Source organism: Chenopodium album, chromosome 6 (genome assembly GCF_948465745.1).
Source record: "Chenopodium album chromosome 6, dcCheAlbu1.1, whole genome shotgun sequence".
Taxonomy (NCBI): domain Eukaryota; kingdom Viridiplantae; phylum Streptophyta; class Magnoliopsida; order Caryophyllales; family Amaranthaceae; genus Chenopodium; species Chenopodium album.
Window position 1 is genome coordinate 67,209,125 of NC_137839.1, and position 144,179 is coordinate 67,353,303.

General features: G+C 36.1%; 6 protein-coding genes and 1 long non-coding RNA gene across 10 annotated transcripts in view; 2 read left to right on the forward strand and 5 right to left on the reverse strand.

Annotated features, from left to right (window-relative positions):
* Window positions 1-25,090: 25,090 nt before the first annotated feature.
* On the reverse strand, window positions 25,091-29,659 carry LOC145635046 (protein FAR-RED IMPAIRED RESPONSE 1-like). 3 transcript variants are annotated; one of them, XM_081686340.1, is made up of 4 exons: window positions 29,533-29,659; window positions 27,392-28,733; window positions 25,549-26,895; window positions 25,091-25,453 (listed from the first exon to the last, which is right to left on the reverse strand). In XM_081686340.1, exons 2-3 carry the CDS (start codon window positions 28,666-28,668, stop codon window positions 26,346-26,348), a joined length of 1,827 nt encoding a protein of 608 aa, XP_081542466.1. In that variant the 5' UTR covers window positions 28,669-28,733; window positions 29,533-29,659; the 3' UTR covers window positions 25,091-25,453; window positions 25,549-26,345. The 3 variants fall into 3 exon arrangements, with proteins under 3 accessions (XP_081542466.1, XP_081542469.1, XP_081542468.1); XM_081686343.1 differs by having other exon boundaries at window positions 25,549-25,611; window positions 25,692-26,895; window positions 27,392-29,648; XM_081686342.1 differs by having other exon boundaries at window positions 25,091-25,450; window positions 27,392-29,648.
* A 634-nt stretch (window positions 29,660-30,293) lies between these two features.
* Window positions 30,294-35,251, forward strand: LOC145635047 (seipin-2-like). Its single transcript, XM_081686344.1, has 2 exons — window positions 30,294-31,595; window positions 34,598-35,251. The coding sequence occupies exons 1-2, from the start codon at window positions 30,471-30,473 to the stop codon at window positions 35,078-35,080; spliced, it is 1,608 nt and encodes a 535-aa protein (XP_081542470.1). The 5' UTR covers window positions 30,294-30,470; the 3' UTR covers window positions 35,081-35,251.
* Window positions 35,252-38,377: 3,126 nt separating this feature from the next.
* LOC145635048 (protein PEROXIN-4-like) lies at window positions 38,378-42,974 on the reverse strand. The gene is made up of 6 exons (XM_081686345.1): window positions 42,839-42,974; window positions 42,119-42,193; window positions 39,536-39,655; window positions 39,339-39,467; window positions 38,952-39,081; window positions 38,378-38,630 (listed from the first exon to the last, which is right to left on the reverse strand). The coding sequence occupies exons 2-6, from the start codon at window positions 42,122-42,124 to the stop codon at window positions 38,542-38,544; spliced, it is 474 nt and encodes a 157-aa protein (XP_081542471.1). The 5' UTR covers window positions 42,125-42,193; window positions 42,839-42,974; the 3' UTR covers window positions 38,378-38,541.
* Window positions 42,975-50,017: 7,043 nt separating this feature from the next.
* On the reverse strand, window positions 50,018-52,968 carry LOC145635049 (uncharacterized). The gene is made up of 5 exons (XR_014113760.1): window positions 52,869-52,968; window positions 52,272-52,364; window positions 51,761-51,838; window positions 51,203-51,306; window positions 50,018-50,497 (listed from the first exon to the last, which is right to left on the reverse strand). It is a non-coding gene; the product is annotated as an uncharacterized LOC145635049 (long non-coding RNA).
* Window positions 52,969-59,217: 6,249 nt separating this feature from the next.
* On the reverse strand, window positions 59,218-64,403 carry LOC145635050 (uncharacterized). 2 transcript variants are annotated; one of them, XM_081686346.1, is made up of 11 exons: window positions 64,106-64,403; window positions 63,794-64,030; window positions 63,386-63,684; window positions 62,889-63,296; window positions 60,753-61,022; window positions 60,351-60,676; window positions 60,052-60,243; window positions 59,844-59,960; window positions 59,663-59,744; window positions 59,472-59,573; window positions 59,218-59,387 (listed from the first exon to the last, which is right to left on the reverse strand). In XM_081686346.1, the coding sequence occupies exons 3-6, from the start codon at window positions 63,434-63,436 to the stop codon at window positions 60,641-60,643; spliced, it is 765 nt and encodes a 254-aa protein (XP_081542472.1). In that variant the 5' UTR covers window positions 63,437-63,684; window positions 63,794-64,030; window positions 64,106-64,403; the 3' UTR covers window positions 59,218-59,387; window positions 59,472-59,573; window positions 59,663-59,744; window positions 59,844-59,960; window positions 60,052-60,243; window positions 60,351-60,640. The 2 variants fall into 2 exon arrangements, with proteins under 2 accessions (XP_081542472.1, XP_081542473.1); XM_081686347.1 differs by lacking the exon at window positions 59,844-59,960.
* A 2,568-nt stretch (window positions 64,404-66,971) lies between these two features.
* On the reverse strand, window positions 66,972-68,021 carry LOC145637090 (uncharacterized). Its single transcript, XM_081688600.1, has 2 exons — window positions 67,359-68,021; window positions 66,972-67,313 (listed from the first exon to the last, which is right to left on the reverse strand). Exons 1-2 carry the CDS (start codon window positions 68,019-68,021, stop codon window positions 66,972-66,974), a joined length of 1,005 nt encoding a protein of 334 aa, XP_081544726.1.
* Window positions 68,022-140,779: 72,758 nt separating this feature from the next.
* LOC145635051 (aquaporin NIP1-1-like) overlaps window positions 140,780-144,179 on the forward strand; it is a 5,956-nt gene continuing 2,556 nt past the window's right edge. Inside the window, exons 1-2 of the mRNA XM_081686348.1 lie at window positions 140,780-141,099; window positions 141,713-141,937. Coding sequence (XP_081542474.1) covers window positions 140,974-141,099; window positions 141,713-141,937 — 351 coding nt within the window. The 5' untranslated portion in view covers window positions 140,780-140,973. The remainder of the gene's footprint in view (window positions 141,100-141,712; window positions 141,938-144,179) is intronic.

Genomic DNA, 144,179 nt, shown 5'->3' on the forward strand with positions numbered 1-144,179 from the left:
ATTTTTTTAAAATTTTGTCAAAACTTATCATAAATCGTCTGTGTAAATGAAATTCGTCTAACACCAATATTATTAAAATATTCAAAAATTTACACTTTTGGCGCCTACTAGACAAGGGTAATGGTGGGAAAATATTAATTTTGGCGCCTATAAATATGTAATACAAATTTAGTAGATGAATGTACACTCTCAAACAGATTTGAACCACCCCCTCCAAAAAAACAAAATAAATAAAGATTTTAAGAAAAACAACATTACATTTCTGAATTAAGAAAATTTAAATTACAACCTTACAAAAAAACCAAGAAAATGTCAAACCCTAACAAGCCTCCCCGTTATCCCTTCAACAATGCCGACGAGAAAGCCAAGAGAATTGTTAAGAAGTACCAGAAAGCGAGGTCCTTGCTCATTAGTATTATATTGAAGAATGCTGATGCCGCAATTACCTTTCCAGATCACAGTAACGAAGTCCTCTGCATGAAGCCATCTGTTGGGGTGTTTGGTGAGAGCTCAGGCAAAGGTCGTGTTGAACATGTAGGTGAGAGCTCGGGAAAGGGAGTTGTTGAAAATGAGCGTGTACCCGACGTCAAGATTGAGCTGGAACCATTTTGTGCACTAACTAACAACTTTGCGAAGCCGAAGGACGACGTTCCCTTTGTGATGCCTACTGTAGGGCCATTTGTGGCGCCTTCTCTTGCTACAAAGAGTGGAAAGTGGCCTACTGAGGAAGTGCCTACGGTTGATCTAAGGGGTATCCCTGTAGCGGAAGACCTGATGAGTGTCCCGGTTGACATCGACCTAGATGTTGCAGATCCTCCCGTTACAGATGAGGGGCACACCAACTTCTCTGTTGTTGTTAGGAGCCTCCGTCCCGGAGATGTTGGTGTGATGTATAATATCCACAGCAACGAGACATTTGAAAACGTCTATCTTGACTATGATTACAAGGTTAATGTTTCACCTTCAGAGATTAGGTTGGTGAAATGGAAGGATGACGGTTCTGTCCTTCGGTACAACAAGCCCGAAGATGTTGACTTGAAAACGGGTGATGTTATTTATGTTATCGGCAAGGTATAGTCTTATTGTTTTGGTTTTTTATTTTAGTTTTGGTAAAAATATATGGTTATTTGGTAATTATGTTGTATGTTATAATTACATAGTCGGTTTATTGCAATCTGTTTAATTTAATCTAATGTGAATCAAATAATTGTGCAGCCCCATGTGCTAAACCTTGATACGAGAATCAAGGTGTTCTACATTACTGAAGTTGCAAGGGACCCAATAAAGGTCAAGGTGTCGGGCAAGAGTGACACGCTTTTGGTTAGTTTGTTTCAAAAATGGGCCGAGGCAGCCAATGTGGATCCAAGTAAGGTGATGTTCGTCCATGAAAGGAAGACTCTAGCAACTATTGCTACTATTGCCAGTGCAAAGATAGAGAATGGAGATGAGATCGTGGCAATGCTCATAAATGACTAATAATTTCATGACTTATTGATATGTCCATTTTATATAGTGTTTTATCCCCATCCCTTGGTCGTTATTAGTAGTGTTTTTGGCTCTTTCGAGCCACTTTTATTACTAATTTGTGTGTTCTAGTGTTTTCGTAGTTTTAGTTGTATTTTACAGGAAATTGCACTCTTGGAGCATTTTCCCGGGCTTTATGAATCGACTACGGAAGCTAGAAGGACACGACCACTCTTGAATCCCAGGATCGGTGAGAGCCGGTGATTAAGGGCTTGGTATGTGATACCGGGGCTATTGGATCAATTAATCAAGACCCGATGAGGAAATCCAGATTGGGCCGAAGAATCGAGCCCAATCGAAATCCAAGCCTCAGAGAAGAAGCCGGGCCCGATCGGGCAAGCATACGCCCGATCGGGCGAGTGCACGCAAAAGCAAGCCTCAGGAAGAAGCGCGCCCGATCAGGTGAGCGTAGGCTCGATCGGGCGCGGCATACCAAGCAAGGGCAGAGTGAAAAGGCGGGCCCGATCGGGCGGCCCTTCGCCCGATCGGGCGCGTGTTTTCTTAGTAGCTGATTAGTTTAGTTTTAATTCTTGTTTTAGGAAAGGTTTAAATACGATTATGTACGGAATTATTAGTTTACTTTCTTTCTTAGACTTTCTCTCTCTACTTAATATTTTCTCTCTCTTAAATTCCTCTAAACTTTTGTTCTTAATACTTCCTTTAATTCCAGATTTATTCTTGGTACAATTTCTTCCCTTTTAATTTCAGCTATTTTAATTGCCTTCTTGATTATGCTTTTAATTATTTACTTGATTGACTTAGTTATGATGATTAGTGAGTAGTTCCATTCTAGGGTTTATGGGGATCCATAATTAATATGAAGGGATAGTTTGTTATTATTGATTATTGATATTGCATGATAATTTCCTATTGAATTGTTTTAATTCTTTGCAATTAGATTATGAATCGAGCAGATGTAATTTGATTGTGAATGTTTAGCAATATTGAATTGATGAATCGAGCAGATGTTAATTTAATGTTAAAGGCTATTTTTAATAGGAACTTAGGTCTAGTAAATTGCGAGAGCCTGTTAGATCTATGTTGATTAATAAATTGCGAGAGCCTGTTAATCATGTTATCTGTGCATTGTTAATTATTAATTACTTCGTTCTATCCCGGAATATTAATTATTGGTGAACCAGTGACCCTAGGCTTCCTTATTATTGTTTCTTTTCTCCCTAAACTTATTCTTCGTAGTATAGAATTCATACCTAAAATTATTGGTTACTTAGTGTAGGGAATAATTTCAAGCCTTTAAAATCCCACTAGCTTGAACCCCACTGTGATCATAAACTAAAGTACGGTGGCGTCCAAAAGGGAAGAAGATAGAGCAAAAGAGTCGCCAACAAGTTTTTTAAGGAACTTGTAAACCGTTCACGAGGTGAAGGTTACACCGCTTAACGATCCAAGAGATCTCCAACTCCATAAGGTCATGAACCAAATAAGGGTTCGGGGATGATGGTACAAATCCAACCTAAAAGAGATTGAACCTGCCCTAATAATAGGCCTCTACTTTATTCTGCTCGTATTCATGTGCGCTTTCTGACTAACATACAATCAATAGGATTAACCCTAAACCTGTTTAATCTATGTTGGTTGAATATTAATGCACAAATAAACTATTATTGGCGATCACTTGAAATTATAATCAAAGTTAACCCTAACCCTCGTACCTCTTTCTAATTACAAAATACACGCGTTAGTAACTTCAAGGAAAATAATAATCAAAGCAATTAAATTAAATAATTAAAAGAGAGATTTGGGACCAACCCTCAGAAATTAAAACCTTTCAAGTTTAGGGCGAAGGCAACTTTGAATATGGCTAGGTGTTTCTAGATCTTGTGAATGCGGAATTTTATATGAAAAAGCAAGAAAGAATTGAAAAGAATGCTAAAAGAAAGAATGTTTTTAATTAAGAATTGATGAAAGAAAACTTGTGAATAAAGAGAGTTGATGAATGAAAGATGTAGATGATGAAGATATTTGGTGTATGAAAACGGAGTTTTAATACGATATTTATAGAGAAAATCAGCCAAAAAAGATAATTTAACAAAACAGAGTCTGAAGATCGCAAAACAGCATTGGCGCCAACCCTGGCTAACTGGCGCCAAGCGCCAATGGCTAGCATCTGGCGCCAAGCCTGGTTCCAGGCGCCAAGGCCTGGAGTTGGACGCCAAACTGGATTTCAACGCGTTTTCGAAAATCTGATAAATTTACCGTACTGGAAGATAAAATAATATAATTCCTTCGAAAATGCTATTTGATCTTGATTAAAACTCTGAAAAGAGTCCTAATTGAATTAGGAATGAAAAGACCTTCTAGAATGTTCTAGAAGACTAAAACCATTCCTAATTACATTAGGAATGATAAATCATATTAGGCCCTCCCCTAGATCATTGGGCCGTACATAAAGCTCAAACCAGACCCAGTTTAGTAAATTGGCCATAACTTCCTCAATATTCATCGGAATTGGGCTTATAATATATCGTTGGAAAGGTCTTTGCAAGCCCCATCCAACTACACCACTATTGGACCCATATCATAGACCAACCAAACTGGATTAGCTGTTTTCTTAAAATAAAGTTTTCAAAAACAAGGAGAAGAGAAAAGAAATAAAACTTTCCGCAACACTAGACCTTTCCACACTTTCGTTTCATTCGATTATGATTCGACGTGAAAGACACTCATCACCGGGTTTGGTTTTGGGGAGACACAAATGGGTGTCTACAGAAGCCCCCACTTTGACTGAGTTTGGAGAAACGCAAGTTTCGAAAACGAAAGTCAAAGTATCGATAGGGACGGAGAATGATTCAGAACGTTCTGCGATCCTAAATCAATCTTGTAACGCCGATACCTGCAAAACCAACATTAGTTAAACCGATAAAAGAGTCAAGAAACGCGTATCTTGCACCGTCGAGCACACGTCTCCGAAAGTAACCGATTTGTTTTGATGACCTCCCGCAAGCTAGAGAATGCCATCCCGCTTAAAAACCGCTACGCCCGTAACTGCTTCCAAATTAGAAGATTGCTTCGCCTGAAACTATCCTCCTCCGCAATGATAATATTCCACATCCTAGGGAATACTATCGAAGATTGCTTCTCTTGAAACAATCCTCATCCGCATTGGTAACATTCCACGTCCAAGGGAATACTATCGAAGATTGCTTCTCTTGAAACAATCCTCAGTTGTTTGTGACAACTCTCCACAATCTAGGGAACGCTGCCTTGCTGTTTCGATGTTCACTCGTCTCTGAACGAAGATTTTCTTTTTGATATGTTCACGCGTCTCTGAACGAAGAGCTTGATAATAGGATGCCCACGCGTCTCTGAGCAAAGAGTTTGATTGATATGCCCACGCGTCTCTGAACAAAAGAGCTTTGATAATAGGATGCCCACGCGTCTCTGAGCAAAAGAGCTTGAAAATAGGAGATCTTTGATGATATGTCCACGCGTCTCTGGAGCAAAGAGCTTTTGATGGAAATGTTCACGCGTCTCTGAACAGTAGAGCTTGATTGATATGCCCACGCGTCTCTGGAGCAAAAGAGCTTGAAAAAGATTGTCCACGCGTCTCTGAACAAAAGAGCTTTGATGGAAATGTTCACGCGTCTCTGAACAATAGAGCTTCGGTGCTTGGATGTTTGTTGCGATAATGTTCTGAAGAAAAATTTCCGAAGACCAACGTTTGTCGATTTCTAAAGCTCGCCTGAACTTTGCTTTCCCTAAAACCAGTATGTCGGTGTCTCCGTGATTAGGCGCTTTAAGCTAAGTGAGACGATCTTTCATCAGGTCGATCACTTATTGTGATTGTAATCAAACTGACTACTTAATCATGTCAAATTGCTTATAGGGGCTAACTGGCGTACCAAGGAACCCGAAATTGCTGTATGAAGTCGAAATCACCTTTCTGAGAGGCTTCGAGCTCTGTCGTTGCTGAAATATTTCTGGCGCCAGGCGCTGGAGTAGGGTCTTCCCTGTTTTGCTGCACCTGTATTTATTTTTGACTATAGAACTTTGCCAATCTCTTTAGCCATCTTAGGGTTGACCTAAGGTTTAATGTTGCTTGACTCAATAACTTGACACGACTCAAGGTATAAACTTGACTCGATATGTTTGACTTACTCGAGGTTGACTCGACTCAAAGAGTTTGACACATGTGTTAGACTCAAATCAAAGTGATATGACATGACATGACTCAATGTGTACATGAATCGTGTGTGCATTGTAATGTGATCGTGCGACTCGAAAAAATGCAAAAAAGCAAAAATTTTCCGTCAATTTTGTGGAGGGTACCGACTTTCTCCCGAAAAGGAAAGACGCGAAAAATAAAATCAAAAGTTTGAAGATGCATTTTGAATGAGCTTAGTCAAATGTCATTTGATACTATCTCTCAAGGTGCAAGGATTAATCCATCCTAGGCTATCTCAATGGTTGACTCCATGATGAAAGTATTTGGGTAACTTAGGCACGGAGGCTAAGCACTTCATACTTCGTGATGCAATGACCATTATGATTGATGAGTGAATTTTGATATGACAAGGCATGCTTCAGCATTAATATTTCATGACAAAGGGTTCCTAAGGGAAGTATATTTGGTCATGTATGCGTGATGTGTGTGATAGTGACACTAAATTTAGGCCGCAAGAGCTAAGTGTGTGAAAAGATATTATTTATTAAAAGAGTCAAATGGTGGTGACTCTTAAGCTAGATAAGCTAATGATGTAGGGATCAAGCCCCCAAGTCTAGCTCTAAATGAAAAGGGATGAGCATTGGAGATTCCTTGATATGATCATGGTGTAAGTGTGTGAATGTAAATATGAATGCATGTTTATTACGGCCGCACCTCGATGTGAGGTTGCCTACGTATCCGTTAGGAATCAGGCCGAACGTAGCTCTAGCCAAACCTCGCACAAGTGTGTATACCTCAAAAAGGTCTTTTTAAGGGTTGTAACGTGGTTAGGCTAAAGGCTGAAGAAGAAGGGGATAAAGGCTCAAGACCCTAGATAAGCCCCCAAGGTGTGCAACCTCGCTTTTAAATCTTTATATTTTTATGCTTGAGCTTCTACTCTTTTTTTAGCTCTTTTTGCTTTAGCATTTATTTTATTTTTATAAGTGTGGGCAATCTCGATCATGCGGTCTATCACTCACTTGGCATTCATGTTTCTCAGGCACGGTACCGAGCACTCGATAAGAGACGCAATCTGAGACGTGCTCATATCAAAGATATTTTCATATCAAAGACATTGGAACACTTCCCTTTTGTACATTTTTATTTATTATTTTTTTTTTTGCTATTGCTTTCTTTTGAATTTGCTCAAGCTTTGTTCTTTGAAAATTGCATAAGTTGCACGCCATCCCATCCCAAGGTTAGGTAGATGTAGGTTGAAAAAAGAAAGGTCTATCGTTAGACGGGGCTCAGAGTGGTTTATGAAGAAAGGATTGTATAATTGAAGGGCGAAAGGAGATATGATGTGGCTACAAGGGGTGCCTCAAATCATTAGTATACCTTGTGCTTAATTTGACATGGTTTTTTTTTTTTTTTTTTGCAATGCAATGTGATGATCATGTGCAAGGAAATAGATGCTCATTTTATTAAAAAGGGAAAAAGGAAAATTCTACAAAATTAATCTAAAAGAAAATAAAAGGTGCCTATGCTAGACTTATTGGGGAAAGGAAAAAATGAAAAAGAAATAGAAAAAGAGGTCATGAAATCTTGTCGTTGAAGCTCGCCTCTTGTCTTGTGTTGTTTCCTTTATCATCACTCGTTCTTCTTGTTAACTGGAGGTATGGGAAGCTTGTTATTATCAATCAAATGTTGGATAGCCTCCTTTAGCTTCCAACAGCTCTCAGTAGTATGACCCCTACCTTGATGGTACTTGCAGTGTTCGTCTGGATTCCAACTAGGCAATATTTTCTTAAGTGGGGAATCTTTAATAGGTCCTATGGGAGTAATGATTCCCTTGGCATGGAGTCGATTGAAAGCATCATCGTAGCTAGTTCCAATAGGGGTAAATTCTCTTTTCGGTTGCTTTCGATTACCCATGGCTAGGATCTCACTAAGGTTGAAAGTACCAACACTATTACTAGAGTAGGTGTTTTCGGAAGAAGAAGGATAGTCGTTCTTCTTCCCTTTACAGCCACTGTTACCATTGTTACTAATCTTGGCCTTCTTGTCGCGCGGAGGAACATGAAGGAGATTTGAATCAATGAAGTCTTGAACACGATCCTTGAGGGCGAGACACTTTTCAGTAGTGTGACCGCGACCTTTATGGTATCGACAATAGGAATTTGGAAACCAATTAGGAGAACGTTTTTCAGATGGAGGGTCTTGACTGGGACCAATGGAGTGAATGAGACCTTGATCATGAAGACAGTCAAAAGCTTCATTGTAAGTCATTCCTATTGGTGTGTATTCTACAATGGTCCGTTTTTCCTGTGGCTTAGGAGCATTGAGTTCTTCATTAAACTCTTGGCGAGAATTTTGTTCGATGGCCATCACCCGATTTGCTAATCCTTCTACTACATTCAAGACCATGGCAATGACATCTTGCAGTTTTCGAATTTCCTCTTTTAGACTTGACGAGTCTTCCTTGGTATTATCTAAGAAAAGACTTTCATCCTCCTCAATTATGGCCACTTCATCGAGAGAGGTCATATAAGCTGTCTCGATCATAGGCTCTCCTACAGGTGTGATAAGAAGTGATGGATCAAAGGATGCTTGGTCATCTTCGATGGCTAGAATCTCGGAAGTTTCATTGTCATCGATCAGATCTTGAATAACTTCTTTGAGTTTCCAACACTCTTCAGTGTCGTGACCCTTTCCTTGATGATATTTCTAGTGCTTATTAGGGTCCCACTTAGGTGCCCTAGCTTCTGGAACCGGATCTTTGATGGGCCCTATGGGCATGACTAGTCCTTTGTGATGTAGCTTCTCGAAAGCCGTTTCATAACTTATACCAAGTGGAGTGAACACCCTTTTTGATCTTTGGATTCGTGGTTTAGAGGTGTTTGTAGCATGTACTTCATTAATGGGAGAGGAAGAAGAAGGATGGTCGTTCTTCTTTCCTCTCGCACTATTATCTTTCAGAAGGTCATCTTCAATGTCAATGCCTATATTATAGACAGCTTTGAAAGTATTCAAGTTGTGTTGGTACTTTAAGTGCTTTGAATACTTCCCTTGGAGATTCTTGATAAACATCCACACAGATTCTTTTTCGGTAGAAGCCTTGACCATATTAGCAGAAGTTTCCCTCCATTTATTGAAGAAAGAAGTGAACCCTTCGTTTTCCTTTTTTTTAACATCTCAAGTTGTCTGTGGTCTATCTCGTCTTGGATTTTGCACTTATATCTATCTATGAAAGCGTTTGTTATCGACTCCCAGGTAGAGGTTTTCTCCTTGTCAAGGGAGAAGAACCATTGTTGGCAAACGGCTTCAAGAGATAGTGGGAACAGAGAGGGGAAAACCTTCTTATCGATACCCTTAATGCTCATTATAGTTTCAAAAGCTCTTAGATGGAAGTAAGGGTTATCTGTTGCCTTGAATTTAGGGATGTCAGTGGCGTTGAACTTATGCGGAAGAAGTTCTTTGTCCAGCGAGACCCCTTGTGAACTCATGCCCTGAAATTTATAGTCACTAGATAGCTTGCTTAGACTCTCTTGCATGAAGTTCATCTGTTGTTGCTTCACGGGATCATCGACCTTAAGTGTGAGGAGCTTCAGTGTTTCAGTCATGGTAACCAATTGGTTCCTAAGCTCATTGACTTCTTCTTGAGTTGCCATTATCTTCTTAGCCTTCCTCTTTTGACGAATCGGTTTATCAAAAAGCTAGACCTGAATAAAGAGGTTGTCCTTGATTAATCGCCCTTCTCTCCTCGACCAAGTATTGGAAAAGGAAATTGGGGATATTTATTGTTAATTATTTGACTCAAACTTTATTCAACATGCAATGGATGGAGGAAGTGAAGAAAGATGGAAGAATGTGAAGAAGAATGATGGAGGGATATGAAGAATTAGGAATAGAATGTACCCCCCAACTCAAATGACGGAAAAGACCGACTCATGCCTGAACCTAAGACATGGTCATGGTGATGTGTACTCAAAGTGTGTGCTAAGACTAGTGAGTGTAGGTGACATGTTGAGACTCGTGTCATGACCATGTGGCTAGACTATGTGACCAAGACTCGATTAATGACTCGACAAGGTGTTATTGACAGCAAAAATTAACCGAATTAATTAGAAAACTGGTTAATTAGACCCTAGGTGATGACTCGACAAATAATCCGAACTGTCGGCCAAGCGACAGGACTGGCGTCACACTATGGTGGTTGGCGCCAGACGATTTAGTTAATGTCTGAAGCTACACACTGTAATGTGGCGCTACAGCTCAGACTTTGGCGCCAATATTGGAGCTTCGGTCCGGGACTGTTTTCGGTATTATTAGTCAACTGGGGTATGCCTAAAGTCGTACTAGGTCAATTCCGATTAAAAAAAAGAAAAAACTTTGTTGACTCAAATTAATTAATTAATTAATTAATTAGGCAAAGTTCTTTAAGTCATTAATTTTAATCTCAACACAAATCAACAAACGGTTAAGAGAAACATAGAATATATATGCACAACAAATAATGCACAATTAGTCAAGTAGGCACAATATGATGCAATGAGTTCGCAACCTAACCATGGCTCTAGTTCTCTAAAGTTCGGGATATGGTTTAGTCAATAGGGTCCATGGTTAATTGTCCGGATGCACCGCGTAGAAGCCTAACCGTGAAGGGTTAACGCGTGTGGATGGGACACCGCGAGTTTTTAGGAAAAAAAACTCACTTCCATGGTTTGGTGAATTCAACATCTCAGATGTACCCTTTGTTGCCAGGAGCGTTCAATCGGGTAGATAGAGCATGAATTCCCAGAGGGTTATGTCCATATGTAGAACACATATGGGTTTCAGAATAGTGAGAAAAAATTCAATCAGGAAGTAGGATCGAGCAAACAATACGAAAAACCGGTCGAAATTAGAACGCATATTTCTGGCTCGGTATTGGGGGAAATTGGCGCCAGCAAACAGAGACTGGCGCCAACTTTTAACTGTAGCGCCTGGCGCCAATACTGGCGTCTGGCGCTACGGCTAAAAGTTTGGCGCCAAGCTCTGGCCTCTGACGCTACTTCCCACATGCCTCAGCAGCTTTATGTGCTCAATAAAATCTTCTAGTTTCGCGCGGTGTTATTTCAGTCCTAGTTGTGAAAGACAATTCTCAAATTTCCTACGTGTAAAATCCTATTTTTTTGACTCATTACGGATGGTCTTTCCAATGAGAACCTTTTTATGTATATGACAATAATGTTAATCAAAATTACGCACATGAAATACTTAGAACTTTTCGAGTCTCATCCACTCATTCTAAATCATTGCCGAAACAAATTCAGGAATTAAAATAGAAATCCTCCCCAGTGGAGTCGCCAAAAACTGTAGGGAATAATTTCAAGCCTTTAAAATCCCACTAGCTTGAACCCCACTGTGATCATACACTAAAGTACGGTGGCGTCCAAAAGGGAAGAAGATAGAGCAAAAGAGTCGCCAACAAGTTTTTTAAGGAACTTGTAAACCGTTCACGAGGTGAAGGTTACACCCCTTAACGATCCAAGAGATCGCCAACTCCATAAGGTCATGAACCAAATAAGGGTTCGGGGATGATGGTACAAATCCAACCTAAAAGAGATTAAACCTGCCCTAATAATAGGCCTCTACTTTATTCTGCTCGTATTCATGTGCGCTTTCTGACTAACATACAAACAATAGGATTAACCCTAAACCTGTTTAATCTATGTTGGTTGAATATTAATGCACAAATAAACTATTATTGGCGATCACTTGAAATTATAATCAAAGTTAACCCTAACAAGATTATTAAATATCTTATTAAGCGTGGTTGCAAGTACCAATTCCCTTTAAACATGCAATAAAAGGTGATCAAGCAATAACAAATAAAATAATGTATCAAGCAACATAATAAATAATAATCATGAATTATAATCATAATCATGTTAAAGCATAATAAACATAGCAAGATCCTAGGCATGATACTAACAAGATTAATAACAAACCCTAGCATGTCACTAAGCAATAAAAATCAAATCTTTAACCCTAACATGATGCTAACATGAATAAATATTAGGAAGAGAATAAAAGGCATCATAGCAATCATATTTAATATTAAAAATACCCTAGACATGATACTAGGAACATCATAATAACAATGTAAACATGATTTCTACATCATAAATCAATAAAATCAATTGAAGTACTTACTTGGATGCCTCGTACCTCTTTCTAATTACAAAATACACGCGTTAGTAACTTCAAGGAAAATAATAATCAAAGCAATTAAATTAAATAATTGAAAGAGAGATTTGGGACCAAACCCTCAGAAATTAAAACCTTTCACGTTTAGGGAGAAGGCAACTTCGAATATGGCTAGGTGTTTCTAGATCTTGTGAATGCGGAATTTTATATGAAAAAGCAAGAAAGAATTGAAAAGAATGCTAAAAGAAAGAATGTTTTTAATTAAGAATTGATGAAAGAAAACTTGTGAATGAAGAGAGTTGATGAATGAAAGATGTAGATGATGAAGATAGTTGGTGTATGAAAACGGAGTTTTAATACGATATTTATAGAGAAAATCAGCCAAAAAAGATAATTTAACAAAACAGAGTCTGAAGATCGCAAAACAGCATTGGCGCCAACCCTGGCTAACTGGCGCCAGGCGCCAATGGCTAGCGTCTGGCGCCAAGGCTTGGAGTTGGACGCCAAACTGGATTTCAACGCGTTTTCGAAAATCTGATAAATTTACCGTACTGGAAGATAAAATAATATAATTCCTTCGAAAATGCTATTTGATCTTGATTAAAACTCTGAAAAGAGTCCTAATTGAATTAGGAATGAAAAGACCTTCTAGAATGTTCTAGAAGACTAAAACCATTCCTAATTACATTAGGAATGATAAATCATATTAGGCCCTCCCCTAGATCATTGGGTCGTACATAAAGCTCAAACCAGACCCAGTTTAGTAAATTGGCCATAACTTCCTCAATATTCATCGGAATTGGGCTTATAATATATCGTTGGAAAGGTCTTTGCAAGCCCCATCCAACTACACCACTATTGGACCCATATCATGGACCAACCAAACTGGATTAGCTGTTTTCTTAAAATAAAGTTTTCAAAAACAAGGAGAAGAGAAAAGAAATAAAACTTTCCGCAACACTAGACCTTTCCACACTTTCGTTTCATTCGATTATGATTCGACGTGAAAGGCACTCATCACCGGGTTTGGTTTTGGGGAGACACAAATGGGTGTCTACACTTAGATAATTTAGATTATAATAATTAATTAGAATTAAAAAGACATGTTTCCCTGTGGAGTTTGACCCTACTTCCCTATCTACTTTAGTTAGAGATTTAGGTAATTACTTTTGATTAGGGGATACGACTTTACCCTGTCAAAATTTGGCGCCGTTGCCGGGGAAACGGTTTTATTTTTGTTTTCTGATTATATTTTTGTAGTCTAGATTATCCCCCTTTTTGCCTCAGAGAACATTAGTTCTTTGAGGCAATTCTCATATTTGTCTTTAGTTCTTTTTTATGCCCAGGTGTTCCAGATCAGGTTACATCCCTTTTGATCCTGAGATCGAGCGTTCTTTTCATAGGCAAAGGAGACTCTATAGACAAATTCTGGCGGGTTCTGAGGAGGACAACGATCGAAGAGATCCTCCCCCTGATTCTAGTGACACAGATATTCCTTCAGATTCAGAATCAGAGATGACGGCCCAGAAGAAACTCAGTGACTATTCGCAACCGAAGCTCACAGATTTCCCGCACCTTACTCCCACTCCGGCTCTAGATGGAGTTTAATTTGAGATCAAGCCTCAATTTATCACTATGATAGAGAGGAAGCAGTTCAGCGGAGCTAAGGGTGAAGATCCCAATCTTCACATCGCAGATTTTTGCCAATATTGTAACACCATTAGACAAGCCGGGGTCACGCAAGACCAAATCAGGGAGATTCTTTTTCCCTTTTCATTATGTGGCAAAGCAAAATTATGGTTTAATGGTTTGAATAGAACTGCACTTGGTATTACTGACTGGGAAACTCTTGCTTTGAATTTTTATAATAAATATTATCCTGCAGAGAGAACAGCGGTGCTAAGGAGTGCTATTCAGAACTTCGCTCAAGAGGCCGACGAAACATTATATGAGGCTTGGGAGAGGTTCAAGGATCTACAGAGAGAGTGCCCCCACCACAATCTAGCACAATGGCAATTGATCCAAGCATTTTATAATGGACTTGGAAATTCTTCTAGATCAGTACTAGATTCGGCAGCTACTGGGAGGTTTATAAATTTAAATGTGGATGATGCAGGACAGGTTATCGAAGACATGGCAATACACAATTCCCAATATGGGAATCCGAGAGGGTTTGCAAATAGAGGAAAACATAGTGTCGATTCCGTACCCTTTTTGCAAGCTCAATTAACATCTATTTGTCAAAAATTAGATAATCTTACTGCTGCTCCTAACTCTGTAGCTAATGTTTCTGCTGTTGCTAACCATGAAGCTTTTTGTGAAAATTGTGGAATTGTAGGTCATTGGGATCAAGATTGTAGGAGCTCTATGGAACAAGTTAATGCCTTTCAAACCTATAGGCAAAATAACCCCTATTCCAATTCCTACAATGCCGGTTATAAAAATCATCCTTATCTTTCATACCGGAGCACCAATGTACAAAATCCTCCACCTCCACAACAACCACAATAGCAAACACCACCACAGCAAAAATATTATCATCCTAATTCTGGCTAGAAAAGCCAAGCATCACCCTCATCATCTTCCGACCCTGCCATGACAGAAATTAGAGCAATGCTTGCCAACATGCAAAAGCATATGGAGAGTAGGGATGCACAAATTGATTCTATCCTAGCCCATAATAAAATCATGGACAATCAAATTGCACAACTTTCATCTACCCTACAATCCCGTCAGCAGGGAGCTCTACCATCACAACCTATCCATCCTACAGATCATGCTAATGCAATCACTCTAAGGACTGGTTCACATTATGATGGACCTCCTATGCCAAAGGAAGATAGACCAGTTCCTGATCTAGATTCCTCTATACCAAACGGTAATCCTACTAGCCCTGCAGGGCTACAAATAGATACTAACCCTACTAATGTTTCTGTGCAAGGTAAATTGCAGGATAAGGGAGGAGATGTGCAGAGCCCAGTTATCAATCTTCCATTCCCTAATAGACAACTGAAGAGTAAGCTTGATAAACAATTCGGTAAGTTTTTAGAGGTTGTGAAAAACCTGCAGGTAACAGTTCCTTTCACTGATTTAATCACTCAAGTACCTGCTTATGCTAAATTTATGAAAGACATTCTGACTAGGAAAAGGGCCTTTAATGAAGTAGAAATTGTAGCTTTCACAGAGGAGTGTAGCGCTTATTTGCAAAATAAATCCCCTCCTAAATTAAAGGATCCCGATAGTTTTTCTATCCCTTGTCACATTGGAAATGTTTTTATTGATAAAGCTTTGTGTGATTTGGGCGCTAGTGTCAGTGTCATGCCATCATCTATCTGCGCTAAATTAAATATGGGAGAATTAAAAATTACTAATATAACTTTGCAAATGGCAGATCGTTCGGTAAAATACCCCTTAGGTATTTTAGAGGACGTACCTGTCAGAGTTGGTAAATTTTTCATTCCTGTTGATTTTATTGTTTTAGATATGGCAGAGGACACACAAATACCCATTATATTAGGTAGGCCTTTCCTCCACACTGCAGGAGCGATTATTGATGTAAAAAATGGTAAACTAACCCTTTCTGTAGGTGACGATAATGTTACCTTCAATTTAGGGAAGGTTTTGAAAGGGCCTATGTTAGAGGAAAATTGTTGCTACATTGATACAATTGATATAATGGACGATATTTGTGATGATAGCTTGCCACAGGTTCTTGCGAAGGATCCCTTAGAGGAAGTTCTCTGCGGGAATTTATCTAGCGACAATGCAAGCGTTTGGGGTAATGAGGCATAGGATATTGAAAAGGCTCTTTCCTTAAAAGAGTTAAGCCCCAAGGAGACAATGAAGGTAGTAAATTTAGTTCAGGAATCAAAACCTGCAGAGGTCAAGAAACCTGAGCTAAAACCTCTCCCTTCTCATTTAAAATATGTTTTTCTCGATGAACATGAACTACACCCCGTGATCATCAGTACTGCACTCACTGACCTACAATCTTCCCAACTTCTAGGGGTTCTCAGAACCCATAAGAAGGCTATAGGGTACAGTATTGATGATCTCAAGGGTATTAGCCCTGATTTTTGTATGCACAGGATTCATCTAGAGGAAAATTACAAGCCCTGCATTCAACCCCAACGAAGATTAAATCCCAACATGCAGGAAGTAGTCAAGAAGGAGGTGATGAAATTACTTGATGCAGGTATTATCTATCCTATTTCTGATTCCAAGTGGGTAAGTCCTGTGCAGGTAGTGCCGAAGAAGGGTGGGATGACGGTGATAACAAATGAAAAAAATGAATTAATTCCCACTAGAACTGTAACAGGGTGGCGTATGTGCATAGACTATCGTAGACTAAATATCGCCACTAAAACGGATCACTTCCCTCTTCCCTTTATAGATCAAATGCTTGAGAGGTTAGCCAATCACAAATTCTTTTGCTATTTGGACGGATATTCGGGATTTTTCCAAATTCCGATCCACCCTGAAGATCAGGAAAAGACTACCTTTACATGCCCTTATGGCACTTTTGCATATCGTAGAATGCCCTTTGGTTTATGTAATGCACCCGCTACCTTTCAACGTTGCATGATGAGTATTTTTTCTGATTTCATAGAGTCTATTATGGAGGTCTTTATGGATGATTTTAGCGTATATGGTTCTTCATTTGATTCATGTTTAACTAATCTCGCTAAAATTTTGAAAAGATGTGAAGAGTGCAACTTAGTCCTTAATTGGGAAAAATGTCACTTTATGGTGACAGAGGGAGTAGTCCTTGGCCATATTGTATCTGATAAGGGCATACAAGTAGACAAGGCTAAAATATCAGTGATTGAGCAATTACCTCCCCCAGTCAATGTTAAGGGAGTTAGAAGCTTCTTGGGTCATGCGGGGTTTTATCACCGCTTTATCAAAGATTTTTCTAAAATTGCTAAACCACTGACACAACTTTTGCTCAAGGATGCCCCATTTATTTTTACTGACGAGTGTCTTGAGGCTTTTAACAGGATTAAGCAGGCTTTGATATCGGCACCCATCATATGTGCTCCCGATTGGAACCTTCCTTTCAAGATCATGTGTGATGCAAGTGACTTTGCACTAGGAGCCGTGCTCGGACAGAGGAAGGACAAGGTTTTGCATGCTATTTATTATGCTAGCAAAACCTTAGATGAAGCCCAAGTCAACTATGCCACCACGGAAAAGGAGTTTCTTGTTGTTATTTATGCTTTAGAAAAATTTAGATCATATCTAGTTGGTTCTAAAGTTATTGTTTTTACTGATCATGCAGCACTAAAATATTTGATAGCCAAGGCGGAATCAAAGCCAAGGCTACTCCGGTGGGTTCTCTTGCTCCAAGATTTCAACATAGAAATAAAAGATAAAAAGGGAGCAGAGAACGTAGTGGCAGACCACTTGTCACGTATCAGGTATGATGAGGGTAAGGACTCTCTTCCTATAGATGATTCGTTCCCTGATGACAACCTGTATGCAGTTGTAGAGAATCACCCTTGGTATGCTGATTTTGCTAATTATTTAGTGGGTGGTACTCTACCTCCTGACTTTTCCTACCAACAGAAAAAGAAATTCCTTTCTGATGTTAAACATTATTTTTGGGATGATCCTTTTTTGTCTCGTGAGTGTGCATATGGATTATTTCGCAGGTGTGTTCCCGAATGGGAGGTTCACGGCGTCCTTACCAGTTGTCATACTTCACCCTATGGTGGACATCATGGCCCCACTAAAACGGTGGCTAAGATTAATGAGTCAGGCTTCTTTTGGCCTACTATGTTTAAAGATGCTAACACTTTTGTGCAGGCTTGTGACTCTTGCCAGAGGACTGGCAACATTTCGCGGAGGCATGAGATGCCCCAAACTGGGATTCTTGAAGTTGAAATATTTGATGTTTGGGGTATCGATTATATGGGGCCGTTCCCATCTTCCAATGGGAATTGTTACATACTTGTAGCCATAGATTATGTGTCCAAGTGGGTAGAAGCCATAGATTCACCAACAAACGATGCCAAGGTAGTCACCAAGCTCTTCAAGAAGACCATATTTCCGAGGTTTGGCGTTCCACGGGCTATCATTAGTGATGAAGGTACCCACTTCCATGAAAAACAATTGGATAACCTCCTTAAGAAGTATGGCGTATATCACAGAACAGGGTTTAGTTACCACCCTCAAACTAGTGGTCAAGTTGAGGTCTCTAATAGGGAAATCAAGGCGATCCTAGAAAAGGTAGTAGCCAAGTCAAGGAAGGATTGGAGTATGAAGCTTGATGACACACTTTGGGCATACCGAACAGCATTTAAGACACCGATTGGTACTTCACCTTATAGATTAGTTTATGGTAAGGCATGTCATCTTCCCGTAGAATTGGAGTACAAAGCCTTTTGGGCGATCAAAGAACTTAATATGGATTCTAAGGCCGCGGGTAAGAAGAGACTTCTTCAACTCAATGAGTTGGATGAGTTTAGATTGTCGGCATATGATAGTGCGCGGATCTACAAGGAGAAGACCAAGAATTGGCATGACAAGAGGATCTTACCAAGAGAGTTTGCACCGGGTGATAAGGTCCTTCTCTTTAATTCTAGATTGAAGATTTTCCCAGGAAAGTTGAAGTCTAGGTGGTCCGGTCCCTTCACTGTCACAAAGGTGAACAAGTTTGGTTCGGTGGAGTTGGTGAATGACAAAGGTGAAGAGTTCAAGGTAAATAGCCAAAGGTTAAAAGTGTATCATGAAGGTGCTACCATTAGAGATGTGGAGGAGACTCTCCTAACTCCACTTCTAACAAGAGCTTCAAGGTGGTAAGAAGGTCGTGCGGGACCTAGATAAACCAGCGCTTTGCGGGAGGCAACCCGTATTTCATGCTTTCTAGGCTAGTTTCCCTTTTCCTTATTTTTGATTTTTATTTTAGAGAGGCGAGGAGAGTGATATTTCACCAGTTATAAGTGTTGTTGTACAGGTATGAATTTGACAGGTATAAAGACTTAGAAAAATTTGAAGAAGAAAAGAAATCGGAGAAAAAGGAGTGCAGCCGAGTTGGGCTCGGGCGAGGCTCGCCCGATCGGGCGCGCAAGCAACCCAAGATTTCAGCCGCAAATACGCCCGATCGGGCGCGCAAGCAAGGTTGAATTCGAACCTATTTTCGCCCGATCGGGCGCGCAAGCAGGGTTGAATTCGGAGGTATTTTCGCCCGATCGGGCACATTTTTGTGGAAAATCGAGTGAAGGAAAAGAAATATCGGGCGACGCTCGCCCGATCGGGCGAGCAAAGTGGAGAAATTTTGCTTCGTGTTCGCGCCCGATCAGGCGGAGCTCGCCCGATCGGGCGCGCAATTGGAGTTCTGGAAAATCGTTTGTTCGCCTGATCGGGCGCGCCTTCAGCCACGACCCCTTTATTTTCTTTTCTCTTCTTTCTTTCCTCACTTTCTCCTTATTTTATCTTCTTCATTTCACTTTCTCTCTCTAAAACCTCCATTTTCAAACCTTCAACCTACACTTCAATTCAAGATCTCCTACAATTCTTCCATCCAAACTAAAAAATACTTACATATTCCAACTCCTCTCATCTTCCTCTACAATCTACACTAATTTTCCACTACTTTCTCTCAACTTTTCTCAAACCCTAAGAGAGAGAAAACTTCAATTTCCTACTATTTTACAAGAAGATGGCCTCAAAATGTTCAAGGAATCAAAGGGGTGAGAGTTCGAGGTCACCACAACCAACGGTCAACCCGGATCTTCAAATTCCGGGATGGGAGGAGGTTGTCATTACCTCGGAGGAGCAACGGGTTAGAATGGTCAACCTCATCGATCGCCAGGTAATCTCTACCCGTTTTATTCATCATCCCACACTAGTTAGGTTAGGCCTAGATAAATATTTGGAAAAATTGTTCAAAGGTATAGGCATGAGTGGTTTCTTTCAAATGTGCCATGATACATATGACTACTTAACATTGGAATATATTTCAAGTTTTAATGTTATTAAAATGAATGCACTAATTACTCATGTACAATTCCGATTGTTAAACAACGATGTGAGACTAACTCTTAAAGAATTTGGAAAGTTGTTTGATTTAAAATCGGATAAACCAATTGAACCCTCTCAAGACCACACCGCCGTGGTCTATAAGAGGCTAACTGGGGAGGATTTAGTGAACCTCCGGCATGCCAAAGGGACGTGGATTCAACATCCCGTCCCAAAACTTTGGCAAAGATTTGCCGGCCTCACTATTTTTGGGAGGCATGAACCGGCAAATGTTAGGAGAGATGAATTGGAACTATTGGCATCCTATGTAATTCCTACCGATGAAAAATTGAACATACCCCATAGGATAGCCAATCACTTCCAAAGGGCGGCTAATGCGGCCGAGGCTAGTAGGTCTAGGGCACCTATTTATTTTGGGGGGTTAGTGACCCACATTGCTAGGAAACACCTAGGTTGGAACCCGGATGGGCATAGGAAAGTTGTGGGATCGAACCTCATGGACCTACCCTATTTAGGGAGTTTGAACTGGGTGCAACCTGTGGGGAGTGATACTTGGTGGATAGTCCACCGACAATCGGGTAGGAGAGACCAAGCCTTTACCTTACCCAACCCCGCCTTGACCAAATTTGAGAGGGGGAAGCCCTCTTATACTTTCGAGATAAATGGTCAAGGTGAGGTTCAACCACCTCACCCTTCACCACAACCCCACCATTCCCCCATTCACCATTCACCACACTACCAACCACCTCCACCCTTCACCTATGGCATACCCACTTCCTCGGTCGATTACAACGTCGACCCCAATGCCCCATATGACTTTTCGGCTTTTAGGAGCCAATTAGACCGCATCGAGACGGGGCAAGGGAGAGTTGAGGGTATGATGCGAAACCTAGACTCTAGGTTAAGCACCTTAGATGGGCGGGTTGGTTACATAGAGAGGAACTTAGGGAGGGGCCTTTATCCCATGTATGATGATTACACCTGTCGGGGGGCTATTCCTCCCGATTCACTTACTCCCGATTGGTTCCAATACCCCCAAGGAGGGTATTCTCACCCCGGTGCGTATGGTACTTATGTGGACTACTCTTCGGTTCACGGATATGGGGGTGATGCTCCTTTTGGGGGTATGGCTGGGAATGTGGACCCTAACTACTTTGCAGATGGTTCGGGGTATGGAGGTGGTGGCTCTATCCATGGAGGAGCCGGTTCTAGCCACGGAGGGGGCTATTCGAGGATGGATGAGGATAAGGAGTAGGCTACTCTCCCAAGTCAATGAAGGCATTGCTTGATTTGGCTTGGGGGGGTGTTCTTTCACTTGGTAATTCTTTTCCTTTTCTCTCTTTATTTGCTTTCTAGTATAGTTTTTATTTGCTTTCCTAGGTTAGTTTTATTTGCTTTCTTTATATATAAAAATACAAAAAAAAAAAATTGAAAAATAAAAAAATTCAAAAATACGTTCCAATGAATTATGAATCATGCTTCCCTGTGCCCCATACTTGAGAAAAATTGTTTTGATTCTTGGTATTTGATGATGAATATTGTGGATTTGTTGGTCATGATTTGAAGTTTAATTGCTTGGGTTCCTAAACATGAGTCAATTTTGCCCAACTACTTGTGAATATAGTGCTTGACTAGTTGATTTGGTTAGGAAATGTGTGATAGTTCCATAGTTCCTGGTATGTCAATGAATTTGAGTATTGATTTGCAACTATGACTAGTGTTTCATGACTTATTATTATGCACATGAGGAGGACGAAGGCGTTCATTCTTTTAGGTAGCCTTCAGATTTATTTAGATACATTTGTTCCCTTCTTGCTACCCATGTTGTTGCCTTGACTTTTTATTGTTTATAGCCACATTACAAGCCTTAATTGCCCCATTGGTTACTAGTCCCAAGCTTGGCTTGGGGGAGCTATTAGTGAGTGAGGTGAGGGAGTTTGTAGTGTGCACATTATTTGCACAATTTGGGTGGGTTTTGAGAAGTAATTTGTTCTTGATCATATTTTTGTTTTGATGAGTTTAAAAGTTGTATATATTTGAGAAAAAATAAAAGTGTGATGAAAAAAAGAAGTTCAAAAAAAAAGTGATAAATTTGGAAAAAAAAGAAGAAAGTGAACTTCTAAGAAAGAAAAAGTGTTTGATGTTCAAATGTTCTAAGTGAAGGTTAATCAAAAGAAAAGAAAAAAAAAAGTTGGGTTTCAATGTAAATATTCCAAGTTATGAGTTCAAAGTTTGTTATTCACTTTTGTTCCATATTATCATATTTTTATGAGTGATTATTGTAAGTGTTGGGATTGTTTATATTGTTTGGAGTATATTTGGCGGATTGTTGTTGGAGTTGGTTATGTTGGAGATGTGTATGATCATTATTTTTTATCATGGGTTTATTAGGATTTGGCTCCCTTTTAGCATAGCTTTTCTCTCACATAATCCCAAATTTATCCTACCTTTACCCTAGCCTTACATTACAAGCTTAAAAGACCTTCCGACCTTGTGCATAGAAGTTATGTAAATGTGAAAGTGTTGTTTATCAATGCAAGTTATGACTTGGCATATTTCGAGTCGACTAGTAGGATGAGCGTTCAATGTTTTTATACACACGAGAGTGTGAGTTGGGAGGGCATTGTTCACATTAAAGGGGTTGGTTGGAGAGCGATCGAGTACATTCTTTACTCGCCACATAAATGAGAGTTGAGTGTGTGAGCACTAGTCTTGAATTCTATATGCTCTTGTGGTTTGCTTTACTTGACAATTGTTGGGGAGGAAGGGTGATTAGATGAATAAGATTGATTGATGTTGAAGCGTGTTCATTAGATTTGCCTTGAATCGTTGGTTTTTGATTTGATTATTGGGGTGAAGTATGTTTTATATGTTCATTGATGAGCTCTTTGCTTAGGGACAAGCAAAGGTTTGGCTTGGGGGAGTTTGATATGTCCATTTTATATAGTGTTTTATCCCCGTCCCTTGGTCGTTATTAGTAGTGTTTTTGGCTCTTTCTGGCCACTTTTATTACTAATTTGTGTGTTCTAGTGTTTTCGTAGTTTTAGTTGTATTTTACAGGAAATTGCACTCTTGGAGCATTTTCCCGGGCTTTATGGATCGACTACGGAAGCTAGAAGGACACGACCACTCTTGAAGCCCAGGATCGGTGAGAGCCGGTGATTAAGAGCTCGGTATGTGATACCGGGGCTATTGGATCAATTTATCAAGACCCGATGAGGAAATCCAGATTGGGCCGAGGAATCGAGCCCAATCGAAATCCAAGCCTCAGAGAAGAAGCCGGGCCCGATCGGGCAAGCATACGCCCGATCGGGCGAGTGCACGCAAAAGCAAGCCTCAGGAAGAAGCGCGCCCGATCGGGTGAGCGTAGGCTCGATCGGGCGCGGCATACCAAGCAAGGGCAGAGTGAAAAGGCGGGCCCGATCGGGCGGCCCTTCGCCCGATCGGGCGCGTGTTTTCTTAGTAGCTGATTAGTTTAGTTTTAATTCTTGTTTTAGGAAAGGTTTAAATACGATTATGTACGGAATTATTAGTTTACCTTCTTTCTTAGACTTTCTCTCTCTACTTAGTATTTTCTCTCTCTTAAATTCTCTCTAAACTTTTGTTCTTAATACTTCCTTTAATTCCATATTTATTCTTGGTACAATTTCTTCCCTTTTAATTTCAGCTATTTTAATTGCTTTCTTGATTATGCTTTTAATTATTTACTTGATTGGCTTAGTTATGATGATTAGTGAGTAGTTCCATTCTAGGGTTTATGGGGATCCATAATTAATATGAAGGGATAGTTTGTTATTATTTATTATTGATATTGCATGATAATTTCCTATTGAATTGTTTTAATTCTTTGCAATTAGATTATGAATCGAGCAGATGTAATTTGATTGTGAATGTTTAGCAATATTGAATTGATGAATCGAGCAGATGTTAATTTAATGTTAAAGGCTATTTTAAATAGGAACTTAGGTCTAGTAAATTGCGAGAGCCTGTTAGATCTATGTTAATTAATAAATTGCGAGAGTCTGTTAATCATGTTATCTGTGCATTGTTAATTATTAATTACTTCGTTCTATCCTGGAATATTAATTATTGGTGAACCAGTGACCCTAGGCTTCCTTATTATTGTTTCTTTTCTCCCTAAACTTATTCTTCGTAGTATAGAATTCATACCTAAAATTATTGGTTACTTAGATAATTTAGATTATAATAATTAATTAGAATTAAAAAGACCTGTTTCCCTGTGGAGTTCGACCCTACTTCCCTATCTACTTTAGTTAGAGATTTAGGTAATTACTTTTGATTAGGGGATACGACACCCTGTCACCTGTTCATAGTGTTTAAGCGAATGGTCTATTTTAGCACTTTATTATGTAGTATTAACATAAGTCAATCAGTAATTATAGTTTGTTAATGTGCTATCTTATGCGATTAGGTAAGGATTATGTGATGTGTGTTAGTCATAAGTCTACTTTGATTAGGTCACCCGTGTTTCTAAGAGTTGGGCTGTGGTGGGCCAAATTGCTTTTGATGTTACCTAAATTTGGCCAAATTACTTGTACTACGGATCTGTAATGAAAACCGGCCCAATATTTTGTGGATGTGAAATTTGGCAAGGACTATTATGTTAATCTAAGTATTAATTTGTGTTAACAATTTTTTTTTATATAAACAGGTGCCAAATTTATAACACCAAAATTGTTATAGATTAATTTAAATGATCCATTAATTTGTTCAGATAATTGTTTGATTTTAAAAAAACCACTATTGTGTACATGATTTTGTTACAAGTCAACTTGGGCTGCAAAACAGAATAAGTCATCTTTAAGAATGAGATTTTTGGTTTGGGCCGAAAAACATTATAACTTTTAGTATTTCGATTCAAATTTCAAAAGGACCACGATATCCAAAGTGAGGAAAAATATTCAACTTTGGGTCGTTTGGTTAATGGTATGTGATTTTACTAGGTCCTCCGACTCAAAATAAAACAAAACTAAGACGGACCCGTAATGGAGTAGTCCAAATCTGGATCACATAGTGATCCAATATACGGTCACGATGTGGTTGGAATTTAGCAAGTTAGTATTTCCCAAATAAGTAATAATAATATGAGCCTATTTGGATTTGAGCTATATGTTGTGTTTTTTTTTTAAAAATTTGTTGCTCCTGGTTTAATAAAAACTATACTTGAATAAGTGACGGATTTGAATATAATATATGTATATACTATGAATAAGTGTACATTATATTAAGTAATTGTCTACTGGAGAGTTGTTTAGGGGGCCGAATCGGAGATGAAGGCCATGAAGAACAAAATACTTGAATCACATAGCAAGTCTAGTGTAGCAAGTACAAAGTAAAATCATAACTAAGAATCAGATCACTAATTCAAATCCTTACACATAAAGCACGAATAAGTTCTACTCATTGATATCATAGTAACTACTTTAAGATAAGTCTACAAGGTTAAACGACCATCATATTAATCCCATTTCAAAAGGCGTTCGATGGGGAAGACCAACCCACGAAATTCCTTAGTAGTAGGTCATCGTCAGCTGGTGTTGCTGCAGCACTGTTGTCGTTGCATTCCTAGACGTTAGCATTATTTGGGTCCTTTTTCTTAGTTTTGCCATTGCGTTTTCTTTTCACCTGCTGTGAGCAGTGCAAAATGCAACACAAATAAATTAGCATACATATCACACGTCGTGTCTAGTTTACCCATAACAACAGTAAAGTGAGTCAATTACCGGAACGATCGGGGTTTCTTCTGCAACCTGTTCCTCACTCAAAGCAACTTTGCGCTTCACCGCCTGCATAGTGGAATAAACAATCGGACGTTTCGTAGCATGAATTCATAAATCTGATAATTAAAGAGAAGGGAAACAGGTACCTGTTTTTTTTTTTTTCCGCAGGATCATGCTCTTGTGTATCGATTTGAGGTTTTTTGTATCCAGTCTCGGCGTAGGACTTGTACCTGGTACTCTTGGGACGACCACGTGTTTTTTCCGTGTCTTTGGATCTGTAATCAAGTCAGTGTTGGCATTTGTTTCAATTGCAGTAACTTTAGTGACAGATGGAGGGGTTAAATCTGCTAGAGCGTTATTGGACCCAATCTCAGATGGAGGTATGTCATTTTTGGGCACATTTGGTGGATTTTTCAGGCTTTGTAATGTTGCCCTTGCCTCTAATACTTCAGTAGAAAGCTGTGTAAGCCTCTCCATTACCAAATCAACAGTCGGATCATCCATTGTAGAGGCATCCTCACAAATGGACTCGAACTTGGTCATCATTTTGTTGAAACGTTTGATCTCAATTGTATCAGAAGGGTCATAGTATGACACCTTTACTCTTGTGTGCCTCCTCACTATGTCCTTTCTCCACCTCTCAAGTATGTACTTCTGTGGAATCTCGAACACAAGATTTTGGTCTAACACACGAATGCAGTGCTTGCACAAAATTCCAAAGGTTTCGAACTTCGCACAATCACAAGTAATCTCCTTTGTTTCCACATTAAAGGTAACACATAATAATCTGCGTTGATCAGTTATTTTTTCCTGCTTCGATCCTTCGGGAATAATCCATCCCGATCCTCCAAAAGATACTGGACAACATTGTCTTGCAGAACGCGCTCTTCACGGGGGTAAACATACATCAAACGAGAACATTCCTTTTGAATTTCTTGAAATTTTGTGTCCGTGTATATCTTCTGAAACATCTTCTCCGCCTTAAACCCACTAACTAAACGTCTCTCGTACTTGGAACACCTGGCATCGACATCGTTTTCATCACGAACACGTTTCGTCATTGCCCTATTATACTTCACAGGGAACTCATGCAACAGTGTGTTCCTATTGACATAACCATCAAAGAAGCTATTAATGCTTTCGACACGTTGAGTTGTCTTCATCCCAGCCCAAAAATGTTGTTTCATGAAGGCAGGTACCCACATATGCCTCTCCTCATACAAATCAGCTAACCAATCATTTTCCTCCAATTTGTGTTGAGTAATGAGAGAGTTCCATCGAGTCTCAAATTCCTCCTTTGTATAACTCTCATAAATGACTTTCTTCAATGGGCTTTTAAAGTCATTGTAACTGCAAAATTAGGATATCAAGCAGTGCAAAAACACCATCATTAAACAATATCAGCCTATTAGACATATAGCTATACTAACAGTTTGTGTTGTGTGTGTTAATCTACACACAGAACTGCAACACAATCACACACATACAAGAAGAGAAGCAGCTAGGGGTAAAAAAGGTTTTAGTTATATGAAGTGTGAGGAGACTCCTAAAACAGACAGGGCATTTAAAATAAATGGATTCCCTTCATAACTGACCACACAATAATACAAAAGGAGAGCATCAGAACAGTGTTTGAAAACATAGTCCAGTTGGGATATAGGGTACCTACATGCATTGCAACGGCCGCAAAAAAAGAATTACTGACGTGGGCTAATACATTGAACAGAGCTAGTAAATTTTGATGGAGGCAGGCAGGAATGCATCACATATAATAAATATAGAATCAATCCATTAACAAAAGCAATATATGAAAACAACTACCCAAATAGTTGACCATGATACTTACCCATCACACTTCCCTAGCTTTTCCGGAATTTTCTGCATTATATGCCAGATGCACCATCTGTGGCGTGCTTGAGGCATCTCTAGAGACAGTGCCTTACGAATAGCAGCCGCTTGATCAGTTAAGATTGCATTAGGTGGGTTGCTACTTATGCAAGCCAACCATTGACGTACAAACCAAGAATATGTGTCCGTATCTTCATGTGACACGAGAGCACACCCCAACAATATTGATTGGCCATGATGATTGACACCTACAATATTAATAAAGGGGAGCTCATATTCATTTGTAAGATATGTGGCGTCCATGCACACAACATCTCCGAAATACTCAAAAGCCGCCCTACTACGAGCATCCACCCACATCACATCTTTCATCCGGCCATCCTCATCCCGACGGTGTGTGTGATAGAACTTAGAGTTATCGGCTTGCATCTTCTCAAAGTACTCCATCATAGGAGCACAATCACCACCTGCCAAATTCAAGTGCGCCCTTCTCTCCTTGTAGACCTCATGTTGTAAATCCTTTACTGTAGGCACAATTTCTTCAGTTTTGTCCAACCCCAAACAGCCATGTATCTGGGTTACTGGGACACCCTCGTCATAGAAGTGTATTAAATTCTTCCTAACGTTTGTTGTTAACTTTTTCATACGATATTCCTTCACTAGCTTGGACTTAGTCGGGGAAACTTTATGCACATGTACAAGGCAAACCTTTCGCAACTCCCAAAGACCCTCTGCATTGACACTAGCATATATCATGGCACCACACTCACATTTCTTAGATGTCCTTTTTGAGCGAGAAAGTTCATCCTCACCAATGAGTCCATCGACTATACCAGTCCCACTGACATCCATAGACTTAGCCCTCTTGTTCGCTGCACGCCTAGCCCTCGTATCAGGGTAACCCCAACATTCACACCTCCAAGTAGTCCCCCGCCTCTCCTTATTCTTCTTCGACATATATCCTTGACACCTAGTAACACCAAATCCTTGTTGCTGAGCATACTCTTTGTAATATGACTCAACCTCTTTCCATGATTTAAATACCATACCAACTTTAGGACTTTCAACGGTAGCATACACAGAAACCTTATTGGTTGAGACTATTGTTTCCACTGTCTCTATGGTCTTAATTGGAGACATAATCAAAGAACTAGGTACACACTCCGAAGAGGGCCCTGCCTCACCAACCACAACAGGAACATCACATTCTGACGTAAGATCACTGATGGTTACTGTGTCCTCAATCTCACTTGTTCCATTACTATTCTCATCCATTGTGTATTGATGTTTAATAACTATTTCAAATCTTCAGACCATTGTAAAAATATAGATTGAATGAACTAATCAAACAAAAATTGACACAGCCTTAAGATAATATCAAAAGACACCATCAATATGAACAATAAAATAGTATAGGCAAATGCAAAACATCATACCATATAGTTTAGGCCCAATCAACATGAACATAATTGAGTCACAAACAAGTAGTGAAACCATAGTTTAAGCGCACAAACAAACCGAAATTAAATAAATTGGGGAAATACAACATCATTATGAACATAAAAATGATACAACCAAACAAATCAGACACTAGCTTGAATTGATCATACTAAATAACAAAATGTATGCATTATACAGAATTAAACAAAACATGACAGCATAATTACTAAACTTCTTAATCAAATAAATTAAGATGCTGATCTGATTAATTTAACATATCTGAGCATGTAATTACAAAATGTATGCATTATACAGAATTAAACAAAACATGACAGCATAATTACTAAACTTCTTAATCAAATAAATTAAGATGCTGATCTGATTAATTTAACATATCTGAGCATGTAATTACAAATAGGAACATATAATATCATACAAAAACATAAAATAACTTTTAGGAACATATAATTGACGTCTCCCTAATGTATTGAAAATAATGATGCACCTGATAAAATAACAGACAAGACCCTGAATTACCATCTTCTACCACACACCATTATATTCTACAAATTGCCAAAATTGGGTAGTAGTATCCAGAAAATTAACAATCATATAATTTTGTATCAAATAAATCAATCCGTTCAACACACGATACCCAACCACAGATCTAACAAGTACATTCAAATCGAAGTGAAATACCTGGAATTAAGGGTATGCAGGTTATTTCAGTAGATCGACAACCTTCCCTTTTGTCATAGTCGTTACCATAGACTGATCTTCCAACAGATCTGAATGATAGCAATTGGGAATTTGGGATGACAATGGCGTTCCAAGATAGATGTTTTTACTTTTAAAAATGTTTCTTTCCCGTTTGTTGTTAACGACGTTAATTGACGAGTTTAAGGGCCCACCATAACGGCACATATCCGTCTTTAACGACAAACAGTAGAAACGAATATAAAAATAATATGAAGTACGCTGTGGGGCCCACGAAAAGCGCTGATTTACAAATTTTGGTAAATCAGGCTGAAATAACATAAGTTTTATAAATCTGGAGCACCATGTGCATGGTGCTCCAGGAGTAACATAGAAATTGCGAAACTATTTACCAAATACTCAAATTAGCTTCTTTGTTTGGTCTATAAAGACTCAATAAGCTAAAAGCTACTTCAAAAGCTCTTTAACGAGAAGTACAAACTCATAACTCACATACCATTTTTTTTAAAATATTCTTCTTGTGTTTCGCCCACTTCACTATTTGAGCTAATTCGGATTCAAACTCAGTTTAGAATGGTGGTTTTTCCCAATTGTGTGTTGTGAAGGATCTAACAAGCGTAATCCCTATCAAGTGTAAGACATGTTCTCATTTACCGAATAAAACTGAATATTTTGAGAAGCAAATTAGAAACTTAATTGAAAATAAGCCGAAGAGAAGAAGCCTAAATCACTAATATAGCAAAACCAATTGGTTCATGTCCCCATTGACCTCTTCATAATGATCTATACGATAACGATCAAGCAATTCTGTTTTCCCAAAATTATTCAATTAAAATCTGTTCTATCTTACCCGCCAAATCAATCCCACGAAGAACCCTAATCACTTCAACCCAAAAACCCAATCTTCTCTAAATTCATTAATGGAAGATGCAAAATCAACCGATGAAGACGACGAATTCCTCGACGCTTCCGATGAATTCCCCTTCTACGATTGCCCAGATACTCCCGATGATTCTCCTTCAACCTCTCAATTCTCACATTCTCTCTCCTCTTCCCCCAATTCAAGTGTCTCAGCAGCAGGTCTCCGCCGTCGCAAGTCTCTGAGAAATCGAAAATTAAATAATTTTGAGAGTAACACCCAGAAATTGGATTCAGATAAAACCGAATTGACGTCGGAAACCGTCGAAAATGAGAGTTCTACGGTGACTACCGACGAAAAACCAGAAAAATCGACGGCGCCACTGTCGCCGCCGGCGAAGGAGATGGTGAGGAAGAGGGAAAATGATGATGGGCAGTTAAGTTCATCCGCGGCGACAGCGAGGGAGAGGGAAAATGATGATGGACAGTTTAGTTCATCGGCGGCGGAGGCGGTGAGGAAGAGGGAAAATGATGATGGGCAGTTCAGTTCATTGACGGCGAGGGAGAGGGAAAATGATGATGGGCAGTTTGGTTCATTGGGTATTCTTGCTGAATTGTTAATTAAAGCAATTGGGTTTCAATTTAATTTGTTGATTAATGTTATTAGTTTCCCTTTTTGGGTACTTTATTATTCTTGCTTATTTGCTGTGAATCCATTGCTTATAATTGGGCTTGGTAAGGGTTATTTGATTGGAAAATTAACTAAATGGTGGAATCTTGTTGGTGATACATTGAGTCCATATATGTCTGAATGGTTGAATGAGCATAAATCATGGTTGAAGCTCGTGTTGCGTTGCGGTTGGGGATTGTTTTGGTCAGTTTATGTGTGCTCCATTTTAGTGGGTTTGTTGATTGGTGCATTTGTGATTGGTGGGTTGATGATGAGATATTGTTTTGTTGAAGAGCCATTCCTGTTGAAGCAGGGATTGAATTTTGACTACACGAAAAGCAAGCCGGTTGCTTTCGTGCCTATTATTAGTTGTCCGACTGAAGAATGGAGGGACAAATATGAGGATGTTAATGCTGTTGGATATGCCAGGGTTATACCTCCAAATCATAAGTTGCAGGCTACTGTTACCATGGTTTTGCCAGAGTCGGATTATAATAGAAATCTGGGAGTCTTTCAGGTACATTTCCCTTGTGAAAGCTCTCGTCTTCTGAGTGTTCATTTATTTAATACTCTAATATTCTGGGCATAGATTATGAGTAATGGTCTTTATTTTGGTTGAGTTGGTTGTATGTGATTTTTATTGCCTTATTGTGTTAGTTGGTAGTGACTTGGTAGTGCTTCAGCCTTAGTTCCTTTTTAGATTTACTGAGCTGACTGAACTGATTGGAATGGAACGAAATTAGAAACTGAACTGAACTAAATATTTTATGAGAGAAGGAAATTAGAAACTGAACTGAATTGAATATTTATGAGAGAAGGAAATTAGGAATTGAACTGAACTGAAAATAAGTCGAAGAGAACAGACCCTTAGTTATAAGTTGATTGTAGTGGTTTTTTATTTATGTTTGAACCTGAAGTGTTCTGCTCTATTCTGCTGACAATTGGAACAATGCTGCTCAACTCATATCATATGATTTGTTCACACCACAATTTTCTTTATTTTCCTTCGTTATGATGGTAGATTTTCTTTTTTATAATATAGTGTTGGTACTCAATCTGTACTTTGCAAGAACTATTTTTTTCTTTTGCTTTGGGATCATTAATGGAAAGTGTTGTAATTGTCCAATACATTTAGTTTTTTTTCTAGCATTCCTCTCTGTTAATTTGCTTATGGTCTATTTGGTTGACTATTGGTTTTATGAACATCTTTTTGACACCATGGCTTTGCAGTACAAGTGATGCAATTATGTTGCTTCCTTTTCTTCCTTGTCTATTTACAATTAGTGTCAATCATATTTGTGTTCTGCAAGCTTCTCGTGTTTTTTTTTTTTTTTTTTTTTTTTTTATCCCATCCGCCTCTTTTCTCGTGCCTCAGTGACTATGGTTATTGTTGTAGAATAAGATTCTAGAGTAACGTTACAATTGGGAGTACCCCCTTTGTGTTCTGTTCTGCACTTGGAAACTGGAAGAAGTTGGTCCTAATCAGATTAACACTTTGTTTGGATTAGAGGAAATGGATAAAAAAAGAGGGGAGGGATAGTGAGGGGAACAAGTTTTCCTTGTTTGGATTAGGGGTTGGGTGAAGGAAGGAGTGGGATCCATTTGCCCTCCTTTAATAAACACTATTCCTCCAAAATTGGAGAGATTTGGAGGGAATTGGAACTCCATCTTCCCCCTCCACTTCCTCTTGCCCTCCCCTTCTTTTCCCTCATATATTGACATCGAAACAAAGTGTAATGATGTGTTACGAAGCCTTAAGTAATGATTTTTGTTTATATGTTTTGAGATGATGTCAAAAAAACTTTTAACGCCCTTTGACTTGTGGTTGGCTAAGTTTTAGATTATGACTGATATAGTTAGCTGACAGTGTAAGTGAAGATAGTATGGAGAAGTCACAGTTTTGCTGGTATGTTTATTTTTTCGGAATTTTAAACAATAAATTATTCTGCCTTTTAAGGTTCTGTGCTTCTGTCACTCTCTAATTGGTAGCCTAAAACTCTTATTATTACAACTATTTTAAGATGGAAGAACTATAGGAGTATAAATTAACTTCTGACTGACCTTGGCGTTCTACAAGATTATGATGAAAGAAATTCTAGGCTAGATTCAAGACGAAAACTAACCTAATTCACTCCTTCAGATGATAAGAGAGGGGTTGTGATCCAGTGCTTCAAGATGAAGAGAAAGAGAGGACACAAAAGGCCATAGTTGGTCAGGAAGTCCATGGCTGGATTCAGGGAAACAATGATAAATCTGCGCACAAATAGAAAAACCCAACTTAGACATCATGAGCAAGAAAACAATAATTTATGCAAGGAATTTCCCAATCTTGCTTGAGACAGTTAAATTAAGGGGCCGTTTGGTTGGGGGTTGTCAACAAAGGGAATGGGAATCAACTGCCCCAATTCCCTTTGTTGTTGTTTGTTTAACACTTTCTTTCATTCCCTTTCCCCTCTCCATTACCCCAAATCCTTCCAACTTCATTCCCCCCCCCCCTCCCTAGACTTTTCCATTCCCTTTCCTTAGCCACCCCTCTACACCACACCCACACCTAGCCACCACCCTTATACCTTTCCTCCACCACCAAGTCGCACCTCCACGGCTCCACCGACGTTCGCCGCCCCTTCCCCGAGCCTCCACGACCATCGAAAAACCTAAAAAACCCATCCTCTTCTCTGCTAAACGGCCGAACGGTCCTCCCCCACCATCGAAACCGTAGGCGCTACGGTTTCGAGGGTGGGGGAGGGCCGTTCGACGAGTTTCACGACGAGTTTCAGCGGTGCTAGGGTTTTTTGGGCTAAGGAAGTTTTCGGGGGAGGGACGACCTCCGCTGGGTCGACGAGGGACCGGGGAATCTGGCGAAGGGCGGCGAACGGTGGGGGAGGTGCGGCGAGTGGTTTGGTGGCTGAAAAAGGTGGAAAGCTAATGACTTAGGTGGTTGTGTGGTGGTGGTGTGATGGTGGGAATAGAGGGATTGTTTCCCTTTGTTTTAAAACAAACAACATGACAAATTTTAGATATTTTCATTCCATTCTCCTCCTTTTCCTTTGTTCATTCCATTCCGATTACCTCGTGCGAACTAAACGGCCCCTAGTGGTTTTTTCCTGTATAATTAAGAATTGTATGCAGAGAAATTTAGTAGCTTTCAAGTCAAAGCTTCTCTCATAAGGATATCAACAGAAGCAACACTTTTGGTCTAAATCCAACATAAGGATTTTTTATTTTTTATTTTTAAATCACAAAGCCAATAGCAGTCTTTTCGTTGATTGTCCTGAGCTATAGAATTTCAGTTAGAGACAGTCTTTGGGTGCTGGTCAGCAAATGAACATAGTGGAGTTCACACATTTGGACTTGAGGTAAATTTGGCTAGAATAACTGGATTTAGGAAGTCAAATATGGTGCTATAAATGTTTGACCACTATAACAACAAAGCTAACTGTGAAGCTAAGGTCTGTTTTAAGAAGTAAAGAAGTAGTCTACTTTATGAGAGGGATGTAATGACTTGGTTATTGTCTGCAGGTGAGGGTAGAATTCCTATCGGAAAATGGTAAAACCCTTGGCAGTTTCAGCCATCCATGCATGTTGGAATTTAAAAGCCAGCCACTTCGCCTACTGTTGACATTTTTCAAGATTGTTCCTCTTGTTGCTGGTTATCTGTCCGAGACCCAAACTTTGAAGTTGAAGTTCAGTGGGTACAAAGAGGGGGTCATTCCTACTGCTTGTTTGAAGATAACAATGGAACAAAGAGCAGAATTTCGGCCGGCAGCTGGTATCCCTGAAGTATATGATGTGTTTGTACATCTGGAATCTAGACTTCCATTCTTTAAACGTATCCTATGGTATTGGAGAAGAACTTTATTTGTTTGGCTCAGTATGATAGTGTTTACAATGGAGTTGCTGTTTGCTCTTGTATGCTGCAGACCTGTAATATTCCCAGGAGCAAGAACAAGAAGTAATGTAAATAGAAGAAACGCTCCTTATACTCATTCAACTCAACGATAGCACTCTTACTTGCACACGAATACACGATCAATTCATTTTTATTATCGGTTTGATGATATTGTTTGCTGATTGTATTATGTAAAAGCAGTTCATACGGAAACTTTGTCCATTCATTTGTAGACATCTTATTTCCTACTGTGTAAGGGTGGGTGCGTTAGGGATTTGTTTGTTGACACAGTAGTAGTCACTTGTCAGTTGTCACAGTATTCATTAGTAGATTACCATTGTAGAGAGTTCCATCTGTATAGAATAACGGCACAGGCTTTGGTTCACACTTCTGTTCCACTTCTTAGTATTGGATGTTTTAAATGGTGTAGTTTCAGATTTCACTTCATGGAAGTGCTGAAAGAATTGTGAATGAATTGGGAGTTTGGGCCAACTGATTGGAGCACTATGTTACCAATTGATACATTCAGATCTACAAGCTAAGATTATAGTGAATGCTGTCATTGTTTTTGGTTATTAATAAATACAAAGTAATTTATTAACAAGCTGGCCCAGGCTGATCTCGGTGATAAACCCGGACCGTTTATCACGGGGCGTAATGGTCCATTCGCCTCTTTAGTCAAGGGTGCCAAGGTCATTTGCTTGTCACGTGGAGTTAACTCCTTTCAACCCAATTGCAAACGCCGTCAAGCTTCCTTATTCCTCCTCCTTCCTCCTACTTATCACCATATTGGAACAAACTATCATCTCTTGCTTCTTACTATAAACACCACTGGTAGTCTTGTTTCAACCATCATCTCCTTCCCCTTCGATCCACAACTAAAATTGACCACCATCTTAATATTCTTCCCACAACCCACCCACCTTCATCTTTCTTCTTCCTCCGACCAACCTACCTTCATCTTTCTTCTTCTTACGCTGACACCAACACCGATATTAATGGCAGCTTCGCCACCAAATTAAACAAAACCCTACGAAAATAGAGAAAATCAAGGCATAGTTAACCCCAAAGTGCAATTTATGTTTCCCTCCATTGAAATTCCACCATTAAAGTCTTGAAGATGAGTACGTTTTCAAACTCCAATAATGATCAAGAAGCTTACACTATTTGTGGTTGCTTTTTTGAGGTTATAGACATTTGTTATCTATGGCTTCTTACTTTTCCTTGCTAACTAGCAATATGTCATAACTTTTATTCAAAAGCAATTTTTTATTGTCTGGGCATGCACATCAATGCAATTTTATTACAATTTTGTCATAAGAAAAACAATCCAAGTTTATCACGGAGATCAACTTAGATTTTCTCTTTATTAACATGAAAAATGATGTGGACTACCATAGTAAACTTTTTTTAGCTCAACTTCCATTTAAGGCAATGGCGGATCCAGAAATTTCAAAATGGGGTCCAAAATTTTTTAAACTTATATGACCTAAAAAATTGGAGACGTTGATATTATTAATGTTTTAATATTGCATAATGTTTTTACTTTCTAATTCATCTTTAGCCTGTAAGTTTACATACATCTTTTGTTCCTTTAACATTGCAACATGGGGATAGTAATCACTCTTTTCATTTTTTCAATACACAATTTTAACCTTTTAAAAGAACTTTAATTACGAGTATATAACAGTAACAATAACAATAACCCCAAGTGATTATTTTTCCTTATGTATAAATCATATAAAATCAGAATGGTAAGCGCACACGTTGCAATATTTTAAATCCGAAAATAATATATTATTTGCGATTTTATATGGAGAAATAATGTATGATTTATGTTTTAGGAAATCAATTTTTTAGAATGAGAGAGCAAAAACTAAAATATGAAATAGATTTTTTTTAACACATCCTAAATATCATAATTCTAATGCAAAAATAAAGGGGATGCAAGTGCTCCCCTTGGTGGCCACATAGATCTGCCAATGATTTAAGGCCTTGTTTAGTTTGATGTATAACATTTTCTAATAATTGCAAATTAGTTTTCCTTGAATTGGTTCTTTACAAGAAAAGTCATAGAAAAATGAAAAATAGGAATGGAAATATGTAGTATAAGGATGGATAAGAGAAAAGTAAAAAAGAGGCATACTTTATATATATATATATATATATATATATATATATATATATATATATATATATATATATATATTAAAAAAAGGTAAAGAAAAGAATGGAAAACGTAGCTTCCTTTGTTTTGTAAAGGAAAAATGTAGCTTTTCTTGTTTTGTAACGGAAAATGTTTTCCACCTCTTCACAAACCAAACAAAGAAAAATGAGAATAATTGGAAAAAATAAGTATCCATGAAAATATCAATAATCAATAACTTAATATTAAAAGCGAAACCAGTGATGACACATGTCATTCAGGTTAAAAATTTTCCCTCCACTTTTATCTTTCCTTTTTTCATGAAAAATATTTATACCTTATAATAATATTTACTTTCCATTTTGGCGATAATATTTTTCCATCTATCAATCAATAACTTAATACTAAAAGCGAAACCAGTGATGACACATGTCATTCACTGGTTAAAAATTTTCCCTCCACTTTTATCTTTCCTTTTTTCATGAAAAATATTTATATTCCCTCCGTCCCTAAATTACATTCCTCTTTGGAAATTTACACGGGAATTAAGGAGGAAAGAATAAGACAAATAACAATAATTAGATAATGCAATGGGAAGTACAAAGATAAATTAGTTATTTCTCATGACATGTCATCAATCCTTTGCAAAAAAAAAAAAAAAAAAGATCAATCACATGCTCCTAATTGAAAATTTTTAACCAATCATATTCATTGCAATTTGGCACAAGGATTATGAATGAGATTAGGTAAAGATGAGTGAGAAAGCATTAAATATAAAACAGAAAAAAAAAGAGTTGATTTACTAAAAAAAACTTACCAAAAATAGAAAGAAGGAATGTAATTTTGAAATACCAAAAATAGAAAGGAGGAATGTAATTTAGGAACGGAGCGAGTAGCTTATAATAATATTTACTTTCCATTTTGGTGATAATATTTTTCCATACGCACTCAAACGGAATTTTTTATATGTATATATTTTACTGTATTTCTATTATTTTAGTATATAATTGTTATATTAATGTTGTAATTTAATATGTAATTTATTAAAATCCGTGCATTGCACGGGACTTTAACTAGTTTTACATAAAACCAAACAACTTACTACAAACTATTACCATTTTTGCATTGGGTTTGGCAAAAAGATAAAAATCAGAATTCTTTTTTACGAAGTACAGTATTACATTTTAAAATTGGGCTTGGCAAAGTTCTTTTTTCATTCTTTTTAAACTTGGAATTACAGAGCAGAGCCAACAGGGAAAAAGCCTCTTGGGACAATCATATAATAATATACTCAAATTAGAGACAATTTTCGTTGAAACTTTAAAATCAATGAAGAAATAGATACGACGTGGGGGATAAACGTCTCTCTTCATTGCGCAGATTAACAATAACAGTATGCAAGCAAAGAGGGTGCTTAAGGCCTTAAGCTTATCCTTTCTTTGGCATGGCTGCCAGTCTTGTATACATCTTTGCCATGGACTGGAATCCTCTTAAGTCTCCAGATCGTAGAAGATTGCCTATCATAGTCAAATTGAGCTATTAGAAAGTATCAACAGAAAACTCATGAAAAATTGAAAAGTAGCATCTTTAGGTTTGGATAACCATAAACTTGGAAGATTTAAAGGCGAAGGGTTGCTTCAGATATAGTTGGTTTTACTTTATAATATAGAAAGTAGTAAACACCAAGGAAAGCAAAACATCCAGACATGAGTGACATCCAACAAGAAAATATTATCCCTAGCTATAATGGCTGCATCATAGATAAAGGAGAACTAGAGAGCAAAAAAAAACAAAGCAGCATAACACGGAATAAAAGTATCAGGGTCTAATGGATCAACCTGAATCACAGTTTAAGGGGCTATCAGCTTCCGGGTGAGCCATCAAAGCAATTATTGCTCTGCACACAGATTGCAATGTCCAAGCAGGGCTCCAAGCATTTTTTAAGATGTCCAAGCAAATCTCTCCAGTCTGCATGTTGGAAATAATCATTTCTGTCACACAACTACAAAACCACTTATACAAACTCTTGCTTGCTCCATCTTGATCTTATGTGTTTTGTGTGCTATGGTTGTGAGTTTACCACTAAATTACTAATCAATGGAACATTAAGTAGAGAGAAGCCTATGGTAGGGCCATATCACTGGCATAAGTTAAATATGTAACAAAATCTGAAAAATTAGGTTTCCTTTGTTGTCAATCCTCCCCACTTTACCAAACACCCTTACCTTGAAATGGACATTAGGATGAAAGATTTTTGTCAAAAATCGCACTTGAGGAGGTTGCAGAGGATACTGTTCAGGCACTGCAAATGCAAGCTGGAAAACACCATCCTCATAAGGAGTTTCTGATGGGCCCTGAACAAAAGCAATGGCTTAGTAACATCAAGAAAATAATAGAGCAGAGCTGATGGCATGTCATTTACCTTGATCAAAGCAGTCCATTTAAATATGTTGGTGTCATCACAAACAAGTGTAATATCGGGATCGGCAGTTTTTTCTCGCTGCACCTCTTTGTATTCCTTGAACAACCTGGCCCTGGATGCCTGCAATAGAAACAAAGACCAAAATATAACTTTTATACATACAAGCCAAGAGAGCTACCACATGGTGGAACAAAACAAATATCGGTAGTCACTAAAACAACCTTGACACACCTAACAAGCAAATTAACCTCCATGATTTGCACCCTAGGGCCTATTTATACATTAGGTTCAGTAATATACTTAGGAATGTGCATGTTGGAGGCACCAAACTGCAAAATATCCCAATATCAATCTCTTAAGTCTTAACTACTACTTTTCTGCAAATTTGGGAATCAAGGGGATCTCTGTTACTCCTTGAAAGCCTATGCTTGCCATAAAAACAGATATGCTAATTTATGTCAAGCCTCCTCAAACTAACCAATGTGAACACATCCACGAGAATGCCATAAGTCAAGCTGTTACAGAAAATGTGAGTGAAAAATTGTTGCAAGTATTAACAGGGGATTAAAGATATTAATGACCTTTATGAGCACTTATTGTTGGAAAAAAGTCATTAATGACATTTACAAAAACAACCTCAACATATACAATCCCTAATACCTGTAGAGAGATTCCACCCATTTAAAGGCAAGGGAGATTCCACCCCTTTATGAGCACTTATTGCTTTTGAGACAATTTTGCATGCACTAGTAAAGTAGATTGAGAGGTAGTCTCTAAACATGACTAACCTACCCTTCATAGGTAATAGGAAATGAAAATTGAATACATGCTTTTTCCCAATATTCTACTATCATATAACTGTCAAAAATACCCTAGCTTGATAAAATCTGGATTCTACTGGAAAAAGGCCATAGTTAAACCATTAGAGCCCTTTAACCACTCAATAGAGAACACTGACTTCTTTTTTCTCACAACGTGAAAACTCTAACCATTCATCCAAATGAGTAAAACACCTTCTAATACCATTCACCTCTTTATAAAACAATCTAGAACAAATTTATCCTTCTTTTGCACATTCCAATTTTAGCTTTTAATATTGTCTTAGCTTTCCCTCAAAAAATACCAATACACTCCATCTTTTTCATATAAGTATTGTTTACCTCTTAATGGTCATCAAAACCAACCATAACATTGGTAAGCAAATATGATTTTCATACTACTTATTAAATAACTTCCAAAATGCACCAAGAAAACATTATTTACATCTATGGTAAATAAAAAAATTAAAAGGAAGGTCCCTAAGATCCTAAGTATTGGTTTAACATATAAACTATCCAATTCACTAGAAGAGCAATTCCCTCTCAAGAAGCATAACTTCCAATAGCTTTAGCAATATAGGAGCCAATGCAATCCTCCCTTTGTCTTATTGAACCGAAAAACACACGTAACACATGATGATAAAACACTGTATCCTGTTTGTTGTCTCCGACCATTCCATCTTCCTTGCTTATTTGAGCTAAAGCTAGCATGACTATTGGTAGATCAATATTTGCTAAGTTGAGTACAAACATTTTCTCAATATGCCTTGAATAATTTATCACTTAGACATCTATCTTAATTATCTTTTAAGGATTCATCACAGTTTTATCTTATACATAACAAATGCCTAATATGGATCATGGATAAGGTTTCTAAGATGTCGATGTTAATTTATGCCAGATTGCTCAAAGGCCATTACTGTAGGGATTTTAAGACTCTATACATGCAAAAAATCTTAAGAGTTCACTGACACATATTTTCAAGTGTTTCACATCTATTATAAATTCAGTGTAGGCCTTGGAGAGAAAATAAGTTAACCATATCTTTTCCGCCACTAAGGTACAGCTAAAAGCACCATATAAAAACTAGAAAGTTCAGGATTATGTTTTCATATGAAGCATAATCACAATAAGATGAAACCTGATATAGAGTGCCAAACCATCCTACAAACATTCGCACTTTGAACACCTTTGTACACTCAACAGCTAAACAGTATTTCTTAAGCTTTTGAAACTCTACTACATTTCCCTACATCCAACTAATGGCGCTCTGATTTCCACTTATCCAGTTCTACTCCATTTATGTCTGATCTAATGTTTCACATATATTGTTCAAATTGTTTGTCAAACCATTTGCAATTTTTTGGCAAACTATTGTACAGGGTTCCCAGGCCTTCAATGGAGCACTATAATAGAATCAAATGGCACTACAAATTCCGAATAGCTATTGACTCATAGCTTGAGAGCTAAGATGAAATAAATTGAATAGCTTGCGTTTCTAGGACAATTAACCGCATATTAAGATATGTTAACTACATAAAACCACCTACCTATCTCCTGAGAGTTCTCACATGATCGCACAAATAGTAGAAATGGGCATTGATACACTTTGTGGTATGGTGTCGATTTGGTATTAAGTATCAATCAGTATTCAAATCATGAGAAATTAACAACTTAATCATCTTAAACAGACATAAAGGATCAATCTAAGAGGAAGGCATCATCTGAAAAGAAAGATTATAGTTATAGTTATAAGGAAAATAACCTGCATATTTCTAGGAATTGAATAGACAAGTCAGAAAATTCCAACCCTCGGCTAGCTTGAAGACTACGAAGTTAGCTGCATATTAAATCAGAAGGAAGGAAGGCGGTCAAGGATAAGACAGAGATAGCAAATTATATGAAAAAACTGAAAAATTGTTAAGACATAATATTGGAAAACGAATCGATCGGGCTTGAATTCACATTGCAAACAACTTTGAAACGATATTATTGAGAAAAAATCAATCGGGTTACTAAACCAAATTGCAAAGAACATCAAAATAAAAGGCATGAATATAATTGAAATGACAAAATGAGGCAACAAATTAAACAAAATCCTACTTAATACAACAAGTAAAACACTCAACAAATTAAAACAAAAAAAAAAAATACCAAACATGAAATAATCACACATTCAACTGTTAAACAAATAAAAATTTCGGAAGCTGCATTCAATCAATCGGTGAATTATAATCAAAACCCCTAATTCCTAGGCTGAAAAAGGCGAATTATAACATGAAATTTGTATATATTTCTTAGCTAAATTTAAAATAAATAAAAAAATTAAATAAAAACTAGAACAAGAGATCAAATCAGGCAATAATATCATTGAGACATGTATCGTAATTGAAATTCTAGGTCTTGTTCTTGAGCAGTCAACCAAAAAATGGGCAATCAAGCAAATAATGGAAGAATGAAAGAATAGAAGAGGATGATTATGTACCTGGAGATTGAGTGAGTGAGTTGATTTCTGGGTTTCCTCTTCAAAATTTCGGATGAAATAGGGAGGAGGAGGAGCTGGATGCCCTTTGCTTGACGAATCAAATTACAAATAAGCCTATTCGCCTATTCAGTATCACTAATCACTATATATATATATATATATATATATATATATATATATATATATATATATATATATATATATATATATATATATATATATATATATATATATCACAAATAATACCCCTTTGTTACACATAATAAGAAACGGATGTAGCATATATATATATATATATATATATATATATATATATATATATATATATATATATATATATATATATATATATTATTTTATTTTTTATTTTTTTTTGTTTTTGGTTTTTCACAACTAGTTAGAACCCTCGGATGTACGATTTATATAAACCTATTTAATATTCAATTATACATAAAGAATTGAATATAAATAAGAATTATGTACAAAAAATATTTGGAATTTTCATCAAAATTATGAATTTATAATATAGTATCATAATCGCAGTGCTTAGTGTCATCTAATACGAAGCTCAATATAGGAAGTCATTTATTAGGGTCTGTTCACATTTGCTTAAGTTAAATTCAGTTTAGTTCAGCTCCAATCAGTTCAGTTCAATTCAGCTCCTAATTTCCCTCTCTTATAAAATATCCATTTCAGCTCAATTCAATTCAGTTCAGTTCAGTTCAGTAAATATGAACAGACCCTCAGTGTGCTATTTAAAATTGTTTCAATTTCCTACGACAAATTAATACTCCCTCCGTCCCTAAATTACATTCCTCTTTGGAAATTTACACGAGAATTAAGGAGGAAAGAATAAGACAAATAACAATAATTAGTTATTACTCATGACATGTCATCATTCCTTTGCAAAAAAAAAAAGGACCAATCACATGCTCCTAATTGAAAATTTTTAACCAATCATATTCATTGTAATTTGGCACAAGGATTATGAGTGAGATTAGGTAAGGATGAGTGAGAAAGCATTAAATATAAAACAGAAAAAGAGAGTTGATTTACTAAAAAAAACTTACCAAAAATAGAAAGGAGGAATGTAATTTTGGAATACCAAAAATAGAAAGGAGGAATGTAATTTAGGGACGGAGGGAGTAGGTTTTAATTGTAACGTAGAAGTTTCATATATTTAAATTTAAAAAACATTAAATATGATAGCTCCACCAAAAAAAAAAAAAAAAAAAAATATTTAAAATTGTTTCAATATCCTACGATAAATTGGTAGGTTTTAGTTGTAATGTAGAATCTTCTAACATTTATAAATTTCAAAATGTTAAATATGATAGCTCCACCTAAAACAAAAAAAAACGACATCATCATTGCATTTAGGCGGGAAAACTTTATTAAAAAACCGACACGTGGGTAGTGTGATGTCAGCATACTCTGTTTTTGTAATAGTTAATCGAATATATTAGCATAAATGTACACCGTATATATTAAAAGTGTCAATTCGGATATTTGGATGGAATTTGGCTCGGGTCTGTTTGGGTCGAATATGTCCGGGTCAAAATTATTCTTTTAACTCGGATCGGGTCGGGTCGAGTCAAATTCGAGCCATGTCTATCAAGTGTGGGTCGGATATAGGTGATCGGGTCAACTCTAGATCGGTATATTCAGTTCAGATTAATTCGAATCAAGTTTAAAACGGGTTTGATCGGGTTAATTTTGGGTCAGATGAATTTAGGTCGGGTTGATTTCGGTTCAGATGATTTCGGTTCAGTCAAGTTTAGTTTGATTAAAATAAAGTTGATTTAGTATTTGGTCAATTTCGATTCAAATCCTTTCTGTGTTGTAGACACCCAACTGTGTCTCCCCAAAACCAAATCCAGTGATGAATATCTTTCACGTCATTAGATTATCAAACGAAGTGAAAGTGAGAAAAGTCTAGTTATGTGGATGTTTTTATTAAACTATCTCTCTTTCTGTTTTTGAAAATATTTCTTCTTACACTCTATTTATGAAAATAGCCAGTCCAATCTAGTTTGATCCATGATAAGGGTCCAATAATAGTGTAGTTGAATTGGATTGGGCTCGAAAAGAGCTTTCCAACGAAATATAAGTCCAATTTCGATGAATAATGAGGAAGTTATGGATTAAATTAGATTTGGCCCAAGATGAATTTTATATGTGGCCCAATGATCTAGATGAGGAGGGCCTATTAATTATTATTCCTAAAGTTATTAGGATTGATTTTAATTTTCTAGAATTATCTAGAAGGTTCTTTTATATTCTAATGAGTTTAGGATTAATAGTTATATTTTAAAGAGTTATATTTTGGATAAAATATGTGATTTGTCACAAACATGATTTTAATCTGATCAACGTGGAATTAGCTGTTTAATCATATTAAGAAGATGATTCTGCGTACAAAGCGCGTTTTAATTCTGACTTAGCATAAGACGACAAGGATGTCGCCTGGTGGCGCTAAGCCTGTCGTCTGGCGCTAACTCCTGTCGTTGGCGACATAAGGTATTTTATTCCGAATATGACTTGATTTGATTCCGGACTATTTTTTTCTATAAATAGGGGTCGTATCTCCCTGTTTTTTGTAATTGACAATCACTATTTCCCAATCATATCTCTCTAAAAACTAGAAGCTTTCTCTCTCTCTATTCTTTTTCTAAACCTTCCCTCTCACAAAATTACACATCCATTGTTTCTAGACACACCTAATCAAGTTCGAAGTTGCCTTCGCCCTATACGTGAAAGGTTGATAATTTCTGAGGGTTTCATCCCAAATCTCTATTTCAATTATTTAATTTAATTATTTAATATTTTTCTTGAAGTTACTAACGTGTGTATTTTGTTATTAGAAAGAGGTACGAGGCATCGAAGTAAGTAATTTAGTTACTTTATTGTTCTTTTGATATAGAAATCCTACTTAGATTATTTTGTTGATTCCTAGTATCATGTTAGGATGTTTTATTGCTTCCTAGTATCATGTTAGAATGTTTTATTGCTTCCTAGTATCATGTTTAGGGTTAACTAATATTTCTAATATCATGCATGTTTCTATGATGCTTCATATTCTTCCTTATATCATGTTAGGGTTAAATATTTGATCTTTAATGTTTAGTGACATGATAGGATTTGTTATTAATCTTGTTAGTAACATGTCTAGGATCTTGCTATTATTATTATGCTTTATTGAGATTATTATTATGATGATGATTATTTATTGTTTCTTGATATTATATTATTATTGTTATTGCTTGATCATGTCTTTTATGCATGTTTAAAGGGAATTTGGACTTGTAATCACGCTTAATAAGATAATTGATAATCTCGTTTAGGCTAATATGATTATAATTCAAGTGATCGCTAATAATAGATTTGCTAGTGCATTAATATTCAACCAACATAGATTAAACAGGTTTAGGGTTAACCTATTGATTGCATGTTAGTCAGAAAGCGTACATGAATACGAGAATGATAAAGTAGAGGCCTATTTTTAGGGAAAGTTCAATCTCTTTTAGGTTGGATTTGTACCTTCATCCCTGAACTTCCAGTCATGGTTCTAGACCTATTGGATTTAACGATCTCATGGATCATTAAGGGGTGTAACCTTCACCTTGTGAACGGTTTACAAGTTCCTAAAACTTGTTGGCGACTCTTTTACTCTAATTTCCTTCCCTTTGGACGCCACCATGATTAAGTGTATGATCACAGTGGGGCTCAAGTGTGGGATGCTTGAAATATTCCCTACACGGGTTTGTCTAGATTTTGGTCAAGTTGACCAGGTTCAATATCCAAATAAGATCATTTTAAAACTAGAGTAATTATTGAATTTTTACCTTATTATTGGGTTGATATCAAGTCATTTATGTGTCATTTCTCATATTGCGTGGTTAATTATTACAAAATGCGAAGAATTAGTATTCATATTCAATCAATTCTTGTGTAATATTAATCTTGGAGCCAAATTTAAATCGAATAATTATCGATGACTTATCATACAACGTACATAAGTGAGACGATTAGTGATAAACATGTGATAGACTGATAGATTGATATATGATTGTCACATATGGTGATATACAAAAAGATTGTTTTCTTTTTGAGGTACTACTCTTCAATTGTTTAATCTCATGAGGCTATTACAAGTACTATTAGTTTGCTTTATTACTAATTCAATTTCTATAAGGATATTTGTTAGAGTTTTAAACTTTGGAACTTATTCATAATTATTAAATTTGTAAATATATAGTAGTATGAGAACTTGGAAAAAAAAGGTCAATATGAAAGGAATGACGTCCTTCGAACAAGTGTATTATTTCGATATATGGTTCGGAATTATTATAAAAGCTAATTATTCAGTGAGATCAAGTGATAAAAATGCCTAGCTGGAGGCTGCTTCTGATCAATAATATTAATGCATAATTAATATTACAACTTAATCTTGACTACACCCTTTGGGTCACACCCAATCGAGTAACCGAACCAAAACGACGAATTAATCCAGTGGACTAAATGAGTCATTAGAGTATTATGTGAAGGATTTATGTCTTCGTCAAGTGAAAATACTAGATTTATAAATGAATCAAATTATGGATATGATTAAGCTCGTTCATTTTAGTCGTTGTTATATCATAGCTAAAGGTACTAACGATCTTTGGGCTAGTTAAATAGGACAAAGCCCAATTGGACAGATCCTATAGGGTTACACAAAGGGCCTAGATCGAACATTAGAGGACAAGGCACATGATGGTCCTCAGCCCCTAGGTGGTCGGCCATGTAGAGGGTTTGGAGACGTTTCAGGCTTCCTAACCCAGTCTAATTATAATATAATTATAAGTAGACTAGGTCCCTAGGATATTATATAGAACATTTTTTCTGTTAAGTTAAAACCCTAATTAGCAAACATGAAACCAATCTATCTCAAACTCCTCTCTCTCTCTCTCTCTCTCTCTCTCTCTCTCCTCCTTGGCGCCAGATGTGGTGGTTTGTGGCGGTGGTGGTTTGTGCGGTGGTCGGTTGTCCATTAAAGGTGGTGATCGTGGTTTTCCCCTTCATTCAACCAATCTTATATTGGTGGACGGCTCATTCGTGGACTAAGTGGAGGAGCAACGCTTGGGGCTCTATTCTCTCCCTGATTTGCCGATCGAATAGCTTTGTGGAATTCACGCTTCAAATGTATGATTATGTGTCTTGTGTGTTATGCAAGTGATTTTGGTTTTGGTGCTTATGAATATGATTCATATTTTTCCGCAGATAGTACATGTAAAATAAATCCTATTGTGGTATCAATTAGTCTCTTGCATAAACACGCTTGATTATAATAATACGATTATTTGAAGTCCGTGTTCATAATTTTATAATCAACTAGGGCGGTGCTACGCGCGCGTTGCGCACGAAGCAATATGGAGTTGCTAGTGTGTGAGATCGGAAGTGTGATTTCTTTTGGCTGATTTGTAGGAATTTTTTTAGGTAATTATGAACAAATATAGATCAATAGGTGAACGTACATGTTGATAAATTGAATTGCATTAAAAAAATTAGTGATTGTACATGCTTTTTTTTGAAAAAGTTAAGTATATAATTAATTTATTAGGCTATTAACTTAGTTTTTTTTTTTTTTTTTGAATGATTGAGGGTTAAAAACTCTATAAAAACTCATGAATCAAAAGAAAAAATCAGCATTTGTATATGAGAAACAAACCTTAAAATTGAAGAATTGTGAATTGTCACCTTCACAAAATTAAATACGATTGGACAATGGCCAACAAGACTTATCTTTCTCACCGGAGAATTGTAATTTTCTGCCGAAATCAAGAGGTTTTTTTTTTCCCTTTTTTTACAAGTTCTTTTGGTCATTGTTGCATGGGTCTTGCTATTTTATAGTCTTGTAGTTGTTATTTTAGTTGTATTTTTGGATTAATAAGCAAACTATGGACATATTCTCGTATTTTTGCTTCTCGTATTTTTGCTTGTTACGAAGTACCTTTGATTTTTCACAAACAATTCTTTATTAATCGAATATAACCAATCCAATTTCATATAATTTTTCTCAAATCCTTTGCATTACACTCATAAATTGGTGCCCAACAATTTCCTTTTAATCTAGTTCAATTAAACCCAATGCTCACACAACAACATCATACATTCACACGTAACATTCCTTTCTTAAAAAGATTTAAAAACTAATAAGCTAAAATATCAAATATATAACCTCCTATTTTGTATATTCATATAATAATCTACCATTTACTTAAATAATAAAATCTCCATGATAAAAATGAAATATTATCATAGTATTAAATAAAGATGACTTATTTAATTAATGGGTTTCTCACCATATGCCCCTGAGTTTTTTGTTTATTCACCATATACCCCTGAACATTTTAAAATTCATCATATACTCCCGAGTTTTCACAAAAATACACCATATACCCTTGATGACTAACAATTGTTAATTTTGTCAATCATTAGAGTTAATTATGAACCGAAACCACTCTAAATACATTCCCCAACCCTCGTAACCACCTACATTCCTTTAGCCACCCCTAAAACCACCCTAAATTTCCTTTTCTCATCCTCAAAATCAATCATACGGATATGACTTTGGAGATTTGGAGTGGTTTAGAGGGCTGGAAAAAGGAGATGAGTGGTTTTGTGATGAGGGGGAGAGATCTAAGGTGATTTCGAGTTATAATTAATCAAATTCCACTCATCTTATTCTTATTAGGGGTATGTAGTGAATTTCTGTAACAACTTAGGGGTATATGGTGAATTTGAAATTTTCATGGGTATATGGTAAATAAACAAAAAACTCAGGGGTATGTGGACATGTGGTAAAAAACCGTTTAATTAATCATTCAGTATATTTTGTTTTTCTTGTACTACCTCTACATTGTTTTTTCTTATAGTGTCGTCCTAAGAATTACAATTTACAAGTAAACATCTATTCCTTTATTATGTTTTTGTAGTTAAGTAATATTGGTATATGGTCTGTATTTTTATAAATTCTAGTGAACAAGGAAATACTGTCATGTACTCAAGTGTACAATATCTCTAAACAATTAATGGAAATAAATGAATACATCTTATACCAACAATTAATCTTCCAATCAATTTAGTAAAAACGACAACCACAAATGTACTACTCCTACAGACCACAAACACAACAAATAATGTGTAAAACCCCCCTACGTTTTTTTAAAGGCTCAAAGAGCATATATTAGATGGTAAAAACATCGGCCAACATCAAGTTCAGCAAGGGAGACAACACCCTACGGGAAATTCTCTATGTACATATGCTCAAAGTCATTAGATGGGTATTGCCTAGCCATCAATTGAGCAACACATACTCGACCATTTTACATGAAAACAAGATAAAATATCAAACTCTCTACTCATAGACTTATCACAGCATCAATAATATTATAATAAGGTCCAGTGGTGCTTTGCCTGCCTTTGATAAGTTGATCAACTTAGTTAAAATAAGAGCGCCCGACTCCAGCTCCAAACGTCCATCTCCATAAGCTCAAGCTGATTCCACTCCCATCCTCACAGCCAATTCTTCCAGAACCATGGAAGAGAGATACTACCCCTTGACCCGTTGCACCTTAGCAGCCACTATTCCGCCCCTTCCATCGCTTAACACTGCACCTAAGCAAATTCAAGGTGACTGATTATTATGCATCTCCTTTGTTCCTTTAAAACAGTGAAAGTTTTCAGAATATCAAGAAAAAATTTAAAACATTGAAAACTATTACACTATATATAGTAGCAAGTGAGAAGATAAGGTGCTCATTGAATATTCGAATGTTAATCATTGACATGATATAAAGAATTTATGGTGAGGTTAGAGATTGTGTACACTTTGTGCCCTTGTTTAACTCTTTTGCAGAAGACTTGGATAGTATAAACTCTTCTCGCTTTCTTCCAACAATTGTGCCTTAGTAGGATTAATAAAGCTTAGGCTAATTGGTTTAAGACAAGATCGTATCCTACATTTAACCTGTTTCACTACCTTGTTTGGTTTCTCAATAACTTGTAGTCATGGGGAAAAAAATTGTAAGTAGATCATACTATTGAGAGGAAGTAAGGGTACACTGTACACATGATAAACTATCTACCAAAGCCATTTCAAAAAAGAAAAGGAGAAGTCGTTCTCTAGTTTTATATAAAAGTCATACAACCAACAACTAATGTACTATGTATACAACCAACAAGCTTGTGCCCAATTATGTTAGTCTCAGATTATTTGGCAATATACACGATTTCCAAAGATATATAATCCCTAATATACTCCGTATACTCGTAACCAATAATAATTCATGTGAATGTATACTTTAGCATAGCTATACTAACCTGGTCTAATGTCTAGAGGGTGAGGTTGTTCCTCAAAAGTTTCATGATAAGAGTATTGTCCTTGTAAGATTCTTCACCCATAGTATCATGACTTCTTCAAATGCCTATGAATATGACCAACAAAGCATAAATACGTGCCTCAGTTGAAGAGACCCCAAAAGGCAAAGTATACACAAGCAGAATAAGGATCTTGTACAAGTCATTCCTAATAATATGTTTGTTGTTTTGATAATTAACTTTCTTTTATAGATTTCTTTTAGTAAAAACCTCTCTTCAACCTATCTCACGAAAATCATCTCACAATATAGAAGTTTGTTTATCTAAGGCATAACAGTTTCCAAACACCGTTCAAAGTAAGGCATTAGGTTCTCAAACAAACAATCAAGAAAACATGCATGATTAAGTAAAACAAATACAACTCTATGAATCCAATAACTAATTATACAAGCACACCATGCAACAAATAAGTAGTGTAAGGGAAATAGCAAAGGTTAGAGCAATATGTCTAAGAAATTTTCAGTCAATTCTAGAAAGTTGATGTTTTAGGAGGCTTCTCACCTAGAGAAGGATCCTGCAACCAGGGGAATGAGCCTCAACACCAGGGGGCAAGTCTGCATTGTCAAATTGAGCTTGCACCTTCAAAAATTCATTTTCCACATTAGACAAATTTCCTACTTAGCCTACTGCATATTATAGGAAAAGGTATGAATCTCTCTTGTCTGATTTTCATTAGCACCGACCAGAACAAACTCAGTTTCCATAACTCTATCAAAACCACAAAATATTAATTCACCATCAACAATTCAAAGCCAACTCACAATATAATTCCACAAACCAAACTAATTTAAGCAAAATATAAAAATCATACCAGCAGAGCCATAAAAGAGTAAAAACTACAAAACCAATGATGTCAACCAAAGCAGATAAAAGTATAAAACATAGAACACATAAACATTTAGACTCGTTCGATCACTTGAATAAAAAACCATCACTCTAAAAAGGCCTATATAATTATAAACTGTAACAAGCAAAATGAGATCCAATTGCCAAAACAGAGCATACAACAAACCTGTTTAGGTTCTTTATTTTTAACCCCAATTGTAGTTGAAATAATGTGTCCTGTGACCGTAACATTGTCGTATACTGTCGTCGAAGCTAGTTACTGTAACAACAAAATCAATTTAGTTTCCAAAATCAATGACATACTCAATTCCAAACTAATTTAGCTAAACGCTCTAAAAAATGCCAATTGATCACCTAAGTGCAGTTAGGGTAGTAATGATTCTATTAAATTATTAAAAATACAAAACATCACAACTATCTGCAATAGTATACATAAACAACTTTAAATCAAGCACATTTCATATCTATAAAGTCACATATTCTGCAAAAATGGAGTAAAATTCCAGCTAAAAGCAAAATAAATAAATAAATAAAAATAAAAAAAGGATTTTTAGAATAAACAAAAATCAAATCCATCAAAACAACACACAAAATACAAAAATCACTCAAAATCAATAAAATTACACACAAACAATATAAAAACATTCGAAATTGCAGAATTAAGAGTAAAGAAACATAGAGAAAGAGTAATATTAGAGATAGAAAAACACCAAATGTTGTAAGATTGATATTCGGTAATTGAAAAAATTGAGAAAAAATTTACCTCGAATCAATGGAGGAGATAGAGGATTTATTGTAACCCCAAAAATATCGTAATATTGCAACATGATTTTACCCCAAGCGGCAGGCTCGGTTCAAAATTTTTAATTTAGAGCAAGATTAGCGTAGTCTTATCTTCAGATTTTAATCCATTGCCACATCAGTTATTAATTTTTTTATTTTTCAATTTATAATTATGTTAAGACTCCTTAAGACTTGATCAGATTTACATCTTTATCCCTAAATTCACTTAAGACTTCTCATACCATATATTATTATATTTTATTTTTATTTTTACTCTTAGTAATAATAAAAAAATAAAATAGGGTCCATACTCAAGTCTTAAGTTAAGTCTTGAATTTTCAAGACTCAACTTGAGAGTTAGTTAAGATTTCTCAAGAAAAATGGGATCAAACAGAGAATCTTGTCTTAAGACTCAAAATGATGATGTCATGTGGAGTCTTAAGATTGAGGGCTAATCTTGCTCTTAGGCGTTGCCGCTTGACACCGGTCTTGTTTCTTTCTCATCTACCACCGCATCCTCTATTCCCTTATAGAAAACCCCCAAATTCAAAAACCATCAAATTAATCCCAAGAAACCCAATTCAATGAATAAAATCAAAACATGCAAATTAAATTGAACAGCAGGAGATTTCTCAAAAAAATTCAAATCTAAAATTGATTACCAGCAATTTAATGGATCCAACCTCAAGTTGATTCCTCGATTCAGCGAATCCAATCTCAGATGGGTTTCGCAATTCAGACGCCAATTGATTACCCGCCGCTGCGATAGTTGCCACCTCTTCAACTGGTAGCTGTGGAACAGACTTATCCTCCATCGACGATGACGCTTCAGAATCCTTAGCCATCGATCAAATCAAAGCAATCAATTGATTAAAATCAAAACCCTACTTATCGAAAAATTGAACAAAAAAAACTTAAAAAATCAAACCTTGGAACGTTTGAAAGCAGGAAGTAGGAGATCAAGAAGACGTTTGGAAGAAGAAGAACTTCATATTCATTAGTTGATAACACAAGCCTTATTTGTCAGCATCATCCATCAGAGAAAAGAAAAACAAACAAAGTGGCAAATTTCAAGGTAAAAAGCAAGGTTGCATGAATCATCAAATAAAGAAAGAGAAGTGCAGAAGTAGAAGAAGACACGTGACTTTCTTAAAATAAAATAAAAAAATTAAAATCATGCATGTGAAGTGCACATGCTCTCACACATGTGATTCCCATGCTCGAACATTGTTCATAAGGGGCATAGGTGAGACTTTTTAAGGGGTGAGGATTAAGAGGGATAAATTAATTTAATTATGGTTCAATTATTATATTAAATGTGATTTAACTCTTGTAATTGATTAAATGTGATTTAATTATGCTCAAAATAGTCATGAAGAGGACCGAAAATTTTCCCTATAATGTTCGAAAATTTCGAACCCTAACCCTAGAATTTTTCGAGTTTTTCGAAAATTAAAATCCATAAATTTTAATTTTGTCCTTGTTTTTTTATTTCATTCGATTTGATTTATGTATCATAATTTTAATTAGATGATTTATGCATAAAAGTCTTTTGTGTATGATCATCAATTTCATTTTAAGAGTCATAATTAAATTGGGATTAATTTTATGAAAAACCCTAATTTTAAATTTGAATGGGGATTAAATTTAAATTTTGGACTAATTTAATTTAGTTTTAATAAAAGTTATTATAATTAAATTAAAAAAAAATAAGGTGGACGACAGCCACGGCTGGTTGGCACAGCCACGATGATTGCCGACTAGAGGTCAGTCCAAGAGGTAAGGAGGGAAGGCAAGTGGTCGGAGGTGGCTGTGGGCAACAACGGGCAAACGTTGCACGACTGTTGCCACGGCTGCCGTTGTTGCTGTTGCTGCTGCTTCTTGCGGCAAGGCAGGCAGCCACCGTGGCTATCCAAGGCTACTACACCTGCGACTAAACATGGGCCACTACACGCTACTGCACCTGCGACTAAACATGGGCAACGGGTCGTGCCGTGCCGCTGCTGGCCGTGCCGCGGTGGTGGGCGTGCCGTGTCGTGCCTAAATTTGGCACACCCCAGCCCACGGCACGGCACGGCCCATGTGCCTGGCGGGCCGTGCCGTGCCGGGCCGCGGGCCAAACCGTGCCACTTTTTTTTTTTTTTTTTTTTTTTTTTTTTTTTTTTTTAAATGAACGTAAAAAAAACAATATATAAATATTTTTAGTACAACTTAATTTTATATAAATAATGTTATTAATTTATGTTTATGTTAATGTTAATATATTTTGTTTTGAACAAACTTTATTTTAATTAAGGTTATAAAAATTATTTATCTAATTATGTTTAAGTTTATATTAATAATTTTATTAATTTAGCAAAAAACAACAATACATATAATAAAAATTAAATTACCACTGCCGTGCCAGACCATGCCACGTGTTGTGCCGGCGTGCCGACCCACGGGCCAGCCACCGTGCCTCGTGCCGTGCTCGTGCCGGTTCCCAGATTTTTGTTCACGGCACGGCCCACGGCCCACAGGTGGGCCGCCGTGCCGTGCCGGCACGTCCCATGCCCATCTTTACCTACGGCAGTGGCTGTGTTAAACCAGCTAGCCACCGTGGCTAGCTTTGGCTGGCCAACCACAATGGTCGACGTGTGGTGATGCACAGCTTTTTTTATAAAAAAAATATTTTTATTCTAAAAATATTTCAAGATAAATTCTGATTTGTTTTTGGGAAAAAATTAGTTGATTTGAGATAAAATATTTTATTTTAGGATAAAATCAAATTTTCAAAAGTTGATTAATTTGATATTATCCATATTTGAAGTTGTTAAATTTGGTGATTATCCATAATTAAAGTTTTAATTTTGGATAAGTTCAGTTAAGATATTCTGAGCATATTCCTAAAGGATAATAATTGATTTAAATAATATGATTATCCCATAATTAGATTAGGATATAATTGATTCTAAAATTATTTGATTGACTAGTAATTAGGATAGGATCTCCTAAAGTTGTTAGGATAATAATGGAAGATTAAATATGATTTATCTTTCTAAATTAAAATATGATTTAATTCTATCTCATGTCTAAATTAATATATATGTTATTTTATAATTGGTCATAAATAATATATGATATTATCTAATTATTTTTTGATATATAAGATATTTTAGGAAATGCATTGACTTAATTATGAACATTCTATGTTGTAGTTTAGACAAGCATGTTAAGTGATTTATTATATGGTATTTTATATAATATATGATATTATGTTGCTATATTTAAACTAGTATGACCCGTAGTAGCTAAATACGATCTGCACATCGTGATGTATTTTTGTAATCTAAATACGGTCTGCGTATCGTTAGATATTTTAGTAACATTTATTTAAAGTAAATAGATTAGATATTTAAATAGTTTAATCAAAAGAAGCCCATGAAGTGAAGGCCAAAAGGAGCAAGGTGGATGGAGATCCATGATGATTCAAGTGGGATCATTTCATTTCTAGTTTTCTTAGGACTAAGGGGTCATACTATGTCATGTTTTATTTTATGCATAGTAGATTATGCATGTTAGATTTTATTTATGTTGATTGATGATGTACTAGAGTTCACTAAATAATCACAACATAATAAATCTAGGTTCTAGTAATATTGAGATTGCTTTTCCAATTAAAACCCCAACAAACCTTTGATGATTAATGATAGGTAATGCCAAAGTTGGGTGTCATTTTATCTCCTTGGAGACTTTGGTTATGCTCAACAAGGTTACCTAAAGAGTGTAGAACCTTGAAGCAAATGGGTAATAATTAAACATGTGATGATTAATTATTCGACCAAGAGTTGTAATCAGTATAGAGTTTTACTCACCTTGAAAATGTAATGGTTGATGGTAGGGCGAAAGCCCGATCAATTTTTACACAAATAAAGGGTCTTGGAATCACTTAAAATTCCATTGGGATCACTTCATTATTGAATAAAGTATTTTAAATTAAAGTTACCTATACAATTTGTTTATGGTACTTTAATTTTAATTAAACATAATTATTAACTTTTCCTTATTTTGACATAGATGGGTAGCCGTAACAATGATGACAGTAATTCTCTACCACCAACAATGAAAACAAGGCTTAATTTTCTCAACTTCAACGATTGGGAAAGAAAACTTAGAAGTGTTCTAAGGAACGAAAAACTCAAATTTTGATTAGACTTACCAATCGAGGGCATATTTAGTACAGGTATGACTCCATATATGCATTTGAGATATGTTTTAGAATCTAAGAGAGTTGTGTATGTTATATTGTCTTCTATTCCAGATAATTGGGCTAGAAATTTCATGGACTATGAACCTTATCTCGTATTCATTTGCTTACGTGATGTTTGCAATGGATTACTGAATTCCCATGTTGATGGGGAATTGGATGGAAACGTAGGAAATCATTAACATGGTTCCCAAGAATGACGACTCCTGGACTGGAAATATTAGGTTTGAAACCTAAAGATGAATGGTTAGATAATTAATAGAAAACTCATGCCAGGACAGTATGTACAAATTCATGTGGACTTGATGGTTCAACTATTCAACCACATAAGTATGTTAGGGAGACTATTAAAAAATAATGAGATTCGTGACATAATTTTGCATTCTCTACATGATGGTTTTGACCTTGAGAAACTATCTCAAGATGATAAGGATTTCGCGGTCAAGCTAGTTGATTTACTCAAAAATCATATCGAGAATTGCCTGAAAAGAGAATAAGCCAGTGCTTGAACAAGGTTATCCTCACTACGATAAAGTGACAGGTAAAAGTTACCGAATATTCTAATTTTAAACATGTTAACTTTCACTTAGGTATGTGATACCAAGTGCAGTGCTTAACATTATTAATGTTGAGCAAAAGCTGTAAAGAAGTGAGGCTAGCATGTAAATAGAGCTTAAAGGTGCACTAGAAGTGTTCGAGTGGCCAGGAAAAGCTTCATAGTTTTAATTTCAGAATTTTTATAATGATTTTAGACAATTTCCAGTTTTGATGAGACAGTATTTTGGTTTCCTGTTGAGATATTGATTTGGTTTTTACTTGGCTTGGACAAGTGTTGATCCATGACCAAGGTGATAAATTATTTTCATTAGATATGAGTTAATTTTGTTTTATGACATTGTTATGAGCAGATCACAAAAAGCGAAATTAGATGATTTAAATAAACTTAATTATAACAAAGTAAGGTTAGGTCACATAAACCAATTGCACATCTAAATATTACAATTGGATGAACTCTCATTCTTATTTGATTATGAATCACTTGAGGATTAGAAGTAAGATGACCAAGTTACCTTTTAGTTAAAAAGGTGAAGGAGCTAACGACCTTTTGGAACTCATACATATGATGTGTGTAGACCAATAAGTTCAAGAACTAGCTAGAGATTTAACTATTTCATTGCTTTTACTAACTGTTTAAGTGATGTCAAAAAAAAAAAAAAAATACTAACGATTTAAGTAAATGCGTCCATAATTACTCAATGAAGTAAAGATTGGAATCATTGAAATGTTAAAGAATTCCATAATGGAATGTAAAATAAGTTTGAGATAAACAATTTAACACTACAATATGATTGTTGTGATAAATATTTAACTCAAAATTAATGATCATCTAAAAGTAATTGCTGAATTGATTCACAATCCAGGAACACTATACTTAAAAATGTGTGTTAGAAAAAAGGAACCAAACTTTGCTTGCCATGGTTCGATCCTAGATTAACTTTGATGATTTACAAATATCGTTTTCAGGATACGCATTAGAACAACAATTGCGAATATACTAGAAAGAAATTCAACCAAAGTAGTGGAGAAGACACCATATTTTCCAAGTAAAACAGTACACTATTTCTAACTGGCATTAAGTTACGTCGGTTACAATAAGGGTATTATTAATAACTGGCAAATCATAACGCCGGTTACGAATATATTTTTTATTTTTTTTTAAAAAAAATACTATTAGTAACTAGCACTAGATTACGCCAGTTACTAATAAATATATATATTTTTTAAATATTTGATTCGAATACAAAAATGGTAGTATATCCTACCAAATGACCCATCGTCAAATGGGTTATAACCTGTTACAATTCAACCAACAAAACACGTACTACGAATACTTCCGTACAATACAAACACTCTAAATAGTTCCGCGCAACTCGAATTATTCATCCATAACCAATACAATACAAAAAAATTAATTATACTATAATTTCCAAAAAACAATTAAACTTGAATTAAAAAAGCATTGATTTATAATTTAGAAATGTAATAACAATAACCAATAGGCTAAATAAAATTAAAGTAGATATATAAAAATGTGTTATATCATTTTATTAAGCTAAATGCGATAAATCATAACATCGATTAATAAGATAACTAGTCTTTCAACAAAAAATTAAGCCTAAAAAACTTAGCCCATTGTTCTCGAATCTCATCCAATTCTACATCGTTGTAGGCTACAAGTCTTGCCAAATACTCCTGAAAAAAAAAATACGTGTATATATATTATACTTTAAAAAAAAAAAACATCAACCAAAACTCGTAATATATCTCATCACTAACCTCTTTCAAATTACCCTTGCAATCGCTATGGAAAGATACTATCTCATACATATATCTCATCACATAATAAGCACATTCGGTACCACCACATTGTTGAGCACACTAATTCAAATTAACATAGTACAATTATTTAATATATAAAATATACTTTCATTACTAATAGAACGAAAAGGCAAAAATTATACGCTTACCTCCATTCTTATGTGTAGTAATTGTGGCTTACTCGTTTTGAAAGCATTTCCTTTAAGGTGTGACCTATATACATTGTAAGGTCTAAAAAAAAATCATAAAAATCATTAGATTAAACAAATGAAAAATAAATTTTAATCACATGCATATGAATACGTAGTACTACGAATGTTGTGTACTAACATCTTCATTACTTTGGACAACTCTGAGTTTCGAGCGTTCGGAGGTGATTGAATAACAGAATCAAACTCATACACAAGACTCATACGCAAATCAATCACATAGAGTACCCAATGATTCCTATATTTTAATAAACTTGTTCGTATTATTCACATAATTAAAATAAAAAAATTATGAAAAAGTAAAGATTTCAAGGATCAGTAGTACATACACTTCCATATATGGAGCCAAAATGAATTTGCATTGTGCATCCTTTTTCCTTAACTCAGTAAGAAAAGCATTTTTCAAATACATTTGGACTTCAAGGAAATATTTCTTGATTTCAGCTGCAGAAATTTTTGGGGGGCACAAGAATTTGATTCTAGTCTTCTGAAATAATGAGATATGCTCTTCAATTAAGTACCTGCATTTTACAAAAAAAAAAAAATAATTAGTATAATAAATAGATCTAATAAAATATATTTCATAGTAAAACAAATTCAAATAACTTAAATGAATGTTAGTATTTACAATATGTAGACATGAATTAATGAAATATTAGCCCATGCTCCTCGTAGTAATTCAGAGACATCATCACTAATAACATAAATTTGTGTGTCTTCCTTTTGATAAAACAATGGAGCCTTCAATGGAATTGTCGTAGTATCATAATCTCCACTTCCTGAAGTCATGCAATAATACAACATAGAACACTGTTCACCAAGACTCTCAACAATATTTTCCGGAATAGTTATGCCTTTGCCTTTAATAGTTGAATGCTCTGAGTTGATAGGTCCGCAACTATCAACTTTCTTTTTGGTTTATTCATTATCCGTCTTTTTTGCCAAAGTCATAACCTTCAAGAAAAGATAAATATTAATATAATTTAGTTACAAATATCTTAGATCATTACATAGCATATCAATGAATTACCTCATCAGTAAAGAAGACTAAATCTGCCGGCCACCCCAAAAAATAACCTTTCGCCTCACCCAACTTGGTAATACCGTCATCAGTCTCTTTTGGGAGATTTAGGTGAGAATAATCACTGTAAACATGGTCAACACTAACTCTATAAATGTCACGGTTCATTTTCTTGTTATGAATCACTCCACTAGGACAAGGTTCTGCCGTTCCATCGGCCACACTCACTGAGTTCCCACTGAACTCATCAACTAAAGCAAGACGACATTTAGTTGGGACCTACATAATTGATCATGTCGTAAGAAACATGAAATCATAATCTACAGTTAACAACTAATAAGTATGACAAATACAAGCAGGTACTTAATGGACAACCTCCGCAAAATTCACAGTATGATGTATTTGCAGAATATATATATATCACAAAGCAAGAGGAACGAAAGCAAGAGGAACTTTGAACTAAGGAAAAAAAGAATCTAAGCTGACTTTATTTATTATAGACAGCTTCTCAACGATTATTTACTACAAAATCTACAATATTACCCCGAATACTTCTAAAGAAGTTCCAGGCCTGGCTGAGTTAAAGGGGACCAGATGTACGTACGTAGCCTTTCCCTTGCAACATTATAAGGAGGGTGTTTCCCATCGAACCTTAATCCAATATTCAAATAATGTAAGTCACTTCTCATAGATCATTTCACATGGCTTAATAGACAGGATCCACAATTAACTAAAGCTGAGGATAGTTACTTATTACAAGTCATTTCTCTATCATGTAGCTGGCTAGTTATAAACTTATAATAACCATTAAGAATGACTTAGGGCCTGTGGATTTATCACATTACTACTCATGGATCAAATTACACTATGAACATGACTATTAATTTTGGAAGGAAGGAGTAGAATATCTTAGTATATGTTTTCAATTATATGATCATAAACCCAATTTGATACAATTTAGTTAACACTAACAAGAACAAACAAGAATACAAGAATCATCCAATCCCTTAAACAGTGATTACAAAGCCCGAATTTGGTCCAACCCGACCTATTTTTATTTTGGATTGAACTCTAGTTTAAATTAAAGATTAATCAAAAGCATACTATTATCCGATGATGTTACTTTTTAGCAAACATCACTCCACCTAACATTGTGAATTATCTGGCCCACTATTCCAACTGCAAATATATTCCACCTTAATTAATACAGTAACTTAATTAATTAAAGTGAAATTCTTCTAACAATCAAAACCAGCATAAATGGAATCAAATGAATTAAGATTAAGAACCCAGAAAAAATGATTATGCTACTGTGAGTTTTTTAAAAGCTGACTTTATTTAAGGGTTAGAATATCTTGAATGCTATTCTGGCTCCACTACTGATCTTGTGTTTTGTGTTGCATTTCTTGTAGGCTAAATAGCATCATTCCAGATATGAATTAGTGAAATCATAAATCATTTTGCTGTTTTAACACATGTCAAGTTAAATTCTCACAGATATGAATGAAAAAGCTTAGATATAAAATTAAGAAGCTTAGATACAATCCATTGTATGAACAACAAAAGGTCAATACACCAAGGGTCAGTTCTGAATTCAACTCTGAAATCAGTTCTGATTTTCAGTTCTGAAATCAGTTCTGATTTTCAGCTCTGAAATCAGTTCTGAATTCAGTTCTGAAATAGTTTTGAATTTCAGCACTGAAATCAGTTCTGAATTTCAGCTCTGAATTTCAATTCTGAATTTCATCTCTTAAATCAGCTCTGAGTTTCAGTTCTGAAATCAGTTCTGAAATCAGTTCTGAGTTTCAGCTCTGAAATTAGTTCTGAATTCAGTTCTGAAATCAGTTTTGAATTTCAGCACTGAAATCAGTTCTGAGTTTCAGCACTAAAATCAGTTCTGAATTTCAGCTCTGAAATCAGTTCTGAATTTCAGCTCTGAATTTCAGTTCTGAATTTCAGCTCTGAAATCAGCTTTGAGTTTCAGTTCTGAATTCAGTTCTGAAATTCGGCTTTGAATTCAGTTCTGATTATCAATTCTGCATTCAGTTCTGAAATTCGACTTTGAATTCAGTTCTGATTATCAATTCTGCATTCATCTCATGTGATAATAATTAAGAGTTCAATCTCAATCAAATGAAGGTTTACCTCTAACAAGCGAGGACTTAGCTCTGTTGGATTGGTTGAGGAAGATGGGGAAGGTTGAGCATCATTTACTTGCAAATCATTAGCAGTAATGTGTGGTATGAAATCAGAAAGATAAGAATTTACAGCTGCTGCAATGCCTTCCTTTAATTTTTCTTCAAATTCCCGAGTTAAGTTCTCTTTAAATTCATCTAGTTCTTGTAATGAGCAACCACTTTTAGACATGTTTTTACCTTTTACCGGGCCAAATGCTTTTCTATAGCCGACACCAATCCCACATCCACCAAGTCCTTTCACAAATCCACGATGGTCCTTTTTCCCAAATGCCAAAGTAAGGGCATCAACGCCTTGCTCTGATTGTTTACACTCTCCTTCCTCAGATTCCTTTGCTTGTTTTTGCAAGTTCTCTTCCTATTTGAAAAAACATAGAAAAAGTTAAATAGATGACCAGAAATCTGTAATTCCAGTAGATTTCTTTGTTTTGATAAACTATGACATACAACTATATTGGCATTCGAATAGTCTCCGTATCTTTTGGGTCGATGCCCCATGTTCCATCTGGCAACCGCTTTTCATGAGCTAAAACCCACTCAAGAGCTCGACGATAAAAAATAGAACAAGTTGATGTACTGATCTGGGAAGTGTTGCCAGTAGTTGAAGATTCTGCCAGAGCAGGAAATCTATTTTCAAGTCTCTTTTGCTTATTCCAAATTATCCGAGCTCTTTGAAAACTGTTTCGACCCAAGTGATGGAGACATTTGTTTAGCTTTGCATTTTCCTTCCCCTTTTCACTCTTTTCCTGTTTTTTTGTTTAAAAAAATGATAAGAAAAGAGAGTTAAACATTATCATATTCTTCACAATCAGTTTTTGTTTGATTAATTAACAGTGCATGTGAATATGTAGTTACCTTGAATTCTGCTGATTTACTATATATTTCGAACCTCTTCCATTTCTCCTCTTTAAAGTAACCTTCATAAACTTCCCATGGCTTCATATTTGCTTTAGGAGAAGTGGTCGGGTATGGGTTTTTAAAAGTGATGAATCGTGCCCTTAAATTCGACTTGTGACAGCTGAATCGCGAAGCCACAGCACTATAAAACCTTTTTTTCCTTTCTCCACTTGGATCCTCAATGTGGAACATTCGCTGTGGATTAAAAAAAAAAAGTTAACTAGTATTTTGAATAGCAACATGACTAACTAGTAAGTGACTAGTTTATACCTTTGTCTCCTCCCATATATTTTACCGATCCACTTTATCTATTTTTGCATACTCATTCACAGTGATGTCTAATCTCTTAGCACATGCACCAATTTGTTTTCCATAAACAGGTTCCCATTCACCAGTAGGCAAGTCATAATCATTGAATTCAAGCACCATAGGCTTACTTGATTGTATTGCCTTTGATGGCCCCTTACTCCTCTTCTTAGATGATGTGGCTTGCAAAGCAACATCTTGGCTTGAGGAAGTTTGCTCTTGACTTTGTTGAATGGCCATATTTATGCTCCTTGATCTAGAAGTGCCTGCATAAAACAAAATACAAAAACTGATAGAATTAAATATCACATGAGCATAGCTACATTTTTACAGATTATAAAAGGTTTCTATCTACAAGTAAGTAACAAAGCAAGCAAATATAAATAATAAAAGCAACCTGCAGAGACATTATATTTCAATTCCTGAAGTTATAATACCAATAAAAACAGTCAAGCTTGTGCCGCATATATAAGAACTATGTAAAATTCCATTTAATATGTCAAAGCTCAAAAGACTAAAATCCAAGTGAAACTGGAGGTTTTATAGTCATCTAACATTATTGTCTAGCATTATAGTTACAAATTAATCAAAGAATTAAAAAGAACTACAGATTGATAAAAAATGAAGCCTAGGTATCAACATATTCTCCCTCCTCATGGGCATACTCTTCATCAGCGACAATGTCTTCCCCCTCTCTTAGGGGTTGAACCCCAATAGATAGAGGCGGTGTATCATCAAATTGGTCATACTCTTCCTCATCGACAACATTTTCGACACCAACAATTCTTCTCTTGCCTTGAACAACAACCTACCAGTTATGATCAATGTTATCCCTTATATAGAAAATTTGTTTTGCTTGTGAAGCTAAAACAAAGGGCTCCTCCCCATCAACAAATCGACTTGAATCCACTAAAGTAAAACCAAATAGTTCATCTACCTTTTTGCCTCGCCGGTTGTCAGCCCACCTGCATCGGAAAACAGGAACTACAAAATCAACATAATTCAGCTCCCATATCTCTTGAATGACCCCATAATATGACTGTGTTGCATTAATAGGCCTAGCATCCTTAGAGCTTGAGTATTCCGTAGAAGATGCGACAACCATAACACCACTATTTTGATGTACACTCTTATCATCTTGGCGACTAGTGTAGAAACAATACTCATTGATGTCATAGCCTTCATAAGTGTTCACAAACAATTGAGGACCCCGTCAAAGCCATCTGATCGTATCAGATACATTATTATTCGGTTGCCCTAACTCACACTTCATTTGGTTTTGAAACCATTCAACAAAAGAATGATTATATTTTTGCATCAAAGCATATGTACCTATTCTTGGATTCATTCTTTTCAAATAATTGAGACGAGTTTCTATATAAGGATGGACTTCTGAAAGGTTTTGAAGAACATAACGATGAGCTTTCTGGATTCTATCTGATGGAGGCTTCACAAACTGACGACCGATCGTCCCTTGCCCTTGAAGTCTGCCTTCATGACGAGATGTTGGAACTCCAATTTCTTTAGCCATAGTTAAGAACACAGAACAAAAGTTACTAGCCTCCTCTGCAATAATACCTCCAATAATACTACCTTCTGGATGTGCTTTGTTGGTCGCCTTTTCTTTCAAAGTTCCCATGTGTCTCTCATAAGGGTACATCCATCTCAAAAAAACCGGGCCACATTCCTTGATTTCTCGTACTAGATGGACAACCAAATGAACCATTATGTCAAAAAATGAAGGAGGAAAATACATCTCAAATTTGCATAATGTTTCTACAACATCAGTTTGCATTTCATCAAGTTTATCTGGATCAATCACCTTGTTACATATGGCATTAAAAAATAGGCAAAGTTTAACAATAGTGTGCCTAACATGTTTTGGCAAAAGACCTCGAAGTGCAATAGGCAACATCACTTGCATCATTACATGGAAATCATGGGATTTCATACCAATTAATCTCTTATCGGCCATTGAAACTAGACGCTTAATGTTCGACGAATACCCTGTAAGTACTTTGATGCCGTACAAACACTCACAAAATATTTTTTTCTCCTCTCTAGACAATGTGTAGCAAGCTCGAGGCAAAAATTTCTTTTTTGTTTCGTCATTTTCCACGGGCCATAACTGTGGTCGAATATTTGCAAGCTTCATGTCTTTCCGGACATCTTTAGTATCCTTTGTCTTGTTAGGTATATTTAATAATGTCCCGATGATTGAATCGCATACATTTTTTTCAATATGCATAACATCAAGACAATGTCTAACAGACAAATGTTTCCAATAAGGAAGAGTCCAAAATGTAGACACCTTTTTCCAAAGACCAGTAATAGAGGTAGGTTTACCAACTTTCCCAAAAATTGTCTCAACATCTTTGATTCTCTCCCACAACTCTATACCACTAAGTGGCTCACGCAACCACTGTTTCTCTGGGAACCCATTGAATTCAGCTTTTTTCTTACGATAAGGGTGATCTCGACGAAGCAGTCGTCTAGTATGCATATAAACATCCTTTCCAAAATTCTTGAGGCGTGTTGGTTCCATTTTGTCCTCACAAATGGGGCATGGTTTTTTCCCTCTGACTTTGTAACCAGACAAGTTCCCATAAGCCGGGAAATCACTTACAGTGCAAAAAATCATGGCCCGCAAAGTAAAATTTGTACTTGTATGGGCATCGAACATTGGAACACCTTTATCCCATAACAGTCTCAAATCCTCCAAGAGAAGCTCCAAGTAGACATCTATGTCATTACCGGGTTGTTTGGGACCCGATATTAGAAGCGACAACATGATGTAATTACGTTTCATGCATAGCCAAGGAGGCAAGTTTTAAATTGACAAAAGCACCGGCCATGCGCTGTGTTGAGAGCTAAGGGTACCGTAAGGATTCATCCCGTCGGTACTTAATGCAAGTCTCAGGTTCCTAGCCTCTTTACCAAACTCCGGAAATGTATCATCAATATGTTTCCATTGCTTCGAATCAGCGGGATGCCTAATGTACCCATCTTTCTTCCTCTCTTGTGCATGCCACACCAAGTTTTTTGCATCCTTCTTGATAGAAAAAAGTCGTTTAAACCTCGGTATTATAGGCAGATACCATAACACCTTAGCTGGTGGCCACTTCTTGCGATTGGGGTTTGAACCCTCGCGCTTGTAGCAATCAACACCGCACTTTGGACAAGCATCAAGGTTTTCATACTCATTTCGAAAAAGTACACAATCATTAGGACATGCATCGATCTTCGTGTACTCAAGACCTAAGGGACACAATAGCTTCTTTGCATAGTAGGTAGACTTAGGAATGTCATTCCCTTGAGGAAGCATGTCTGATAAAGCTTCTAACAACGAATTGAAACTTGTATCGGTCCAACCGTTCTTTGCTTTCAAGTTAAATAATGTTAAAACCCCTGAAAGTTTAGAGTACTTTGCACATCCTGGATATAAAGGTGTGTCGGCGGCCTTTGACACATTTTCAAACATACGAGATTCTTCGTTCACATGATCACCCAAACCATCCATCATCTCAGGAATGTGATCCTCCTCGAAAAAATCATCGGTATCCCTTTCATTATCATCATATTGTTCACTATTCTCCATATCAGCGTCATTGATTGATGACCTACTAGTTGTAGGAATTATTTTCTCACCGTGCCAATACCAAATGGTATAATTTGCCATGAACCCACGGCGAAATAAATGGTTTTCAACCACACTAATTTCCTTCCACTTCTTCACATTGTTGCAATCACGACAAGGGCAAAAGATTGTTTCTCCTTTAGTAGTCCTTTGGTGTTCAATAGCAGTTCTACAAAATTCCTCAATCCCGTTCAAGAACTCGGGTTGAGTTCGATTTTCAACAAACATCCAATCACGATTCATTTCTTACTACAAATTATAGAAAAATCAAGCATATAACTATTAGAACAAGTACATTAGAAACAAACAAAGACAATTACAATAGAACAGCAACTAGAGATTATCAATCAACTCCCACAAGATAAAATACCTCAAAAAAATTCAAACTCACAAGTATGAACAAAATGCAAGCACACTTCATATAGGACTACCTGGCTACCACTCACAAGTATGAACAAAATGCAAGCACACTTCATAAATTTGATAGGTTGTGGGAAATCTCACTGATCAAACTTAACTATGGATCATTGTAGGCGTCGTTTGAAGTGCGCCTACGTTAAAGCATGTTGTGAATATGCTTGGCACTCATAGGAAGTGGGAATTGACATATACGATAAGGGACACGATTAGGGACAAATAAAGTAGGGAGCCGCCAACAAGTTTTTAAGGAACTTGTAAACCGTTCACGGATCATAAAAAGGCAACCACGAATAAGGGACAACAAAGGCAACAACGATTGACCCGTGAAGGTTACACCCCATTCATAATCCATGAGATTACTAACTCCATATGGTTTGGAACCACGAAAAGAGGATCGGGGATGATGGTACGAAGTGAGTCATGGAGTCACATTCGCCCGTATTGGCCTCTACTCGATTCTTATAGTGAAAAGTGAATCCTGCGATCTCAAAGGCATACAAACAAAGATTCAATTTGCTCCAACCTATTATTAAGCTAAATTGGTTGAATATTAATGCAACACATTATTCTAAATATCGTGATCACTTGAATTAATAACAAGATTAAAAAAGAACCTAAACCGGTTGTCCAAATTATCTTATTAGGCGTGATTTTCAATTACATATTCCATTTAAACATGCAATATGGTGATCAATAAAAAATAATAGAACAATATTAATATTAGAACCAATTTAATCACAATTCCAACAATATAAAATCGTTAGAAAAATAATAAAAACAAAAGGAGCATGATCCTTACTTTGATTCTGTTTGTTTGCAACTACAAAATAATAAACGAGTTAGTAACTTCAAGGAAATAATAAAACAATAAATAAATTAAATAAAGTTGATTTTGGGACCAAACCCTCAAACAGTTCTACCTTTCACGCCTTGGTTTAAGGACAGAACCACGAGTAAAATATGGACTCCTTTGAGTGCTTGAAGAAGGAATTTTGAAGTGAAAAGGGTAGGCTAGTGTTTAGGCTAATAGCATAGAAGAGAGAAAATAAAATAAGAGAATTACCCGGTGCCTCGTACATTAGAAATGAGGGGGTATTTATAGAGAAAATGTGCTGAGGGAGCACACGGAACCCTAAAATGATAAAAACCCTAAAAAAGTATCCCGTGACACGGTCAAACTGTACCGTGACACGGGAAGCTCCACCGTCAAACGGTACATTTTCCCGTGACACGGTACATTTTTGACGTGACGCGGGAAATTTTCAGAAAACGAGATAAAAAACGCGTTAAGGGTTTACGCGGAAAAGACACGGAATGTCCCGTGTCACGGCAGACCTCCCGTGTCACGGGAAGACCCACCGTCAGACGGGAAGGATTCCCGTGACACGGTGGCAGTCTGCCGTGGCGCGGGAATTTCCAGTCTATTTTCCGTCTAAATACATTTTTAACCCTAATTTCCTTCGGCTTTTTAAGTGCCGATTGATAATTTCGGGCCTTTTCAGACTTTTATTATTCGGGATAAAATAAGAAAATAATTAAATAAAAATAAATAAAATGTTTGGGCCAAAAATAAATAATAAAACAATAAAATAAAAAAGGTTTGGGCTTAAAATTAATTAATAAGTTTGGGCTGAAATTAAAACTATGCTTTTACCAAACATCAAGACTAATCCATGGACTGTTCAAAAATATGAATTTAATAAAATACGATTTTTTAAAGCACTCTCGGGATTAAATATTGAACCCGACCAATAGTGGCGGTGAAAGGTTTTTCATCATCGGGTTTGGTTTTAGGGAGACATTTTTAGGTGTCTACATAAGCCCCCACTTTGACTGAGTTTGTAGAAACGTCAGTTTCGAAAACGATAGTCAAAGTAGCCGATAGGGACGGAGAATGGTTTAAGACGTTCTGCGATCCTAAATCACTCTGTATACGCCGATACCTGCAGAAAAATGTTAGTTCTACAGATAAAAGGAGTAAAGGGATAGAATACGTATCTGACACCAGTGTATCGGTGACAAACGAATTTGGAAGCTTCCTAAGCTTGAAGGAATCAACCAAGTGACATTTGTTGAAACGCTTTCCATGCTTGAGGAAAGCCGACTGAAGAGTTTGGTAGTTTTCTAAGCCTGAAGAAAGCTACTAGATAATACTTTCCATGCTTGAGGAAAGTCGACGAACGAATTTGGTGTCATTCTATGCTTGAAGAAATCCACCGATAATGCCTTCCATGCTTGAGGAAAGCCGACAAAGGAATTTGGCGGTTTTCTATACTTGAAGAAAAATCCACCGATAACGCTTTCACGCTTTCCATGCCTGAGGAAAGCCGATTTGGCGGTTTTCTACACTTAAGAAAAATCCACCGATAACGCTTTCCAAGCCTGAGGAAAGCCGACATGGCGGTTTTCTACACTTGAAGAAAAATCCACCGATAATGCTTTCCAAGCCTGAGGAAAGTCGACGATTGCTGAAATTTGTATGATGGTTCGATTATCCCCGAACGTGGGCCGCAGATGATTCACAATTTTAAGCCGATTATCCAACCATATTAAGTGCTTAAAATGCCGAAAAATAGACTTTGACGCTTGCCAGGGGTAAAATGGTAATTTTAATCCCCTTTAAGTATCAGTTAGAATTTTCCGCGTAATTCTAGCGAAAAATAACCGCCCAATAACCTCGAAAAATCGGACAAACTAGTCAAAAACGCCAGGAATAATGTACAGAGCTGTCGTGCCACGTCACCTCTTTGCCGTGACACGGGAACTCCTCCCGTCAGACGGGATAAAATCCCGTGTCATGACAATATTTTTTCCCTCTTTTCTTTTTGCTGGTATTCGTCAACGCGTGAATTATTGTGCTTTTTATCGACGAATACCAGCGCGCCACGTCATCAGTGTACCGTTACACGATAACGGTAACCGTGGCACGGTGAACGGGGAGCGTAATGGTTACTTTTTTTTGTCTTTAAATTCGCATTTCTGCTTCACTATTTCGCCATTTCTCATCTCCTCTCTCTATACTTCTCCATTTTCATCTTCTTGCTTCACACAAATCGCCGCGCCACGGTTAAGACAATTTGGCCGCCGTCCGTCCTCACCGTGACACGGGAACGGAAACCGTGACACGGCAGTTCTGCATTCTCTCTCTTTTTTTTTATTTTTCTTTTTGTTTTTTTACTGCGGGCTGCTGCTACTGTTGTTCGCTGCTGTTGTTGCTGTTGTTCGTAGGTGCTGCTGCTGCACAACAGGGCTCTGGCACCCTACTTGTTCCCCGTGACACGTTGGTCTTCCACCGAGCCGCGACAAAACTCAACCGCGTCACGGCGGCCGCGCAGCTCTTCGAAGTTCTTCGAGCTTTTGGAGCTCAAATTTCCACCAATTTTGCTTTAATTTTTTGCTATCTTCCTCATTTTCGACCCTCTACAAGGATCTATGTAAGTTCTTCTTAATTTGTGCCTCAAATTTGCTTCAAAAGTAATTTCATGAAAAACCCTTAAAAATCAATTTGGGGATTTTTGATTTTGAGGTTTTATGTTGAAATTCTTGCCATGACTTTACTTGTATATGTATGTATGTGTGTTTGTGAGAAATTTGAAACAAAAATTGCATGATTTGATGGAGAATTGAGCAAATCACCATTTTTGGGTACTACTTTGTGAAATGATGTTCATGCTACTTCTTTTGTACTTGAAATGGTGAAAAAATGGTGGTAAATCTTGTGAAGTGTTTCATGATGTATTGATTCATTGTTTTTATGCAACTTCGAAACATATTTTGCATATGTACTATATTGTCATGGAGAACATAGTATCATGCGGCTAGGAGAACTGTAGTATTAGTTTGTCATGGAGAAACTAAATACCATAATTTTGCCAATTTTTAGCCTGGAGGTAAAAATTTAGCATATAATTCAACAAATAACTAAATAACTTAGGAAATGATGCTAAGTATTTAGATTTTTATTTTTATAAATATGCAACTTGAATTAAATGTCTTAGGAAATGATGCTAAGCATTTAGATTTTTATAATAGCATGCCTAGGCGACGAGATTGCGATCTTTCTACCCACGGCCGGCGTCGGGCTTTTCGGGAGGACACTCCCACCGTTCCTGAGGGCATGGACGACGATGTCTTAGAGTCCGAGCCTCGGACTTCTACGAGTAGGGGTAGGTGGGTTCCATCTCCGTGGACTCCAGACCAGTTGGTTTTCTGCCGTGAAAACCATGTCTCTCATCGCCCACTCTCCGGCATAGTCGATGGCACGCTTCGCCACCATGGCTTTGGAGCCAACGATCTGATCCCTCGACTTCACTACATCATTACGAGGGATCCTGCTACGAACGCCCTATGGGAATCGGCTGGCTTAGTAGATTTCTATACGGCGGTTGTAGGGTTTCGCAGCCCCCGGGGTTGCGGTGCGACGGTCGTTCGCGCATTGTTGGAGTATTTCTGGGATACTACCAACACTTTTCATTTTGCTTGCCCCCTAGACTTCAGTATGATCAGCGGGTTGCGCTTCACCGACCGGGCTGTAGCTCAGATGTCTGATCTTGGGAATCGGCTGAGACAGCTGATTTGTTGGGTCCGATCGTTCAGCACATCAGGACTCGACCAGTGTCTCGAGGTGGTCCTAGGAGTGGACGATCGGAGTTGGCTTCAGTTTTAGCTCGTGGCTTCGAGATGGAGGATATGACGGCTGAGCAGCGGGTGCGGATCTTCATCCTGATCCTGATCTCTATAACCCTCTCTTCTGATAGGAGTTCACGCGTGCTCCTTTGCTACCTCCCCTCGTTGGCCAGGATCCATGAGATAGGATCCTATAGCTAGGCCAGTCTTGGGTACGCGGATCTTCTTTTATCGCTACGTCATGGCTGTCGGCAGCTGAATGACGAGTCTCCCATCACCGTCTATGGTCTGTGGAGAGTCGTAGAGGTGATGATCTTTTCCCTTTTCATTTCACTTTAGCTTGTTCGACTTATGTGCTAAAGATTACTTTTCATCGCAGCTATGGTTCTACGAGTACTTCCCAGGCTTGGCTCCTCGCCGGCGTCGTGGAGCGGTCCATGATTTCCCTGTCGGGGCCAGCTGGCGTGATCGAGGATTGTCACGGGTGGAGTCCGTCCCTGCACTGCGTGGGCTACTACGCCGAGGCACCTCTTCTGTTGGCGTAAGGATTAGTTTTGTTGCGTTTTTCCTTCTAACGTTGTTTCCGTTGTTTCACACCAACTTTTTATGGTTTCCAGGTTGCCATTGATGTCCAGTATCGTCCTTTGGCCGGGATGACTGATCTACCTGAGGCCTTGCGTCTTTCAGCGTACCGTACCATTTTGGTTGGTACCGGGCGCTTTGTCTGGTATTTGGGGGAGCGAGTCGTTCGTCAGCATAGCGGCGATCGTTTTGTGGTGCCCTCATCTCCACCAGAGTCGCTGTTGGACTCCCGCTTGATCAGGGAGTTGATCAACAGGGGAGAGCGCTATACTTTTCCATGGCAGGAGCTCGTTCACATGGAGAGTGACTATGCGCGGGACTTGCTTCCCTCTCTGGCTCCTCCACCCCTTCTTCCTGAGGTATGATTTCTTTTGAGGATCTTCTTTACTAGTCTCTGTTTTAAATAGTCGAATAATAAGATTATTCGATCATATTTTCAGACGACCATCCGCCCTGTGGGGAGAATCGAGATTCCTCCTCAGTGTGTCCGCTATCCAGGGCCGATTGGTATTACCGAGGACCATCATATTGCTGACGCGCCAGAGGGTTACAGACAGGCGCAGGAGTCTCTGCCCGAGGTCTTTGAGCCGGTGAGTTTTCTTTGATGCATTATTGACCCTTTTAACACTGCTTGTTACTGACTTTTCTTTGTTTTATCCTCAGCCTAACCGCCCGGAGATGATGGGATTCATGAAGCTGGTGGACGCCCTGAAGTATTGCATCATCAAGCTTCGGCGTGGTGCGAGTTGTCGGAGTTCTAGCGACATTCTTGAGGTATCATTCATTTTTTCACCTCTACCATTTGTTTTATTTTGCATTGTTGACACCTTTTGATTTTGTATCTTTCAGGAGCGACGGAGGTCCCGCTCGCGCTCGAGGCCTAGAGGCTCGGACGAGGAGGAGCTTGGTCGTGGTAGACGATCTCCTGAGATTCACCGGCGTTCTCATTCTCAGCGAGAGCCTCAGAATACTCAGCCATTTCAGGAGGCTCAATGACAGCATCCTCAGTCTTCCCAGCGCTTTCCGGGCCAGAGTCAGGGGCCGCGACAGCCGTTTTCACAACCTCCGCAGCCTGAGTTTGGGTCTGTTTTGACTCCCTTGGATCCTGGTTCGTTTTCAGCTCCATTGTCCGGGATTCCTCCACCGGTGTCGGGCTTGTTCTCAGTTCCGATGTATGGGACGATGCCTTCACCGACGATTCTAGTGTCTTTGGGCCAGTCTACACCGTTTTCCGGCTGGACGGGTCCTGCCTTGAGCTTGACTACTGCTGGGGTTACAGGGACTAGTAGGGACACTACTCCCCGTACTCGGATGGTGGAGGGACTCTTCGGCTCACCGTTCCCATATGCGCAGGGTGGAGATGATACTGACTTTGGCTCTAGAGACTTTTGACCGAGGGTTTTTATTTGTACATACTATGATGACACTTGACATGTTTATTTATTACGACTCTTTGTACATTATTCATGGTTTATGTATTTATTATTGTGTGTTAGTGTGTGCTTGAAACTCCTTGTGTGTGATTGTGTATTTATTAACGACGCGATGAAAAAAACATAAGTGGAGTAATGGAGGGTACCAACCTTCCCCAAAAGAAAAAGAAATAAAAAAACAAGCAAAATAAAATTACCTTCCACAAAAGAAAAAGAAATAAAAATAAAATGATAAAGAAATAAAATAAATGAAATTACCTTCCCCAAGACAAAAAATAAAATGATAAAGAAATAGAATAAATGAAATTACCTTCCCCAAAATAAAAAGAAATAAAAAGACAAAAAAATAAATAAAGTGATAAAGAAATAAAATCTTAAAGTGATGAATAAATAAATAAATAAAATAAAGATAATAATAATAATAATAATAATAATAATAATAATAATAATATAGATAAAAAAAGGTGAGAATTTTATTAGAAATAAAACTCTAAGAAAAACCGAAAAATAAACGGTAAAGATAAAATACTATAAAAATCCGGATAGATACGGGAAAAGATGAAAAAAGAAAACGCGTGAAGTGTCGTGACACGGCACTGTGTACCGTGTCACGGCAGAACTTGCCGTGTCACGGCAAAAGTTCCCGTGACACGGTGGAACTTCCCGTGTCACGGGAAGCGTATTATTCAACGGTGTGTTTTACGCGTATGAAAAGATAAATTCTGGCAGTTTCGAGCGCTTTGCTATAAAATAAGACCAGATTATTCATGATATGCATAATTACGAAACACAAAATAATTTAGAATTTCATATTTCAATAATCATATCTCAGAATTTTGATAATACATTGCGCGACTGGTCTTATTCTTTGACCAATGCTGAAAAGAGAGAGTTAGAATTATTTCATGTCAGGGGTTTGCTAGCCCTGCGACACGTAGCTATTGAACATGATTTTCTTAGGGCATCATTAGATTATTAGAGTCCAGAAACACACTGTTTCAAATTTGATTATGATGAAATATGTCCCTTGCCGGAGGAATTTGGCGTAATCTTTGGATTTCCTGCTAGAAATCTTATTGCCATGCCTACCCTACGCGAATATTATTACCAAGATTGTGAACGCCATCTGAATCTAACAGATCCAGATTTGAATAGAATTGTTTGTGGTAATGAAGTAGACTTAGAAAAACTTGCTAATTTATATTTTAATCGCCCTATCTCAGTCTTATCATGTATATCGTAGAAGGGCATATATTTTTTGCATGTTTAGCAAGCTCTTATTTGCAAACGGTAGGGTAGGACATGCTTGTCTAGCGTCTGTGCTTGAACATGTCGAATCTGGAAGATCTCCTATGCCGACGTGCCTTGGAGAGACATTTCGTGGCCTTGACGAGGCAAAAGCTGACCGGAAAGCCATCAAGAAGGGCTCTTTGGTACTACTGCAGGTAAAAATACGCTCCAAGTAGCCCCCGTGACACAAAACAGGCACCGTATCGTGGTGGATGTTTGCCGTGACACGGTGAAACCTGCCGTGTCACGGGAATCTGCTTGATAATTTTTTTTTTTTTTTTTGCTGCCGTGACACGGGTGACACGGGAATATTTTACACTTTTTTTTTTTTTTTTTCCGACTGATTTTTCTTTCTTTTTTTTTTTAATTTTTTTTTTTTTTTTTTTTTTTTTTTTTTTTTTTTGCAGATTTGGTTGATGGAGCGTTTGGAACTATTCGAAGCCCCTGACGATGTTGAAAAATATGGCCCTAACGACCTAGTCCGCAGGAAAAAGAATTACTCTGCGAACATGTCGTATGAAGATTGGAAAAATTTCTTTGCAAAGAGAGAATTTTCCATTCGTTGGGTGGTGCCTTGGTGGAGGCTTACTAGGATGGTTGGCACGAATGATACTCCATATTGTCGTGTTCCTAGTATTTCAAAACTGACCTTTTATTGCCCTTCTCGACTGATGCGGCAGTATGGACTTGAACAAGTAATTCCACGCTATAACGATAGTCCTCGTGAAGTATCGTTGCATGAAAGTAACGTTCACAAGTACGAGGCTTATTGGATTGGAAGACCTTTGTGGACCGTTTCTGCAAGTGACCAAGCTCCTCCTCCTTTATCTAGTGCATACAAGGCATGGTTGAACCCTAGAAGTAGGAGGGAACGATTTGGATCACGCAAGTCTGATGTGAAGAGTCGTCTTGGAAATAAGAAAGCTCCTCCTAAAGATCGTCTAGGTCCGAGAACACAAGGGATTGAGTTTAAGACTCCTATAATGCCAAGAAAGAAGAATTATGTGAAAGGAAAGGGTAAAGAAAAGATGGTCTACAGGGAGAAACAACCGAAAAGATTCAAGAAGGGTGAAAGGGGTGAAAGTTCGACTAGGGGTGTGACGGTTCGGGCTACGAAAGACACATTAATGGTGAAGGCCGACCTAATTGACCAAGAGAAGGATGTTCCTAAAGAGAAGAGAGATTAGATCAATAGTGCTTTGCTTTTTATGATTTATAATTTTTATTTAAAATAAGGCATATGATGCCAATATTTGTAGTCGCATTTATTTTAATAATAATAGCACATTTATTTCAGCCTTAAAAATAAAAATTACAATGACTTTTATTTAGTATTTATTTATCCGAGTCAAGGAGTCGGACGCAGTGGAAGAATGAAAATAAAAACTCGCTCAATGAATCCGCAACGAATGCGCCACTAAACGGAAAACCTGAAATTCCACCGTGTCACGGTGAAAAGGTCCCGTGACACGTTACAAATTCCCGCGTCACGGCAATTTCCCCCCCCCCCCCTTTTTTTTTTTTTTTTTTTGCCGGCAAAAAGGTGACGTGGCACGGGAACTTCTCCCGTCAAACGGGGTAAAATCCTGTGTCACGGGAATTTCCCTTCTTTTTTTATTTATTTTTTTTGCTCAGGCCCACCGTGTCACGGTGAACAGTACCGTGACACGGTGGGATGTCCCGTGTCGCAGCATTTTTTTTTTTTTTTGTCGTGACGCAATGCTGAACTGACGCGCATATTTGATCAACAGAGGGAGGATTTTTATTTTAAAGTGGTCGGGCCCCCTTGAGGGGTTGCCTACGTATCCTAAAAAGGAATCAGGCCAAACGTAGCTCTATTGGGTCATGAACCCATGCGACTAGGCATAGAATTTCTTGAGTTGATCCAAGTTGGTTAAATTATGGAAGCCGTTACCGTCCATGTCTACCAATTGTGCCGCTCCGCCAGACAGGATGACTTTAACAATGTACGGGCCTCACCAGTTCGGTCTGAATTTTCCTCTTGGATCTAACACATTTTTACGAAGTGCCTTAAGCACTAGGTCACCCTCTTTGATATTTCTGGTCTTGACTTTTTTATTAAAATGTCGTGCCATACGCTGTTGGTAGGTTTGGACATGATGCAAAGCTGCCAAGCGTTTTTCATCAAGCAAGACCAGTTCGTCGTATCTTGCTCTAATCCAGTCGACTTCATCTAGTTGGCTTTCCAATGCGATTCGAAGAGAAGGGATTTTGAGCTCGATTGGTTGTACAGCTTCAACTCCATAGACCAAAGAGAAAGGGGTAGCCCCCGTTGATGTACGAACAGAGGTTCGATAACCCCAAAGGGCGAAATGTAGCTTACTTGGCCAATCCTTGTAATTTTCTGTCATCTTTTCGATGATAGTTTTCACATTTTTGTTGGCCGATTCGACTACTCCGTTCGTTTGTGGTCTGTAAGGTGATGATCGGTGATGTTTGATATGATATTTCTGTAATAATTCCGCGCATTCAGCTTGAAAATGTGTTCCATTATCACTGATCATCTCATGTGGTACCCCATAGCGGCATATGATATTTTTCTCAATGAATTGAGCTACGTGTTTTGCCGTCAACTTGGCATATGAGGTAGCTTCGACCCATTTGGTGAAGTAGTCGATTGCTACGAGAATGAATTCATGCCCCCCTTGTCCTGGTGGTGTTATTTTTCCAATGATGTCAATTCCCCAAGTGGAGAAAGGCCATGGAGAAGTATACGTGTAGAGAAGTGAAGGTGGAACATGCTGTAAGTTTGCGTAGACTTAACACTTCATACATTTCTTGACGTATTCGTGACAATCTCTCTCCATAGTAGTCCAATAGTAACCTTGTCGTTGAATCTTTTGAACTAACATCTTCGCATTCATGTGTGTTCCACATATACCGGCATGAAGGTTTTCCATGGTTTTATGTGCTTCTTTCTTGGCTATGCATAAGAGATTTCTTCCCATTGCAGTTCTCTTGTGGAGTTCTCCCCTGATGAGCACATACTGTGAGGCCAGGAGCCTCAAAGCACGGCGTGCCCTTTTATCAGTATTAGGAGGGTATTCTCCTCTTGTCACATAATTAAGGATGTCTGTATACCATGGCTCTTCATCTTCTTCTTGTGGTTCTTGTTCATCGTCAAGTGCATGAACATAAGCCGGCTCATATCTTCTTTCTATGGTCAGTGGCATTCTGATTGTATCAGTTGGAATTCGCACCATTGATGCTAATTTAGCTAGTGCGTCGGCGAATTGGTTTTCTTCTCTTGGCAAATACGTATACTCCACTTCATCTAGTTGCTCCGTGAGAGTTTCTAAATGAGCTTGATATGTAGCGAGACTTTCACTTCTCACTTTCCATCTCTTGGAGATTTGGTTAATGATTAGTGAAGAATCACCGCAGATTCTGAGTTTCTTAATTCCCAAGGGGACAACTGTTTCTAACCCCAAAATGCATGCTTCATATTCCGCGGCATTGTTGGTGACATCAAAGTCGAGCTTCATGGAAATTGGGATGTGCTCTTCATTGGGTGATACGAGCAAGACTCCTACACCACATCCCTTTTGGTTTGAAGCTCCATCGAAATAGAGCGTCCAGCTGTCATCTTCGGTCATGAGTAAATCTTCGTCAGGGAAATCGTACTCATCTTCTTCTTTTTCAGCTTCTTCTAGCGGAAAGTCTGCTAAGAAGTCAGAAACTGCAAAACCTTTGATGGATTTTTGTGGCACAAATCTCAAGTCAAACTGAGCAACATTGACTATCCATCTTGATAATCTGCCGTTGAATGTTGCTTTTTCGAACAAGTATTTGAGAGGATCCATCTTGGACAAGACATGCACTGTATGAGTGAGCATGTAATGTCTTAGTTTCTGTGTGGCCCATACAAGTGCGAGACACAACTTCTCAAGTGGTGTGTATCGCGTCTCATATCCTTGAAGTTTCTTGCTCAATTAATAGATTGCATTCTCCTTGCATTCGATCTCTTGTGCTAGCATTGCCCCCATCGTTTCTCTTGTGACCGTAAGGTAGAGTCGAAGAGGAAAGTCAGGTATTGCTGGCGCTAGCACGGGTGGGTTTGCCAAATACTCTTTGATTTTGTCGAAAGCCTTTTGGAAATCATCATCCCATGTGACTGGGACATTCTTCTTAAGCTTCTTGAATATAGGTTCACATATTCGCTATGAGCTTTGATATGAACCTACTTATATACTGCAATCTTCCAATGAAGCCTCGAATCTCCTTCTCATTTTTGGGAGGTGGCATGGTCATGATCGCTTTTACTTTTGTAGGATCTATTTCAATCCCTCGAGAACTGATCACGTATCCAAGTAATTTGCCTGACGTGACTCTGAATGCACATTTTGCTGGAGTTAATCTCATGTTGTACTTGCGGAGTCTTTCAAAGAACTTGCGAAGTGCAACAATATGGCCTGGGCGATCTTTAAACTTAACGATCATATCATCGACATAGACCTCCACCTCTTTGTGCATCATGTCATGTAACAATGCTGTAGCTGCGCGGTAGGTGGCACCCGCGTTTTTCAACCCGAATGGCATTACCGTATAGCAATATGTACCCCATTGCGTGATGAATGTGGTTTTCTCCATGTCTTCTTCGGCCATCAATACCTGATTATAACCGGCGTAACCATCCATGAATGACAGGAGTGCATGGTTTGCTGTATTATCAACCAGAATGTCAATGTGAGGTAGAGGGAACCCATCTTTTGGGCTTGCTTTATTGAGATCCCTGTAATCAACACATTCTGACCCTTCCATCCTTCTTTGGAACTGGAACCACATTTGCTATCCATTCCGGATACTTGGATACTCTGATGAAACCTGCGGCCAACTGCTTCCTGATTTCTTCCTTGATTTTGAGAGCCACATCTGGTTTCATTCGGCGCAGCTTTTGTTTGACAGGCTTCATACCTGGAATGAGTGGTATCGTATGCTAAGCTATATCCCTGTCAATTCCTAGCATATCTTGGTATGACCAAGCAAATACATCAACAAATTCACTAAGCAAGTTAATTAGCTCTTTGCGTTCATCTTGACTTAGTGTTAATCCAATTTTTACTTCTTTAACAGTCGTATCATTGGAAATGTTAACTGTTTCTGTATCTTCAATAACTGCTGTTTTATTTTCGTGTTCTTCCATTGCTTTTATTATTTCTTTGTCATTTTTATCATTAGCAAAGAAATATTGATCAGGGCTAGGGGAATGGCACGCATCATAAGCAAAGGTACTCATTTTATTGAATTCATTGGCTAATACATCAAGAGAGGCAAGGTCGCCTGCGACCTTACTAAAATTATTAGGACTAGGAAGAGAGGACTCAACAAGAGACTCAGGGTTGAACTCTATAGCAGAAAGAGGGTCGGCCTCAGACTCTAAGGACTCGTCTACAGACTTAGACTCAGACTCGGACTCGGACCCAGACGACTCAGACTCATCAAACATAGGACCCTCGCCAGCGGTTATTTCCAACTTCTCTCCACTCGGCGTAGTGATCCTCAATGTCTTGCGCCATCCCCTTGAAATGTTGTTAGCTTGGACGATTAATTCGGAGGGGTCAAAATCCTTGTTCGCTATGACAGCTTGAATGAGCTCGGAGTTATCATTGTGGACCGGCTTGGACTCATTTTTCTCCATTCCAAAAAGAAGGTTGATTCCCAGATCATCAGAGTTCAGGCTAGCTGGCTTCTCGGCTGTGGAGAGCTCTTCGTCTTTATCAACGAAGTCACAATCGAGGAACACCTCGAATCCCGGTTCACGGATCCCATCATGGACGAATGGCTCAGGGAATTCATAGCATGGGAAGTCTTCCCCTTCTTTGATGTACTGGCCATTGAGGGTGAACGGATATGGATCCATGGCCATTTCCGTCTTCGTGATTCGAGCATTATTGCGAGCCTTCATCTTCAATGCAGCTCGTTTCAGATCTTCATTTGTTGGCTTGAATTCCAAGCCAAAAGTATCCTTCTTGAGTGCACCAGGATGGCCCCAAGATTAAGCCATTTTCTTCTTGAGTCCAAGGGTCATTCCAGGGAAATGACCTTTCTTCTTCAGAATAGCATTGATACTGGTGTTTGAATAGGGATCGAAGTCGAGATGACACTTTTCTTCCTCTTCGATCACGAGAACATCATCTAGTGAAAACCCCCAAAGATCTTCATCTTCTTCGTCATGTTCAACATGGACGATAGGAGTATCAATAACTTGAATGCGCATAGGAGAAGCATCGATAGTAATCGGAACCCCTCCAACTATGGCTTTCACTTTCTGGTGAAGCGATGATGGAATCACCTTTAGCTCATGAAGCCAAGGGCGTCCTAACAACATATTGAAAGAGGCCTTAATGTCCACCACCTGAAATTTGGTGCGACGTTCAATGGCCCCAGTAGTTATTTTCAGTATGATAGTACCCACAGCTTGACGGCGAGTATTATCATAAGCGCGAATCCCTTGAGTGGAGGGAGTCAATTCTTCATTCTTTATGCCCAACTTCTTTGCAGTACGGAGTGGGCACACATTGATTGCAGAGCCGTTATCAACCAGGCTCATGGGAACATTCATCTGCCAACACACCACAATGAGGTGTAAGGCCTTATTATGTTGGTCCCCTTCCGGGGGTAGATCCTTATCAGAAAACGAAATCAGATTGCTAGTACTTGGCAGCTCAGTAGTGAGAAAGTTGACCAATCCTTGAGGAGTCACGTCATCATCAACTCCTATTTTCACCGGAGCATTCATCACAACCTTTCGATGCTCGTGGGAAGTGGCCAAAAGCTTCCATACATTCATCTCCACCTTGGTCTTTTGCAATTGTTTGACCACATCGCTGTTCACAGAATGTGATTGTGGTGGAGGTGGAGGTGGGTTAGGTTGTTATAACCGTCCACTTCTGGTGAGGACCTTGACCTCAAAGTCCCCCCAAACATCTTCACTGGTGCCAAGAGATGAACATGCTATATCCTTGAGATAGACGTCTTCATCATCACTATCCCAGATCCCATTCACTTCTTCAGTACTTGAGATAAATACAACTTCCGGCAGAGGTTCATTCACAGATCAAATGAGTATTGACGGATCAAAGGAGACTTCATCTCCCATGATAGCCAAAGCATCAGAAAGAGGACCTGTTTGAATGTTAGGCTTCTTGCCCCCTGGAGGGACAGGAAGTTGATTAGCATCGATCAGGTCTTGGATTGCATCTTTCAGCCTCCAACACTTCTCAGTGTTATGACCCTTGCCTTGATGAAACTTTCAATAAAGCATTAGGGTCATAGCTAGCGGTCCTATTCTCTGGCCGAGGTTCTGGGAATGGTCCGATTGGCATAATCAGTCCTTGACCATGCAAACGGTCATAAGCAGCATCATAAGTCATTCCCAAAGGCGTGTAAACCCTCCTTTGCCTTTGAAATCTTTGGGGAGGAGCATTAAGGGCCAACACATCATTAATATTGATATTATTGGCAGCATTATTGGGCTTAGAAGACGAAGAAGAAGGAGTGTCGTTCTTCTTGTTTTTCCAAGTGCTGTTGCTATTGTTGCTACCAACAGACTTCATCAGTTCATCTTTGATATTGATTCCAATATCGTATACAGCTTCAAAGGTACTCAGAGGCAGAAACTTCAAGTGTTGCTTGTACTTATGAGTCAGATTGGCAATGAACAATCGAACCATTTCTTTCTCCTTGGGGGGATCCACCAGGAGCGCAGCTGTTTCTCTCCACCTGCTTAAGTAAGTGGTGAAGCCTTCATTCTCTTTCTGTTTGAGAATGGAGAGTTCACGTTCAGAAGTCTTGGCTAGGATGTTACACTTGTAACAATTCATAAAGCTTTCAGCAACATCCTCCCAGGTCGCGACATGCTTGGATTCCAAAGAATAGAACCACCGTTGATAGGCATGCTCTAAGGAAAGAGGGAACACCGTAGGGAAGAGTGTCACATCTACTCCCTTAAGAGCCATAGTTGCAGAAAAAGCCTTCAAGTGGAAAAGCGGATTATCAGTAGGCTTGAATTTGGGGATGTCAGCAGGGAAAACTTCTCAGGAAGCTTCTCTCTTATGGACGAAGAGGTGACAGGCTGTTCCACATAAGTGAACTCTTCAGAAATCTTGCTCATTTGTTCCTTAATCTTGTCCATTGCGGCAGTAGTGACATTGTTTTAATTGTCTTGTTCTACAGTGCTGACTCAAGTGTCTGCATCATGTCAGACAATCTTTCGATTGTCCTGTTGAGGTTCTCAATGTCTTCCTTAGTGGCCATTGGTTGAAAGTAGACTGGAGATGGATCTTGTGGAGATGATTGAGGTGGTTTCCTTGTACGCCTCTTTGGTATAAGAGGTTGTTGAGGTATGGACTCGAACCGTAACAATCTACCCCTGCTTCTTGACCAAGTGCTGTGACACCGAAACAAACACACCTTTAATGACCAAACTTAACCTTAACCTATCCGGATTAAAAAGAAAAGGAATTTTTTTTTATTTTATTAAAAACTTATTTATTATTTTTAAAAAAAAACATGGGAGGATGCCATCCGACTTACTCCGAAAAAAAAACGACACAAAAAAAAAAAACAAGTCTTCCCTAAAATACGGTCAAAAGGTGGTGCGCGACTTAAAAAAATGTGTGAACATAATGTGCGAGTGATTAAGTGAGGTTATAGACGCGTGTTTTGACCGTATAGCTAGACACGACACAAAACTGGACACAGCATTCGCACAAAAAACGAAAAAAGGACTGACAGGACACTTTCCTAGACACCGTGTCACGGTACAGATTGTCGTGACACGGTGCAGTCTACCGTCAGACGGCAGACAGCCCCGTGTCACGGCACTGTTCACCGTGGCACGACAGAAAATGCCGTGACACGGTGCGCAGTTCCAGGTCAGTTTTGTGATTTTTCTAGATTTTATACGATTTTAGGTCCGTACTAATTACTATGTGAGAATAAAAAACCCTCGGTCATGGGTTAAACAAAAGAGCAAACACATGAGGGTTAGCACCAAACAACCACATAGCATTTAGGCACGATGATGTAAAAAAAAAAGTTCGCAACCTAGAGTCAAGATCTATGTTCAACTATTGGTCAAGCTTTGGGTGTCAAAAGGGTACCATGGTTAGGAGTTTGGACACGTTAGCAAGGCAGCCTCCCTTGAGGGTGTATGCCAACGGGCGGCTCCGCGAGTTCATGATGAAATCGAACTCGACTCCATGGTTTGGGTGGATTTAATAACTCGGATGAACCCTTATTGCCATAAGCGTTTTTGGGTCGATAGAGCTTAAATCCCCCGGGGTTAAGACGCATGTAGAACACATACGTTTTTTCAGAAAAATCGAAGGAAGTCGACTGTGAGGAAAGAAAATAAGCCACCGGACTGATTTTAGGACTGCAGTCAGAAAATCTGACTGGTGCCCTGTTATCCTTCGCGCGCAACCAAGTTATCCAATTTTCCCTACGGGATAGACCTGAACGCGACGTTAAAACGTCTATGCAGATGCAAAAATGACTAATTAATCACAGGAATATTTTTTCAAGAATCTTTCAAGTCTCATCCACTCATCTTAATTAAATACTGATCACTCAAATCGATAAACAATTAAGAATCCTCCCTAGTGGAGTCGCCAAATTGTAAGCGTCGTTTGAAGTGCGCCTACGTTAAAGCATGTTGTGAATATGCTTGGCACTCATAGGAAGTGGGAATTGACATATACGATAAGGGACACGATTAGGGACAAATAAAGTAGGGAGCCGCCAACAAGTTTTTAAGGAACTTGTAAACCGTTCACGGATCATAAAAAGGCAACCACGAATAAGGGACAACAAAGGCAACAACGATTGACCCATGAAGGTTACACCCCATTCATAAACCATGAGATTACTAACTCCATATGGTTCGGAACCACGAAAGGAGGATCGGGGATGATGGTACGAAGTGAGTCATGGAGTCACATTCGCCCGTATTGGCCTCTACTCGATTCTTATAGTGAAAAGTGAATCCTGCGATCTCAAAGGCATACAAACAAAGATTCAATTTGCTCCAACCTATTATTAAGCTAAATTGGTTGAATATTAATGCAACACATTATTCTAAAATATCGTGATCACTTGAATTAATAACAAGATTAAAAAGGAACCTAAACCGGTTGTCCAAATTATCTTATTAGGCGTGATTTTCAATTACATATTCCCTTTAAACATGCAATATGGTGATCAATAAAAAAAAATAGAACAATATTAATATTAGAACCAATTTAATCACAATTCCAACAACATAAAATCGTTAGAAAAATAATAAAAACAAAAGGAGCATGATCCAATAATAAAATACGATTTTTTAAGCACTCTCGGGATTAAATATTGAACCCGAACCCGACCAATAGTGGCGGTGAAAGGTTGTTCATCATCGGGTTTGGTTTTGGGGAGACATTTTTAGGTGTCTACAATCATAGACACAAACATTTGTGGATTCACCAAAAAAAAAAAAAAGCAAAGAAATACTCATTAATGCATATTACAATTCTATTTTTGCAGCTATCCAAGTTGTGGATTTGAACTTGAATGTTGAAGTATTAGCGAATTGGTCAAGTACTATCTCGTCACTCAAAACTCAAAAGGATCCAAAACTCTGATTTTAGTTCTGATTTTCAGTCCTGAATTTCAGTTTTGATTCAGTTCTGATTTTCAGTTCTAAATATAACAACTACCATCCAAAATACAATTACAGTTTTGATTTAACTCTGATTTCAGTTTTGCATTTCATTTCAGATTTCAATTCTGAATTTTAGCTCTCATTCCCTCCCCCTTTATTAACCTATTTGAGCTTTACTTAATCAAATATGATAGTATATAATATAGTCTCTGCCTACACACTTCATATATGACTACCAGGCTACCAGAATACAAATTTCATACCATTTCACTATCCCAAAGGATAGTTCTGCCCAGACTTATAACTACTTAGAATGAAAGAAATAATTATTTTTTTTGCTTTCCATATATAGGAGCAGTTTTAGTGTCAAACTGTCAATAAATTAGGCACCTAGATGAAGTGCAATGCTTATAAAACATATCCAAATCATTTATAATAGCACTAGATGTAGCATACACTGAACTAGAATAGTAGAATTTCATACACCTACTAGTGATTATTCTACCAAAATTCAAATTAGCAGTTTAGACGAAGAGATAGATGTATTAATACATCAAAGTGATTGATTCAATACAAGATTTACACACACACACAGTCACACACACAGAATCACACACACACACACACACACACACAGAGCAGTCACACAAACTATAATAGATTCTTAATTTTTTTTTCAGTATTAAGGTTTGTCAAGGTCCTTATGATCCCATTCTGCTGAAAGCTTGGGAAAATTGGGATACAAAGCATGGATCAGAGAATACAGCAACACCAGCTCCAAAAAATCACCCAAAGAACACTTTTAGCTCTGAGTTTTAGCTCTGAAATCAGTTCTGATGTTTTAGCTCTGAAATCAGCTCTGAATTTCAGCTCTGAAATCAGTTTTGAATTTTAGCACTGAAATCAGTTCTGAATTTCAGCTCTGAAATCAGTTCTGAGTTACAGCTCTGAAATCAGTTCTGAGTTTCAGCTCTGAAATCAGTTCTGAGTTACAGCTCTGAAATCAGTTCTGAGTTTCAGCTCTGAAATCAGTTCTGAGTTTCAGCTCTGAAATCAGTTCTGAGTTTCAGCTCTGAAATCAGTTTTGAATTTCAGCACTGAAATCAGTTATGAGTTTCAGCACTGAAATCAGTTCTGAATTTCAGCTCTGAAATCAGTTCTGATGTTAAAGTGTGATAGCCTGAACAGTGGCGGCGAAAGCAATATATCCTACTTTGCTGATAAATGTCAACACTTCTAGCTCTCAAAATCAGTTCTGATAAATGTCTGAGTTATGTCTCACTAAACTCTACCATATGCTCATTATCTTATTGGATATTTTATGTCTCACTATACTATACAAAGTAGTGTTTCAGATTTTGATTGCAATCTTGGCCTTTATATTCTGTCAAGAAGGAACAACAAAGCAAAAGGATGAAATTCAGCCACTTGATACACACATTAGCATGACTATTAGACCAAGATAAGTAACAAGAAACTACAATTACAACACACCAACAACCACAACAGCATATGCATCTTAAACTGGTCTATGCATCTTAAACTGATCGGCTTAAAGGGACTTTAAATATAATTCATATTAGGCTGGCCTCTTTCTCTATTACTTATAACCGACATAGACAAGGGGTGAAGTTGCTGTTACTTGTTGTAGTAGAATAGTTGATACTAGGCTACTGGCAGTAGCCAATTTTAAAGCTTGGCAGCAACTAAATACCATGCTAGTATAAAAATGTGCTTTCAAAAGACAATTTTTAATAGACCATTATTAAACGATTTAAACTATGATACTAGGCTTTTTGTTTGATATGAATGAACTAAAACTCAACCCCTCTAGAACTTCTACATGTAAACTTGATACCTCAATTTTGTTATACCATTGTGATTTTAACCATTGTAAAATCATACTTACCCCTACTACTCTTCAGCTCATTGATAAAACTGAGGATTCTCACATAACTCAACGGCTCAACCTGATTGTAGGATTCATACAAACAATTAAATCAAACAAACAAACCAAAAAGCCTAAGATCATAATCTAAACGAAGCATAATGCATAATTTTCATGGAATCCATATAAACTTCTTAAGAGTTCTATAACTAAAATCGCTTATAACTTATTTAAGTGTACTACCACATGCATATATGACTTCAAATAAGAATCAAATTTCCCATCCTAATCCTTTCTTTCTTGCCAATAATAGCGTTCAACACAACAACAACCACAGCAGCGTTCAACATAGATGCAATAACAATAATAAAAACAGCAGCATTCTCAATGTAACGGTAATCTCAATTAACTTGCACACACAAATTTACACACGCTGAGAAAAACGGAAGCCTGACATACACGGCTAGTGTACACCAATTAGAACCTTTATCTATTAAACAGCAGCCTCACATAATCGGCTAGTGTACCCCAATTAGACATGCATGTACCCCAATTACACAAAGCAGTTCACAAACAATAAGCGTTTCTTAATTTTTTTTGTTCGAAATTATTCATCAAAACCTAATTTCCTTGGTTTTTTTATAATCTAATTTCATTAAAAATTAATCAAGTAATTGAAAACAACAACAATCAATTCGAATTTACATGTAAAAACACTAATTCGAAAGTAAAATAACCCTAATTCAAAAGGAACACATACCTCAAAACTTTGATAAAAATCCCTAAAAATGATCCCAAATTAGAACAAACCAAAGCAACAATTAATGGAGTGCGATGCAGCGCAAGAGAAGGAAGAGAGGTGAAGGAGAAGGAGGAGCAGTGAAGGAGGAAGGAGGAGCAAGCCGAGCAGCGCAGTACGTGAAGGGGGAGCGAAAAAAGTTAGTTTTTTTTATTTTTGCGAATTCAGTAATAGCTACCTTTAATTTTTTTTTTTCTTTAATCAAAATTTAAATGAAAATTACTTTTCAAAAAAAAAAAAGTTAATGAAAAATAAATAAAATTAAGAGAAAGTATACAACTAGAAAACTAGAAACTTTCCTTCAAAAAAAATAAAAAAAATAAAAAATAAAAAATAGAAACTTAATATTTGTTGGTTTAAAAAAAAAACAAAAAGTCTTGTTAGACTTATTATTTATAACCAGCGTTTGTAAGCTAGTTACAAAATTTTTACTTTGACTTATTATTTGTAACTGGCGTTTGTAAGCTAGTTACAAATGTTTTGGTCAACTTTTCTTTGACTTGTTATTTGTAACTGGCGTTTCTAAGCTAGTTACAAATGTTTTGGTCAACTTTTTTTTACTTAATATTTGTAACTGGCGTTTATAAGCTAGTTACAAACGCTTTGGTCAAACTTTCTTTGACTAAGTATTTGTAACTGGCGTTTATAAGCTAGTTACAAGTTTTTTAGTCAAATTTTTTGTGACTAAACATTTGTAACTAACATTTATTTAGTCAGTTACTAATAAAACTTCAAATAAAGATACACCACATATTAGTAACTGACATTTACTACGTTGGTTACTAATGTCATGGAATTTGTAACTAGCATTATCTTAGTCAGTTACTACTGATGCTTCTGTAACTAATATACGCCAGTTACAAATAGCACTTTTTCTACTAGTGTAAAGCTACCAAACTCATCTGTCGGCTTTCCTCAATCATGGAAAGCATTTCAACAAACGTCATCCGGTGGATTCCTTCAAGCATAGGAAGCTACCAAACTCATTTGTCACCGATACACTGGTGTCAGATAAGCATTCTATCCCTTTACTCTTTTATCTGTGGAATTAACATTTTTTTGCAAGTATCGGCGTATACAAAGTGATTTAGGATCGCAAAACGTCTTAAATCATTCTCCGTCCCTATCGAGTACTTAGACTATCATTTTCGAAACTGACGTTTCAAAAAACTCAGTCAAAGTGGGGGCTTTTGTAGACACCTAAAAATGTCTCCCCAAAACCAAACCCGATGATGAACACCTTTCACCGCCATTATTGGTCGGGTTGAGTATTTAATCTTTGGAGTGCTTAAATCAATGTTCTATCCATATTTCCATTTCATAAACCAACAAATATGCTTGAGGAAAGTCGACATATGATTTTGGCGTTTTTCTATGCTTGAAGAAATCCACCGATAATGCTTTTCATGCTTGAGGAAAGCCGACAAAGGAATTTAGCGGTTTTCTATGCTTGAATAAATCCACCGGATAATACTTTCCATGCTTGAGGAAAGTCGACAGATGATGAGATTGCAAGTCTCTTTGTATCGAGAACCTTGCGTCATGAAATGATGGTGGTTCGATTGTCCCCGAATGGGGGTTGTAGATGGTATGCTTGTCCTCGGACGTGGGCTATAGTTGGTTCGCTTGTCCCCGAACGTGGGCTGTAGATGGTCCGCTTGTCCCCGGACGTGGGTTGTAATTGAGACCTACAAAATAAAATTTGCTAAGGGACTCATATAGATTGTGATTGACTTGACCACTGACTTGACCAAGTTTGAATTGATGTGACATGACATGTACGTGTATGACTTGTGAGTGTGTGTGTATATGTGTGTGTGCAGACACAAGCAAACGAAGATGCAAAAGCAAAAAATTTCCGTCAATTTTTGTCATGAGTGGAGGGTACCGACTTTCTCCCGAAAAAGAAAGATGTGAAAACTGAACTTTTATTTTCGAACTTCCCTCGATGAGAAAATTTTGAAAAAGTTTTTTTAAACTTCCCCAAAAGAAAAGACGGGAAAAAGGAAAGAAGTTTTGAACTTCCTCGTTGAGCAAGACAAAATGAATTGCAGGGATTGAATTGCTTTACTTGAAGATAATGTATGCATGATGCATGTTCTTAGGCCATGAGGCTAAGGACAATTACACCATATGACACGATAGATGAATGAACTTAGGTCATGGAGCTAAGCATCATATATGGTGTAAAGAAATGATCTTGAATGTCACTTAGGTCTGGAAGCTAAGCACGTATACAGATGAAGTGATTATTGCATAATGAACGTTGCTTAGGTCAAGGAGCTAAGCACGATATGCTTTGTATGATTAAAAATCATTGATATATAAATGTTTCTCAGCACATTATGTGATGCATGAAACAATGAATATTGCTCAGGTTAGGAAGCTAAGCAAGTATACAATGTTTCTTCTAATGAATGTTGTCTTGAAAGATGATGAAGCATGCACAGTGTTGAAACAAGATTTCATGATAAGGGCTCTTAAAGGGAAGGATGATTGATATGGATATGGATGTGTGAGTGAAGTGTGTGAATGTGATACTAAGGCTGACTGCAAGGGTTATGGCGATGGAAAGAGATGTGAGAAGAGTTAAAGATGATGACTCTTTAGGCTGGGTAGGCTAAATAATGTGGGTTCAAGCCCCCAAGTCTAGATATAAATGGGTAGGGGTAAGCATTGGATATTCTTTGACTCGATCATGCATGGATATGAATATGAATGTGGCCGCACCTCGATGTGAGGTTGCCTACGTATCCGTTAGGAATCAGGCCGAACGTAGCTCTAACTGAACTTTGCACAAGTGTGTGTACACCTCAAAGAGGTCTTTCTAGGTTTGTAATGTGGTTAAGTTGATGGTTTAAGGAAGAAAGGGGTGAAAGGCTCAAGACCCGAGAGAATCCCCAAGATGTGTAATTGTGAATTTGAAAATTTTGAATTTTGCAAGTTTATTTTGAATTTTTTTTTTTGGGCTTTTCGTTTTTTTTTTCATTCTTTTGAATCAATGTAGGCAATCTCATATCATGCGGTCCATCACTCACTTAGAATTCATGTTTCTCAGGCACGGTACCAAGAACTCGATGAGAGACGCAATTTGAGACGTGTTCGTATCAAAGACATTGGAACACTTGCCTTTACACATTGTTTTATTTTTGCTTTGCTCCTTTTTTTTACTTGCTTTTTGAATGTTACACAATTTGCACATCTTCCAATCCCATGGTTGAGTGAATGTGGTTTGAAAAAATGAAGGCCAAACGTTAGACGAGGCTCAAAGTGGTTGATGAAGAAATGGATATGTGATTGAATGGTTAATGGGGAATGAATGGGTTGCAAAGGCGCCTCAAGTCATTGGTGTACCTTGTGTTTAGTTCGGAATTTTTTTTTTATTTTTGCTAATTACGTGATCGAATGTAAGAAAGAGATGCTCATTTATGAAGAAGGTAAGAAATGTGACACATAGACACATGGATAAGGAGAACCTATGCTAGAATTTTAGGGGGAAGGGTTTGAAACAAAAGAAGAAGAAAACATGAAATCTTTGGTGAAAATCTTGCATTGTGCTTTATCTTCATGGTTGTTTATGAGTTACTTCTAGCTGCCTGCTGAGGAAAATAGTTTCATGTTGTTGATGTTTTGATTGGAAGGAAAGAAGGAAGGAGTGACGTTCCCCTTATTCTTTCAACTATTGCCAAGTGATTTTAGACTCAAGTATTGTGTAAGGATAAACTCACTTAATGCATTCACTCAATACTCGGATTGGAAAGGAAGAGTGTATGAAACAATTTTGAAAACTGATGGGAAAAACTCCACTCATTCCTATTACGATAAAAAACGACACATGCATGGTCCTAGTATACGATCATAAACAATATAGTGCATTACTCGAAGACAAAGTGTGTGAAATGACTCAACATATGTGATTAGGTGAGTTTATTAAGACTCGTGGTATGATCGCATGGCTAGACTTGAGGACGTTGTGAAAAACAAAAGACCCAATGACCAAATAGCACGGAAGACTAAAAGACAAACTAACTTGATTAATTTTGTCCAATTTTAATGTTTATGCTATAGGTGAAAATGGTCCCTTGGCAATCGTTAGTCAAAAATAAGATCAACCACAATCAAAGACAAAGAACACATGTTAAGGTTAGCACAAAAAATCAATCACAAGAAACTAGGAAGAGGACTAGAATTCTAGAAGAGTTATGACTAATGGATAAATAAAATAAAAATAAAAATCTATAATCCTATATTATACGAGATGACACGAATTAAAGGACTTGGCTAAGACCAGCTTGACACGAAAAGATATAAAAAAAATTAAAAAAAAAAAAAAAAAAGTTGACGCTAAAAAGACACCTAAATTGGACAGGCTGTAGTATATCGGTTATAACTTTTGATCTGTGACTTTGATTGAGACAAAACTAATTCCAAATGAAAGATAAAACTGAGGGCTACAGATCCATAGGTGGCACAACACGTAACTCTTTCTAGAACTCCGGATATGACCAAAACAAGTTGACTCTTGTGCAGTATACGGGAATAAAAATCCGGGTGAATCAAAAATTAAAAAAAAAAAAAAAAAAAAAAAAATCAATGGCTCGACTCTGATAATAAAAAAAAAGGATTTGATAAGAGAAAAAATAAAAAATAAATAAAAGGATTTTTTTTTGTAAATTACCACCCCAAAATGTACCATGTATTGAAATAACCATCCATTTTTTTTGAAATTAAAAATAACCACCCATATTTTACAAAAAAAAGTAGGTTTTACCACCCGACCTATACTCCGACCAGTTTTTCGAGTATCGGCCCCACATAACGGCTGTTTTTTATTTTTATAAAAGCTGCTTCTCGATTTATTTCCTCCCTTGTTTAACAAACTACTCCCAAATTTAAATTCTTCATTTTTTTCACAAATTCTACCAATTTTTACTCCATTCTACTCCCATATTGGCCTCTACTCGATTCTTATAGTGAAAAGTGATTCCTGCGATCTTAAAGGCATGCAAACAAAATATTCAATTTGCTCCAAATTATTATTAGGCTAAATTGATTAAATATTAATGTAACACATAATTCTAAAATATTTGTGATCAATTGAATTAAATAACAAGATTAAAAAGGAATCTAAACCGGTTGTGCAAATTATCTTATTAGGCGTGATTTTCAATTACATATTCCCTTTAAACATGCAATATGGCGATCAATAAATATAATAGAATAAACATTAATATTGGAAGCAATTTAACAATAATAGCGTTAGTCAAATAATATAAAATAACTCAATCATGATACTAGCAATATAAAAAAAAAATAAGAGTAATTAAATTAATTAATTATTCACATTCCGCATGTTCCTTTAAATTGCTACATCATGAATAAACTGTTAGTAACTTCAAGTAAAATATAAATCAAATTGAAACAATTAAATTAAATAAAAATTAGAGTTGATTTAGTCCAAACCCTCAGTCAATTATACCTTTCACGCCTTGGTTTAAGTATAGAACTTTGGGTATTATATGGACTCCTTGGAGTGCTTAAAGGAAGGAATAGTGAAAGAATGGGGAGGCTAGTGTTTAGGCTAAAGAGGGAGAAGAGAATAAATTTTTTTATCAAGCTTGTTGATGATTGGAAAAGGGGTGATATGACCTCTATTTATAGAGAAAAAAAGAAGGGTCGAAGAATTAAGATAAGATCCGAATTAAATCGGAATAAAACTCGATAGACTGCAGTTTTTGCGGTTTTTGTTTTTATCATATCTTTTGAGCAAAAATCGGAATAAGATGAATAAGATATTTTTTGGAAAGCTTTTGAAGTCTACTTTCTAACCCAATTAAAATCAGATTAAAATATTTTATATAATAAAAGATATGACCGAAATACTGAGACGATGTCAGTTTGGTAGAGTTTGATATTTTATTCATATATTTTCTGTTATAACTTGGAATTGATATTATAATATATAATTGGAAAGATAATTTTAAGGGCTATCCAACCATATAAAATTTGGATAAAAAAATATGAGACACGAAAATCATAGCTGACTATCTTTGAATATCTTTCAATTCGAATAAAATTAGGACTTTAAAAAAAAAGGAGTTTTATTCAATTTCAAACTCTTTAATCTTATCTTTTCAAAAAGGACAATTAGGATCTTTTTGAAACTTATAGAAGTTTCTAGTTAATCCTAATTGGTTTAGGAATTGTATTAAATCATTTGGACCCTCCACATGATCATTATATTGGGTCGTAGGTAAGGTGGGCTTAGGTTCGGTTTGGGCTCAGTTTAATATTTTGGTCGCATATTCTTAGGTGCACACTCATGCACCTAGAAATAGGTGTGTAGGGAATAATTTCAAGCCTTTAAAATCCCACTAACTTGAACCCCACTGTGATCATACACTAAAGCACGGTGGCGTCCAAAAGGGAAGAAGATAGAGCAAAAGAGTCGCCAACAAGTTTTTAAGGAACTTGTAAACCGTTCACGAGGTGAAGGTTACACCCCTTAACGATCCAAGAGATCGTCAACTCCATAAGGTCATGAACCAAATAAGGGTTCGGGGATGATGGTACAAATCCAACCTAAAAGAGATTGAATCTGCCCTAATAATAGGCCTCTACTTTATTCTGCTCGTATTCATGTGCGCTTTCTGATTAACATGCAATCATTAGGATTAACCCTAAACCTGTTTAATCTATGTTGGTTGAATTTAATACACAAATAAATCTATTATTGGCGATCACTTGAATTATAATCACAATTAACCCTAACAAGATTATTAATTATCTTATTAAGCATGATTACAAGTACCAATTCCCTTTAACATGCAATAAAGGTGATCAAGCAATAACAATAAATATAATGTGTATATCAAGCAACATAATAAATACTAATCATGAATCATAACAATCACCATGATAATCATAAATCATAATCATATTCATGTTAAAGCATAATAAAAGTAAGATCCTAGGCATGATACTAACAAGATTAATAACAAATCCTAGCATGTCACTAAGCAATAAAAATCAAAGCTTTAGCCCTAACATGATACTAACATGAATAAATATTAGAAAGAATATAGGAAGCATCGTACTTTTAATCATACTTGATATTAAATTTACCCTAAACATGATACTAGGAATCAAAATAACAATCTAAGCATGATTTCTACATCATAATATCAATAAATCAATTAAAGTACTTACTTGGATGCCTCGTACCTTTTTCTAATGACAAAATACACACGTTAGTAACTTCAAGGAAAAATAATAATCAAAGCAATCAAATTAAATAATTGAAAGAGAGATTTGGGACCAAAGCCTCAGAAATTAAAACCTTTCACGTCTAGGGCAAAGGCAACTTCGAATATGGCTAGGTGTTTCAAGATCTTGCGAATACGGAATTTTGTATTAAAAAGTAAAAGTTTAGAAAAGAAAAGAAAATAATCAAGAAAATCTTGATGAGAGTTGGTGAATGCTAATTAAAACTAATTGTTGATGAGAATTCGTGAATATTGGTGAATGAAAACGGAGTTTTTAATACGATATTTATAGAGAAAATCATCCAAAAAAGATATTTAACAAAACAGAGTCTGAAGATCGAAAAACAACCTTGGCGCCAGCCCTGGCTAGTTGGCGCCAGGACCAGTGGCTAGCGCCAGGCGCCAATGGCTAGCGCCTGGCGCCAATCCTGGTTCCAGGCGCCAAGGTCTGGGGTTGGACGCCAAACTGATTTTCAACGCGTTTTCGAAAATCTGATAAATTTCCCGTACTGGAAGATAAAATAATATAATTTCAATCGAAAATGCTATTTGATCTTGATTAAAACTCTGAAGAGTCCTAATTGAATTAGGAATGATAAGAACCTTCTAGAATGTTCTAGAAGACTAAAACCATTCCTAATTGCATTAGGAATGATAAATTATATTAGGCCCTCCCCTAGATCATTGGGTCGTACATAAAGCTCAAACCGGACCCAGTTTAGTAAATTGGCCATAACTTCCTCAATATTCATCGGAATTGGGCTTATAATATATCGTTGGAAAGATCTTTGCAAGCCCCATCCAACTACACCACTATTGGACCCATATCATGGACCAACCAAACTGGATTGGCTGTTTTCTTAAAATAAAGTTTTCCAAAACAGAGAGAAGAGAAAAGAAATAAAACTTTTCGCAACACTAGACCTTTCCACACTTTCGTTTCATTCGATTATGATTCGACGTGAAAGGCACTCATCACCGGGTTTGGTTTTGGGGAGACACAAATGGGTGTCTACAAGGTGTAACAATAGCACAAATATGAACATTAGCTTTCTTCTCCTCTATTTTTCTCCTTCATTTTTTATTTTCTCTCTCCTCAATTTTTTTATTTTCCCCCTTTTTTACACTTTTTTGATTAAATTTGTTTCTTACAATATGAAAGTAGTTATTAAGTATGATTTTTTTTTGTGAATTTCAATTTTGTGCTTTAATTTAGATTGATTAAATTTTTATGAATCTTTGAATTCACAATTTATACTCGGTTTTTTCTCCTTCCTTCTTTAATTCCTTTTTCCTCTATTTTTTTTTTCTATTTTTCTCGTTTTTTCGATTTAACGGTTGAATTTGTTCCTTACAATATGAAATTGGTTGTTTATCTGATTTTTTGAATTCATATGAATTGAATTTTTTTAGCTTCGATAAATTTTATCTGTGTATGAATTTCATCCGATTTTCTGGCATTTTTTTTTTATCAATGAACATAGTCATGCATAATATGAACATATGCATAGATTCCCTTAAATGTGAACATTAGTTTTTCAAAAAGTGAATATAGGCATAAAACATATGAACATATGCATTTCATAAAGTAAACATAACAATTCAAAATATAAATGTAAGCATTGGTTTCCTCAAACTAAATATAACCATTTAAAAGGTGAACATATGCGTAAAAAAATATGAACATATGCATTTAAGAAAGAGAACATATGCATAAACAGACTTAATGAGAATATTTATGAACAACAAATATCTACTATGAATATATACATTATGAACATATAAAATATTATTATGAATATAAATGAATATAAGGCATTTAATTGTGAACAAAAAAAATTGAAGAAATAAAAAATAATATAAAATATGCATCATAAGTATTAAAAATATGAACTTATGCATTCAAAATATGAACATGTGCATTCAAAATATGAACATGTGCATTGGTTCATTTTTGAATGTGTATGAACATAATTAAGCATTTCAGAAGGTGAACATATACATAAAAAAATATGAACATATGAATCAAGAAAGTGAATATAAGCATTTCAGAAAGTTTACAAAAGGATTCAAAACATGAACATAAGAATTTAAAGTATGAACATATGCATTTCACAATGTGAACATAAGGTATCCGTTTGATTTCACAATTTTTGTTGACAATTCCAATAAAAATTTCGAACAATAGAAAGTATCGAATAAATATTCAAACAAAATTAAGTGATAATCATAAAAATTCAAACAAAATTAAGTGAAATTTATATAAATTGCCTTTTTTTTTAGGGAGGATCCTTTTGATTTTGCATCTCTTCTCTAATGTCCATTAATGTTTTTGCAGTTTTTTAGTGAGGAAATGAAATAGAGGAGAGAGAAAGTGAAAAAGAGGAGAGAGAAAATCATATAGAAGAAAAAAGTTTTGAGTTTGGAGGTGACGTTACATTTATTGGGTGAGGGTGGGTGTATTGGGTATGATTGGTTGTATTGTTGTTTCCGTGTTTTTTAGTTTTAGGGCTTTTTTTTTAATTCGGTTGTGTGTAATTGGGTTTTTGGGCTGCATTGTTACATCTCTAATTGTATTTTGGCCATAACTTATTCGTTATAACTCGGATTTGGGCTTATAATATATCGTTGGAAAGATATTTTAAAGCCCCATCCAACTATTTAATCATTCGACCCAGATTATGGACCAAAATAAATTGGATTAAACGTTTTTATAAAAAGGACACAAAATGAATGATTTTAAAGGACACGAAATGAATTATTTTGGGTTTAAAGACACGAAAAGGAAAATAAGTTATGGTTTGGGGAAATGGGCTAGAAGTTGGGTTGGTTTATGAAATGGAAATATGGATAGAACATGGATTTAAGCACCCCAAAGATTAAATACTCAACTCGACCAATAATGGTGGTGAAAGGTGTTCATCATCGGGTTTGGTTTTGGGGAGACATTTTTAGGTGTCTACAAGAATAAACATTAATATTAAAAGTAATTTAACAATAATATCATTAGTCGATTCAAATAATAATAAACCTAATCATGATACTAGCAATATTAAAATAAAATAAGTAGTTAAATTAATTAATTACTCACATTTCGCGCGCTCCTTTAAATTGCTACATCATGAATGAATTGTTAGTAACTTCAAGAACAATATAAATCAAATTGAAATTAAATTAAATAAAAGTAGAGTAGATTTGGTCCAAACCCTCTGTTAATTCTACCTTTCATGCCTTGGTTTAAGGACGAAACCTCGAGTCAAGTATGGACTCCTTGGAGTGCTTAGGAGAAGTATTATGAGAGAATATGGAGGCTAGTATTTAGGCTAAAGAGGGAGAAGAGAATGATTGTTGGTGTAGGGAGAAAGAGAATGATTGTTGGTGTCCCAAAACTGTTGAAATCAGGTTCGTATCTATAGAGAAAATGCGTAAGGTGAAGCACAGAACCCTAGAAGTGAAGCGTCACAAAGAAAAAACACTAGAAAAATACCGTGCCATGGTGCAAAATACCATGACACGGTACAGAGTGCCGTGACACATCACAGAACACCGTGGCGCAGTATTTATGCCATGATGTGGTAGATCTAGTTTTTACGCGTTTTTAAAACGATGATAACTATTGATCTGTAACTCATAATAAGGAATATAATATATCGTTGAAAAGCTTATCAAGTTTAATTTCCAAGCAAATTAGAATCAGGTCAAAAACTTTTGTATATTTTAAGGTATGGCGGTTTTAGTGAAAGGATGGTTTTGGGCCGAGTTTAGTGTTTTGCTCGTATCTTTTTCATTTTAAATCGAAATTGGGCTTATAATGTACCGTTGGAAAGCTTATTTCAAGGCCTATCCAACCAAATAATATTTGGATCAAAATTATTACAAAATTTTATAGCCACAAAATCATATTAGCTTGATTTTGTGGTGTAGACACGAGAAGAGAAAAATAAGTAATGGTTTGGGGAAATGGCTAAGAATTGGGTTGGTTTATGAAATGTATTGGATTGAACGTGGATTTAACCACTCCAAAGATGAAATACTCAACCCGACCAATAATGGCGGTGAAAGGTTGTTCATCTTTGGGTCTGCTTTTGTGGAGACATTTTAGGTGTCGACAATTGGGCTTCTTCTTGGCCCAATCGAGATTTCCTCTTTGGATCTTTAAGGCTCGGTCCATTGCCTCGGTCTCTTCTTCTTCACCGAGCCCTTAACCACTGGTTTGATTACTCCAATGCGGTCTTGGGCTCCAGAATGTGGTCTTATATCAATGCAATTTGTATTAAATGCTCGTAGTGGTCCAAATAAGTTCGGGAAAATACTCCAAATCTGCAATTTCCTATAAAACAACACCAAAGTTACGAAAAACTAAAAAACACATATAAGTAATAAAAATAGCTTCGTAGAGTCAAAAATACACCTAAATATGACCAAGGGACGGGGGTAAATCACTATAAAAAAAATAGATATATGATAACCCCTATAACACTATCGAAGTAACCCCATGATGGCATATAAGAATTTACTCCATAACTATCAACAAGTGGAAACAACTTTTCTGGTTTCTTGTTTTTTTGTTAATAGTTTCCACACACACACAAAAGAAACCAAAAAAAAAACTTGTTATCTACTTGGGAATTGAGGGTAGGATTGGAAGTTTTAATCCCAATTGAAAAAATCCCCTTATTGGTTTGATACAATTGAGAATAAAACAAGGAAATAAGATTGGGAATAAATTAGGTCACTTCCCACCAAATATATGGATGAGATAATGAGAATAAGAATACATAAAAAATAAATAAATAAATGACATTTTGTCCATTAATGAAAAGAATAAAGGAGATATGTTGATAAGATTAGTTTTATAATTTTGCTATTTATTTCCTACATATTCCCACCCATTATTCCCCAAATTTTTTTTTTGTTTTATTTTTGGCAACAATTTCCAAACAAGGAATTAACTTACTTTCGTACATTCCCCTATCCTACATTTTAATCCCCAAAAAACCTATTTCCATATTCCAAACACTAGATCTTAAGCTAATCCTCTTTAGATATAGTTTTGTATGATTATGTCCCAATGGTATTAATATATTCCAAATACCATATGTTAAGCTAACTCTATTTTTTGTAGATCATTTAAGCAAATGTGTTACTCATAATTAATCATGTATATAATCATAGTTCTATACTAATCGCAATATGTGACTCATGTGTGCGCTTTTCTTTAAATATTTTTTCAGTGTTTAGGGCCTATTCCAATTTATTGAACACAATTAAACTGAACTGATTGATGTGATTGGGGCTAAACTGAAATGAAATGAATTGAATTGAATAAATTAAAGTTGAAATGAATTGTTTATTAGAGAAGAAAATTATGAACTGAACTGAAGTGGATTGATTGGAGCTGAATTAAACTAATTGGAGCTGAGCTGAACAAAACAGGCACTTAATTGTATTTTTTTTTATGATATGACATGTGTCTAAGTTTGGGGTGAATGATGTAAGTTTGACTTGTTTTAGTAATAGATAAACATCCCTTTGATCTTTTATGCTCTTCGCGTTCCTCGACTAGGAAAATGTAATCCCATCAAAGTAAAAAATTCCCTTCAATTTTCCAATATATATTTGATGGATTTGGTTAAAGTCACACCTTTTTTTTTTCCTAGACAATTCTTTATACTTCCTCCATTTTTTAAATATTGCACCACTTGCCTTCTAAGAGAGTTTCACAAATATTGCACCATATCCATTTTAGCAAAGCAAATATTTGTGTTCACACTATAAATACCCTATATACCCTTATCTTTTAACACTTGATTCTTTAGTTTATGTTTACAATCAAACGGCCAGTTTTGTCTTTTTACCTTTCTCTCTTCCTTTTATCCACTATAAAAAATTCGTGTCAAACCCTTATGGTGCAATATCAAAAGAACAGAGTAAGTACAATTTTCCATTACTTGAATTTCTCCATGCATGATTCTTGAAATTAAGTAATACTCCCTTCTGTTTTTATTTTTATTTTTTTAACTAGAGATATGTTTGAGCAGAGTTTTAGGAGGTTTAATAAAATAATATGTTAGTGGAGTAGATAAGGTTATTATTTTATTGAAATGTAAAGTGGTGTGAGAGGGAGTAATAACCATTAGAATAATGAGAAATGATAAAGTAAGAATGAGTGGGTCATTATTGGGTAAATATATATTACTCACTCCGTTTTTTTTAAATGCATCACTTGCATTTACATGGAGTCTTAGAAAAGTTATTTGCTTTAATATTATATTGTGCAAGTGGGGAAAGTGGTTAATTAATTTATTTGTATAAAAGTACAATGTGGGTCTTGAAATAGATAGTATGTGAGAGAGATTAATTTTTTAATTATATAAGTGGGGACCTTGAAAGAGAGAGAAATGCTAAAATATTTTGGGTGGGGTATTATAGAAGAGAGAGAAATAATAAAATATAATTTAAAGTTACCAAAGATAGATCAAATGATGCATTTAAAAAAAACCCCCCAAAATGGAAAGTGATGCCTTTAAAAAAACGGAGGGAGTATTAAATTGTAAGAAATTTCCAAAAATAGACTAGTTATATAAAAAAAACGGACGATAATAGTAATTTTTAGCCTATAAAAAACGGAGGGAGTACTTTCATCATGTTACATGGTACCCTACGGTTCCGGTTTCAAAAATTTGGAAACCTAAATCGGAACATGTTGGTATAGGTTCTCCATTTTATTACCCGAAACCGAAAGCTCTTGTACATGTTCAGGTTTTCGAACCTCTAATTCCTAACAGGGTATCCTATTTTTTGCTCACCCCTAGCAGTTTGAACCCATTAGCCCCGCCCACCAAAAATATACTCAAGTTTAGGCAAATTTCATGGGCCCAAATTTTGGGCTTGGGCCACGACAACCCGATTTAATAAAAATATTAGGGTTTTGGGCAACTTTTAAAATTAAGGAAAATTTGTCAAAAAAAAACTTTTAAATGCACCATTTTGCTAAAAAAAAAAACCTTTTAAAAGCTTTATCGTAAAAAAACCCGAAATTAAAAAAAAAATAAAAATTGTTCAAGGAAACATAGTACCACCAATTCACTTAATTAACCTTTAATCTTCTCTAATTACACTCTAACTCTAACTTAACAATTTAATAATTGAAATAATTTATAATTTTTTTTTAAAAAAAAAAATCCACCACCCCCACCAGTCACCCTCTTCCCTTCCCCCCCTCCCCTGGCAGCAGCTCCCACCAGCAGCGACCCAACTCCAGTGCAACCCTCCCCCCTCCCTAAACCCCGACAACTCACCTACCCACTTCCTCCTCCATTCCTCCATTGATAGATCTCGAAGCTCCATCAATTATTCTGTCATCTTCATTAACATCACAACTCCGTTATTCCCTTCGTCAATTCTGCCCCTTGTCCTCCTAATTCCTTCTCTTACCCTCTCAATCAAACTCCTAATCTCTGATTATCCCTCTTCCTCTGATAATTTCCCTTACCTCTATGTCGCCTCCAATGGCAGAAACGATAGTGTGCGTGGGATCCATCGGTGGTAATGGCATAGGAAGAGAGAGAAATTGGAACTCTGGCGATCGCGAAAAGGAGGAGGAGGTGGGTAGGGAGTTGTCGGGGTTTATGGAGGGGGGAGGGTTGAGGTGGAGATGGGTCACGGTGGTGGGAGCTGCTGCTAGGGGAAGGGTAAGAGAGGAGGGTGGCTGAATTGGTGGTTTTTTTTTTTTTAAATTTTGTAAATTAATTTGATTATTAAATAGTTAAGTGAGAGTGATTAATTAGAAGATATTAGAGGTTCTAGCCTCCTCTCCCTTCTCTCTCCTAAACTTTAGCCTCCATTGTCAATATTGAAGGGGCTTCCATCGGATTTCACCGGTGGAAAGCCCCAATCTTTATTTTCTTTTAAGTTTTTTGTTTCTTAGGTTACAATAATGTCTCCCACGAAAGAAAGGGTTTATCTCCTTCGAAAGACAAGGTTTTTCGATCTCCTTCGAAAGACAAGGTTTTTCGGACTCCTTCGAAAGACAAGGTTTTATTTGCGCTTAATTTCGTCTCTGGTTGTGCGAGGCTACTATTGATTATGGCTCGGATTCGGGTTACGGAATCAATACAAGGATTTACTTTCTCACAAAATTGCGAAGCGACGACGGATCCACTCAAAAAGTTGTATGAGACAACGAACCGAGAATGTGCCGAATTGTTATATTTATGTATTTGGATTCTTAGCCCTTCCCCGATTAATTCTTGTTTGATTTTGTTAAATTCGTTTTCATTATCGTTAATTGTCAATTGTAGATGTCGTATGGCTATTATTAATGAAATTTAATGTCCTTTAGGACTTTTTTCAAAAAAAAAGAAGATATTAGAGGTTAATAAGTGAATTAGCGGCACCAGGTTTTTTTCAACAAAATTTTTTAACTTTGGGGTTTTTTTTACGATAAAGCTTTTAAAAGGTTTTTTTTCGCAAAATGATGCGTTTAAATTTGCCTAAAGTTAAATTTTAGTTATAACTTACTAGTCCAAAATCATGCTATTATTGGTATAAACTTGGCCGAGGCCCAAAGCTTTGGGCCAAATTAGGCTAACAAATTTTTTTCTTTTTTTTCTTTTTCAAAGAATGGAACTATTTAATACAAATTAGAATCTCTATAAATTTTATTTTTTACACTCATCGAAACTCACTTTTCTTAATTTATTACTCTATGATTCCAAAAGAAAGAGAAAAATAATCGGAGGGAGTATATTATCTCTAATTCAGAGGGAAAAGGAAAAGCCATTTCTTCATCCGTTGCTTTTCCTTTTTCTGGTCTTACATTTTTCCCCAAACAAAGTGTAATTGTGTAAAAAATTTACAGTAGTCATTTGAAATATGACCACCATAATGTTTTCATAATTATATAGTTCATAATTAACATTTTTTTAAAAACATAATTAACATATTGTAGGGAATATTTCAAACATTACCCCTAGCTTGAACCCCAATGTGATCATACACTAAAGTACGGTGGCGTCCAAAGGGAAAGAAGATAGAGCAAAAGAGTCGCCAACAAGTTTTTTAGGAACTTGTAAACCGTTCACGAGGTGAAGGTTACACCCCTTAACGATCCAAGAGATCGTCAACTCCAATAGGTCTTGAACCATGACTGGTAGTTCGGGGATGAAGGTACAAATTCAACCTAAAAGAGATTGAACCTGCCCTAATAATAGGCCTCTACTTTATTCTGATCGTATTCATGTGCGCTTTCTGACTAGCATACAATAAATAGGATTAACCCTAAACCTGTTTATCTATGTTGGTTGAATATTAATGCACAAATAAAACTATTATTGGCAATCACTTGAATTATAATCAAATTAACCCTAACAAGATTATTAATTATCTTATTAAGCGTGATTACAAGTACAAATTCCCTTTAAACATGCAAAAAAGATGTGATCAAGCAATAACAATAATATCAAGCAACATAATTATAATAATAATCATCATAATAATAATATTCATAATCATATTCATGTTAATATCAAAGCATAGCAAGATCCTAGACATGATACTAACAAGATTAATAACAAACCCTAGCATGTCACTAAACAATAAAAATCATATATTTAACCCTAACATGATACTAATAATCATAAATATTAGGAAGAACATAAAAGGCATCATACTTGATATTAAATTTACCCTAGACATGATACTAGGAATCATTGAACATCCTAACATGATACTAGGAATCAAAATAACAATCTAAACATGATTTCTATATTATAATATCAATAAATCAATTAAAGCACTTACTTGGATGCTTCGTATAATAACAAAATACACGCGTTAGTAACTTCAAGGAAAATAATAATTAAAACGATTAAATTAAATAATTGAAATAGATATTTGGGACCAAACCCTCACAAATTAAAACCTTTCACGTCTAGGGTGAAGGCAACTTCGAACAATGCTAGGTGTTTCTAGATCTTGTGAATGCGGAATTGTGTTTGTAAAAGGGCTAGTTTAGAAGAGAGAGAGAGAGAGTAATCAAGAGATTCTTGAAGAGAATTGGTGATTGAAAAAGGGGAGATATGACCTCTATTTATAGAGAAAAAAGAGGGTCGAAGAATAAGAAGAGAATCCGAATTCTAATCGAAATAGCACTCGATGGACAACAGTTTTTGCGGATTTGTTTTTATCATATCTTTTGATCCACAAGTCCAAATAATGCATATAATATGTATTTTGAAAGCTCTTTAAGTCTAATATTTAATCCAATTGGAATCAGATTAAAATTTTTAGTAGATAAAAAGATATGGCCGAAATAGTGGAACGGTTTGGATAGAGTTTTGTATTCCATTCATATCTTTTTCATTATAGCTCGGATTTAATATTATAATATATCATTGCAAAGATAATTTTAAGATCTATCCAACCATATAAAATTTGGATTAAGATTATGAGGCACGAAAATAAAATCTGACTGTTATTGAACATCTTTAAATTCGAATAGAATTAGGATTTAAGAAAAAGGAAAGTTTTAAAAAAGGAAAGTTTTTATTTAACTCAAATTCTTTAATCTTATCTTTTCAAAAAGGATAATTAAGATCTTTTATAAACTTATATAAGCTTCTAATTAATCCTAATTAGTTTAGGAATAGGATTAAACCTTTGGACCCTCCACATGATCATTGGGCCGTAGGTATGATCTGGTTCGAGCCTACTTTAGTATTTTGGCCATAACTTCCTCATTATTCATCGGAATTTGGCTTATAATATATCGTTGGAAAGGTCTTTTCAAACCCCATCCAACTACACTATTATTGGGCCCTTATCATGGACCAAAATAAACTGGAATTCATGTTTTTCATAATAAAGGTAAGAAAAGAAATATTTTCAAAAACAGAAAGAAGAGATATTTTAATAAAAACATCCTCATCACTAGACTTTTCACACTTTCGCTTTGTTCGATAATCAAATGACGTGAAAGGTATTCATCACTGGGTTTGGTTTTGAGTTGACACATTTGGGTGTCTACAACATCTTAGGGAACACGATCGAAGACAACTTCGCTTGAAATCACCTTCAGTTGTTTGTGACAACTCTCCGCAAGCTAGGGAATGCTGCCAAAGATATCCTCGCTTGAAGCTATCCTCATTTGTTGCGATAATTTTCCAAAGGAAATTACCGAAGACCTACGCTTGTCGATCTTTAAAAGCTCGCTTGAACTTTGCTTCCGCTATGCCTGTACGTCGACGCTTTTGCTGCTTGTGAACCATTATGTCAGTGCTTTTGCTGTGATGACAATCCTCTTTTCTTTGGGAATAGTTGCCAACATAACTTTTGTGTGATGTATGACAATCCGATTTAGGGAAAGTTGTCAATGTTTCGTAACAATCCATCCTTGGAAATGTTTCCACGATGAAGCGACAATCCGTATCTCGGAAAATTTGCCAAAATCCAATTTTTTGGGAAAAGTTGCCAATGCTTCGTAACAATCTGTCATAAGAACTTTGCTACGATTGACAATCCACATCTTCGAATATAACTCTTGAAAGCAATCCACCTTGGAAATTTGCCAATGCTATGCGACAATCCTTTGAGGAAAATATTGCCACAATTGACAATCCGTGTCTTGGAACATTTGCCAAAAAATAGTCGATCGACAATCCACTTTGGGAAAATTTGCCACTTGCTGAAATGAATGACAATCCACGTTGAGGAACCTTTGCCAAAATTTATGATGAATAGAGACCTACAACAATCCTTTGGGAAATTTTGCCATAGGAAACTGGGTGTATGACAATCCAATCTCGAAAAACTTGCCTGCGATGACAATCTGAACTTGGAAAAAATTGCCAAACAGAGAAAGAGCACAACAATCCACGCTTGGAAACTTTGCCAGAGATAACAATCCAATCTTGGAAAAATTGTCGTTGAAGAAGATGCACGACAATCCATTTTTTGAAATATTGTCAGTTGGGGATGACAATCCAATTTTTGGAAAAATTGTCGTTTAAAAAGAATGCGCGACAATCCATATTTGGAAATATTTTCGTTTAAGAAGAATGCGCGACAATCCATATTTGGAAATATTGTCGTTTAAGAAGAATGCGCGAGACGACAATCCATATTTGGAAATATTGTCGTTTAAGTGCTTGCTTTTAAACCGATACGTTGGTGCTTGTAATGAGCCAGTGTTTTAGGCGCTTAAGCTAAGTGAGACGATTTTTTGTCAGGTCAATCACTTACTACGGTTGTAATCGAACCGACTTTTAATCATGTCAATTTGCTTATAGGGGCTAACTGGCGTACCAAGGAACCTGAAATTGTTGTATGAGGTCGAAATAACCATTCTGAGAGGCTTCGAGCTCTGTCGCTGCTGAAATATCTCTGGCGCCAAGAATTGGCTCTGTCGCCAGACGCTGGGATCTAGCGCCAAGCGCAAAACTCTGTCGCCAAATGCCAGATGTTGTCGCCAGGCGACAGCCTTGTTGTCTAGCGCTGGAATCGGGTCTTCCCTATTCTGCTTTTGCTGCCGCTGTTGCTTAGTTTTGCTCCGAACTTTGAGCTTGGTCGTTTCCTTTCAACCAAATCCGCTCAAATCTTTTGTAAATTAAAGCTCTTCATCTCTAATTTACTAATCCATGTAACTCCTCTTATCTTGGAGGAATCTCCTTCATCATATTCGCGGTTTTTTCGAAAAAAATCAGGGAATGTCCTCGCTTGCTGGGATGCACCTGCATTTATATCTTTGACCATAGGACTTTGCTTATCTTTCTTTAGGGTTGACCTAAGGTTTAATGTCGCTTGACTCATTGACTGGACACGACTCAAGGTATAAACTTGACTCGAGGTTGACTCAACTCGAAGTGAAATGGCACGTGTGACTCATGACTCGTGTGTGCATTGTATTGTGATCGTGTGACTCGAAAATGCAAAAAAGCAAAAATTTTCCGTCATTTTTGTGGAGGGTACCGACTTTCTCCCGAAAAAGAAAGACACGAAAAAAGAATCGAAGTTTTTTAAGGTGCATGTTGAATAAGCTTAATCCGTTAACGTTGTCTCTCACAGTACAAGGATTGTAACATCTTAAACTATCCTAGTTGACTCGATAATGAAAGTATTTAGGTAACTTAGTCACGGAGGCTAAGCACTTTGACAGGGTAAAGTCGTATCCCCTAATCAAAAATAATTACCTAATTCACTAACTAAAGTAGATAGGGAAGTAGGGTCGATCTCCACAGGAAAACAAGTCTTTTTACTCCTAATTAAATATTATAATCTAAATTATTTAAGTAACCAATATTAAAAGTTGAATATGAAACTAAACTAAAAAGAGTAGGAAAAGGGAGAAAATAATATATAAAAGGATCTAGGGCATAGGTTCATCAATAAATAATACTCCGGGGTAAAATAGGGTAATCAATCATTGACATTGCATAAATAACATGATTAACAGGCTCTCGCAATTTATTAACCAACATAGACCTAACAGGCTCTCGCAATTTACTAGATCTAAGTTCTTATCGAAAATAGCCTTTAATATCAAATTAACATCTGCTCGATTCATCAATTTAATATTGCTATACTTTTACAAGCCGCAATTGCAAAACATTAAAACAATCCAATAAGAAATCATCATGCAATACCAACAATCAATAATAGTCAATCATCAATTAACCAGATTGTAAAGGGCTCTCGCTACTTATTACAATCACACAATTAATTTACCGGTATTAAATCTCATCTCTCGAATCTTGACTTAACCATTTATAAATTAACTTGCCTATTGAAACTAGACCTAAACATTAATTCTCATCTCTCGATTCTTAAATTAATATTGTCAAACTCATGCATAAAAGATAGGCCTAATCTAGTCACAGAGCATTAAATCAATCAATAGGAAATTAATCTAGCATTGATAATCAACAACAATAATTTACCCCTTCATATTATTTATTAGATCCCCATAAACCCTAGAAATTAAACTACTCACACATAATTAAATATAAACTAAGCAAAGCAATAAAATAAATCATGATCAAAGGAATAAAATAAATAACTAAGATTAAGGGAAGAGAAATCGTCACCAAAATAAATCTGGAATTAATCAAAGAAATAAGAACAAAGGTTTAGGGAGAGAGTTTAGAGAGAGAAAACTAAGTAGAGAGAGAAAGTCTAAGAGAAAAGATTAAGAGAAGAAGAAGAAGTACTAAAATCGTATTACGGAGGAGTATTTATACTCCGTACAAAAATCCTAAACTAAAATAAATTAAAACGACTCAAATTGTCTCCTAAATAAACACGCGCCCGATCGGGCGAGGCACCGCCCGATCGGGCGCGCCTTTTTTCACCTCTAATAACAATCTCGCGCCCGGCCGGGCGCGTCACCGGGCGCTTCTCCCGCCCGGCCGGGCGCGCCTCCGGGCGCCAGCCTTTTTGGCCGGGCGGATCATTTAGGCCAATATTTGGACTTCGATTGGGCTCCAATTCTTCGGGCCAATCTGGGTTTCCTCTTTGGGTCTTGAATACTCGGTCCAAACGCCCCGGTATCACCTCTACCGATCCCTTAATCACCGGTTCGATGGCTCCAACCAGCCCTGGGCTATAAAATCTGGTCGTGCTTCTCTAGTGCTCGTGATTGCTCCAAAATATCTCGGGAAAATACTCCAAAAGCATAAATCCCTGCAAAAGTCAACCAAATCTACGAAAACACTAGAAAACACCAATTAGTAATAAAAGTGGCTCTAAAGAGCCAAAAACACTACTAATTATGACCAAGGGATGGGGGTAAAATACTATATAGAATGGACACATCAAACTCCCCCAAGCCAAACCTTTGCTTGTCCCTAAGCAAAGATCTCATCAATGAATCAATAAATATGCTTCACCCCAATAAGTAAAAATCAATCACAAGCGATCCAGGGTAAATCAAATAAACACGCTTCAGAGTCAACCAATCAAATCCATCCAATTACCTTTCTCCCCTAACAATTGTCAAACAGAGCAAACCACAAGAGCATATAGAATTCAAGACTAGTGCTCACACACTCAACTCTCATTTATGTGGCGAGTAAAATATGTACTCGATCGCTCTCCAACCACCCCTTTAATGTGAACAATGCCCTCCCAACTCACACTCTCGTGTGTATAAAACAATGAACGCTCAATCCTACTAGTCGACTCGAAATATGCCAAATCATAACTTGCATTGATAAACAACACTTTCTCATTCATACAATTCTATGCACAAAGGTCGGAAGGTCTTTAAAGCTTGTAATGTAAGGCTAGGGTAAAGGGTAGGAATCTTTTGGGAACAAGTGAGAGTAAATCTATGCTTAAGGGAGCAAATCCTAATAAAGCCCATGATCAAAATAAATAATGATCAACATCTCCTACATAACCAACTCTAACATCAACCAAATATACTCCAATCATAATAAATAATCCCAACTCTTCAATTTCACTCATAAGATATAATAATGAAGAAGTAGAGTGAATAAACAAACTTATTTTCCAAACTTGAATTTTTTTCCATTGAGGCTCAAAATTATTCTTTACAAACCTCCAACTAGAACATTTGAACAATTTTTTTCTTTTTTTTTTTTTCCTTTTGAAGTTCGCTTATTTTTTCACATTTTTTTTTCTTTGAACTTCTCTTTTTTTCATAACCTCATGCTTTATTTTTTCAAGAAAATATAACTCTCAAACTCATCAAAAATAAACATGAACAATCAACAAAACTACTTCTCAAAATCCCACCCAAATTGTGCAAATAATAAGCACACTACAAACTCCCTCACCTCACTCACTAATAGCTCCCCCAAGCCAAACTTGGGACTAGTAACCAATGGGGCAAAATAGGCTTGTAATATGGCTAATAAACAACAAAAAGTCAAGGCAACAACATGGGTAGCAAGAAGGGAACAAATGTATCTACAATATCTGAAGGTTACCTAAAAGAACAAATGCCTTCGTCCTCCACAATGTGCATAATAATGAATCATATAAACATTACTTATAGTTGCAAACCAATACTCAAATTCATTGACGTACCAGGAAAAAATGGAACTATCACACATTTCCTAACCAAATCAACTAGTCAAGCACTATATTCACAAGTAGTTGGACAAAATTGACGCATGTAAAGGTTTCAAGGCAATCAAACATTATATCATGATCAACTAATCCACAATGCCTATCATCAATTACCAAGGATCAAAACAACTTTCTCAAGTAAGGGGCACAGGGAAGTATAATTTATAATTCATTGGAACGTATTTTTGGATTTTTTTAATTTTTTCAATTTTTTTTTTGTATTTTTAAATATAAAGAAAGCAATAAAGCTAACCTAGAAAGCAAAATCTGGCAAAAGAGAAAAAGAAAAATACCAAACCAAAATCTCCCCCAAGCCAGAATCAGACAATGTCCTCATTGGCTCGGAAACTAGCCCAGCATAGCTAGTCCTCATCATCCTCGTCCATCGAGCCGAAGCCCGCACCTCCACTGCCACCTGCACCACCTGCACCAGAAGAGCTACCACCAAAATAGTCAGCGTGAAAACTCCCCCCCGCCGGTCCCCCGAAAGGAATGTCCTGCCCGTACCCGAAAAAGGAAGAATAGTCAGAGTAAATACCACGGGCAGTGGGATCCCTACCGTATCCCTGGGGTGGAGGCTGAAACCAGTCTGGGTGGATAGCGTCGTCGGGAATGTTGCCCCGACGAGCATAATCATCGTACATATGGTAGAGAGCTCTACCCTAGTTCCTCTCTAGGAACCCTAACCTGTGGTCAATAGAGCCCACCATCCTCCTAAGGTCAGTCTGTGCATACTCAATACGTCCTAGGGCCTGACCTATACTCTGAAAATCCCAAACTGGGTCAGAGTCAACATGAGGGACGGAATGAGACATACGAGGTGGAGAGAAAGCCACCTCGGGCTGGGGCTGAGGTGGTGGAACTGGTGGTGGTGGTGCCTGCCCCCTAGCGTTGGCAACTAAAGCATCATAAGTATAAGAAAGTTGCCCTGGGGGAAAAGCGGTCAAGTCTGGACTGGGAAGAGGAAAAATGGGCAAAGGTTGCTCGTTCCCAGTCCGAATACACCAAAAGGGTGTCTGCTCACTATCCGGCCTAACCCACCCCACATCCTCAAAATACCTAGCAGTCATGTAGGTATCTGGTCCACAGTTAGTCAGCTGGTGGGGTCCGTCTACTACAAAACCGGCCTTTTTCACCGCTAAACGAGTGATAAGGCCACCTAAACGGATAGGGGACTTGGAAGTGGTGCTGGCTGTGGCATGCCGACTCAGGTGATGAACTATGAACCTGCCTATGTTCAATTTCCCGAACCCGTATACATAGTGTCCTATTATAGCTAGTTCGTTGGTTTGAGCGTTATGAGGCTCGGCCCTACCCAAGAAACACAATCCCGCAAACCTTAGCCAGATTTTCGGGACAGGGTGGTGAATGGGTTTGGTACTAGCATGTTGGGGGTCGGGGGCAGGTAAACCAGTCAAAGCAAAATATAAATCACCCATTTTATAATCTTCATGCCACTGGTGAGATAATTCAGAATTCAATTCAAAAATTTTACAAAATTCAACAAAAGTTAAACTAATATTTCTATTATTTAACCTGAAAAATAAATTAGGTCCATTCCTACTACTAACAACATGAAAAGTGGACAAAAATTCACATGTAAGTTCTCGGTATGTAGGATAATGCATGTCAACGAATTTTCTCATGCCAATATCATTCAAAAATCGTTTAACATAATCAAACAAACCATATGATTCCAAGGTAGGGCGGTGTAACCACCGCGAAGGGATTACCTCACGACCGACCAAATGCTCCAATCGTTCTTTCTGTTCCCGGCTCACGATCCGGATCGTCGGCCAATACGGGAGCTGTAAATCTGGGTCGTACTCCTCCCTCGAGCTGGAGCTCCTACCAAAAATTGATCTTGTCCTCTTTGAAGCCATGTAGAGAAATGGGTCGAAAATATTTTGAATTAAAACTGAAAAATTTTTGTATGAGAGTGAAGAGGATGAAGAGAGGATCACAAATATATAAAAAGTTTTGAATTTGGATTGGTAATGGAGGAGAAATCTTAGATAGAAGTCAGAGAAAATTTGAGTTTTAGAGAGAGAAAGTAATGGAGGAAAGAAAAAATGAAGAAAGAAAGAAGAAAGAAAGAAGAAGAGACGCGAAACTTAGCTCGCGCCCGGTCGGGCGGTGGCTCGCCCGATCGGGCGATCTGATCTAATATCAAGTTGTTTCTCGCGCCCGGTCGGGCGCCAGTCGCCCGGTCGGGCGATCTGACTATGCAAAATTCCGTAGTTGCTCGCGGCCGGTCGGGCGCCATTCGCCCGGTCGGGCTATCTAACTACCTGATTTCCATCTTGCTCTCGCGCCCGGTCGGGCGAGCTTGCCCGATCGGGCGGACAAATTAGTCCGTAAACGTCAAAATTCGCGCCCGGTCGGGCGAAATTTCGTATTTTTGAAGCCCTGCTCTCGCGCTTCGCCCGGTCGGGCCCGAGACTAAATCGGGGAGAGCTAATTTCCTTCTGTTCTCAAAAAGTTGTCTAACTCTTTTCCTTCAAACCTGTACAAATACTAAAAAAAACTCATTAAATTCCCTTATCTCTCCTCACCTAAGAAAACGAAAAGAAAAAAAACTGGTCTAAAAACATTAAAAATACGGGTTGCCTCCCGCAAAGCGCTGGTTTATCTAGGTCCCGCACGACCTTCTTACCAAGTATAATTCCTAAGACCCTTGGCCTAACGCTTGATCGGGTGGTTTCTCACCCGGTCTAGCGATGTTTAGGCTGCGATGCGGCTTCCTGACATAACCTGTGGGACGCCAAGTCGCCTTATCTGGTGGATCCTCCATGACTTGGACTGGGGGATCTTCAATGCTACGCACTAAAAACCCTTCCTTGATCGAATGTTGCTTCAAATTGTCATTGTGTTCAACACTTGCAACTCGATCTGGCGGAACACTTACCGTAGGCTCAATTCGCACAACTTGCTCTATCGGTTCCACTTGTTCATCCTCGAAACCAAGACCAACATTGTAGAGTGCTCTTTCTATTGCATCGACTTCCTTCTGCCATTTGTCTATCTCATCTGAAAGGGATGCAACACAAGATACCGCCTCCAAGGGATCTTTTTCAAGAGCTTGGGGCTTATTAGAATAATTTACAACCACATTAACACTGAAACATTTCTCCTCAGTCATGGAGCTTTTGAGGGTATTATTCAGATTAAAAACCACTTTATCGTCCCCTACAGATAGTGTTAGCTTACCACTTCTAACATCTATGACTGCTCCTGCAGTGTTAAGGAATGGTCTACCCAAAATAATTGGGGTTTGCATATCCTCAGCCATATCAAGAACAACAAAGTCTACAGGTATATAAAATTTACCTACTCTAACGGGTACATCCTCTAAAACACCTAGGGGGTATTTGAAAGAACGGTCGGCCATTTGCAGAGTTATATTGGTAGCTTTTAATTTACCCATATTCAACTTAGAACACACAGATAATGGCATGACGCTAACACTAGCACCCAAATCACATAATGCATTATCAATCAGAATATTACCAATATGACAAGGGATAGAAAAACTACCCGGATCTTTCAATTTAGGTGGAGACTTATTTTGAAGTACGGCACTACACTCTGCAGTGAAAGCTACTGTCTCTACCTCACTAATAAACCTTTTTCTCGTCAAAATTTCTTTCATAAATTTTGCATATGAGGGGATTTGTGTGATCAATTCAGTAAAGGGAACTGTTACCTTCAAATCTTTAACCACCTCCAGGAACTTACCAAACTGCTTATCCAAATTTGTCTTCAATTGACGATTGGGGAAAGGAAGTTTGATAATTGGCTTTTGAGCATTCTTCTCTTTGTCTGGAGTAGCCACCTTCTCCGGAGTTTTACCCTGCAATGTAGAATTAGATATGTTAGTGTTATCCTCTAGCCCTGCAGGGCTAGCAACTACATTGTTTGGTTTAATGGAATCAAGATTAGCATTATTTAATAAAAAAAGTTCATCAACTCTGGGCACAGAGGGCCCTTCATAGTTTGAACCACTCCTTAGAGTAATTGCAAATGCTTGATCCGTAGCCTAGTTGGCTGTGCCGGCAGGGCTCCATGTTGGCGTGCTTGTAGAGTAGCGGAGAGTTGCGCAATTTGATTATCTACAATTTTGTTATGTGCTAGAATTTGATCAATTGTCGCATCTCTGCTCTCCATGTGCTTTTGCATATTAACCAACATTGCTCTAATTTCCCCCAAAGAAGGGTCTGAAGATGAGGAGGGTTGTTGTGTTTGATTCTTCTGGCCAGCATTGGGATGATAGTATTTCTGCTGCTGTTACTGTGGCACCTGTGGTTCTTGTGGTGGTGGATTTTGAACATTAGTGCTCCGGTAGGAAAGGTATGGATGATTCCGATACCCAGGATTGTAAGTGTTGGAGTATGGGTTATTCTGCCTATAAGCTTGGAAGGCATTAACTTGCTCCACGGAACTCCTGCAATCCTGCTCCCAATGACCTACAATACCACAATTTTCACAGAAAGCCTCATTAGAATTATTATTAATCGCAGAAACATTGGCTACGTTAGCAGTGCTCAGATTATCTAATTTTTGACAAATAGAGGTCAGTTGAGCTTGCAAAAAGGATACAGAGTCTACGCTATGTTTCCCCTTGTTAGAAAATCCTCTAGGATTCCCATATTGGGAATTATGTATCGCCATATCTTCAATAACCTGCCCTGCGTCATCAACATTAAGATTCATAAATCTCCCACTAGCTGCAGAGTCTAAAATTATTCTAGAAGAATTTCCAATGCCGTTATAAAAGGCTTGGATTAACTGCCATTGTGCTAAATTGTGGTAAGGGAATTCTCTTTGTAAATCCTTGAACCTCTCCCAAGCCTCATATAAAGACTCATCGGCTTCTTGGGCGAAGTTCTGAATTGCACTCCGTAGTACTGCTGTTCTCTCTGCAGGATAATATTTGTTATAAAAATTCAAAACAAGAGTTTCCCAGTCAGTTATACCAAGTGTAGTTCTATTTAAACCATTAAACCACAATTTAGCTTTTCCAGTTAAAGAAAAGGGAAAGAGAATCTCCCTGATTTGGTCTTGAGTGACCCCGGCTTGCCTTATGGTGTTGCAATATTGACAATAGTCAGCAATGTGAAGATTCGGGTCTTCACCCTTGGCTCCACTGAATTGCTTCCTCTCTATCATCGTTATAAATTGAGGCTTAATTTCAAATTGAACCCCATCAAGAGCCGGAGTAGGAGTGAGATGTGGAAAATCCGTAAGCTTTGGTTGTGAATAATCACTAAGCTTCTTTGGAACCGCCATCTCTGATTCTGTGTCTGATGATGCCTCTGAATTGCTAGAACCAATTGGAGAATCTCGGTGATTATTGTTATTATCACCCGAATCCGCCAGGATTTGCTTGTAGAAGTTTTTCTGTCTATGGAAGGAACGTTCGATCTCAGGGTCGAATGGGATGTAACCTGATCTGGAACACTTGGGTATAAACAAAAACTAGAAACAAATATGAGATTTGTCTCAGAGAACTAACGCTCTCTGAGACAAAAGGGAAATAATCTAGACTACAAAAATAATCAGAAATAAAAATAAAACCGTTTCCCCGGCAACGGCGCCAAATTTTGACAGGGTAAAGTCGTATCCCCTAATCAAAAATAATTACCTAATTCACTAACTAAAGTAGATAGGGAAGTAGAGTCGATCTCCACAGGGAAACAAGTCTTTTTACTCCTAATTAAATATTATAATCTAAATTATTTAAGTAACCAATATTAAAAGTTGAATATGAAACTAAACTAAAAAGAGTAGGAAAAGGGAGAAAATGATATATAAAAGGATCTAGGGCATAGGTTCATCAATAAATAATACTCCGGGGTAAAATAAGGTAATCAATCATTGACATTGCATAAATAACATGATTAACAGGCTCTCGCAATTTATTAACCAACATAGACCTAACAGGCTCTCGCAATTTACTAGATCTAAGTTCTTATCGAAAATAGCCTTTAATATCAAATTAACATCTGCTCGATTCATCAATTTAATATTGCTATACTTTTACAAGCCGCAATTGCAAAACATTAAAACAATCCAATAAGAAATCATCATGCAATACCAACAATCAATAATAGTCAATCATCAATTAACCAGATTGTAAAGGGCTCTCGCTACTTATTACAATCACACAATTAATTTACCGGTATTAAATCTCATCTCTCGAATCTTGACTTAACCATTTATAAATTAACTTGCCTATTGAAACTAGACCTAAACATTAATTCTCATCTCTCGATTCTTAAATTAATATTGTCAAACTCATGCATAAAAGATAGGCCTAATCTAGTCACAGAGCATTAAATCAATCAATAGGAAATTAATCTAGCATTGATAATCAACAACAATAATTTACCCCTTCATATTATTTATTAGATCCCCATAAACCCTAGAAATTAAACTACTCACACATAATTAAATATAAACTAAGCAAAGCAATAAAATAAATCATGATCAAAGGAATAAAATAAATAACTAAGATTAAGGGAAGAGAAATCGTCACCAAAATAAATCTGGAATTAATCAAAGAAATAAGAACAAAGGTTTAGGGAGAGAGTTTAGAGAGAGAAAACTAAGTAGAGAGAGAAAGTCTAAGAGAAAAGATTAAGAGAAGAAGAAGAAGTACTAAAATCGTATTACGAAGGAGTATTTATACTCCGTACAAAAATCCTAAACTAAAACAAATTAAAACGACTCAAATTGTCTCCTAAATAAACACGCGCCCGATCGGGCGAGGCACCTCCCGATCGGGCGCGCCTTTTTTCACCTCTAATAACAATCTCGCGCCCGGCCGGGCGCGTCACCGGGCGCTTCTCCCGCCCGGCCGGGCGCGCCTCCGGGCGCCAGCCTTTTTGGCCGGGCGGATCATTTGGGCCAATATTTGGACTTCGATTGGGCTCCAATTATTCGGGCCAATCTGGGTTTCCTCTTTGGGTCTTGAATACTCGGTCCAAACGCCCCGGTATCACCTCTACCGAGCCCTTAATCACCGGTTCGATGGCTCCAACCAGCCCTGGGCTATAAAATCTGGTCGTGCTTCTCCAGTGCTCATGATTGCTCCAAAATATCTCGGGAAAATACTCCAAAAGCATAAATCCCTGCAAAAGTCAACCAAATCTACGAAAACACTAGAAAACACCAATTAGTAATAAAAGTGGCTCTAAAGAGCCAAAAACACTATTAATTATGACCAAGGGACGGGGGTAAAATACTATATAGAATGGACACATCACACTTCATACTTCGATATGCAATGATGATTATGAGTGATGTTGGGCATTTTGACATGACAAGGCATGCTTCAGCGTCGTGTTAAGATCTCATGACAAAGGGTTCCTAAGGGAAAGTATATTTGATCATGTATCTGTGCGGTGTGTGAAAGTGATACTAAAGTTAGGCTGCAAGGGCTAAGTGTATGGAAATATATTATTTTGAGAAGAGCCAAAAAATGGTGACTCTTAGGCTAGGTAGGCTATCAATGTAGGGATCAAGCCCCCAAGTCTAGCTCTAAGTAAATAGGGATGAACATTGGAGACCCCTTGATATGATCATGGTGTGTGAATGTGAATATGAATGCATGTTTATTACGGCCGCACCTCGATGTGAGGCTGCCTACGTATCCGTTAGGAATCAGGCCGAACGTAGCTCTAGCCAAACCTCGCACAAGTATGTGTATACCTCAAAAAGGGCTCTTTAAGGGTTGTAATGTGGTTAGGCTAAAGGTTGAAGAAGAAGGGGATAAAAGGCTCAAGACCCCAGATAAGCCCCCAAGGTGTGCAACTTTGCTTTTGAATATTTGTATTTTTATGCTTGAGTTTCTACTCTTTTTTAGCTCTTTTTTTTTTTTTGGTTGCTTTAGCATTTATTTTATTTTTATAAGTGTGGGCAATCTCGATCATGCGGTCTATCACTCACTTGGCATTCATGTTTCTCAGGCACGGTACCGAGCACTCGATAAGAGACGTAATCTGAGACGTGTTCTTATCAAAGATATTTTCATATCAAAGACATAGGAACACTTACCCTTTTGTACACTTTATTTATTTATTTTTCTATTTTTGCTATTTTAATCTTTTGAAGTCACTCAAGCTTTTTTTTTTTTTTTTTTTTTTAAAATTGCATAAGTTGCACACAATCTCATCCCAAAGTTAGGTAGACATGGGTTGAAAAAATGAAGGGTCTATCGTTAGACGAGGCTCAAAGTGGTTTACCAAAAAAGGATGTATAATTGAAGGGTGAAAGGTGATATGATGTGGATACAAGGGGTGCCTCAAATCATTGGTTACCTTGTGCTTAGTTCAAAATTTTTTTATTTTATTTATTTATTTTTGGTACAATGTCATGATCATATGCAAGGAAATAAATGCTCATTTTATTTAAAAAGTGAAGGGTAAAAATCAAACTCTAAGAAATAAATTCAAGGAGGATGAAGGATGCCTATGCTAGACTTATTGGGGAAGGGGTTTGAAAAAAAAAATAAGAATAAAGCATGAAATCTTGGTGAAAAGCTTGCCTTCTGCATTTGTTTCATCATTACCCTCATTTTTTTTTGTTTGTCAATCACGTGACTCAAACTCGATTCAACATGCATGGATGGAAGAAGGTAGGAAGAATGAAGTTTGTGATATGGAGAAAGCATGTAGATAATGGAAAGATGATGTAGAAGGAGAGATATGAAAAAATTAGGAATAGAATGTACCCCCAACTCAAATGACGGAAAAAACCGACTCATGCATGAACCTAAGACATGGTCATGGTGTGAAAAGAGTATGTACAAAAGTGTGTGCAAAGACTAGTGAGTGTAGATGACATGTTAAGGCTCGTGTCATGACCATGTGGCTAGACTATGTGACTAGACTCAAGCAAAGACTAAGTTAAGACCTCATGTATATGCATTAAACTGGATAGGTTGTGGTATTTTAGTCATAACTTTTGGTCTGTGACTCTAATTGGGATGAAACCAATGCCAAATTAAAGATAAAACTCGGGGCTACAGATCCATAGGTTTTACGACTCGTAGTTCTTCCTAGAACTTCGGATATGACCAAAACAAGTTGACGCTTGTGCAGTATACGGGAATAAAAAACCGGGTTGACTTAAAGGGACTATGACTCGATTTTAGACATATTTATTAGCTCAAATTAATTAATTAATTAATTAAACAAAGTCCTTTAGTAATGAATTAGTTTATTTAGTCTTAATACAAGTCAAACAAACGGTTAGGAAAAATCACATAGAGTATGCACAACAAATAATGCACAATTAGTCAAGTAGGCACAATATGATGCAATGAGTTTGCAACCTAACCATGGCTCTAGTTCTCTAAAGTTTGGGATATGGGTTAGTCAAAGAGGGTCCATGGTTAATTGTCCGGATGCACCGCGCGGAAGCCTAACCGTGAAGGGTTGGCGCGAGTGGATGGGACACCGAGAATTTAGAAAAACTCGCTTCCATGGTTTGGTGAATTCAACATTCTCTGATGTACCCTTTGTTGCTCAGAGCGTTCAATCAGGTAGATGGAGCATGAATTCCCAGAGGGTTATGTCCATATGTAGAACACATATGGGTTTCAGAAAAGTGAGAAAAACTCAATCAGGAAGTAGGATCGAGCAAACAATGCTAAAAACTGGTCAAAATTAGAACGCATATTTCTGGCTCGGTATTGGAAGAACTCGGCGCCAGCAAACAGAGGCCGGCGCCACGATTTGGCCTTAGCGCCTGGCGACAAAAGTTGTCGCCTGGCGCTAAAATCAAATAAGTGGCGCTAGACTTTGTTTCCTGACGCTAGTTCCTACATGCCTCAGCAACTTTCTGTGCTCAATAAAATTTTCCAGTTTCGCGCAGCATTATTTCAGTCCTAGTTGTGAAAGATTTTCCTCAAATTTCCGACGTGTAAAAATCCTATGTTTTAACTCATTACGGATGGTCTTTCCAATGTGATCTTTTTTATGCATATGACAATAATGTTAATCAAAATTACGCACATGAAATACTTAGAACTTTTCGAGTCTCATCCACTCATTCTAAATCATTGCCGAAATAAATTTCAGGAATTAAAATAGAAATCCTCCCCAGTGGAGTCGCCAAAAACTGTAGGGAATATTTCAAACATTACCCCTAGCTTGAACCCCACTGTGATCGTACACTAAAGTACGGTGGCGTCCAAAGGGAAAGAAGATAGAGCAAAAGAGTCGCCAACAAGTTTTTTAGGAGCTTGTAAACCGTTCACGAGGTGAAGGTTACACCCCTTCACGATCCAAGAGATCGTCAACTCCAATAGGTCTTGAACCATGACTAGTAGTTCGGGGATGAAGGTACAAATCCAACCTAAAAGAGATTGAACCTGCCCTAATAATAGGCCTCTACTTTATTCTGATCGTATTCATGTGCGCTTTCTGACTAGCATGCAATCAATAGGATTAACTCTAAACCTGTTTATCTATGTTGGTTGAATATTAATGCACAAATAAAACTATTATTGGCGATCGCTTGAATTATAATCAAATTAACCCTAACAAGATTATTAATTATCTTATTAAGCGTGATTACAAGTACAAATTCTCTTTAAACATGCATAAAAGATGTGATCAAGCAATAACAATAAATATCAAGCAACATAATCATAATAATAATCATCATAATAATAATAATCATAATCATATTCATGTTAATATCAAAGCATAGCAAGATCCTAGGCATGATACTAACAAGATTAATAACAAACCCTAGCATGTCACTAAACAATAAAAATCATATATTTAACCCTAACATGATACTAATAATCATAAATATTAGGAAGAACATAAAAGGCATCATACTTGATATTAAAGTTACCCTAGACATGATACTAGGAATCTTTGAACATCCTAACATGATACTAGGAATCAAAATAACAATCTAAACATGATTTCTATATCATAATATCAATAAATCAATTAAAGCACTTACTTGGATGCTTCGTATCTCTTTCTAATAACAAAATACACGCGTTAGTAACTTCAAGGAAAATAATAATTAAAACAATTAAATTAAATAATTGAAATAGATATTTGGGACCAAACCCTCAGAAATTAAAACCTTTCACGTCTAGGGCGAAGGCAACTTCGAACAATGCTAGGTGTTTCTAGATCTTGTGAATGCGGAATTGTGTTTGTAAAAGGGCTAGTTTAGAAGAGAGAGAGAGAGAGAGTAATCAAGAGATTCTTGAAGATAATTGGTGATTGAAAAAGGGGAGATATGACCTCTATTTATAGAGAAAAAAGAGGGTCGAAGAATAAGAAGAGAATCCGAATTCTAATCGAAATAGCACTCGATGGACAACAGTTTTTGCGGATTTGTTTTTATCATATCTTTTGATCCACAAGTCCAAATAATGCATATAATATGTCTTTGGAAAGCTCTTTAAGTCTAATTTTTAATCCAATTGGAATCAGATTAAAATGTTTATTAGATAAAAAGATATGGCCGAAATAGTGGAACGATTTGGATATAGTTTTGTATTCCATTCATATCTTTTTCGTTATAGCTCGGATTTAATATTATAATATATCATTGGAAAGATAATTTTAAGATCTATCCAACCATATAAAATTTGGATTAAGATTATGAGGCACAAAAATAAAATCTGACTGTCTTTGAACATCTTTAAATTCGAATAGAATTAGGATTTAAGAAAAAGGAAAGTTTTAAAAAAGGAAAGTTTTTATTTAACTCAAATTCTTTAATCTTATCTTTTCAAAAAGGATAATTAAGATCTTTTATAAACTTATATAAGCTTCTAATTAATCCTAATTAGTTTAGGAATAGGATTAAACCTTTGGACCCTCCACATGATCATTGGGCCGTAGGTATGATCTGGTTCGAGCCTAGTTTAGTATTTTGGCCATAACTTCCTTATTATTCATCGGAATTGGGCTTATAATATATCGTTGGAAAGGTCTTTTCAAACCCCATCCAACTACACTATTATTGGGCCCTTATCATAGACCAAAATAAACTGGAATGCATGTTTTTCATAAATAAGGTAAGAAAAGAAATATTTTCAAAAACAGAAAGGAGATATTTTAATAAAAACATCCTCATCACTAGACTTTTCACACTTTCGCTGTTCGATAATCAAATGACGTGAAAGTTATTCATCACTGGGTTTGGTTTTGGGGAGACACATTTGGGTGTCTACACATATCTTATTCCAAGTAATTAATTATATTACTTTATTTTAGGTATAAAGTATTATCAAAATTTTTTTGATTTATCAAATTTTTAGTTTCATTTATGTAATTTTTATTCTTATTTTATACATTCTTGAAAAATATTAATTTTATTTTGTATTAAAAATTTCAAAAAAAATATATATATATATTTGCATTGTAGATATAATAGGACTAATTGTTTTTTTTATAAGGTGAAAAATGAACCAATTACATTGTATATTATTAAAATAATATGATAGTCTTTTTTCAAACGACTATTATAGACTTATTTATTTATTACTCCATTTTTTATAGTTTGAATAGAGTCACAAAAGACATTGATGCTTGTAGAATGTGATCCAAATCTTTGATATCAATCTCAATACTTTAATCAGCTTTTTTTTTTTTTTAATGACGGGAATTATATTAACTAGGTTAGGTCCCGTGCCATGCACATTTATTGACAAAAAAAAAATGGACGTATATAATTATAAGTGATCATATATTGTAATATCTCGTTTTTAGTCATTACTCCCTCCTTGTTTTTTTAAGTGTTACAATTTGACCGGCACATAATTTTAGGTAATTTAATTGACTTAAATAAAATAAGAGATAAGTGGGGTAGTTGGAGTATTAAAAAATTGTAAAAGAAAGATAGTGGGGTTAATATTTTATTAAAAAGTAATGAATGTGAGAGGAAAGATATATTAAAAAAGTAGTAGTGGGTTTAGGTGGGGACCATGGGAGGAGAGAGATATAATATTTTAATGTAGTTTTTGGCCAAAAAAGAAAATGTAACACTTAAAAAAACACGGCCGAAAATGGGAAGTGTAACACTTAAAAAAACACGGAGGGAGTAACTTTTGCCTATCTCAATTATATCCTTGAAACGGATATTAAGTTTTCCACATAAAAACTTATAGTAGAAGATTGTATTTTAAAAAAATATTTACAAAGATTATATTTTGATATTCTATTTTTCATATTAATTAGTTAATTGAATGTGAATATATATATAAAAAAAAAAGTAAATATCATTTCTTTTTTTTTTTTGAGGAGAAACGTAAATATCATTTCTATTTATATAGTAATTAAATTTTACAAATAATTTCCTTAAATAAATTTTTTATTAAATATTTAAAAAAAAAAAAAAAAAAAAAAAACTAAAGACACACCAAAAACTGACATGTGTCATTATTAGTGTGTCTTTTAGTGTATAGTTATTGATTGATTGACGCATGACACATCACACATTTACCATAAGACAATTATTTTGTCATCAATATTCACTTACAATAAATCTATCTCCTAACTTAATCATAATAGATTAGGTAAAATAAAATGTCAGTACCAAAATTGAATGAAAAATGCACGGAGTAAATTGTGGGACATAAAATCCGGGCTACGATCGCGAGTCATTCCTTGATGTAGGGAAGTTAATTAACGACCACATGCACAATTCCAAGGAAGTCTTCATTTGCATATACTTTAATGTCATTTCGATGTTTGAACAAGCACATTGTCAAACCAACGACATGCTTTAGTCTAAAAGCCTATGAAAAAGTTCGAGTTCATACTGAATTATATAGATTACTCTTTATAAAGATTAGAAAACGAAAATTTACTGTATAAGCTAAGCTTCATTGAAGATCAATAACGTTTAGGATTAAATTATCATTTAAAAGTGTTAGGGGACTATTTCAACAAAAAATTTAACTTGATGGTTGAGAATCAGGATTATGTTTTATACTTTATTAAAAAGTAAAGTTGTTCACTTCTGATTTGATCCGTAAAAATATTACAAAGTACTCCGTAACATTTAATCGAAGAAAACCTGACATATAATAATTGAAACTAATTCAACATGAAAAATGACTGAAGTGATGATATGTCTGATAACAATTGGAGTCTTAATTTACCCAACCTACTTAAAATCAACATGTTCTCAACCCAGGCCTACTTCAGATAACATAAAAAAAAAAACCAAAATATTACACTATAATTTCATGAAATTTGAGTATTAAATTATGCATGTAAACTTGTATAAAGTGTGTAAGTTTGTTATCAAATATCAATAATAAAACATGTGTTACTTAATGTTTGTAATATATACTCATTCTCAATCATCATATGCAACTTTTTTCACAACATTTAAACATTTTCACACTCTCTTTAACTTTATCTTACGTACAATGATACACCTACCCTTTTAATTATACTCTTTTATCAACATTTTTTTCATTTTTTTGTATTCGTTCATTTTCGTTATAATTAATTTACTTATAGTATGATAAATATGTATATATAGTAATCCGTATATCAGTAACCAGGCCAATAAATAAGTCGAACAAAAGCAAAATCAAAATCAACAAAATTATATATACATAAATATTGAATATTAGACATATCTATTTGTAGCTTGGATCAGTTAAGTTGATTGATAGAAAAACCTAGCTACTATTCAAAAAATAAATAAATAAATAAATAAATAAATAAATAAAAGTTGATTGATAGAAAAACCTTGCATTGGTGACCCCTTTGCTTTTCATCTTATGATTACACGAGTAAAGATTTTTTAATACATATTTTACAAGATTAACTAATTTTAGGTTGGATTAGTTGGGAACTAACAGTCTTCTAAGAATCAAGAGGCGGATCTCCAAACTTTTCCTTTAACCTTTATTTTTTTGCCACTTTTTCTAAGAGACAAGAAAACATGTAACCAATATTTTCCCTCTAAAAATAAATGGAAGTAGAAAGAAGTTGGTAAATAAAGACATGCAACGGCCTCCCACTATGAAAAAAATGCGTCTAAAATAGTCCATGCATTAATGCTGTTGTTTAACTTAGTCTAAAGTTAACAATGTGAAACGAGTGAAAATTGAAGAATCTTATATGCAAAAAGCCTTCAAACTTGGTATACGTATATTCTTACATCATCATATCATGCCTTAAATTTTGCAGTGATTACTTTGTCATAATTAATCGTTTTTAGTCATGAGTAATCGTTTTTAGTACGAGTCAATAAGAGTTTTGAGTGCTACATCAATGCATGCTTGTTGACTCCCTAGTCCCAAGTGCTACCGTTAACACATCAAACGATCGAGTGCTAGATTTAACTATAAATAAGTTATCCCTTTACATTGTGTTTTTAATAGCAACTTCTTTTTGGAGATAACATATACGTAATGTGTATACAGAGTATTTTATTATTATTATTGGTATAGGTTTGGGAATTTTGACAAATTAATGCTTCGACTAGTGCTGTTAATTAGGAATTTTTGCAAAAAGTCACCTTTTATAAGCAATTTTTTGCAAGAAACCACCTTATAATTTTTTTTTTTTTGCAATGACACACCTTAATAATTTTTTTTTTTTTGCAAATCAATACCTTTATGCCGAAAAATGAGATTTGACCCCATTTTCCGGCGTTGACCACCCCAATCCACCCACAAAACCACCTCTCTCCCCAACCCCACCCACGAAACCACCTCCCTCCCTAACTCCACCCACAAAACCACCCTTTCACGGCATTAACCACCCTAAACACACCCCTTTAACGACGTTGACCACCATAAACACACCCGTTTAACAACGTTGACCACCCTAAACGAACCCTCCTCTATATCCCTAACCACCCTTCTCCCCCTCCATTTTCAGCGCCGGCTCCCCTGGCCGCACTCTCCCAACCCTAAATTAACACTTGAATTACCATAAATCCAGATTTCATTCACGAGGTAGTGGAAAGAAGGGAATTTGATTTCGTTGGTGGGGATGAGGAGGGGAGGCGGTTTCGTGGGTGGAGCGAAGGAGGGGATTACTTCGTGAATTGGGCTGGGAAGGGGGAGGTTTCGTGGGTGGGGTCAGGGTACGTAGTCAACGCCGGAAAATAGGATTTCACCCAACCCTATTTTCCGGCATAAAGGTATGGTTTTGCAAAAAGAAATGATTAAGGTGTGTTTTTGCAAAAAAAAAAATAAAAATGATTAAGGTGTATTTTTGCAAAAAAAAAAAAAAAAAAAAAAATTATAAGGTGGTTTATTGCAAAAAATTAAATTGTTTATATAAGGCATTTTTTGCAAAATTTCCTATTAATTAATACTTTTGTGATTTTATTTTAATTTTCCCTTTTCTTAATTATATCACATGTGAAACTATCATTTATTATTTATTTATTGGAGTGATCTACTATATTTTCGACCTCGTAAATCAATCTATATATCTTTAACAAATAATACTCTGTTATTTGGTATTAAACTAAATAATTATTTATTTATGAAATAATGATTTTATAAGTAAAATAAGATTCAACAATATCAACTATGACTAATTGGGTTCTTTCAAAAAAAAAAAAAAAAACTATGACTAATTGGATGTAGAGGTGTCAAAACCGAACCGACCCGAAAAAATTTATCCGTTTCGAACTGTCACCGATCCGAGAAATTTAAGACCCAAACCCGATCTGTAACCGAACTGAACTCAACCCGAATCCGAAGTTGACCCGATCTGAACTTGATCCGACACTGATTTGATCCGACATGAACTCAACCCGAATCCGATTTGACTCGACCTGAACTCAAACCGAATCGATTTGACCTGACCCGTGCTCAACCCGATCCAAAATTGACCCGAAAAATAACCGATCTAATCCGATCTGTTTTGACCCGAACTGATATTAACCCGATCCGATTTTAACCCGATTTGATTTTTACCCGATCTGAATTTAACCCGATCGTAATTAATTATTTACTTTTTTATTCAAGTTCTTATACTATATATTTACTAATTATTAATAAGTTAAATTTTTTACTACAAAGAAATAATCCGGAGTTTTAAGTTTACTTCATGTATATATCAATTATATTAATTTACTTTCTAAGCTTTAATAAATGTCACAAGATCTAATAAACCTAAACATTAAGCGGGAGTTAATTGATTTGCTTGTAAAGCTCTAGTTAAATGCTGCCTAAAGCCTATTGTCATTTTTAATGAATTTCCTCCCATTCTGTTATATTTTATTGACCCAATAATAAGGTAAAACTAAACAATATCTCTAGTTTAAAAATAACCTTATTTGGATATGAATTTGGTCAACTCGACCAAAATCCAGCCAAACACAAAAAGGAATTGAACCGAAATTGACCGAACCGAAATCATCCGAACCGAAATCAACCCGACCCAAATTCATCCGACCCGAAGTTACCCGACTAAACCCGTTTTAAACCCGATCCAAATATATCCGAACCGAAAGTGAATCGATCTGAAGTTGACCCGACCCGTATCCGACCCGGACTCCATAGATCATGACCCGAAGTTGACCCGACCCGAATTTGACCCGATCCGAGTTAAAAGGATAATTTTGATCCGAACATATCCGACCCGAACAGACCCGACCCGAATAGACCCGACCCAAACTCCATCCGGTTATCCGAATTGACACCTCTAATTGGGTGTAGTGAGCAACACCACTTTTGGCGAGTAGTTAAAACAACATACATCAACTTTTGCAATGGGTGCAACACTAGGTTATTGTAAATATTTTTTTGTAAATTTTAATAGTCAAAGTAATACAATATGTACATATTTTATAGGATTGTAAGTGTCATTTATAATACTCGTTGTAACCATTGTAAAAGTTAGTGATGTACGAGTACTGATGTTCTTGCAATAACCAGTTAAAAATAGTGATACTCATCACTACACCAAAGTCATACTAATTGGCAATGTTGAAACCAATTTTGTGTTTTTTTTTTAATTCACATAATTAAACAAATCCAAGAAGATCTCGCTTAATTATACGGAGTAACCGAATACTTTAATACAAAAATAACTAATAATTAATAGTAACAATAAGATATGATTACAATATATAGTAAAGTTAAACCACTAAAGTACTAAGCTCATAGATGCAATTATTAGAATTCAATGGAAGAATTTGCAATTATGCATGCTTGGGTTGAAATTTTGTAGCATCAATTATGTTGAGCGTTGAAATTAATGCAGATTTTACTAAGTCAATTTTATTTTAGAAAGGCAATTAACTTGAGTTGCTCATATCATGTCCCATGAAAATTGAAAAGCTACACTTTGGTGTAAATTATCCCGTGAAAAGCTTATCCAATCACACTAAAGCTTAACATCATCCACTCCGCGTAACAGTCATATAGTCAGTCATAGATTATAGATCCTTCTTGTTGAAAAGGCATGAACCATCTAGACATATTATTGTCTTATCCAAATGGAAAAATTGCTCCCATTAATCTGAACTTTGCCTCATTCGCCGAAATTAATCCCAACTTCAGTTTATTATCTATCACTCTCAACTTTGGGGGTATTAATTTTCGTTGCACCCAAATGACTTGCAACCGGTCAATCAGGTAAACATGTGTGAATTAATTTTTTTTGCACACGTGTCAATATGTAATTGGTTGAAAAAAAAAAGAAAAAAAAAAGAAAAGAAAAATTTTAAAAAAATAAAAAATAATCCTAAAACCAAACCCAGCCACCCCATAGCAGCCCGCTGCCACCAACGACCACCCCGCAGCAACCCACGACCAACCCACGAACACCGTTCCCCTCGAGCGCCGGTCGCCGCCCAGTCATCCTTCCCCTCTCCTAGTGTCGGCGACGCCCGACCACCCTCCCAGTCATCCTTCCCCTCTCCTAGCGCCGACGACGCCCGACCACCCTCCCATCTCCCACAAACACCATAAAACGCCGCACTACTTCTCCCTGAAAAAGACCACCGAAATGGTCGAAAACAGCCGAAATCGGCCGAATTTCGGGTTGAATGGTTGGTTTTAACCGAAAATCGGTCGATTCCGGCCGTTCGTGGCTGAGTTCGTTAGCTGGTGGCTAATTTCGTTCATGGCTGGGCGGGATTTGGGGAAGGGAAGGGGTGAGGGAGGGGTTTTCGGGGGTGGGGGAAGGGAAGGGGTGGCTGGGCGACGGTTTCCGATGGCGGGGGAGGGGTTTTCGGGGAAGGGGTCGATTTTCCGGCGGTGGGGGTGGGGGTGTGGTGTTTTCCGGGAAAGGGTAAGGGGCTGGGTTTGGTAGTTTTTTTTTTTTTTTTTGGACCTATCACGTGTTGACACGTGTATAGGTAACCTGTTACATCAGGTTGGATGACTTGTTGGGTGCAACGAAAATTAATACCCCCAAAGTTGGGAGTGATAGATAATAAACTGAAGTTGGGATTAATTTCGGCGGATGAGGCAAAGTTCAGATTAATGGAGCAATTTTTCCTATCCAAATTTGTTCAATGCAAATCCTATTTAGGTGTGAATGTGTAATAGTCTGACAAACATTTAACGTACACTAACCGTCATCAACTGCAATGCAAGTTGTAAATAACGCTAAAAACAAAACATTATTGTCAATAACAATATGAGTACCAAGTATCAAAGAACTGAAAAATATACATAGTACAAAAACGATAGTTTTAATGTTAAAAACTTGATTAGAGCCTCGAAATCTCTCATTCGATAAACTTTATTGTCACACATTTTCGCGATCAAAGTTGAATGACCTTTGATGATAAAATTAATAATTCTATAGAGATATGATATCACGTACAACTGTACAAGGTTTTATTTAGCATTGCACTATAATCTTTCTTTTCACACTCAAAATCTTTTCAATTCCTTGCTATTTCTCATCCCCCACCAACCTCCTACCTCCTCACCTACCTCGCCGGAGCAATGCCCCTTCCTTGGCTCGGGCAAGAAGCAGATGGTCAACGGTCAAGTTAATGGAGCTAACCAACTGAAAATTGATTCTTCTATATATGTACTTTATACTAGTAAAACTACGATATTATATATACTAGGGCAATGTCATGCCAAAATAAGAGAGATCTAGTACAGAGTATAATCTATTTGTATAATTTATATATATATTTATTTATTTTTTACGGTAAGGAGAAGGGTCCTACCGAGTCGGAACCTCTCACAAGTACAACCCGAACTCGTATAATTTAATTAATTTACTTGTAAGCTATACTAATATATTATACGAATTATAACATTCTAAAATAAACAACGATGTGTCACGTGCCACTCTCTTTATGGGTTTGTGATTAATTTCACGTCAACCACATATAATTAAAAAAATTAATTAGAACATGTTGTATACTACTACAAGATTTGATCTTATGATATTATATTTGTACTATATACTTTAAATCTTGTCGTATTTGTTATTGTACTACGGAGTACTCCCTCCGTTTTTAAATACTTGCTCTATTTCTACATGCGCGGAATTTTTGGAGAAATTGGATAAAGTAATAAAATATAAAGATAGTGGGGTTAGTGGAAGGTAAATTGGAAGAGAGGGAATCTAAGGGTCTGTTCATTTCAGCTTAATTTTAGTTCAGTTCTGTTTAGTTCAGCTCCAATCAATTTAGTTCAGTTCAGTTCAGTTCAGCTCTTAATTTCACTACTAGAATCCGGGCAAATAACGACAGTTTTTCTACGACAGCCATAAAAACTGTCGTAATATTTTAAATCTACGACGGTTTTTGTAACTGTCGTAATATTACGACGGTTTTTTAAACCGTCATTGAGTTACGACAGTTTTTAGTCAATAATCTGTCGCAATAAACACTAAAAATAAATATAAAAAAATTAAATATTTACGACAGCTATAAACTGTCGCAACTTACGACGGTTTCAAAACTGTCGCAATTTGCGACGGCTTATGGCTGTCGTAGAGATTTTTTTTTTTTAAATGGTATTTAAATACCCAATTCAACAAGCCCACACCAAACCCTAAATACTCTTCCGCCGTTTCATAACCACTGACTCTCTCTCCTCTCTTCCCCTTTCTTTTTCTCTGTTTCGTTCTCCTCTTCTCCACCTTCCTTCAGTTCCTCTCTTCTCTCTTTCCTGATCTCTTTTTCTTTCTCCTTCTCTTTCTCGTCCTCCTGCTTTCTTCTCTCGTCCTCCTTCTTTCTTTCTCGGTCTCCTTCTTTTTAAACCTTTTCAATTCATTTAAAAATTAAAAATGGCTAAGGTGACTAAGTAAAATTCATGTTTTTGAGGTTTAATTTCGTGATGTTGAGGTTTTTTAGTCAAATTCGACCATAAAAATTCCAGATCTGGAGTTAATATGGTCGAATTTGACCCTTAAAACCCAAAGAACAGGAAATTTGCAAAGGTATGTTAATTATTTTCGTTCATCTTCGTTTGATTTTTGTTTAATTTGTTTAATCTTTGTTAAATTATTTTGTCTTTTATTTTCTTTTGATTTTTTGTGGCATTTTTGTTTGAATTTTGTACTTTTTTTTTTTTTTTTTTTTTTTTTTTTTTTTTCTGTTACTTCATTAATTTTTTGTTTGATTTTCTTGATTTTTGATTATTTGATGTTTATTTGTATTTCTTTTTTGATGTTTGTTATTTTAATGTATTTTTTTCATTTACCTTTGTTTATTAGTTTGGGTTTTCTTTGATTTTGTTTGTTGGGGTTTAATTTTTAGATCTTAGTGTTATATATTTTTTTTTGTGCAAGGTTAGGGGATTGTCGGTGGTGGTGGAGTTAACAGGTACGGGGAGTTTTTGGATTTTAGATTTTTTGGTTTAATTTCAGATCTAGGGTTGTTTGTGGGTTTGTATGTGTTTTCTGGGTTTAATTTGGAAAATGTGTGGGCGGCGCTAGGTGGTTTATGATGGCGGTTGGTGATGATTACGGGTTGTGCGGCTGGGTTACCGTAGGCGAAAGAGTTAAACGAGAAGATGCTGGGGTTGGGGGGTTTTGTTGTTTTTTTTTTAATTTTTTTATTTTATTTTTTGCGACGGCTAGCTGTCGTTAAAATTTGTTTTTGCGACAGTTTTCATGACTGTCGTAAATTTGCGACGGTTTTAAGCTGTCACAGATGGATTATTGCGACAAAAAATGGGACTGTCGTTGAAATTAGTAAAACCGTCGTAAAAAAAGTTTACGACAGTCAAGCTGTCGCAAAATTAAAATTTTGCAACAATGCCGATCGCGACAGACAATTTACGACAGTTTACTGTCGCAACTATTTTTTGCGACAGTTTTTGCTACTTTTGCGACAGCTTTTGGCTGTCGCAAAATAGCTTATTTCTTTTAGTGTTTCCTTCTCTCATAAAATAGTCATTTCAGCTCATTTCAGTGGAGTTCAGCTCCAATCAGTTTAGTTCATTAAATGTGAACAGGCCCTAAAAGCAATAAAATTGAGTCTCACTTATTAAAATTAATGAATTAAATATTATAAAAGCTTTCCAAATAAGGAAATAGAGCAAGTATTTAAAAACGATCGTAAAAGAAAAAGTGGAGCAAGTATTTAAAACGAGAGTATAATTTAAAGTGCACTATATACATAGTATTAAAGTGTACAATTTGAATTTGGCCCACATTGGGCAACACCGGACCTAAAAAACCAGTTCGCAAAAAAAAAAAAAAAAAAAAAAAGGTGCATGTAAAGATAAGTTTTTGCTCATTTTATTTACGCTGTACAATTTTCTTTTTCCTCATTTTTTTTAGGCAAAGAATCATTTAAAAATTTTAAATTAAGAAAAAAGATAAACAACTACTACGTAAATCTTGTCACAGTCACATAAACGAGTATTGTATATAGGGTGAAAGTAATTCGGATTAAAAGCGAACCGAACCGAAAACCAAACCAAATTTATAATTCGGTTTAGAATCTTTTTTTTTTTAATTCGGATTGGATCAGATTGGAAAAATTAAAAAAATATGGATTACGGATTGGATTCAGTGTGGGGTTAAAAAAAACCGAAAACCGAATTATAAACCTAATTTCGACCCAATACTTTAAGCCCATTTTTTTTTCAAAGTATCCAACCACTTTCCCCTTTCATATATAAAATTAAAAAAAAAAAAAACCTAATTCTCAATTCTCCTTTCTCAATATCTTACTTTCTCACAAAGAATGTAGTTAACAAGAAATGATTTTAGGAGTTTTCAGGGTGAAGTTCGAGTTTCGGATTTGAATGTTGCAAAAGAAGGGAACAAATTTCGGTTTGGATTGGATTCTAATTCGAAAAAAAATTTGACCTTTAAATTTTTAAAGGATTATTTTAAAAAGGTTTTGGATGAATTTTTAAAGGGAATTTAATTGAAAAAAACCAACGTTGCCTAAGCGGCTAAGCCTTTTCACAACCCAAATAAAGAACGTCGTATAATTCATTACTCATTTCTTATTAATCACAATGGTTATAGCCCTTATAGGCAACCATTGAATCCAGGTGGCCCTATTCTAACTATAAAAATTTGACCTTTAAATTTTTAAAAGATTATTTTAAAAAGATTTTGGATGAATTTTTAAAGGGAATTTAATTTTGTTTTGGAAATTAAAAGACAAAGTCAAAGATTTAGGATGAATTTTTGGATTTTGTTTATAAATTGTGGTTTTTTAGTTTTATGGGGAAGAAGGAAAAGGTAAGATTATTAAAATTTTTATTTATTTTTTAATAGAGTCAGCGATTTTTTTTTTTTTCAATTTTTTTTATAGGCCCCTGGATTTTGAGGGCCCTATTTTGTGGGTGAAAAAAAACATGTCCAAAGCTGGCCTGATTGAATCCACTCTTAGTATTATAGAGCTAGATATGTATGAGTTTGAAGTGAATGAGATTTGAACAATATATTTAAGTTTGAGTATTTAAAATTTATTTTTTTATTTTTTATTTTTTTTAAAAAAAAGGAGGAAAGGGAGAAGGGTAGGAATAGAATTTATTAAATCTTTGTATTACTTATTTACTTATTTACTCATAAACATGACATCAAATATTCAAATATTGTACTCCCTCCGTCCCCGAAAGAACGACCCATTTGGGTTGATTACGCGGGTATTAAGAAAGTTAAATAAAAAGAAGTAAAAGTATATTGAAAAGATAAATTTACATGGGATTTGTAAACAAATAGAGAGAGAAAGTAATAAAATTACATGGAAAATCAAATTTTTATATGGGGAAGCTAATTTTGCACAAATATTGTTGCAAATTGGTGGGTGTTTTAATGCAAATGGGTCATTCTTTTTTTGGGACTAAAATTAGGCCGGCCAAATGGGTCGTTCTTTCGGGGACGGAGGTAGTAATTAATTAAGGGTGTATTTTATTTATCCAATTTACACTTAATTATTTTAATTTATCAAAACATATTACACCTTATTAAAACTAATTTAGTTGTAATTTGAACTTGGTAATCTAATCAAAATTTATTTTTACTGAGTTTGTTTTATTTGAATTTATGAGACCTAAAACAAGTTTAAATAAGCTAAGGTGAACAAAACAAGGGTATAACGATATATGATGAGTATTAATAGGGTTATATATTAATCATGCTTAACAAATCAAATAACAAAAAAGCAAATTAAATTGCGAATGTCTCTACTTGCGAAGGTCTCTACGTTCAAAACATCAGCGCAAATTGCAAAGGTCTCTACTTGGAAAGATGCAAAGACATCGAAAATCACTACTCGCGTCAAGTTTGAAGCGGTGGAATGTGAGCTATGCCCGATATGCAAATTAGTTATGATTTTGATTGTAAAAGTTATGTTATTTTCTCTAGATCTGTGGTTTACAAATCTTATTGTTGTAGATGTCGTATGGCTATTTATTAATGATAATATTCTTCTTCTTGTCAAATATATATATATATATATATATATATATATATATATATATATATATATATATATATATATATATATATATATATATATGCTTAAATTATCAATTTACTAATATGCGATGAGTTTTTACTTGTAAAAAGTTGAAAAAGTTAATTACAAAATTTTACAAAATTTATTGAAAATAATTTAATAAATTATTAATTATGATACTCCATCAATTGAGTGTGTATGCCATACTTATCATCACAAGACCAATTTTGTGATTTGAGTCAATAAATCATGTGACCCTATCTCATTTTATCTCACCCATGGCCTTTGCCCAATTCATCCACCTACAAGGTAATCTTATGACATTAAGACGATTTTATTCAAATATTTTACGTAATAAGACTCTTAATATTTTATGTTAATTATTACCAAATTTATATAGCACTTCAAAAATATTTAACAAATTGTAACTTTTAAATAAAACGGATGTTCAGTAAATTACTGAAAATCCGTTATAAAGTGACAATAAAATGTGTAAAAGTTACACTAAAACGCACAAAAGTTACCGTGACATATATAAGAGTTATTTATGCTTTATTGATAAATTTGACAGAAGTGACACTAAATTTGACAAAAGTGACACTAAATCTGACAAAAGTGTACCCGATGTACAGTAAATTATTGAAAACCGGGTGTATACAAAAGTTTTCCTTTATTTTTTATTTGTACATTATAAAATAAAAAAATCAAATAAATTATGTTATATGGATAATGTTTTATGCAGCCTTAATTAAAATTTTATGACAAAAATACGCGTAAATTGGATCTGTGTACTTAATGCTTATTTATTCTCAATCTTTTATTTTTATTTTTCTTAGAGAACATTATCTCTTTTTTTTTTTTTTAAAAAAAAAAGAAAAAACAATAAAGAGGAAGTATATAGTTATTTATGTACTCCAGCATATATTTTTCATGAAGTACAAGCATTAATTCATGGTCCTCTATAATTGCGGTGGATAACTGGGTAGTTCGTTGATGAAATTTTAATACTCCTGTCTTTTCAACATGAAAAACCATACTAGAATCAGTTAGAATAATATCCAGGGTTTAGTTGAAGAAACTTTCAATGTTTTCTTCATTGGTTCGTTGTAAATAAAATTGGGAGTTGGACTTATTAATAGCGTTACTCAAATTGCATGTTTGGTAGTGTATGGATTGGCCGGATAAATAAACCGATACCGTAATCGAGTGTTTGGTTAGAAGGCTTGGTAACAATTACTATTACTTAAGGGTAATGGTTACCTCTCATTTGTTACCTCTCAAAAACTTAGCGTAGCAAATACCCTTACCCTCAAATACAAACAATAAAAATAGTATAGTTTAATCGATTCCTTTCCATGGTTAAACCAAACAAATGAAAAAGTAATAGTTAAATGATTCATTTCCCCCTTCTTATTTATTTGTTTCCTTCCCACTACTTAACAAATGCCCTAGATAAAAGCATGTCGATTCATGATATTTAAATATATATCTAAGTATCAACTTTTATGAAATTTACATTACTTGAGTTAATTTTAAAACCTATCTAAAGTCATACTTTTTTTTTTTGAAGAATAATAAGAAGAATAAAGTCATACAATATTAAAAGGCATACTACATTCTTCAAAAAGTCATACTACATGTACAAAGAAATTAAAAATAAAATACAAAACTTATTTTTATAATTTAATTGACATAAACTTATGGTCTGTTCTCGTACGTTTATTTTCAGTTCAGTTCGGTTCACATCAGCTCCTAATTTCCTTCTCTTATAAAATATTTATTTCAATTCACTTCAGTTCAGTTCATTTCAATTCAGTTTAGTTCAGTCAATGAGAACAGACCCTAACATTTGATGCATTTAATTTAATGGCGTGCTTTGATTTGATGACACGACCTTACGACCCATTCCGGTGATGACATTATTAGTTTTAGCTACCAAGTTCATTCTAGTGATCAAATGACCATGTCCAAGTTAATCGTACTCGTATCACATAGAGATGTTTATGGTAATAATTATAATTGGACCAAATAATTCATGTGATTGTAATTTTGCCTAATGAAAAATAAAACCAATAATATAGCAACTTCTCTTGCAAAAAATGGCATTGATTGAGACTTTGAATTCGTGGAATGGTTTGTACTACACTGAGTTGTCTTTTTTTTTTTTTTTTTAATTTTTATTTTATTTTATTTATTTATTTATTTACTGAAGACTGTCATATAAAAGTACAGTAGTTTATTATTATAATAGAAGTACTCCGTGCTCTATGAAAAAAACTCAATTTGTAAATTTGTAATACAAAAACCTATTCCTGGGCCTCAATCACGAGCTTATGGCTTTTAGTTGAGTTGGTCCGTTAACAATGGTAAAGGCCCAGGAATTGATTTTTATACTCTGTCACTCCCCCTCACAATTTAAGGTCCTTTGGGGTTTGAAATGTGAATGCAATACAAGCTCACCCATACCTGGTGCGAATTAATTCCACTTTGAAGGAGGGGCGGATGAGAATCGAACTCGTGACCTCTGTGTCACGCTGGCTTCGATACCATGTTAAAGGACCTACTCAACCAAAAACTTAAGTTTATGGTTGAGATCCAGGAATAGGTTTTTATACTCTATCAATTTCATATTTCTAACAAGTACTCCGTAGATTTAGTGTCGGTATCTTACGCTTTTAAATGTCCTATTAATTTAGGTGTTTGTTATACATTTATCCCTAAGCAAACAAATACAGGAATACATTCAACCCTTCCTAAGATAAAAATCGTGTTCACTATGATATGCGGACTAATGCCTTAATAACAATATTAATCTATACATGTGTGTTATTATCCAAAAATAAATTTAAATATATACAGTGTGAAATGACCCGCTTAGCTCAAGAGCAATCATCAATAAAAAATATTAATTTTATTTTTTTTTAAATGTCCAAAAGAAAAGTGAAGGAAACGGGGAAAAGTGGCAAAATTGTAATTTCACAAATAGTGATGGTCAACCCATCCAACAAACACAAGTCCTTATAAATTACAATACTTCTCTTTTACTTCGTATTATACTCGTAAGAATTAGTCATTTAGTCATATTTCTCCGTCCACTCTGACTTAAGCTTCTACTCATTTTATTTTATTTTTTAATACATGGGTAATTTCGGGGTCTTTATAAGTACGATAATTGCCTGAGATTTTGGAGGTACCACCAATTCCAAATTTATCCATTTCTCTCAACTTTTTTCTTTTTATTTTTTTTCCTCCCAAAACCAAAAGAAAATGGGTGAAGTTGCAAGGTCTAATGGCAACCATGAAGTTACCATTAACGTTAAAGAAACTAACAACCAATCGTCTTCTTCCAACTCCATGAACAATTCTTGTTTCAGTGTCCATTTTCTCCAGAAGGTAACTATTTATCTCATCCTTATCCTATTTTACGTTCTTATGATCTGTCATCGTGTCTTGATTTAGCTGTCACGATACTGGTCATTGATATGATTTGCGTGTCAATGTGACTATTAGTTGTGAACAGATTTAATACATAACCATTTCTCTTGTTATTGTTCACATTGGAAAATTAATTTTACGTTACAATGGCCATAGTTCTTCCAAATGGTTTTTAATTAGTTATGGAAAAAAGATTGGATTCCTATAGTCATTGTAATGAAAGGAAAAAATAAAGACATTGCAACGTTTTTCATATAATAATGTAAAAAATCCGACCTATTATATATTAAATTAAACTCGATTGGTCTAATAGTCTTGATTATTATACGCCTTTTTTTTAAAAAAAAAAAATGATAAAAATACGACCTATTATATAATTAACCAGACTCAATTGGTAACAATTTTGATTATACATATCATCAAAAGATTATCATATCATACTGTTTCAGTCAAAATTAAATTGCGTACCATATTAAACTTGATCATATAATAAAACCCATAATTTTCATAAATGACAATATAACTGACATCTATGCTGATGTAATAAAAATTTGTTGATTGATTACTACAGATGATAGCAGAGGTTTTAGGGACATACTTCGTAATATTCGCAGGATGTGCTGCAGTAACAGTAAATTTAGACGGTGAAAAAGTGGTAACATTACCAGGAATTGCAATAACTTGGGGATTAGTAGTAATGGTAATGGTTTATTCAGTTGGACATATTTCTGGTGCCCATTTTAACCCTGCTGTTACAATTGCCTTTGCAACTTCACGCAGATTTCCATGGAAACAGGTTTCATTTTCTCAACTGTTACTACCTACTTTTATTACTTGATTATGTTTATGTTATGTCATATCTTTTTTTGGGTTGATTTTGTTTTTTGTTTTGTTGTTAGTTGGTAGGACATTTAAGCCTTGTATTTCATACTTTAATGCTGCATGGTAATATATAGCTGTATTGTGTATGATTTCGATCTGTTAGTCCTATCTTAAAGTGTTTGGATCAGATGGTAAGATAGTACACGAGTTAACCAAATCAAATGTTTAAAAATTAAAAATGTCCTTTTGAAGCTTTGTTTTTGGTCCAAATTTAAAAGAATAGAGTCTAGTATTAGGATAATTAGGTAGGAATTGCTTACTAAGAGTGATGACCATCAATTTTTATTAATTTTTTGGTGAAATTTTTTTTCTTTAATTTAAATAGTATACTCGAAGTACAAAGTATATGCTATATTCCGCGTATACAAAAATTATTTTAATTTATAATATTTGAAATGTTTAGTAGTGTCTCCATTTGGATAATTTTATAGCTTAGTAGGATTTCTCAAGCTTAGTTTCTTTGAGGTTGGAGGGTGATACGTTCTATGACTTGAGATTGAATTTTGTTTACAACTTTATATTACTACCTTCGTTACAGATTATTTGCAACGATTAGACATTTTTCCTATATGATTAGACATTTGCAACGATATTTATGTTAAATCGTTGCAAATAATATTGTAACGGAGGTAGTATATGTCCTTATTACTCTCTATATCAAAAGGAAATGAAAAAAAAAAAAAAAGCATCATAGTACGACAAACTTTTAGCTAACTTATCATTTTCAACTATCGGTGAAGACTAATTTATCACTTTTGCTGATTTAGCATTTTCCAACACCCTTTTTATTTTTGGCTATAGCACTCTTTCATCATCTGTTACTTGCCAACTCTTTAAATGTGGTATGAGTAATAGATGCAATTTCTTTAGGAAAGTTAGTTCCATCACTCCATGACGTGCTATCAGTGACAATTAATGAATTTATGTATGACTGTATGGTGTGTAATATTTCTATTAAATGAAAAAAATTCAAGAAAAAAATTAGGGATAAGAACAAATACTATACCAAAAATAAGATTGATGAGCAAGCATCTGCATATATCACGTGTACATAGGGATTTAATTCAACCATAAATTGTAAGGCGAAGAGGAAGGCTTCATAAATTTTATCTGTTACACAAAATTACGTATGTCTGTATATGTTTTTTTTTTTTTTTGTATATGTTGAATATATATATATATATATATATATATATATATATATATATATATATATATATATATATATATATATATATAATAACTAATATATAAAGCTAAACTTTTAGCCAGGTCACCAGGCAGCGACACTTGGCGTTCTAACTTTTCGCCAAGTGTCGCGCCACGTTGGATAGATTTAAATAGACTTCATAAGATAAAAATTAGTTGTCGCGCCACCTTTGATAGATTTAGATGGATTTTATAAGATAAAAACATTAGTTAAAAATTCCATTTTCAATCAAATTAGGATAAAATTTATATAAAGCTAAACTTTTAGCCAGGTCACCAGGCAGCGATACTTGGCGTTCTAACTTTTCGCCAAGTGTCGCGCCACGTTGGATAGATTTAAATAGACTTCATAAGATAAAAATTAGTGTCGCGCCACCTTTGATAGATTTAGATGGATTTTATAAGATAAAAACATTAGTTAAAAATTCCATTTTCAATCAAATTAGGATAGAATTTTAGAATAAGTTTGTTGTTTAGAGTTTTATTTTCGATAAAATACCAAATAATAAACTTATAATTAGGCCACAAGACAACATTATCATTTAGCGTTTTAACTTTTCGCCAAGTGTCGTAGCACGTTGGATAAATATAGATAGACTTTGTAGCAAAAAAAATTAATTTAGAATTCTATTTTCAATCAAATTAAATTATAAAATAGTTTTGTCTTAAAAGTCCATAAACAACCCGGGCATCGCATGGGGCACAAAACTAGTATATATATATATATATATATATATATATATATATATATATATATATATATATATATATATATATATATATATATATATATATATATATATATATATATATATATATCCTTTCGTGTAACTTTTTGTATCGAAAATAAATAAAGAACAAAAAATATTATATATGTGCTGACCATTCTTTATTATCTCAAGTTATGCACGGGTATAGTATGAGAATTGGGTTTAATTTGTCATTTG

Coding starts and splice junctions, on each gene's coding strand:
- LOC145635050 (XM_081686347.1), bottom strand. CDS start 63,436: ATGGGGCATCGACCCAAAAGATACGGAGACTATTCGAATGCCAATATA. Junction 61,023..62,888: donor TAAGTCCTCGCTTGTTAGAG/GTAAACCTTCAT, acceptor TCAATTATGTAG/GTCCCAACTAAATGTCGTCT. Junction 60,677..60,752: donor TAGTCTTCTTTACTGATGAG/GTAATTCATTGA, acceptor CTTTTCTTGAAG/GTTATGACTTTGGCAAAAAA.
- LOC145635048 (XM_081686345.1), bottom strand. Junction 39,468..39,535: donor AATGGACTGCTTTGATCAAG/GTAAATGACATG, acceptor GCTTTTGTTCAG/GGCCCATCAGAAACTCCTTA. Junction 39,082..39,338: donor ATCCTAATGTCCATTTCAAG/GTAAGGGTGTTT, acceptor TCCAACATGCAG/ACTGGAGAGATTTGCTTGGA.
- LOC145635047 (XM_081686344.1), top strand. CDS start 30,471: ATGGAAGATGCAAAATCAACCGATGAAGACGACGAATTCCTCGACGCT. Junction 31,596..34,597: donor GAAATCTGGGAGTCTTTCAG/GTACATTTCCCT, acceptor TATTGTCTGCAG/GTGAGGGTAGAATTCCTATC.
- LOC145637090 (XM_081688600.1), bottom strand. CDS start 68,021: ATGAATCGTGATTGGATGTTTGTTGAAAATCGAACTCAACCCGAGTTC. Junction 67,314..67,358: donor ATGCATGTCCTAATGATTGT/GTACTTTTTCGA, acceptor GCTTGTCCAAAG/TGCGGTGTTGATTGCTACAA.
- LOC145635046 (XM_081686340.1), bottom strand. CDS start 28,668: ATGGATGAGAATAGTAATGGAACAAGTGAGATTGAGGACACAGTAACC. Junction 26,896..27,391: donor AAGCTAGGGAAGTGTGATGG/GTAAGTATCATG, acceptor CTAATTTTGCAG/TTACAATGACTTTAAAAGCC.